The 138685-nt window shown below is 49.2% G+C and overlaps 2 protein-coding genes across 6 annotated transcripts; one reads left to right on the top strand and one right to left on the bottom strand.

The window, feature by feature from the left end:
- Positions 1-54134: 54134 nt before the first annotated feature.
- On the bottom strand, positions 54135-95524 carry INTS7 (integrator complex subunit 7; the record flags this gene model as incomplete). 4 transcript variants are annotated; one of them, XM_084245024.1, is made up of 20 exons in its annotated part: positions 54135-54419; positions 57027-57212; positions 59583-59619; positions 61722-61868; positions 62847-62915; positions 63343-63446; positions 63995-64189; positions 67487-67693; positions 68397-68534; positions 70053-70292; positions 71423-71520; positions 72959-73093; positions 78243-78360; positions 85238-85360; positions 86031-86230; positions 86405-86451; positions 87926-88063; positions 92982-93128; positions 93899-94028; positions 95431-95524. In XM_084245024.1, the coding sequence occupies 20 exons, from the start codon at positions 95522-95524 to the stop codon at positions 54135-54137; spliced, it is 2838 nt and encodes a 945-aa protein (XP_084101150.1). The 4 variants fall into 4 exon arrangements, with proteins under 4 accessions (XP_084101150.1, XP_084101148.1, XP_084101149.1 ...); XM_084245022.1 differs by having other exon boundaries at positions 59583-59681; positions 61736-61868; XM_084245023.1 differs by having other exon boundaries at positions 59583-59681; positions 61778-61868.
- Positions 95525-95972: 448 nt separating this feature from the next.
- DTL (denticleless E3 ubiquitin protein ligase homolog) lies at positions 95973-125328 on the top strand (the record flags this gene model as incomplete). 2 transcript variants are annotated; one of them, XM_084244461.1, is made up of 15 exons in its annotated part: positions 95973-96024; positions 100601-100726; positions 101441-101539; positions 102456-102517; positions 102598-102718; positions 106799-106864; positions 107957-108069; positions 108972-109045; positions 110311-110414; positions 110719-110823; positions 113075-113187; positions 118493-118582; positions 120800-120932; positions 123141-123973; positions 125230-125328. In XM_084244461.1, 15 exons carry the CDS (start codon positions 95973-95975, stop codon positions 125326-125328), a joined length of 2190 nt encoding a protein of 729 aa, XP_084100587.1. The 2 variants fall into 2 exon arrangements, with proteins under 2 accessions (XP_084100587.1, XP_084100588.1); XM_084244462.1 differs by lacking the exon at positions 100601-100726.
- Between the last annotated feature and the right edge of the window lie 13357 nt (positions 125329-138685).

Genomic DNA, 138685 nt, shown 5'->3' with positions numbered 1-138685 from the left:
AAGGCCAGGGAGGACCAGCGCGGAGAGGGGGATGGAGGGGTGGGTACAGGGCCAGGGGGACAGCTCCGAGGGGCGAGGTGGGGGGGCGGCAGGGCCCGGTGAGGAGCTGGGGTGAGGAGGGGGCTGGGTGGGGAGCAGGAGTCGGTGGGGATCAGCTCGGCCTGGGCGATAGCAGAGCAAGGTAGGTGGGGAGCAGGAGGCCGGCAGGAGCAGGGCCAGGGGATCAGCTGGGTGGAGGCCGGTAGGGAGAAGTGGGGAGGGAGGGAGGTTATCGGGGAGATGGGCTAGTGGGGAGCAGCCCTACAAGGGGTATCAAGAGGTTGGGGGGTCAGGAAGGTGGGGAGCAGGGCCGGGGATAAGCATGGCCGGGGGCTGGGAGGGAGGTCACTGGGGGGGGCGTCAGCGGTTGGTGGGCCGGTCGGTGGGGAGCAGGGCTGGGGGCGCCGCGGGCGGCGGGGCGCCGGCCCTGGGAACGGGGCCTGCCAGCAGCGGTGGTCGCTGGGGAGCCGGGGTCGGGGCCGGCCGGGCCCCGGGAGCCGGGCTGGGGGCGCAGCCCACCGGCGCCCGCCGGGGAAGGAGCAGGACCGCGGCGGCCCCGGGCGGCGCCTGCCGGCTCACCTCGGCGCGCGCGGGCCCGAGCGCGGCGGCGGCGGGTGTCCCCGGCCGCGGGGTCGCGGTCATGGACGCGGCGGCGGCGCCCTGCTCCCCTCGCGGCGGCCGCGGCCGGAGGACCGGCTCCGAGGCCGCTGTCACCGGGGCGGGTCCGGAGGGGGCGTCCCCGCGCCCCGCCCGCGCCCGCGCCCGCGCGGCGGCCCCCCGCGCCCGGCCCGCGGTTACCTGAGGCTGGCGGGGCCCCCGGCCGGGCGGCGGGCGCCGGCGGGGCCGGAAGGACGCATGGCCGGCGGCGGCGGCGGCGGAAGGAGCGGCGGGGCCCGCGCGGCGGCGGCGCGCCCGCCGGGTCCCGCGGCGCGGGCGGCGGCTCCGGTGCTGGCCCGGCCCGGCCGCGATTGCCGGCGGGAGGGCGCGCGCGGGGCGGGCGCGCAGGGAGCCGCCCCCGAGCGCCCTCTAACGAGGCCGCGCCCGCGCCCGCGCCCCCCCGCGCGGGGGACCCGCCGCCTGGCCTAGGCCGCGACCCCGCCCGCCGGACCCCCGGAGGCTCCCCGGAGGCCGGAGGAGCCCCACGGCGGCCGCGGGTCCCGGGCGCGCGCCCTGGGCCCCAGCCGCGCGCCTCGGGTCCAGCGCCCCCTCCTCCGACCGGCCTGAGGGGCAGCCACCGCCCCCACGCCCCGGACCCCCACGTCCTCCTCCCCGCCCCGAAGAAACCGGCGGCTCCCCGGTGGGGTCCTGGGCACCTCCCCGGGGCCTGGAAGTGGCCAGCTGAAAATCAATCCAGCTCAAGCGCCAAAAGGCTGGTTTCTGGAAAGCACCTGGAGCGAGGATGTCAGTCCCAACCCCCATCCAGCCGCCACCCCCTCCGGCGAGACAGGACTCCGGTGGCCCTGAGCGGGTCTGATCAGCCCAGCAGGGGAGATTCTTAGGCAGGGGCCGCGGGGCTCAAAGTGGGCGGCCCAGGTCCCCTGGTCGCTCGGGGGATACCGGTCAGGGCTGGACACTGGAAAGTAGAGAGGGGGCCCGGTGAACTGCTCTGGGGAATCTTCTCTAATGGCCTAAATTTCACTTAAAAAGATCAATAAACGTATGAAATCTTGCTTTATCCCTTGCATTTGTAAGAGGGGGTGGGGCAGTTTTCACTTGTCCCTGGTGAACTGTCCTATTTAAGCAGAAAGCCACGACCCTGCCTACTTTGAAAATGTTTCTCACTGCTTGGCTTCTCACTCACCCCTCTCTTACCCACTCCTTTCTCTTTCACTTCTGCTGTCTTGGTAAGGAGGGAAGGGAAGCTCACCTTATAATAAGGGAGAGAAGACTTTCCACCCCTGTTCTTTGGAGATGACAGAATAAATGAAAGCATGGCACCTGGCTGCGGTCACTAGACTCCTTCCTCTTATTATCATTAAGCCGTCCTTTTGTGTAGATGTTTTTTGTCTCCATCACTGATGTTAGGTTTTAACTGCCGAGGGCAGGGGGAGGCTCAGCCCTGACCCAGAGCGGGCATGGAGGTGGGTTCAGCTGGTGTGGAGGTGCCTTCGCGGTCCTTGTCGGCCTCTGAGATTTTGGTGCCGAGGTGATAACATCTTTAAATAAATCTCATGAGAGAGAGAACATGTGTTCTGTGGATTATTGTTCAGATTTTGGCATGATACCCTTTAGAAGATCGGTAAGCACATGTTTCTTCCAAGCATCAAGAGTCAGCCCCCAGGAGTCCATTTGGTCTGACCGTCGCCCACATGCTGGTGAACCCGACTAGGGTCCCTGGAGAGCACGCCCACAGTGGCAGGGGCCAGTTCCTGGGCCACCGAGCATCAGCCCTCACTGAGCTGTGGTTAATTCCAACCACTCCGGCCCAGACAAGGGGCGGGGGGCCCTCTGGACTCCCCCACGCCCCCTGGGCCTCGAAGTTTAGTTTGAGCAAAAGATTAATTCTCAGGCCTCCTACCAGAAAATGCTACACTCTCGGTCCAGAAGGGCCCCAGGACCTGCTCTTTGAAAAGTATCCCAGGAATTCTTGCATAAGTTGCATGCAGGCTTTACTAGAAGTCTGACCTAGATGCGTCCTAGACGCTCATACCCTTTCTGAGTCCATCCCTGACTTGAAATCACAGATGGATCATAACTTTACTCATCTGCTTGGGCTGCCAAAGCCAAACACCACAGCCTTGGGGGGTTGGAGGTGGGGAGGGGCAGGGGAGGGGTGCATAAATACCTGAAATTTATTTTCCGACAGTTCTGCAAGCTAAAGTCCAAGATCAGGGTTGGTTTATCGCGAGGCCTCCCTGCTTGGTTCCGTGTCCTGAGTCAGTGTCTCATGCTGCTTGTGAGGCCGGCAGTCTCATTGGATTTGGACCCAGCCTAGTGACCCCATTTTAACATTGTCACCTCTAATGCTCCTCTCTCCAAATACCAAGGACCTGGGGACTAGGCTCCCACAGGTGACTTGGAAGGGACATGCGATTCAGGCCAACACTCCTCCTCTGGAACCTGACATTTCAGGAGCTCCCCATGGGAAGGATGCAGGAGTGTGGACCTTGATTATTTCCACTGTTCTCTCATCTGGCTCCAACCTCATTTGACTTTCCTTGAAGCTCAGCAAATAGAACATCACAGAGTGTTCCAGGTGGACACAGGCACTGCTTTCTGTCCAGGGTGAAGGGGGGGAGATTATCTTGCTAGTCTTCATGGCCACAGCAGTATATTCCGTTTCAAGATTGTTCAGGACCTACGACTGGTAAGAATCTGTGTTTGGGCCAACTTCCCCAGGGCACAAATTCAGAGGAGGCCTGTATTTATTTCTTGTATCTCAGAGTTTGTTGTATAGAGAGAGAGCCCCAGAACACAGCTCTCACCTACAGTTCCTTCTTCCTGCCCTGCTCGCTGGCCCTGCCCCCCACCCCGCCAGCCCCAGGCAGCCTCCCCAGATTGGCCTGGGCCTCTGTCTGCAGCCAGATGTGCAGATGATGTGTGCAGATGATGTGTGCGGCTGCACAGGAAGTCAGGGCGGCCCGTTCCTCGGGGTGGCTGGAAAGCCAGCACCTTCTTCGATGGCTAATTAGCTTCCGTCCCCTGTCCTGCTACGTTAGAGCCACATTGATCAAAACAAAAACAGGCATTACGTCAAGCATTTCCCAGCCTTCCCGTTCCTGAGCACCCCGGTATGTGGGGAGGAAAACAGACTCCACTCAGTCACTGTTGGCCTGAGTTTCACTTTCTAAAGCGACCCACGTTTGAACCACAAGGGGACGGTCCTCAGAGAAACAAGACTTCTCACATTTCCGGGAGCCCAGATATTTTTCAAACAATCTGACCGGAACACCTCAGACCATTGAATTCTACCCATCTGTTCCACATGCACACAACAAATTAGGTTAGACCAGGGAGGGGCTCCCTTGGGCAGGAGAATCCCCTGGGCCCTGGCTTTTTCCTAGTGGCAATTAGAAAAACATTTCACCTGCCTACGGTGGCCTCTGATGGACGACTTCCTCTCTGGGGGCCCCACTGGGAGGTACTGGGGATGTGCCTTGCTGGCACGGACCCCACCTCAGAACAGAATGGCCCAGAAGTGAGCCAGAGAGAGCCGAGCAGCCTCAGACAAAAAGGAAACTGCAGGATGTGAGCTGCTTTTTCTTCTCTCAGTGTCTCTCATCATTTTATGTAAAATGGGCTAGGACTTCACGTTTTAGACAAGATGGGAGTGAAATCAAGACTTGGCTGCAACTTGCATGAAGCCATTTCAGCAACTCTTCATTATGAAGCTTGGCCCAAAACAGTCCCGAGAAGCGAACAGTCCTGTCTCCTCTGCGTGCCTCCCTTCTCCAAGTGATTTCCCTCCTTCCTGCTAAAATGACGCCTGGTTTCTGAAGGGGTGCTGATGAGCCCACCGAGACCCTCCCACCCACAACGCGCTCATCCACTCATCGAGAAGCTTCTTTCTCCAATGTGGCATTGCTCCCAGCAAGGTTAACTGAGCCAGGCCCCTCCTCCTAAGCATTAGCATGTTAGGAAGGGCCCCTGCAGCCCCCAAAGCCTTAATGCACTTCCCAGGGTACGTTCTCAGGAACCATAGCAGATAGAGTTCTCTCCAGATCTCTCAGAGAATGCCATTCAGCAGGTTTTTCCAATGGCATTCCCTACAGAGCCATGCGTTCATATTTTGCTAACATAAGAGCTCAATGAATGATGTTAATGATGTTTACATAATTAGAGTTGACCTTACGGATCATGTTCAGCACTCCGGGTCCTGCCCTCAGTGCTTAGCTGTATCCACTCACCCGGTCTTCACAAAGACCTTCAAAGAGGGCTGCACCCACTCTGGCGTGCACCTTGGTGCTGTTTACAATTGCCAAGTCATGGGGAGGAACCTAAGTGCCTGAGGACTGAAAGTAGATCAGAAACATGCAGTGTAATGTGTGTGTACACATACACGTGCAAACACATATGTATCTACAAATGTGTATAGAGAGAGCTATAATGTTTAGCTCTATATAGACACATGATGGAATACTACTCAGCTCTAAAAAAGGATGAAATCTTGCCATTTGCAACAGCATGGTTGGAATTAGATAGGATAATGCTAAGTGAAATTAGTCCGTGGAGAAAGACAAATACCAAATAGTTTCACGTATATATGGAATACAGAGAAATCAAACAAAATTTCAAACTATCCAAACTACTAACAATCCCTTGACATCTAACTGCAAAACTGGGCCAGCCAGAAGGGGCAGTGCAGGGTGGGAGTGGGAGAGGGATTACTGGGGCACGGGTGGTGGGCAGGGTTTGAAAACATACATAATATAGAGGTTTGAACCTATCATTCCCAAAGCAGATGTAATGATGTCAACCAACTTTACTTCAGTAACACGACTGACAAAGAAAAAGAAATCAAAGGAAAAAAGGAGCTTCAAAGGACCATACTGTCACCCTGATGGAAGAGAAGCGATCAGTCCGAGATCACTCAGCTAGAAAGGGCAGCTGGGACTGGCTTTCTCCAGCCCCATCCCGCTGACCACACCCCCAGTGCCTGGGGGAGAGATGGAGAAAAGCTGTTCTTCGCAAGGCGGTCAGGGCATTCCAGAGAATGCTATGCTGTTCCAGCCCCCTCCTCTTTGCCTCTCCCCCCAGCACCCCTGGCCCTGTCTGGTCCCACTCTATGATCCTAACACTCTGGGTGCACCTACACACACACACACACACACACACACACACACGAGCTCAGGCCTTTTTGTTCATGCTTTTTCTGCCTCTGTGTCTATTCGATCACATCCACCCCTCATGGGCCAGCAGAGATGTCAGAGCCTCCTTTCCGACCCTGCCTCAGCTCAGCTTCTGTCCTGGTCACCAGCCTGGGTTCCCTGCTGAGATTGGGGATTCTGTACCTTCATCTTCTCCCTCATTGTTTCCCCGGTATCTAACTTGATGTTTCATGTGTGTGTTAAACAGACTCTTGAATTCGATGTCTGTTTATATTATTCGGACTAAATAATGTATCATTTTTTTAAGTGGACAGAAGGATACTTGGGCTGGTGACATCACCGTCATCCTAACCAGAGGCAGGAGAAGTGACACTGCTGACACGACGCCTCCCCACTGATTTCCTCTTTCACAAACGGTTGTGTCCATAATATTCAGTGCCTGGGCCTACCTCAGCTGAACTGCGGAGTGCAATATATAATATTATCCCTTTGCTATTAAAACCACTTCCCACCTCCATCCTCAAGCCCTCACCTACTCCCAGTCCAGCCTACAAATGTGGTCAGAGCATTTTTCTTAAAGTATCATTTGCAGCGTTGCCTTCTCCTATCATGTTTTCCATGTCCTGTCAAATCCAGTCCAGATGTCTGGATGACAGGGGCCTCCTGAACCCGGTCCTCACTTGCCCCTGTCATCCTGGAGTCTATTAGGGACGCGCCCCCACCCTGGCATCTCCATGACCATCCCGGGGGCCTGGTGCTGCTGGGCTGCCGCTTGCTCTGGCCCAAGTTTGCAGCAGCTAGTGAGCACGAGTCAGCTCCAGTCATGCTTGTTGACTCCTGGCAGCCTCCTCTGCTCTCGAGACAGCACATTCCTTCACTGCCCTTGGCGCTGGCCTGCCTGGAAGGCCAGCCTTCTCGCTGACCACCCGCCCACCCACAGCCTGTCTTCCTGTACAGGACCCCAGGCCCTCTCTGAGCTACTGCCACGCTACCGGGCGCCCTCACTGCCTTGACTGTCCTTGGTTCCACGCAGCCCCTCACGCCTGCTAGAGTGGTGGCCGGAGCTGGTCTCAACCAGAGTGCAGACCTGGCTTCCAGGAGCTCTCAGCAGCTAGCCATGCACATTTGAGAAGCTTCCGGTGCATGATTTTGGGGACTCTGGGCCAAACACACAGGTCCCGGCTCCTCCATCTCCCTCTTGACCTGCTACTCCTTCAGCAGAGATGGATGCTTCAGGTCACTCTGTCCACCCTGAAGCTGGACACCATGTCCACTTCTCCAGCCCCTCCAGGCCCTCAGGAAAGGCAGGTCTTTCTTCAAGGCCCTGGGTTCCCCAGGGCTCCCAAAGCCAGCGGATGCCAGTTTGGCTCATGGAACTTCCCAGTGCTGACCTCCTTCTGGAAACAGCCCCCGACTGCCTCCCCCTTCTCTGCCCTCACGTCCCCCTCAGGAGAGCTCCTGATTCTTACTATCTAAAGTCCAATCATGGGCAGCAAGCTCCTAACTTGTTCTAGAACTTGTTCCTTTGTAACTATCTGATGTTTCTGGGTTTTTTTCCATAAACAAACAAGCAAACCAGGGGCCTCCCTGGTGGCCTAAGGGTTGAATCTCAGGCTATCACTGCTGTGGCCTCAGTTTGATCCCCAGCCAGGGAGCTGACCCACAGGGTGTAGCAGACCTCTTCTGTCTCCCTGCTGCTTTCCTCAGCAGTGGATTTCAGTGGATCTGCCTGTTCTGCTCCCCACTCTGTCTCTGGAGAGTCCTCTCACCCCTCTACCTCTGGCCTACACCCCAGCTCTTCTACGCAAAAATTGAAAAGCAAAAGAAGACCACTGGAGCAGCGTTTCTGTGATGGTTGATAAAGGAGAGGACTCCTCCTGTTGGAAAAGAATGCAGGATAATTCCATTAAGGAATGGAGGGACCGAGACGCAGAGCGTGGCTGGCAGTGCTGGCTGCCAGGGCCGCCTACTCAGACTGGTTTGCTCAGGGGACGCATTGTTTCCACGCCTAAGGTCCCACGTTCTAGGAAACCCCTCCATCTTGGCAAGTGGCTGGTGATCCCACATGGTCTCCTGACTCCTGGGTCCCCGTGCATTCCCTCCGTTGGGCTTCCCTGCTCTCCCTCCTATGCTCTGCTCCACCTGCTCCTGATGATCTGATACCTCAGAGGTCAGCAGGCCACTCGGAGGCAATATCGTGTTTAATGCTTTCTCACACGGTATTACTTGTCCTTACCTGGGTTAAGTTTCCTCCTCTTAGCCAAGCCTTCTGCTCTGAGCTGGGCTCCTGCTGGGTCTTATCGCTTAAATCAGGGTTTTGAGCAGAAATTCTCACTCTGCTGCCTTCCAACTATGTGCTTAAGGCTCATCTGTCACCCTGGAGACTGAGTCTTGTTATGAAAAGTATGTCAGCTTGCATTTCTACAGCCCTTAGCTGTCAACAAAGCCCTTTGCTATCTGTCTCTCTCACACACACACCCTCCCCCCAACCTTGCTGGTTGCAAGCACTACCCCCTAAGTACCCAAGCTCTTCTTACTGAGAGTAAGAGGAAGGTTAAGGAAAGTTCTTTACAAGTGTTTTTCTCCTGGAATGTGCTTAAGAAATATTTTAGACAACATGTTTTCAAATCCTGTGTCTTGAAGCTGTGTCTTCAGTGCATAAGTTCAAGTGGGGATCTGAGTTACTGGAATGGGCAACAGCAAGCAGCCCACAGCCTGGAGAATCCCAGTGTGGTGGGAGGGTGGGTCTGCAGGGCATCCCCCCTGCACAGCCCACCCTCCGCCTCCCCAGGGTGAGCCCCAGCCCCTTGCCTCTCAGCTGAGCCTGCATTCTTGCAAACTGAACATCTCCTGAGTTACAGCGGAGGCTGGGGGCCATGAGCCCACATCCCTGGCTCCCCTGTAGGCCTTCTGCACCCAGCTCCTGTGGTAATTCTCCAGCTGGGTGGCGCTGGGACGAGGGCATGATGCTAAATGCAGCCTTCTCAGAGGGGCCAGTTAAAGTTCCGCATCATCTAAGTCATTTACGCAGCTTGAGTCCTTATGCGAACTTTTGGTAGTTTCAGTAAATCCACGCTGCACTGAATGGAGTGATATTCTTCCAAGAAACAGCCTGCCTCAATTCAATGTTCCTGCCAGGGCCGAGTTCCACAATGACGTATAAGTCTGTCCTGAAGTGCGTGTTCAAATACAGAGTCCTGGGCCTAGGACTCTGGGCTTTAGGAGATCCAAGGCCCAGGCTCTGAAACACTCCGGGCCTCCACTCCCCTCTCCCCCAGTGTGGTCGGCCAATGCCCCGGGCGCCGGGGCCCACCTTGGCCCCCCAGCTCCCCGAGAGAGGACCCACATCTCCATAAGCCCGGGGCTCGGTGAGCGCGCAGAGCCACTCAGACGCAGCCACACACAGGACGCCCACCACCTCCAACCCTGAGGCCGGCGAGCATGGTGGTGGCCTGGGCTAGTCTCACGCGGGGCACTGGCCAGAGAGACTCGCTGAGCACTCCTGGCCAGAGACACTGCCACAGAGCAGGGCTGCCATTGCACAGACTGACTCACAGAGGATGCCCCGGCTAACTAGGCTGGGGCCTCGGCGCACAGATGAGGCTGTTTTGCATGAAAATCGATGTCTACATATTAGGTGCTTGTGCCCAGAACCTGCTTCTCTCATTCTGCGGGGGACAACAGAAGCTCCCAGGTGCTGCGGGCTTGGGACAACAGCAGTTCTCATCAAAGACAGGCGCGTCCTCCTTCACATCCTGGCTTCCCTGGTAACTAAGGAGGGGTCAGCTGGAGCTCAGTCACCATTTTGGACCAGATCGGGTCCCTCGAGGCCGTCTGAAGCCAAGAGAAAGGTGTCACCTCGTCTCTTGCTCGCTGAACTTGTACTTTTCTGTCAGGCCCAACCTAACCTACACCAAGGGACTAAAACGTGAAACTGGACATCTCACATGCAAGGGAGCAGGCCTTGGTGCCATCCTGGCCCCTGCCCGGGAGCCCATGATGCTGGTGGACGAGGTCCTGGCCTCTGTGAGCCTTTGGCCTCTTGTACCCCACTTCTTGCATGCATAAATAAATCTGTAAAAAAAAGTGTGGGGTTCAGTGGTTTCTAGTATAGTCATGACTGTGCCCCAGGACCAAGAGAGGACATTTCATCACTGACAAGAAATCCCACACCTTTAGCAATCACTCCCATCACCTCCCAAGTTCTCCAACCCTAGGAAACTTTATTCCATTTTCCGTCTCTCTGAATTTGCCCATGTTTTTTTGACAGTTCAGATAAAGGGAAATAACACAAGATGGCCTTTTGTGTTTGGCTTTTTTGTCACTTATATTTTCAGGTTCATCCATGCTGCAGCGTGAACGGGACTTCATGTCTTTTTATTGCCAAATGATATGACCCACCACACCTTACCTACCAGCTTGGTAGTTAATGAGTGTTGGGGTTGTTTCCACACCTGAGCTGTTCCGGCCGGCACTGCTGGGAATCCACCACAGGTGTGCACAGGTGCACACTGTCCTCTTGGGCAATATCAGACATGGAATTGTCGGGTCAGGTGATAACTCTATGGTCACCTTCCGAGGGTTTGCCAAACAGTTGTCCAAAATGACGGTACTGTTTTCCATCCTCACCTGCAATGTGCAGGGCCCCAGTTTAGCCACCTGCTTGCCAGCACTTAGCCTTTCTCTTTTTTGGCTACAGCCGCTAATAGGTGTACGTGTTTCCTCAGAGAAACACCACTGTCGCACAAAAGGACACCTGACAAGCCTTTGGAGAACAAGCATTTCTTCTGAAAACAAGAGAATGTTAAAACACCGAAGTGAGATACCTGACACATTACCTGCATTCTGCAGCTCAGTTGATTTTAATTTGCATTTTTCTGATTAATGATATTGAGCTTCTTTTCACGTGCTTATCAGGTGTTCACCTACTTTGTTTGGAAAATACCTGCTCAGATATTTTCTGTATTGGGTTATCTGTCTTATTGAGTTAGAAGAGACCTTTACTAGTCTCCATACAAGTCCCTTACAGGACATACAGTTTGCAAATAATTCCCCCCATTCTGTGGGATTTGTTTTCACTCTCTTAATGGTGAAACCCCCAAATTTCTAATTTTGATGACGTTCATTTTATCTATTTGTTGTTGTTGCCTGTGCTTTTGGTGTCCTACCTAAGAATCTATCACTTAGTCCAAGTTCCGGGATCCATGTTTTCTTCTAAGACATTACATTTTAGCTTCTACTCTGAGCTCCATTCCAATTCTAACACCTTCCTTTCACACATGGCTGCCCCAGTTCACTCTTTCCCCAGTGGATCACCTTGGCACCTACTCCAGAATCAACTGGCCGTAACTGAGAGAGTATTTCTGGACTCTTGCTTCTCTTTTTGATCTCCGTGTCTCTGCCTAACCACTGTCTTGCTGTCACAATTGTGCTGTCTAGATCATTGTGACTTTGCAGTCAGTTTTGAAATTGGCAAGTATGGATCCTTCAGCTTTACTCTTTTTTCACCCCAAGATTGTTTTGGATACCTTGAATTTCCATGTGAATGCTAAAAAGAATTACTGAAAAGAGGGGGCCTCCCTGGTGGCACGAGGGGTTAAGAAGCAGCACTGTGAAGCTATCCACAGCCACTGCAGCACGAGTTGGATCCCCGGCCAGGGAGGTGACCCACATGGTGCAGCAAATCTCTCCTGTTTCACCCACTGCTTCCCCTCAGCAGTGTATTTCAGTCAATCTGCCTGTCCTGTTTCCACTCTGCCTCTGGTGAATCCTCTCACCTCCCAAACCTCTGGCCTGTACCCCAGTACTTGTATGCATAAATAAATAAATCTTTTTTTAAAAAAAAGAATTACTGAAAAGAGATCAGTTGGGATTTTGATAAGGATGGTGCCACCTCTGTAGCACCAGAGAACCCTGCTATCTTGACAAAATTAAGTATTTTTGTTTGTGGCTTTAATTTCTTTCAACAATATTTCCTAGTTCTCAGAGTACAGGTTTTGCAGTTTTTATTAAATTTATTCCTAAGGTTTTTCATCTTGTTGATGCTATTGTAAATATAATTGTTTTCCAAATTTCATTTTCCAATTTTTTCCTCGCCAGAGTATAGAACATGGTTTTCGTATACTAATCTTATATCCTGCAGCTTTGCAGAATTCAGTTATTAGTTGCACTAGGTTCTCTGCAGGAGCCCCTCAGCACTTCCTAGACATAAGCTCTGCTCCCTTGTCCCCAAGGGTTCTGGGCAGCTGCCCTGGGTGGGGCTGAGCTGGGGGTGGTCCTCCAATCCTTTCAGAATAATGATGAGTGTTTTTGCTCAAAGTTTTCATTCTTCTAGTTAGACAGGGAGAATGTCTCAAAACCAAAGTCATTAATAATTCTTTATATGTTAAACTTCAACTAGAGGTAGCTGAAAAGCAGGGTTGGTTTTTAACCTCAAGACTTGCACTCACCAAACTTTGTACATGAGGTCACAACTCAATGGACGTTAACACAAAATCTGCCAGGATTGATGCTTTTCATGTAAAGCAGCAGGGCTTAGTGGGAAGACCTTGGCCTCTGGCTCAGAAGTGACTTCTGTCCACCTCTGTCCAGATTAGCAGTGAGCTCAGGGCCTGCCCTCATCCTCCAGGAGGTCTGCTGTGGCACCAGGACTGCAGGGAGGCGTCACGGGAAGCAGGATCAACCAAACTGTCTCTTGGGAAATACCCCTTAGTCAAATCCCTCCTGGTTTTCATCAGGCCTATTTCCTCCCCTGGTTTCAAGCTATTGGGGCATTCCTCTCATGGTGGGAAAACTCCGCGCAGGGGTGGGTCTGTCTCTGGGGGTGGCATGCTCAGACCCCACCCCACAGGGAGATGGCTAGGAAAACCAAAGCAGTTATTAGGAAGAGCAAGCAGGCCCTGGCCTTATCTTTGTTGTGAGCAGGGAGGAGGGCCAGGGAGGCCCTACTGATTGTCATGCCCACTGCTTTCAGGACAACACTGCTTCCTTCCTTAACGTGCAATTAAGGGTTGCCTTTGGAAGACGCTAATGACATGCTGGTTTTTACAATAGCTGAAGCCTGTGACGGGAATGTGTGACGTCTCAGCTCCGCTCCACAGCAATGTCAAATAACATTGACATTTTTTAAAAAATGATGCTGGCTCCAGAGTCAGCCCATCCTTGGATTAAAATCTTGGCCCCAGCCCTCGTCACATGTGACCCTGGCAATTTGCTTAACCTTTCTGTGCCCCTACTTCCTCATCAGCACAAAGAGCAGTCATTCATAGCAATTCTTGCAAGAATTGAGTAAAATAGCCTTCCCATGTCACAAGTGCTGACACGTTCTTGCTGAAGAAGAGGAGGAGGCAATTCTCCAAGGTGTTTAGTTGATGAAGCGAGGAAAATTAATTGAAGCACACCAGCGGTTTAGTATGCATAACAACAACCAAGAATGATTTTTCTTTTAAAAAATATTTATTTTATTTATTTATGCATACAAGAAGTGGGGTGTAGGCCAGAGGTGTGGGGGTGAGAGGACTCACCAGAGACAGAGTGGGGAGCCGAACAGGTGGATCTACTGAAATCCGCTGCTGAGGGGAGCAGCGGGGATACAGGAGAGGTCTGCTGCGCCCTGTGGGTCAGCTCCCTAGCTGGGGATGGAACTCGTGCTGCAGTGGCTGCCAATAGCTTCACAGAGCTGAGACTTAACCCTTTGCACCACCAGGGAGGCCCAAGAATGATTTTTCTACATGAAAATTCCCAGGCTCGGCCTCCAGAATTTCTTTCAACAGTCAGTGGTCAATTCTATGAATAAGCATCTTTAGCAATGATTGTTCCAAGGGTTCCCTGGACACTTTTAAAAATGAACTTTTACTTTGCAATAAATTCAAGTTTTGGAAAAGAGCACAAAAACTCCAATAAACTTTACCAAGACACCCCATTTTTAACATGTTGCCCCATTTGCTTCATCAACCTGCTTCTCTCTTTCTCTAGTTGCTACTCTCTGCAATTTTTTTTCTAAATCGTTTCAAAGCTGCACATCACACCTTCTTCTTCCTCAGAACCTCAGTGTGTATTTTCCAAGAATAAAGATCTTCTCGCTACATAATCACTGTTCAGTTATTAAATTCAAAAAATTTAAGAGAAAGATATTTTTATCTAATGTACAATCCATATTCTGTTTATCAATTGCCTCAAAGATGCCTGTTGAGCCACTTTTCCTCCATGCGGGATCCAAGGCAGGGCCACATGTGGGACATAGTGAGACAGCCCTTTTGTCTCCTCAACCCGGAACAGTCTGGTTTGTTGTTGTTATTGTTTTTTTATGACATTGACATTTTTTAAAGAAAAGCCAATGGTTTATAGAACATCCCTTGCTGTGGGTTTGGCTGAAGTTTTCTAGTGAATAGATCTGATTACACCTTTTTGGCTAGAATCCCACATAACTGGTGTGTCCCTTCCAGAGCAGCCCCTCTGGAGACACACGATAGCCTCTTGATTCTTATCGGTGAGATATTCTGCATTTGGCCACTTTCTGAGCTAAGAACCTCAGAACCTAAAATCATGAAAAGAGGTAGCGAGACTTTTCCTATTTTGTGTTTCAACAGACGGTTTGTTAAGGGACTATCTTTTACCTCAATAGCCGAGAAGGTCACATATTAGCCACAGTGGTTGTTATACCCCAAACCACAACCCACTCTCACGTTTAAGGTATAAAATTCCCACTGCCCCCACCACCCATTTTGTTCCTAGCAACTCTGGACTGTGACTTGTCTTGTGGTTAGTAGGCCCTAGCCTGTACATGCTGCCAATGGTGATCCGAGGTCAGCAGACACAACTTCATTCTTTTCTTGCATCACACATTTTGCAATGATACGCCAACTTCCCCATTGATGGCATTCTTGAAAGTACTCATTTATTCTTCCTTTATCTCTCAAACACACTTATCTAAGAACCCTAATTGGTCGATTACCTTTCTGCTTGTACTGCCAAGTGAATCTCAGCCCACTGTTTCAGCAGACCTCGTTCATTGCTGACTATAGAATTCTGGCGTTCATTCACCCTCTAAATAGCTCAAAGGCTGAGGATGTGATCAGCGCCTCCTCCACCTGGCTTGGTGGGCACCTGCCGCATGCTTGCCCCCCAGAGACAAAAGGAACGTTGTCACCACTACTTTGCAGACATACAACAGAATTCAACAACTTACTGACAGCAAACCACAAGCAAGTGAGAGAACCAGGCTTTAGCATTGGTTCTGATGACGTCTAAACACACTCTGTGGCCGCCACTGCCAGAACTTTAGGGGCAAAGACAGAGGGGACAAAGAAAAGTTCACGAATTCCAGAAGTCAGAATAAGGCATGTCTCTCAAAACATCAGGGCAAAGGAAATCATAAGCTTACAAAACAGCGAGGGAAGCTGAGGAAGTATCAGCCCTCAGGGCCTTCAGGAGAAAACCAGAAGTTTCGTAATAGACTGTTTTGAAACTACTTTGAAATTAAAGCAGAAGTCTCCATATTCTCTCCCTCTGTCCCAGCCACCCTTCCTCCTCTCCCATCGATTACAATTACTGTTTTATACTTTGCATAAATAATGTCATTAAAAATAGAAATAAATGTGGTTTGCTAAGTTGGTATTGTCACTAAGCACGTTTTCAAAACCTAACATTTCTGATGGACCTTGTCTTCTACATAGTATCCAAATACACATTTCAAACACATTTTCATGACCAATAATATGAAGATTGTCGGGGGGGTAGATAAACACTTCTACAATTTATTTATGTTTTCTGCTCCTGAAAAAATGTTTGGGTTTATATTTGGCTCTTGGAGAGCTATGATGTCTTTAAATTTTGACATTAGCATTATGAATAAACTCCCCAAAGTCAAGGAGATGAAAGGGTGTTTGCAGTTTGCCGCTGGTTTGAGGAAGACCTTTTAGCCTTAGGATCCCAAAGGAAAGGGTGTGTGTTCCAATAATAAAGACATATTAGGAAAATGAGACAGATGGCAAAGTCAATGACATATCAAGGACTAGCTCACATTCCGCGTGAATCCACTTTATTTCTTAGAGCTGTTTGAGGTTCACAGCAAAGTTGAGGAGGAAATCCAGAGAGCTCCCACATCCCTCCTGTCTCCCGCACAGCTTCCCACACTATCCACGTCACTTACCAAAGGGGTGCTGTTGTTACGACTGATGAACCCACATTAACGTATCATTATCATTCAAAATCCATACTTTACATTAGAGTTCACTCTCAGAATGGTATATTCTAGCACATTCTCTGAGTTTGGCCATGTGTCAAATGACATTATAGTATCATACAGAGCAGTTTTACTGCCTCCAAATTCTCTGGACTTCCCCCATCTCCATTCACTCCTTCCCTGGTGCTACTAATTTTTTAACTGTCTCTATAGTTTTGCCTTTTCCAGAATGTTTTATAGTTAGAATCACGGAGCACATAGCCTTGCAGATTGGTTTCTTTCACTAAGTATTATGTGTTTACCTTTTGTCTGTGTCTTTTCCATGGCTCATAACTCATTTCTTTTCAGTGTTAAGTACTATTTCACTGTCTAGCTATTTCATGGTTTATTTACTCACTCACCATCTGAACAACATCAAAGGTGCTATAAATAGCTGTTGGTGGGTTTATATGTGGACATAAAATTTTAACTCCTTTGCTTGAATACCAAGAAGTGTAACTGATAGATCATTTGGTAAAAGTATGTTTAGTTTTGCAAGAAACTGCCCAACTGTCTTCCAAAGTGATTGTACCATTTTGCATCCTCACCAGTAGTGGCTCCTCCTCTCTCCAGCACTTGGTGTTGTCCGCACCCCAGGTATAGGGGTAGGATGGGCACAGGGTAGGTTCTTTATGATTCCTGCCAACCCAGGTAAAGGAGGAGTCCTGGAGCCCTCGGTAGCTTTCTCAGGCTTTTACTGAGCTTTACATGTAGTGTGGCAAACAGGTACATGGCCGGTAGGGGTGCCAGGGGGCCAGGAGGCCAGTAGGACTCCAAGCCCCCCCCTCACCCCACAAGTCTTCACTCTGGGCTTCTCTCTCTCTCTTCTGGCTTTCTTTCTCCCCTTCTTGCTTCTACCTCTCTCCTGCTTCTGCTTCTCTTGGTGACCATCTCAATACTCCTCCCATAGCCCACAGAAGTAAGTAAACAAAACAGTTTGCAACAATGTAACAACTGCAGGTGCCCCTAATGGTCAGGCAGGGCAATCCTAATGGTGAGAGGGCACAAAAGCCTGAAAAACATTTAGGCCCTACACCAGGTTTAGCCATTCTGGCAGGTGTGTGGTGGGAAGGCACTGTAGTTTTCACTTGCATACCTGATACTGTATGATACTGGACAACTTTACACATGCTTGTTTGCCATCTGCACTTCTTTGGTGAGATATCTGTTCGGGTCTTTTGTTCATTTTTAAATTGAGTTGTGTTTTTTATTGTTGAATTTTATTGTTGAATTTCAAGAGCTCTTTGTATATTTTGGGTAACAGTCCTTTATCAGATGTATCTCTCACAAATATTTCCTCCCAGTCTGTGGCTTGTCTTCTCATTTTCTTGACATTATCTTTCCCAAAGCAGAAGCTTTTAATCTTAGTGAATGAAACTTGTCAACTATCCCTTCATAGATTGTGCCTTTCATGCTGTATCTAAAAAGTCATTCCCAAACCCACCTAAATTTCTTCCTTGTTATCTCCTAGGAGTTGTGTTTTTATCTCCTAGTCTTGTGTTTTACATTTAGGTCTACGATGCATTTTTAAAAGATTTATTTATTCATGAATACAAGAACCGGGGTACAGGCCAGATGAGCAGGAGGGTGAGAGGATTCACCGGAGACACAGTGGGGAGTCAAACAGGCAGATGGACCAGAAACACTGCTGAGGGGAAAAGCAGGCAAGACAGGACAGGTCTGCCACGCCATGTGGGTATCTCCCCCGCCAGCTGGGACTGCTGCAGAGGCTGCAGACCGCTTCACAGCGCTGCGCTCAATCGCCTGCGCCACCAGGGAGGCCCTACGATGCATTTTGAATTAATTTCTGTGAAGGGTGTAAGGTCTCTGTCTGGATTTTTTTTTCTGCATATGAATGTCTTGTCTTACCACCACTTGTGAAAAGTCTGTCTTTGCACCAATGTATTGTCTTTGCTCCTCTGTCAGAGATCAGAAGTTAGATTTATGTGGGCCTGTTTCTAAGCTACATGTCCTATCAATGAAGATCTGTCTCTTCTTTTTTTTTTTTTAATAATAAATTTTATTGTTATATTCCCCATACAATTGCAGCCCCCCCATTCTGACCCCAATCCCTCCCCTCCCGCCCCCGCCCCCCTAAAAGTGTCTCTGGTTCATAGTTTTTTGTTGATTTTGATTTTCACTTTCTTATAGTTATTCATTTTCCTGGTCCCTTATTTAAGTTTTCTAGATTCCTGCTATGAGTGAGACCATCCGGTATTTTTCTTTTTCTTTTTGGCTTATTTCACTGAGCATAAGATCTGTCTCTTCTTTTGCCAATACCCCACTATTCCGATTGCTATGGCTTTCTAGTAATGTCACTCCTCTCATCTTGTTTTCCTTTAATATGGAATCAGCTATTCTGGGTCATTTTCCTCTACATAAAAACTTTAAAATAAATTTGCTGATTTCCACAAATAACTTGTTAAGACTTTGAATGGATTTTTTTCTTATCTTATTGGATTAGCCAGGGTGTCCAACATAATGCTGAAAAGCAGTGATGGGTGGGGACATCCTTGCCTCTTCTTGGTCATGATGGATAAAGTCCAAGTTTCTCACCAATACGGATATTAGCTATAGACTTCTTGGACATATTCTTTACTAAGTTGAGGAAGTTTCTCTGTATTTCTAGGCTACTAAATTTTTATATGAATGGGCATTGGATTTTGTCAAGTTTTTTTCTGCATCTAGTGATATGGTCATGATTTTTCTTCTTTAGCTTGTTAATATGGTGGAATTCTTTAACTAATTTTCAAGTGTTAACTCACCCTGTACACTGAGGATAAATTCTACTTGGTAATGGTGTATAATTCTTTCTGTACATTGTTGGATTCAATTTGCTGGTAATTTGTTGAGGATTTGTACATCTACGTTCGTGAGAGATCTTGGTCTATGATTTATTTTTCCCTGGCCACGTCCTTGACTAGTTCTGACAGTAGGTATGTATTTTTGCTCACCCTTTCTTTGCATCTCATACATTTAAATAAATTGCATTTTAATTCTCATACGTTGAATATTTATGTATGGTTTTAATATTTAAATATTAAATTAATTATCATATTTAACATATTCTCAAATTTCTCTTGAGATTCTTAAGGACACATGAGACTCTAGAATTAAAAAATGTCATCATTGGGCCGCCCTGGTGGCGCAGTGGCTGAGCGCTGGGTTGTGAAGCTGCCCGCAGCCGCTGCAGCGCTGGTTCGATCCCCGGCTGCTCCCTGGCCACCGGAGGAGGGTCCCACATGGCGCGCAGACCTCTCCTGCCGCCCGCTGCTCCCCTCAGCAGTGAACTCCAGTCCTTCTGCCTGTTCTGCTCCCCGCTCTGGCTCTGGTGAATTCTCTCACCCTCCCGCGCTTCTGACTATACCCAGTGCTTGTATAAATAAATAAATAAATAAATAAATCTTTAAAAAATAAAAATAAAAAATGTCATTATTCACGTGCTCTATTCAACGTGGCTTACGCGGTGTCAGGACACAAGTGCTGCACTATAATTATAATTACTGAGGACAGATTTTAAAAATATTTTTTGACCCATATACTCTTTATTCCTACCTAATCCCACTTTTGAAGTTGTACCATATCCTGTACACTTAACCATTATATATTATTCTCTCTCTCTGTCTCTCTCTCTCTCTCTCTCTCTCTCTCTCTCACACACACACACACACACACACACACACACATATTTAGTCCTACAGCAACTACCATCTTCTTTCTGTTGATATCTTTCTAGTCTTTTAGAGTGTCTGAAGCTTGTTCTCTAGTACATTCCTCAGAAATATTCCCTCAGTTCTTAAACACAGTAACGTTTGGCTTTCCTCAAATTTGATAATCAGTGCACTGATGCGCAAAATCCCAAGCTTACATTTTCCTTTCTTAGGTATCTTGAATACGGTATTCCATTTCCTTGTGACATAAAGTATTTCTGTCAAAAGCCTGTTGACAATTCAAATTTATTTCCCTCACAAGGTACAGCCCTGGACCCAGTGCCAAGCACTGCTGAAGCGCGTAAAGGTGATGGCTGGTCCTAGTGAGCCCAAGAACAGCGGGTGACTGCTATAGCACAAAGGTTTCCAGTCAGAAGATGTGCTGGTTTTAGATAGTGGGCTGAGCATTGGGAGAGTCCTAAATTCAACTAGTGTCCTAAAATCTTCCAGTGTGATTCCAGAATTTCAAAAATATCCAACATTCCAATAGGAAAAAGGAAAAGGCACGTGGGATGGTTCATGAGCCCGTGGAAGAAACCACACAATTGTATGTGGGCTGTGGGGCCATCAACGTGACACTGTCGCCCCAGCTGCTGCTGCGTGGCCAGAGGATGCACAGAGTCACTGTGTCCCCTTTGACCTTCACCGTTACCTGTGGGCCTGGCCCTACCTCCTCCCCTTCACACATGGGAAAGTGAGGTTCTGGGGCCTGACGTGACTTGTTTAAGGTCACACAAGCTCAGGTCTGTCTGACTCCAGAGGCGAGGCGTGTATGTAATAATTACTATTTAATAAATATCACTGATGTGTCAGCCACTTTCTATTCCTCGCTGTGACTCTGTGAGGTAGATTTAAATAATACCTAAGTATTAACAGGGTATCTGACCTTATTAAATATTAATAGCAGCCTTAAAGCAATCCTTGAGGTAGCTATTAAGGGTATTTATAGGATATTACCTTATTAATTATTAATAACATCTTAATGGAGAATTACATTCAAAAGTATAAAAAACTGATATTGAATTCCCTCAAAAGCAAACCACTTTTAGCTTCTGTCTCTTTTTCATCCTCTTCCTTCTTCACCTTTGATCTCCCTCCTTTCCCTCCGCCCCCCCCCCACCCCGCCCCGGGAACAGGTGGTGGAAAGAGTAGACAGAGTGGACATTGGCATCTCACAAGCCTGAGACTTGCAATCAGATCCAACACAGTCCCGCTAGAAAGTTCTCACGGGCCATATCCGCGCTCTAGGCCTTTGGCACCTTCCTCGGAATCCTGTGGGGAGAGCAGCTTGCTGGGGGTGGGGGGCTCTGAGTGAATCCTGGGCCTCTAATGTTTACAGAGGCTAGAGGACAAAGCAGAGAAACTGCGGGCATTAGAGGATGAATGTCCTGAGACTTGAGAGCTGAGAGGCCTGAGAGCAGCCTTTGCAAACCACCTCCTGAAGGCCCAGAACCATGACTCCCCACAGGAACAACAGCTCCCGGAGCACAGGCTGTGCAGGAGACATGGCTCCTGTGGAGGGAGAAGCAGACAGGCCTCTGGCGTTGGAACATGGGCCTGTTAATGGAGGGAGGGGTCACTGCTCTGATGACACTCCCAGCTGCACCTTTCTCGTTCCTCCTTTCTCGTTCCTCTGCTCTCGACGCCTTCATGGGCCAGGTAAGGATCATGGGCCACATGAGTGAGCAAGGGACGGAGAGGGGCTCATCAGAGGACCCACCAGTCCACTACAGGACATGGAGTCGCTGACCACACTGAGTGTTTCAGGTTCACCGAGTGGCCCGAGCCCTGTGTCAGAGACACGCGGCCCTGGGGCGGTCTCTGCTTGCTGACCTGCGCTCCAAGGCGTCGGGAACAAAACCCTTGACCTGTGGTTGGCCTCTTCCCTGAAGGCTTGTGGGAGGAGAATGGGCCCTGTAGCCAGACCATGGACCGCTGGACGGGCAAGGTGAGACGCTGAGTACAGCTGTCCCTCAGGCCCACACACGTGGCTACCTAATTGCCCTGAAAACCTCACCCAAACTCTACACCCGGGTTGTTCCCAGTGAATGGGAATCTTCTCAGAATAAAGGCCCCACACTCACTGAGGCTCATGGTGACCACAGTGACTGCAGTGACCAGTGTTATGTTGGTGATATGGACACTCTTGCTGCAGGCATGGAAGGTGATGACCCACAGAAGCAGCCTATGTGGCCCTGGACACGTCCCTGGAGTCTTGAGGAGCAAAGTTCAGAGTCAAGTGTCCTTGCCCCAGGTCTTTTTTCCAGTGGAAGTGATGTTGGTTCCCCACCCCACATGCGGAGCTTGGTGGTTTCGGGGGCTGGCTTTACACCTTCATCCCCCCTTCTTAAAAGTGAGCATCTGGTCCACCCAAGCTGTGGGGTGATTTCAGGGCTCAGCTCCATTGGCTCCAAGAGTCTAGAAACCCCCAATGTCATCCCTTAACCTCAGCAGCTGCTCCTGGGCAACCTCAACTCAACACCTTGCTTCTCCACCACAGGGTCCAGGAACCTGGACGTCCAGCCCACTGTTCCCTTGGGCCTAGCACTCACAGCCACTCCCGTTCCACCAGCTCCTCCTCATAGCCAGTCATCCCAGGTGCTGTGGCTGAGTGGCTGGTGACAGTACTCGGCTTCTTGTCACTCCGGAGACTGAGAAGGCCAAGCCAGGTGCTGCTGGACGCCTTGCTCACAGCAGACACTATTTCCTTGCTGGTCTTCTACACTGGGCAGGGCAGACTTTCTCTGGGGTCCCCTTTCTAAGGGTGCTCATTGCTGGAAGATCAGCCCTGAAGACCCCACACCCTCACACCAGAGGCGAGGGCATCTATACATGGACTTGGGGTGCACGTTCTGTCTCCAGCAGAGCCCAGTGCTGACTTTGGGCTCTCCCCGCAGCTCCCCTCACAGAGCTGAGAAGGGCTTAAATCTGAGCTCTGGGGCGGGGCCTGAGCCATGGCTGTCGGGTGCCTGGTGGCCTGGAACTCAGTTTCCCGGAAAGGCAGGGCCAGCCTGGGAGGCCCCAGCTCTTCTTGCTGCTCATCCCCACCACCCGGACTCCTGAGTTTTGACCAGTTTGGCCCCGGGTTGCGGGTTTGGGCTGCAACACCACCCCCTGCCTGTCTCCAGCTGCCTCTGTGCTCCCTGCCTGTCTCCAGCTGCCTCTGGCGCCAAGTTTCCTGAAATTGTGATTAAGGTGACTGGGCCTCGTGAGTTGCCTAGCTCTGCCAGGCTGGGCTTCTGCCCAAAGCTGTGAGTGCTGCAGGACGGACCCAGAGGCAAATCACCCATAAGCTGCTCAGGACCCTGGAGCTTTAGGTGGAGAGTGAACCAGGGTATCCCAGGAACTTGTGCTGGTAATTGCCACATAGACCCCGGTGACCAGGATATGCTCCGCATCACCAAAAGATGGCTTTTTCATACATCTTAAAGGAATATTCACTTTAGACCTCAACTGGTAGCTTGTATTGTTTTTCTAAAAGACAGACCCTTCAGGGCCTCCCTGGAGTTTCAAGGGGTTAAGCACAGCGCTGTGAAGCTATCCGCAGCTTCTGCAGCATGAGTTCAATCCCTAGCCAGGGAACTGACCCACATGGCACAGCAGACCTCCCCTGTCTCCCTGCTGCTCCCCTTAGCAGTGGATTTCAGTCAGTCTCCCTGTTCTGTATCCCACTCTGTCTCTGGTGAATCCTCTCACCCCCCACACCTTTGGCCTGTACCCCAGCTCTTGTATGCATAGATAAATAAATCTTTTAAAAAAAAAAAAAGATGAACCCTTCAGATTTTAGAAGCTTCCAGCCCTGCCAGGCCTGTATCTGCCATGGAGAGACCCATGCCCAAGCCATCTCCCAAGACTGGGCAGGAGGTCTGCCAAGAGCGCCCCACCCAGGGTTCTTGGCAATGTCTGGAGACGTGTCACTCTGAGGACGGTGGGTGGAGGGGGGTTGCTATGGGCATCTACAGGTAAAGACCAGTGACTACTAATACCCTGCAATGCCCAAGACAGGCATGCTCCACACACCCACAAACGTCACAGTGTCCCATCTGAGAGGCCCCAAAAGTCAGGTCTAGAGGGGGCTCTGAGTGTCAGTATTTTTTGAATCTTCCCGATTAATCAGAACGCAGACAGGGTTGAGTGTGACAGGCAGTGTAATAACTGACCTCTGAGTCCTCACTGCCACAGGCGACACTCCTCTAAACGAGGGAACTCATTTCTCTGGAATAAGCCTGTAAGTTCTGTGCATCTACCATTTCCACTTTACAAAGGAAGAAAGCGAGGTGGAAAACACTATGACACATGTCCTGGGACTCCCCCCAGGTGGCTGGGCCCCAAAGTCTGAACTGTTGGCTCAGTGCACTGTGGGCCTCCTTGGCCTTCTCACCTCGCTCAGCTTGAGGTCTCTGTGGGGGAAGGGAGGAGTCCAGGCAGGTCCATGCCTGCCCCCCATCACGTGGAACCAAAAATGAGAAATACTCCCAAGATAGGCACAGCTGAGATGGGGAGAACAAGGTGTAACAGGGTGGTCCCCAGGAAAGGGGGAGGTTCCAGGTTCCCTGCTCCACCCAAGGGAGGGAGAGCTGAGCAGGGAGAGAAGAAGCTGGAGAAGAGACTGAGAAGGAGGGAAGCAGGATGGAGCCAGAAGGAGACCAGGAGGAGGCACATGGAGCCTAGAGACAAGTGAAGAAACTGTTCTTGTCTTTTGGTCATGGACGGGGTGACACAGATGTGGGTGAGACCCATGGGGAGGTGACAATGGCAGCTTTTATCTTCATTTTGATTTTGCTCTTTTCCTTCCGAGCTTGTCTGGTTGTTTCTAATTTTTTTCTGTGGGTCCCCGCGGGAAGATGCTTTAGACTTGTGGCAGGCTTTGGGGCCTTGCTCTGGGCCAATCCCATTTGGAGGGACTTTTACCCATGAGGGGACGGGTAACTTTGGGTGCTTGATTTAGAAACTAGATTCTTTGCCTTTCCTGTATTGTTTCCTAATTGTATTAAAGTTCCTTCCCATTAAAGTCTCATGTTTTGTGTTAATGTGGCGGATGGCAGAACCCTATATAGAATAGGCAGGTTTGTGGGGTTTGGGCTGCCCCTCTCCCTGCCCTGTAACAGATTTGGCGCCCAACATGATTTAGTACAGAGCCATCTGTGGTTAGTCAGCCCCATGAGGAAACTGGGCTTCTCTATGGCACTGACTACCATAAGCACAAATGTGATTTTTGGTTTCTCTGGTGTGTTTGTTTCATATGTAGATTTGCTGTTCAAAAACTGGCTTGGGCTTTGTGAAGATCTGTGTGTCTGTATGTATTTTGTTTGTAGTGACTTGCTAAGACATTTGATTTTGTGGAAATTGTTCTGTACAACAGTTTTACTCAAAAGATTAGGCAGTACATTGGACCAGGTGGCCAGATCAAAGATGGCGTCTGAGGCCACTTGGCGGGCTCTTGTAAAATTCAGAGGTTCTTGTTGCTAGAACTTTGGAACTTTTTTTCTGTCTTTTTGTAATCTCTGCTGTCTCAGCATTTCTAAAGGCAATAATAATTCTTCAGTGATATGTTGCTTTGTCTTTGGCTACTTCCTGACCTCTGCCTGAGGGATTTTGCAAGCCAACTGTGGAGCAATGGTGTTTAATTAGCAAATGTATGCCTGGGTGTTAAGGAAAGAGTAGCCTTAAGCACTAATTGATAATTGTTGGTAGCCTTAATGGATTCTTGGAGATAACTTTAATTTTTGCAAAGTCTGGATCAGAAAAATTAAAAAGATTTTGTCTGAGTCTGAAAGAATTTGCTACTCTTAATTTTGTCTACACAATTTGTTTTGGGCATGTTTTCCATTTGAATTCTGGATTTAATGCTTGTGCAAGACAAAATTCTAAGTTTCTGCTTCCTACTGAGGAAGGTCTGTTGTGGAAAGCACTCTTTATGGTGCATCATGTAACTGTACCAGGTTTTCATACCTGTGTTGTTGCTGTCCAACCCTAGTGTGTGTGTGTGTGGGGGGGGGGGTTGTAATCTATGCTTTGATGTTGAATCTGCTCTTTCAGCTTCTGTCCCAGAGTGGCTAACAGAAGTAAGGAGATGACTCCTTTTAATTGAAAGTTAATTACTGATATTTTGATTTTGCTTTTTCAGGTTCTATTCCAGGAAACCCAAGGAGTGCCTGCTTGGTGGCTAACAAGAGATGACTCCTTTTACTTAAAAGTTAACTGTTACTTTTGCTCTTTCAGCTGCTGTACAGGATATCCCAGGATTGCCTTCCAATAAAAAGGCTTAAACACTACAAACCCTAAAGTGATAAACAAGGTCATGTAACTCTTGTGATTAATAAAACTTTTCCCTCCTATTTCCAAAGTCTTAGGTTTGTAGGATGACAACTGGAAACTGTTTTCTGCCAGCAACACTCCACATTTTTTTTGGACTTTGACCTTTTTTCTGAGTCTATGGAGTAAAACTGCAGTTACATAACATATTCCACGTGGCATTGTTACAGAGATAAAAAAAACTGTTTTTGTCTATATGTTGTATGTCTGTTTGTCCTTGTGTCTGTCTTGGCCTCTAGAGGTTGGAAAAAATTGGTATACATGGTGCCTATAGACACTGGGGGAAAAAAAAGTCTCCAGTTATGAGAAAAACTAAATGTTATGGTTTGATTGTCAACATTGTACTACTGAACTAAGCCAGTGCCTTCATAGAGATTGAATATTGTTGTTTCTGTTGTTTTTCTGATATTTACGGCAAAATTTCCCAGAAATCTAAATTCAAGTACAAATTTGGTAGCCTGTCATTTGGCTGATGCAAGGAAATTTTGTGGAACCTCAGTAGAGCTCCTGAGACACTCCACAAAGTTTCTCTCTTTCCTCCTGGGAAAGGCATTGGATGAATTTGTTCTATTTGGCTTTTACCTGATGAAGTAAAACTGGAAGGGAAGCATTGTCACTTGGGAAAATGGTAAAACTTTGGCATGTACAGAAATGCTAATAGTGGTTTTCTAAAATGTGTATAAAACCTCTCAGTACCTGATATGTATGTAAATTGTCAATGGTGATTGTCGCCTTGTAACTTCAATTGTTTAATATCTACAGAAATTGTTTCTGGAAATACAGGGAGAAAAGGTCTCAACAGATTCCTATTGATGGAACTGTTGAGAGTAAAACTTTCCTACAAAGAACTGAGTAGACCTTGGAAATACACCTGATATTTACTAAGTTTTTGTTTGACATAATACTGGTAATTTTTTTTTGCATTTTATTCTGAATCCACAAAGTTTTCTTGTTTTGGTGACCAGGATCTGCAGCAAGGTTGCAATTTTTTTTTTCTCCAGCAAAGCTAACCTGTGTTTGCATTTTCTCTCCCCTTGATACCAACACAGCATAAAAATAGTGGTAGTAATCTTTTACTACTTACCTCAGAGTCTGTTTTTGCATAACTTCATAGGGATTTTGTCTGCTTAAACAAAAATTGGACATGAGTTTCATTGTGTGGCTTTGAGTGGAGTTCTTCCAGAAAGTTGAAACAGAGCTGAACCAAAAAGAGGAGAACCTGTTTGCTTTGTTCGTAGGGTTCCAGAGACCTCCAAAGAAGGTGAGGAAGCTTGCCTCCATTGGCAGGACTGGACAACCCAGCCAACGAAAAAGTCCTGGTACCCTCGAGAAGAGGAAAGCCCAGGTGGAGTCTGATGAGACCAACTTTGTTCCTGAAGTCTAGATGGACCGGATGCCAATGGTTCGCTCTGATCCTATATGGAGTATTCCAACAAAGCCAGCTAAAATTGCTGTTTAGTTATTCTGCCCTGTGATTTTATGCAAAAATAGGTAAAATGGTTTAAAAGTAGATTTAGTTTGCGAACTTTTGCTATGCTGTTGAAACAATTTGGGATCAAAGTTGAGAGAACTTTTTTTTTTTTTACATAAGTTCAACCAATTTTAAGATTTTTTTATCCCTGTGATTTTGATATATTTGCTGTCTTGTTTTAGCTAATGCTCCAGATTTTTTTTTCTTTTGGCTTGGATAATGGACTATTTTCCAGTAATGGAAAACTGTCATACTGGACATTCATGGACAATGCTGCTGACTAATTCTTGCTTCTCTTACACAGATTGTAACCCTGAAAAAAGACAGTCTCCTAAGACTACACTCTGACATTGTGCCACCATAGATATGGTGGAATAAAAATTAAAAGGGGGGATTGTAACAGGGTGGTGCCCAGGAAAGGGGGAGGTTCCAGGTTCCCTGCTCCACCCAAGGGAGGGTAGAGCTGAGCAGGGAGAGAAGAAGCTGGAGAAGAGACTGAGAAGGAGGGAAGCAGGATGGAGCCAGAAGGAGATCAGGAGGAGGCACATGGAGCCTAGAGACAAGTGAAGAAACTGTTCTTGTCTTTTGGTCATGGACGGGGTGACACAGATGTGGGTGAGACCCATGGGGAGGTGACAATGGCAGCTTTTATCTTCATTTTGATTTTGCTCTTTTCCTTCCGAGCTTGTCTGGTTGTTTCTAATTTTTTTCTGTGGGTCCCCACGGGAAGATGCTTTAGACTTGTGGCAGGCTTTGGGGCCTTGCTCTGGGCCAATCCCATTTGGAGGGACTTTTACCCATGAGGGGACGGGTAACTCTGGGTGCTTGATTTAGAAACTAGATTCTTTGCCTTTCCTGTATTGTTTCCTAATTGTATTAAAGTTCCTTCCCATTAAAGTCTCATGTTTTGTGTTAATGTGGTGGATGGCAGAACCCTATATAGAATAGGCAGGTTTGTGGGGTTTGGGCTGCCCCTCTCCCTGCCCTGTAACAAAGGAACCACTTTGCTTGGGGCCGAAGGACGCCCCTGCATGAGGTCTGGGTTTCATCTACTTGTTCTCAGCTGTGTTCATGTCCAGTGCAGCATGAGGGTGCAATTTCTTCAAATAAAAGTCTTACCCAGAAAGGCACACCCACCTTCAGCTCAGAGTCCCAGACAGTGGATGCCCTGACGTCGGGACTAACAGCGGCTGCCACCCGTTACCAGGGTATGGAGCTGGGCCCACATCCCTCCATGTGCTGTGCATGGTGGGCGCCTGTGGGCAGCCAGTGGATGGCCAAGCAGCAGGCCAGGCTGAGTGTGAACGTGACTGAGTCACGTTCACATTCAGCCCCTTCGACGCCGGCAACACCCGTGAGACCCCAGGAGGAGCCAGCCACCAAGCTCTGGATCCCTGATTTGAAGAGACCAGGAGAAAGCCGCTTGTTGCTTTAAGTCGCTGCAGGTCGTGATGCTTTTCGCAGCTGCGGCCACAAGTGTGTGTTCCAATGTGCCTCATCCTGCTTCCAGTCATTGTGACTCAGGCGCTCACCATGAAGCTGCAGCAAATGCAAACGATGGGGGAAGGTACATCTCCGCATTTTCCAAGTAGGGAAATGAAGCCCCATCAGGAACGGAGCTAAAGTTGCTTTATAGGTTTGGTTTGCCTGCCTGAGTGACGCTCCCGGCCGTGGCTTACATCACTGATAACTGGAGCGCACAAAGCATGCAGAGCCCCAGAGGGAGCCATCACAGGTTCCTGCTCCAGAAAGGGCCATGTTCCCTTTTGGGCTGATTTGATCAGTTGTTTTGGGGTCTGGAAACACTGTCACCATTAATTTATATGGAAAAAAAAAATTGAGTGTTCCCAGAAACCCCAAAATAACCTACTGCACTGAAATACTTGACTTTCTGAGAGCAGGGAAACCAGTCCTCAGCTTTGAAGCAGCAGTGTTTTGCCTTGTCTGAGAGGAAGAATTTCAAGGGGCATCATTGAGCAGAATTATAAAATGGGGAAGGGGCATGTTGCTAATTTGGTGGTGAACCCTTGAAAGCACTTCCAAAACATTTTAGAAGATTCCCTTTTGACCAGTTGGACAGTGGAATGTCATATACTCTCTCCATCTACTTCAACCCCAGACTTGAAAAGGTGTGGACTATTTGGCTCAATGAAAACTATGGAGGGCCTCCTTGGTGCAGGGGGTAAAGACAGCGCCATCAAGCTCTTGCCAGCCACTGCAGCACAAGTTCGATCCCTGGCCAGGGAGCTACCGACAGGGCACAGCAGACCTCCTTTATCCCCGCTGCTCCCCTCAGCAGTGGAGTCTACCTGTTCTGCTCCCCATTCTGTCTCTGGTGAATCCTCTCACCCCCTGCACCCCTGGTCTGCACCCCAGTTCTTGTATGCATAAATAAATAAATCTTTAAAAAAATGGAAAATGGGGAGTCCCTGGACTCAGTGTTCTAGGAGGCCTTGGGGTAGTTTGTTTCTGGACCCGACAGGGAGCGCTGAGCCCAACAGCAGGAAGGGTAGTGTGGACAAGGTTCAAAGGCCCCACAGCATGTCTCAGCCAGGGCCCTCAGCGGCGCCTGACACTCTCAAACTTAGCAATGCTAGTGGGGGAGGCGGAGAAGCAACTGCAGGAAGCTAATCTCCCCTATCTGCTCCTAAGCCTAACTCCCATCTCAGCGAAGCCCCATGCCTGGGGTTCACTTCCATCACAGATACACCCCTCCCCAAAAGTCTGGTTCCCTCATCCCTTCTTGGCCAAGCTGACAAAGCTCTCCATTCTCCTGTCCTACCAGAGTTGGGGTCCCACTGCCCACCCCAGTCCCAGGGACCCATGTTCTGCTTAGCTACCTGGATATACTCCCAGCTGGGACTCCTGTTCCATGCTTTCGGTTTTGATCCTTAAAGCGGCTTTGCATGTCTCTGCTCTGATTTATTGATTTAACTTTATTTTTTTGTTCCAAGCCCATGAGGCCACCCACTATGGGCTCACTGTCCCCTGCTACTCCCCGTTCAGCACTGGCACTGCCTACTACCCAGCGCAAGCTTGGCCACAGGTCGCCATGGCGAGCTGCTTGTTCACTTTACAATATCTTTTCCCATTGTAGTTAGCCTGTAACCCACAGGCGAGGTTACATGAGTTGAAATCACAGAATGTATTGACTGGGTTCGTGTATACAGTTGACCCTTGAGCAGTGGGGCGTCGGGACATATCTAAGCAAGGCAGCTGAGGTGTGTGCTCACAGTAACACCAGCCTCTTCACCAGCACTGAACCTTGAACTGTTTTGCAAAGTGTGTTTACACCTATTAGCTCATTTAATTCTCAAAACAGTCCTGTGAGGGGACGGGGAAAATGACTCTCCTGGGCTGTGGCCTAGTTAGCTAGGTTGCCCCTAAGCGAGTGGTGGAAATATAGGGGTGTATGTCACGGTCCAGAGGCCAGAGGACCCAGATTGAGGTGTGGGGCTCACTCCTCCTGAGGGCCCTGAGGGCAGGACCCTGACTGACCTGTCCCCTTGGCGTGTGGGGACCCTCTCCTTGTGTTCATGTCCTCCCCCATCAGTGTCTGACTCTGCGTCCAAACTCCCTCTTGGAACAAAGACATAGGCCATGTTAGACTTAGAGCCACCCCAGTGCCCCACTTTAAACTGACTGCCTTGACCGGCCCCAGCTCCTGCTGCCCACATGCAATGGGGGCTGGGGTGAGTTGGAGGGTAGGGATAATGCTCCCCAAATGAATCCCCAAATGGCTCACAGCCAGGGAAGCTGATTTGGAATGACTCTGTGAGGCTGAGACCCAGCCCAGGATGTCCCAGGAGCACAGGCTGCGCCTGCAGGGCTCAGCCTGACCCGTGTGGGAAGCCGAGAGGTCTGATTTTTTTATAAATGGACCCAACACCTCTAATTCCAAGTCACCCCGCGAAGTCCTGCAGGTTTGGTTCCAGAACGAAGCGAGACCTGGATGACCTCCCAAAGCACAGTTGGGGCGCTGGACAGAAAGAGGCAGAAAGGATCGAGTTGGAGGGATGTGAGCCCAGGAAGAGTCCTCCAGGTTCCTGCAGTCACCCACCCCTCCTCGTGGGACATTTGGGGTCACAGTATGAATGTGTTCTAAAGAGTCAACAGTGTCATGCAAAGGTCAGTGTCCTTTTCCAAGGGAGAAGCCCCAGGCGCTGCCCTTGCCAGAGACAGGACCAACTAGGCTGTCCGGCCCTACTTCCTGCTCTGTCCTCATGCCCTTTTTGGCTACCAGTAAAGCGCCAAAATTCGTCTGCTAGCCACCCTCAGCCATCCTTCCTGCTTTGAGAGGCTACTTTTGTAAACAAGTGTGAGAACCTTCCATATCACTTTGACCTCTGAGCTGAGCGAGCCCAAGTGTCGGGGCCGAAGACCACTTCCCAGTGGACTCCGCACAGGAGCAAGAGAGCTGAGCCGGGGCCCTGACTCTCAGGACTTCCTGGGCCTCAGGCTGCCGAGAGGAACCGATCAGCTGTGTTCCAGACCCTCCCACTGGTGATTCTCCAAAGCTACCTGACGTCCACTCTCTGGGCCTCCAGCTAACTCAACTGGGTAAGAGTCTTTGGCCTTTGGGCTGAGCTGTTCACAGACCCAGAGTCCTTCACATGCACCCTATGACCTACCTCTGACAGGGAGTCCGGGAGCTTAATCCAATTAAGAATCCATAAGTCAAAGCCAATGAGCTGCTAATTTAGAGTGAGGATTCAAATTCAAGAGTCCACCCAGTTGCTCTCAGGAGCCTTGCCCACCCCCCTCACTGCATATGCTCTGGACCAGTGCTCTGTCATTAGTTTACCATGGGTGTGCACGCCCCTGCTTGCCTGCATGCATGCGTGCACACACACACACACACAGTCTTCAACTGCTGCTCTTCTTGCTTTCAATTAAACTCAACTTCCTCATAACCTGTTTGTTGCAATTTGTTTTGTTAACCTTAGTGCAACCAGTGCTGAAATTAACTTCAGCTGTATTTTTGGCCCTTAATTTTTCAGCAATTCTGCCTAAAGCCAATTATGCATTCATCTGAATAGGAACCACTTATGTCCTGATTGCTAACAAACCGCCCCTCCACCCCAGTATGCTTCCCCATAGCCCCCCAGCAGTGCCTCAGAGCTACTGCCCAGCACTGCCCACGAGAGGATGGGTGCGAGTCCAGCAGGCACCTTCAGGTGAGCTTCAGGTGAGCTTCAGGGGAAAAGAGAAAAGCTGGCGGCCACTGATCAGATTCTAGAACGGAGGCCGGCACTTGCAAACAGCTTGTGGGGCGAGCGGAGCCATCTCGTGGGGCTGCTTGAAACATGGATGCCCACACTTACCTCTTCCCTCCTGGCTCTGGCTCCGGCTGCAGCAGGAAGCAGTGGGTCCCGCCGACTGACAGGACCGAGGTCTCCGGCACAGCATGGGCGGGGCTCCCGGAGCAAAGGTTTCAGGGCCACTGTAAATATGAGTGACAGTCACCAACTGCCCGCTCCCCGAGCAGCTACACTCAGTGCCAGGAGCTCCCGCTCAGGCGCAACTGCTGCTGCCCCTGAGGAAGGGCTGAGCTTTGGAGCCCCCAGACTTGGGGAGACCCGGCACTGAGGGGTTTCCTTGGGCAACTGAGTGAGGCTTTGCGAGCTTCCCAAAGCTGGGCTGGGCTGGCCTGGGGCACAGCTGTGTTCTCAAGTGTGGGGCTGGGCCTGTCTCATGCTTCACGCTATGCAGGCCCGACTGTCCCCACAGATGTGGCCACCTTGGGGCAGGGCCGGGCTTATCCACCTTTGGGGGTTGCTTGGTAGAGAACTGGAATGAATCTTGACTCACCAGCAACTGACTGACATCTGGACAAGTTCATCCTCTAAGCCTTGACTCCTTCCTGCAATCGCTGCACTGATGGCAGCTGCCCCTTAAGATTCTCTGTTTTAAGGTTGAAAACCCAACTCAAACTTGCACACACAGACACACACAAAGAATTAATATACAGCGGTATTACTAGTTTACATTATGACTTGATCTGGAGGTTAAATTACTTTCAGATCTCTTTCTTTCTACCTATCTCCTAAATACATGGGTGGGTGGATGGATGGTGGATGGATGGATAATGGGTGGATGGATGGTGAATGGCTGGATAATGGGTGGGTAGGTGGATGGATGGGTAGAAAGACAAATGGATGATAAGTGGATAGATAGATGGATAATGGCTGGCTGGCTGGAGATAGAACTATATAGAGATGTCCCTCTTTATCTACATGCACACACACACCCCTCAACTCTGCTTCTTTCTCTGATTACTTTCATTTTCTACTTTCCATGAACCTCCTCCATATGAGTGGCGCTATTAGCTGCAAAATCTTGATGTTGAATTTCTGATTAGTGGCCCGGCGGGAAGAGGCTTCCTTCTCCAGTCTCAGCACTTCAAGCCAAGGGTATCTCTGATAGGCCAGCTCTGGCTTCCATGCCTCCCGGAGCGTGTAGGGGCCAGTGACTCCTGGTCCTTCCAGAATCACATGGCATGGAGAGAAGAAATTCCACAGAGGAGGAGCATGTGTAAATGCCATGACCAAACCAAACACCAACTGCCCCTTTCAGCCAATGGGCAGTTGCAGGCAGGGCCACAGAACCTGACTCCATGCAGACCCTGAGCCGAGCCACCCTCTCTTGCTCCTTTCTGCAGCTCCCAGGCCTGCTGTTGCTGTGCCTCCTACCACCTCCCGGGATACCTTGTCCCACCCACATCTAAAAAGGCCTCCTGAGATGGAGGTGAGGGAAGCTGCAGCCCTCCTGGCTGCAAGCACAGTCCCTCCAGACCCCACCCCAGGAGCAGAAGAGAAGATGCTTTTGTTCTGAAGTAGGAAGTTCCACCACCTGTTGACAAAGTTGCCAGAAAGAAAGCGCCGAGCTCAGGCTCTGGTGGCAACCGTGAGTCCTTTCAGTTCCAGCAAATGTCAGACAGTGCCAGCAGCCTGGCAGTGGTTTCTTCTTTCCCCTCTTTCTCAGGGTGCGCTGTGTCCACAGGGGAGAGGACCCCAGTATGCCTGGCTCAGTGCAGGGTGTGCCATCAAGAGCCGAGGGGCTCAGAAGGATGCAGGGAGCACCTTGTCCCAGGCCCAGGTGTGACTGGGGGACACACTGGTTCAGCCTATCAGGCTGTTCTTGGATTCCCTTGCGGAGTGGACGCCAGGGGAGCTGGGCTGCTGATGCATGGGCTCCCGAGCTTGCGCGAGCAAGGCCCCAGCAGCAGCCAGCACCTGTGTGAGCAGGCCACCAGGACTGGGAGGGGCCCCCCGACAAGGATTTGTGCCGGGTCCTTGTGTGATTTTTGTTTTTTCTGTTGAAAACATATTCCAATGAGACTGGAGATACAGAGAAAAGGAAGACTATACGGTTTGCAAGTTCGTGGTCACAGCTGGGTGCCGGAGGGAGGTGCAGGAGAAAATGAGACATGCGGGTTTCGGGAACCCCCTCCGCAAGGGTGTGATGGACAGGAGAGCCGGATGTGGAATCAGGATCAATGACTTCACTTGCTGTGTGATCCTGGACAGGTTACTTAGTGTCTCAGTGCCCCTGTCTCCCACTCTGAAAAAAATAAATAATATGGCACCGAATCATTGTCAGGATAAAATGAGCAAATTTCTTTGGCTCTGCAACCTTTCTGGGAAGCTGAAGAGTGCAATGTTTAAGAGCTGAGACAGCAGGGTTCAAATTCCCATTTTGAATTACAAAAAGAGCTATTTATGCATGTTTCTTACAAGGAAAGTGCTTGTTTTTAATATGTGTGATATTTTACGTTTCAGTGCACTAAACAGATAACACATTTTGCTCATTTCATTTCCCTATATATTTTACAGTTGACAGTGGATAATTTTATTTTCATCAAATTTTATTGATTAACCATTTGTTTATATGTCTTTATCATCGTGGGGGTCAAGCTTCACGCCTTGACACGCCTCATTGCTTGCTAAGCTTGCTTTGCTGAGTCTCACCTCACTTGGAGAAGAGATTCCATTTGGATATTTGCAATACTGAACAGTTTTCAAATTTCCCCATTCAGCCACTTTCTTATACAAGTGATTTCACGTTCTTGTGCCTCAGTTTCCTCGTCTGTGCAATGGGAATAATGAAAACGCTCACTAGGCTTGATGGTTTGAAGACTGAACAAGTTAACAGGTTGACGAGATAGTGTGCTCTGCCGATGAGTCCCCTACAGGGCAAGCACGAAGGCGTCCACAAGCCGTCACTGCTGCCCCAGGGTGTCCTCCGCTGCTGGGGTGTCCTGCACCTCCTGCCTCCTTCCAGTGTCTGGGAAGATTCCAGCACGGCTGTTTCCCTATGAGCCTCCAGTCTGGGTCAGGACACGCCCACCCACATGTGAGAGGTGATGTTCCTCTCATCGTTATCGCCCAAGAAGACATTCGCTGGCTCCCCCACTCTGTGAAACTCTAATGCCATTGATATACCACACAGCTGCTCACAAGATGTGGATATATTTATGTTTCTCCCCAGTCTCTCACCCTCTTGTGGTCACATCATTGCCCACAGCTCTGGGCAAGAGGTGAGGGCAGATCTGCCAAGGGGCTTTGGAGAAAAGTTGCCTGACTAATAACAGACACGGCAGGAGAGAGTGGAGACATTCTCCGGGATGCTTTTGGGCCCAGGTGTGTTACCTGGCGTGGCCTTGTCCCTCAGAAGCCTTGCCTTGGGCCTCAGTGATGTGTGGAGGCACAGAAAGGCTGAGGGGATGAGTTTTTTTTTTTTTTTATTATTCATACATACAAGAACTGGGGCACAGGCCAGAGGTGTGGGGGTGAGAGGATTCACCAGAGACAGAGTGGGGAGCACAACAAGCAGACTGACTGAAATCCACTGGTGAGGGGAGCAATGGGTGAGTCAGGAGAGGTCTGCTGCACCATGTGGGTAGCTCCCTGGCCGGGGATCGAACTCGTGCTGCAGTGGCTGTGGATACCTTCATCATGCTGAGACTTCACCCCTTCACCCCCAGGGAGGCCCTTCCATTTCCAGTCTTGACGGCGCCTCCTCGAGCTGTCTGAAAGTGCAGGCTTTGTGCCGATCTTGGTCCTTAGTCCAGCCTTTGCCACAGGCCAGGCTTTGGTTTGGCTGAGGCGTTTTCACAGGCCTTTGAAAATTGTACAAGCAACACTTAGGTCTTCTTGCTTTAGCTGGAGAAGCCCCTGGTGTTTCCAGCTCTGTAAGACTCACATTTCTGGACGTCTTGCCACAGGCCAGCACCTGCCCACATGCTGTAATATCTCAGAGAAGTGGGAGGGGCATAGAGCACACGCCAGTGTGTGGTTTTATCAACCACTTCCTTTAGAGCTGGGAGGCAAGTGGCTTGTCCCTCCAGTTCTCTGGAGGCCATCTCGCCAGAGGTTTCGGCATCAGCGTAGCCAGGACCTGGCCTTCCGGTCCACCTCATCCATTTCCCTGCTGGGAGCTGACGCGGCCTCCACGGTGTGTTGGAGAGGCAGTGCCTTGCTTTGGGTACCAATGTCTACTCGAGATAGGGTCTGACTGCGCAGCTGTGACAGAGGAATAAGCATGGCCCCTACCCTTCCGGGAGCTGGGAGCCGAGCTGTCCCAACAGGCCAGCCTGGGTGCTGGCCACACGACAGCTCTGGACATCAGGCGTCCAGCTTTCTTCCATCTTGTTGGGCTCTGTCCCTGGCCCTTGAGGGTGTCCACACAGTCCATGGGGGTCGCATCTGGTTGTGGGACATGGGACTGTAGGAAGGGGGATGGCCTGGGGGCCACACCAGGGCTGAGGGCAGGGCCTGGATGTCTGCGTGGCACTTGTGCTCACATTCCCTTGGGGACTTGTCTGCGTCTGATGGTGAGGAGGGCCGGGGGGTGTGGCAGGGTAAAGGCAGGAGCAGATCCGGGCGCAACCAGAGTGAGCTCAGCCCCCCAGTGTCCAGTCTCAAGCCTCCAGCCACTTGGCAGCTCAGAGAATACAAAGAGAATGGGATAGTGACTGGGAGGTCCAAGGCCCGTTGAAGACCAGAACCACAGGCTCATGCTCAGGCTGTCCTCTGTGAAGAGGCCAGCGTCACAGCATCTTGCTGAAACAGGGGACACTGAGGATTGAAACAAGGCCTAGCAGGCCAGAAAGAGGGAAAGGAAATTAACCAGGCAGGACTAGTGACTGCTCATTTAAGATCTCTGAACATCCAGAGACAAGCTCCTAACTGAGAAAACAGGCAGGAGGCCTGCACGGACCTGGCCGGCTGGCACTGGACTCTCAGCCCGCCCCAGAGTCCCCTTGTCCCTCGCTCCCCTGCAGGGCTCTTTGGCTACCTACAAGGAGGCGGTGTGAGACGCAGTGGGGCCTGTGGCTGCCCGGAGAGCCCCAGGGAGGCGGCTGCACCAGGCAGCGTCCAGGGTTGCCTGGCAACGCGAGGCTGCCCTTCTGGGGAGCGGTGCCCGCACTCGTGGTGGAGCGGCCGATGGAGCCAGAGCCGCCTCCCAGGCTGGCAGCCCTCCCCACCGCCCTCCGCCGCAGCCCCATCCACTGCCTGTGCCCATCCCACGTGAGGCCACTGTCCGGCATCGCAGTGGACAGTACTAGCCTGGAGGAGCCGCCCTGCCGGGTGAGTACAGGTGGGCAAGGGGGGCCCGCAGGATGGCAGGGCCTGGCCTATCTTCGCTCTTGTCTGCTCTGCTCAGGCACCTGGGAAAGGGAGGAGAGAGCCTGGGATGGACGCCTCTGCCTCTGGTGTTGGCACGAGTCCTGCCTGCTGGTGTCCGGCCGAAGGTCACTCGTGTTGAGTGAGAGCCCTGGCTGAACTGTGTCCACTGTAGCATGAGGGGAAAGGCCGGGAAGACGTGGGCCTGAAAATCCACGTGACGGGGGCTCAACTGTTACTCGGAGCTCTAGAAAGCTGACTCCAGAACACACAGCTCTTGTGCAGTGGCAGTGTACAGGAGCGCAAAGTCCACGGGGCGACGGCAGGTCTTTCTTCTCTATTAAACTTTAAACCTGTGGGCCGAGGCCTCATCTTGATTCTAGGCAGCCACCCACGTCCAGGACACACTTGATGGTGCGGGCTGCTTCCTCTGGGCTCACAGCAAGGGAGGGCCTTGTCCACTTACAGGCTTATACAAGGAATCGCCAGAACTCCTTATTCCGGCCTTGACCTCTAGCCAGGATAAGGCTAAGCTCCCGTGTCAACGGCCAGGTGTCTGCTCCACCCCACACAGCCTCGGACACCCACTGGAGCCAGGAGCTCGGCTCAGGCACTGCCCCAGGCAGGATGTGTCTCTGCCAACCCCCAGACTTGGCATCCACTTGAGCTTGGAAAGTCCCAGGTCCGCCCTAGTCCCCAGTGTGGGCCTCCTGGTGCTGTCCCCAGCTTGCTATCCACCAAACCCGCCAATCCCCCCCTCTCCCAGTAACAGAATCTCCAGAAATGGAGCCCACAGCTCTGCCTTCTGACCATCCTCCATGACCCCATGCCCTCTCTGTGCTCTTCCCAACCAGACAGTCCCTCGTGGCCACCACGCCAGCCATCTGCGGGACGTTGCCCTCAGCCCTGGCCAGCTCCGGCCTCATCCCTGCTTTGCTCTTGCCCTAAAACAGGAGGCTGGGTCAGCCGCCCCCGGGGCTGCTTCATTGCGCCCACACATCCTTCCTCAGCCTGTCACTCACCCCCACCTGCAACAGCTCAGGGGCCCTAGGCCGCCTCTGGAGTGGGGCTTGGGGCTGAGCCCCCAAGGTGTGGGACCTACCCTCTGGGGCTGTTCCCGACCACTCAGCTGTTCAAATCTCCCCTCTGGCCCGCTCCCCTGGCTACCAGAGGGTGGCCCCGGCCCAGCATGCGTCACCCACACCCACACCGGCCTGTCTCCAGGGAACATGTCCCAGAGGACCCTTTGCTGCTTGTTTGGACCAAATGGGCAGCACAGACCTCCCGGGACCTTTCAGCTGCCCTGGGCTGGGAGAGCTCCCCCCACCCCCACTCGATCTTCCCCCACTGGCCAAGCTCTTGGGCTCCTGCTCCAAGGCTGGCCGTGCGTGCGGGTGTTCAGGCTCGCCATGGTTCCCGGGAGGGCGCACTGGCTTGAGGCCCTGGACGCCGCTCAGGCTCTTTGTCCTTTGTTGTGCCAGCACCTCTTCTTGCTCGGAACATGACCCAAAGGGCCTTTTCACTGCCCTGGCTGGCTGTGCTTGGCAAGGCCCTCTCTGCGGTCCTGCGCCCGCCTGGCACCGTTCTCGGGGCAGGCGTCTCTTTGACTCCCCACTTAAGCTCTGGGTTCCTCTTCCAGCACGTGTGGCTGGGCTGGGCCAGGGCCAGACCGTGCTCCCTCATTGAGGACATGCGTGTGTATCACATGCTTACTGCACTCAAGATGGAAAATCTGGGGGAAAGGACCTTAAGGCTATCCAGAAGGGATGGGCAGCAGTGAGGCGGCAGGGTTCACAGTCTCACCAAGTCATCCTCCCTCTGGTGCGCCCGCCCTCATGAGCAGCATATTTGCTGTTGGTGCCCCTTTCTTTTGTTACCTCCAACCCCCAGGGCACCACAAGGCATCCTCTGCTCCTTATGGGCCCGCGGTGTCCTTGCTGCCTGCCCCCTCCACCCTGCTGTCAATCTCCATCATCTTTTACCCACAAGAGCTAGTCATCACGCGCCTTCCCCAGGACCAGCACGTTTTAAGATTTCCTTGACGCCATGTTGCAACACGCAAGGCTTGTGTGGTGGACAGTACAGACATGAGAACAGAGGCTCAATGAGCCCCGCCATCAATCATGTCTCCACCCAGCATCAGGGCAAAGCGGCCCCAGCTCAACACCCTCATGGAGACAGGGACGCCAGGAAACAGAGAGGCTAAGCAGCCTGCCAAAGGGCACACAGCAGGACGAGCAGAGCAGGAGCGGGCGCCTGGAGGTCATCTTGGGGGCCTGTGCCTGCTGGTGCTCACCTGGCTGATGATGGACCGCCAAAGTGCTGTCCCTCCGGGGGTCAGCCCAAACCCATGTGCCTTTTCCAACTAGCACAGGGGCAAAAGGACCGGGCCCAGCCGTCTGCCCCACCCCTTACAGGTGTCTGGCCATGAAGTCTCACCTGCCTGCTGCGTCCTTGGCCTCCCCACCTGGCCCATTCCCAGCGCCGTGGGGGTCAGTCAGGACACAGCAGCACAAGCCCTGAAGATGGAGGGCACCTGGCACCATGGGGGCTGCTCCATCCTGCCCGGAAGGCACTGGAATCATCCATGGAGCTTGAAACTGGTGGGAACAAATTACACCGTGATTTGTGAAATCACACTAAGACCTTGAAATAGAGGTCTTAGGTCATTTGCCCACTTTAAAGGTGGAAGACGAAGCATCCACCCAAGGCTGCCTTCTCCAGAGAACCCAGCCCACTCTCCCTGTCTTCTCCTAGGAAGGGGTTCACAGCCAGGACATTTCTCCCGCCTGACAGCCCACAGTGAACCATCTCCACCCCTCCATGCGCCAGGTGCCAAGCTCTGCTTATATTCTTTGACCCCTGAATAATCCCTCTGGCCCTCACCGGTTCTCTTGGGTCCAAGAAAACATCTGATTAGGCCCCAGAATATGTTTTCTTGCAGCCCAAGTTCCCACAGGCTGTCTTGCAAGCCGGCTGGCCTGCTCTCCCTGCACTGTGAAGATGGCCTCACCCAAGCAGGCTGCTCAGTCACTCCAGGCCTGGGGCGTCATCACCACTGCCCTGCCAGGACCCCGTGCTGGTGGTAGGCCCACCCCACCCTCAGTGTGGCTGGAAATGGGCATGGTGGTCACAGCTTTACAGAGAGCGGCTGCGAGGAGGAGGATGGGCTTAAGGGTCAGTTCGCTCATCCCCTGAGACACCTCTGGCCTGTGTGCTCCTCCCCGCCGGTGCCCTCCCCTCTTCGGGGCACAGAGTTCCTTCTTTGGGGGACTGTCCACCTTCTGCCTGGTGGTTCTAGATGGCTGATCGCCCCCTTCTGGGCCCAGGGTAGACAGGCAGCCCTGGCTTATCTATAACAGCACCCCGATGTCCTGGTCACAGCAGTTGGCCTGGGGATTCATCCCAGGACCAGAGATTTTTCCAAATGATCGTTTCTTCCTGGTCAAGGAGCTGCCCCATAGGACAGCCAGAGTTTGGGGGGTGGAGGAGGCGCAGGAAGGAGGGGACAGGTTCTCGTCAGCCTGCACTGTTAAGCTCCCCGCCCTGCTCGACAATCTGAGCTACCCTGACGTCTTTCTCAGTTTATCTGAGTTTGGTTGAGAATTAGTGTTGCTGTAGCCGGAGGGATGGGCCAGGCCTCCTCCTTACCAGGTACGGTTCTGAAACGTTATAAATGTGTGGCTTGGGGTGTCTGGGAACTGAGTGTGGCTGCCTCCTAGATACGAGCACTGCAATGTGGGGCAGTCACCTTGGTCAGGGGGGAGCTGCTTCCTGGGGGCCCGTTCCCTGGACCATCCAGTCAGAGCTGGCTGAGAGGGAAGCTGCTTGGGACGTGGGAGTCCGTGAGGCAGTGGCCACCAGACTCTGGGGCTGGGGATGACAGGAGCTGGAGGAGGCGCAGGAGGCGCAGGAAGCAGGCCTCACCCCAGGCCCCCTCCCCCCGGCTCCTCCTATACTGTGGCAGACCCTCATAATACACCCCTTCTTCATGGCCCTGGTGGCACTCCTCCAATTCAACCCTGACTAATACAGTTGGTATTGGGTGGACCTGACAGGCGACTTCCTGCTTCCTTTCTGTGCTTCCTGCCCACACGCCATCCTTCCTGGTCCCCCATGAGTGCTGGGGTGCCTGCCCGCTCCCCGCTCCCATATGCTGCTGCCCAGCTCAGGCTGGGCGCTGACCTCTGCCTCGCTCCTCTCGCTCTGCGCCACTCTCATTCCAATCACAAGACTGTGTCTGGCAGGCAGCCTGGAGCTGCAGCTCAGACCGGCACGCAGAGGCGGGTGCCCAGAGGCCCTGCCCGGCCTCCCACGCCTGACTTCCAATTAGGAAATGTCACTCAAGAGAGAAATAAACACACTCAAAGAGAAATTCGTGCGTGCTGCGTGTTGCCACAGTGTGCCAGAGAAATATTTTGTTAAATGAATGCACATAACAGACACTGCGTTGAATTGAGAATTATCAAGGACTTTTGAAAGTCCAAGAGGCACGAGCAGGTCCCAGGAAAGCCGCGTGCGGGGCTGGCATTTCCACCACACCAGGCCAAGGTCCCCTCCAGCTCCATACTGAGGCTCAAAGGCCAGAGCCGCTACCCCAGGCAGCCCCTGCCCAGTGCCGGCCAGGGTTGAGTCAGCCAGCCTCTGGACCTTGGCTGGGCTCTTGGGATCAATAAAGTAAGCAGATTTAAAAGTCATGGCATGGCAGGCTTAGAGGAAGCCTCCAAGGCTACTGAGGGTGTCCCCAGGTCAGGGTGCTGACCCTTGCTTGCTTCCACCCAGCCCCTCTAGTTCCGCTTGGCCATGCTCAAAGCCCCCCTTCTCCTCTCGGAGCAGGAACAGCTGGGGCAATGCCTCAGGCCTCTGTAAGGCTCCATTCAAGAGTTAGGTCAAGTACCTAACAGCAGAATTTCCTTCTTCTAGAATGAGGCACCCCAACTGACACAAGGCCACCCCGTTTGACGAGAGACATGAAAGCAAAGTCTAATCAGGGGAGGACTGGAGGCCTTGGAACATGCCAGAGGAAGAAGAATTCATCACAATCAGGAAGAAGCGATATGTGAGAGGTGCTGGGTGTGGGCTCCTACCTCACGCTTGAGTTAACAGCTCAGCATCCCAGCAAGTCTGGACCCTGATGTGTTGTCTCTAATCACAGCTGAGGGATCTCTAATCACCCAGACCCTTTGTGGTGACCCCAAACCCTGTTTTCTTCCCAGGAATATCCCAGCCATCTGCACCTCTCTCCACCGAGCTGAAGTCAGCGTCGTCACCAGCAGAAGGCCTCAGAGGCCACCCAGATGCCGCCAGCCTGTCTTTCATCGACGCTCATGGGATGGTTCCGGATCTTGTCGGTCCTCATGGAGCCATGGGCTCACAGCCCGACATGCAGAGGCTGAGCCCACAAAGTCAGGCTGGAAAGAGAAGGAAGCTTTTTGGCCGAATGATTGGCCAGGGGCCAGGAGGTAGACTCGCTTTCTCCCCAGCTAGCAAAGGGAGTGAGGTCACATAGGTTCTAGTGACCAGGGTGGAAAAGAAAGGAGTTGAGGACCTCCCCTAGTGGCGCAGCGGTTGAGTGCTGGGCTGCAAAGCTGCCCACAGCCTCTGCAGCACCAGTTCGATCCCCGGCCTCCAGCGAGGGTCCCACATGGTGCGCAGACCTCTCCTGCCGCGCCCGCTGCTCCCCTCAGCAGTGTACTTCGTCAGTCTGCCTGTTCTGTTCCCCACTCTGGCTCTGGTGAATTCTCTCACCCTCCCATGCGTCTGACTGTACCCAGTGCTTGTGTAAATAAATAAATCAATCTTTAAAAAAAAAAAAAAGGTAAAGAAACGTAGGCCTGGCCAAAGCTTGGGGGCTAGTCATGGGGCAGCTCATGGTGGAGACGCATGGAGGGGCTGTTGGTTCATCAGTAACTGGGGTTCTCCGTCGGGGGCCCATCGCCCACAACATTCACAGCCTCCTGGATTCAGTTGGCTTTGGGGTTTCGCTCAAGCTTAGTTCCCTTCTGCTTTGGTCATTTGCTGATAAACTGTGTCTGTGAATACAAGCTTCAGAAAAAAAAAAAAAAAGGAAAGGTAGATAATGTTTTTTTTCCCCTCTTGTGCTGTGGATTTGAGAGCAGCTTAACCATCTGCACTCAGCTGTGTACGGTGGACGCGGGTGCCCTTCTTATCGCCCGGTGCCACTGCAGTCACATGGCTTCCATTGTTCTGCCTCCTATTTGGTGGTGTCCACATGGTAATTCCCACCCTGATAGCTCCTCTGGGAGTCTGGGCTATGTGGATGCTGCCAGGCCCTAGAACCCAAGGTTAGCCATCCTGGCCCTGTCAGCCAGGTGTGCGCACAGCAGGACCCACAGTCAGAAAGGGGAGCAGTGGGCTGTGGGGGCTGCCGTCGTGGGCACAGGGCTGAGCAGGCTTCCCCAGGCCCTGGCCACCTCTGGGATCTTAAAGCCAGTTTGTTGCACAGAGAGCTGAGAGGCTCGGGGGAGAGCCGAGAGGAGCCAGAACCCTGGACCTACGTGGCGGTTACAGAGGGCTCGGCTGCACCCTGACGAGACATCTTCCGAGTTCATTTGTGGGGACGCAGCCTCCTGGCTGAAGGCCCCCAAAAGCATCCTTGAGGACTAGGCAGTGGCCTTGGCATGACGGCGCACAAGCAGCGGTAGAGCGAGAGAGGCCCTCCGGGGCGGGGGCTGGGGGGCAGTCCCAGGGTCACAGCTGTGGGGTCCACTAGGGCCATGTGGATGCAGTTGAAGGATCCTTGCAGGCCCCCCCTGCAGGGATCACCTCCCACGGCTTACACTGCAGCCTGTGGCTGTGATGGCCACGCTGAGCTTGGTATACAAAGCAGACAGGCCTCCACTGGGTTTCATTCAAGTTTCAGGATTTCAGTGACAAGAAAATCCATTCCTGGGCCTCCCTGATGGTGCAAGGGGTTAAGCACCGCACTATGAAGCAATACGCAGGCTCTGCAACACAAATTCGATCCCCGGCCAGCCAGGGAACAACCCACATGGCAAGGCAGACCTCTCCTATCTCGCCTGCTGCTCCCCTCAGCAGTGTATTTCAGTCGGTCTGCCTGTTCTGTTCCCCACTCTTTCTCTGGTGGGTCCTCTCACCCCCCACATCTCTGGCCTGTACCCCAGCTCTTGTATACATAAATAAATCTTTAAAAAAAAAAAGAAAATCCATTCCTTTCCTCATGCCTATGACATATGCTGGAAAGTAAGGGGCTGAGGTGAAGGGTTTGTTTTTTTTTTTTTTTTCCCTACTATGGGCTTATTAAAATTTGAAAAAAAAATCTTGATTATTTTATTACTTAATACAGAGGCCATTTAGAAAGAGCCAACTTATTCAAAATTCGATAGACTTTCTAGACTTCATTATTGTGCCTATACATGGAAATACATAGTTTTAAAAAACATGAGATCACTTCACACCACCCTATTTCATAATCTCTTTTTCTTTTTTGAACTCACGAATATATGGGAACACACAAGCATAGCTGCGAAGGGAGATACCTGAGCATTCTCTTCATGGCTGCGTAGTACTCCATTTACTGGAATTCATTATAGTTTGCTTAACTCCTGTGGTTAAAGCTTTCTATGGTTTCCAGCTTCTGTCTTAATAAGCCATGCCCGACAAATGTCCTTTTATAATATCTCTCTTGTCTGGTGAATGTCTTGGGGAAACTTCTTAGAATTATAATCTTTAAGTGATTTTGGCACAGATTTTTGATGCCTAGACAAGTCGCACCAATTCACACCAGTTTACACCCGCAGCAGCGGTGTCTGCCCGTGTTTGCTCTTACAAATAGGATGTTACAGACCTCACGTGTCTTAGTTTGACAGTCCAGCTTAACTGTTGGTTCTACTTGCACGAAGCATCTCTTTCCATGCCTTTGCTTTCAGTGTATTCTCATGATGTGGGATGAGTGCAGGGTCCTCCAGATTCCTTTGAGAATGAATTCAACAAAATCACCTGAAGTAGTCCATGCTCACTTATTTCTGAAATGTCTCCTGTGTATGGTCTCCTTGAGCCAGAGGCACAGGTTTCCTTAGGAGAAATCAGAGACTGCATTGTAGGGCTGAAGAGCCAGCCCCTATAGGTTCCCGGGGGGATTGCAAAAGATGCACCCACCACACGTCATTAAAAATCCAAGTCTTCGTTAACCTACGTAGTAAAAACCGAAAATCTCATGTTCAAATATGGAGACTTTCATTGCATGCATTTCCTTATTACATTCTTAAAAGGCTGTTCACTGCTGTGTGTGGGTCTCTGCAGCTCGCCCCATCTTCTGTTGGGCTTCTGGTATTAATGATTTTTGAGGACCGAGAGAAATGAAATACAGTACTTGCAATTCTGTTAGAGATGCTGAAAATACTCTTACAATTTGTTCTTTTCATCTGTAGCTTGACTTCTGGTATTTTCTTTCTCTCAGAGGTTCTTGACTTGGGGGCGACCTAGCAGGCATTCCTTCCCGCCAGGATGACCCGCTTGTTAAGGTGACCGCTTCTCAGACTGGGCTGTCCAGGTGACTTTCCCAGTTGCTGAACACAGAGCAGGGGCTGGGTAAAGGGGAGACACGGGCTGCTTTGCTCTGCGGATTGTAGAAGAGTGGGGAGAAGCACCCATACACTAGCGGCCCGCTGTCACCACCTGGAGAACAAAAAGTGCCAAAGCCAGTTCTGGGCTTCTCCTGCCAGGGGATGTGGGGTGACAGCAGTTTCTCCCAGAACCCAGCCCAGCGGTGGGGCTCACCGCGGCAGGAAGCTTGCGCCCAAGGGCCCCAGCCAGCCCCGGCACGGCTGCCTCTCCAGGACAGCCTGGCCGGGCTCCCCTCCCACGGGGGCTGTCATGGCTCAGGCTTTTACAACTCTCCAGCCTGTTCCAAGGAGCTTTTGTGGTTTAAATCAATGTGCTTCTGGGAATAAGTGCCTTATTATTCCTCGCTGGGTTATTTGCTGTTCTCTTCCGCCGCTGTGACATCACACCCTTCATGCTGCTGCACAATAGTGGGCCTTTCAGGAATCTCCCAGAGCTGTCTAATCAGACTCACACCCCAGGCCCTAGGGAGCCGCCGGAGCCTGCCAGGATGCCGGGCTCACCTTGGCCACCAAGGAGCCCGACCCAGGGCCAACTCCTCAGAGGCAGCAGGGCTTGCTTGACCTTGGCCTCTGGTCTGGGGCGCACCCTCTGCTGCTAGGGAATGGCTGGGACTGCCGGGCCTTTTGCAGCCCATGCTCCCCAGAGCAGCGAGCGAATGCCAGAGGACGAGAACTGGAAACACGCAGTTCGGAGTTTATATCCAGTGCTCAGAGGCGAGGCTCCCAGGGCCAGGCCACATTAATGCCAGATCATTGGAAACTGAGTTTGGCATAAAGTCATTACACTTGGTGGATGGCCTACTATGTACTTGATGGATGGCCTACTGTGTGCCAGCCATCAGGCAGGACACCGGGAAGACACAGATCAGCTCCAGTCCCCCTTTGATGCTCACGTCCAGAGAGGAGGCAGACAGATGAGCAGGGTGACAGAAGTGGCTGGGTGGACCAGGAGGTGCTCTGGGCTTCCAGGAGATCCCTTGGGAGAGGACTTGTGACCCAGGGATGACTGTCCTGGGATTTGGGGAACAATGAGAACCTGTCAAAAGTGGCCATGGACACCCAGTCACTGTTCTACCTTGCTGCTATTTTTATAGCCAGAACCCATTCCTTTTTATTCTCAGTATCTTGATGGGGAGGTTGTTTTCTGTCTGCCTTATGACCCAAACCTTTTCTCCCCGGGTGGGTGACCAAGGACAGAATATGTAGCAGGGATGCACCAAAGGCAAGCCAGGCTAACCTCCCTGCACTATAGGCACCCCTATAGGACTCATCTTCTTTTAAGTGTGGCAAAAACATGACCATGGGTGGCCCCTGTGGTCACCTGTGCTGGCCTAGCCACCCATAGGACAGTCTTGTGGCCTGAAGCTTGGACTGGGGGCCATAGGGGAGAGCCACATCCAAATGGCTTAGCCAATGACCCGCCTGGGGTGGCCACCCGTGGGTCTGGCCTGCAGCTGGCCCCTCTCCGCTATACCACTCTTGGTCTCCTGCTGCCCACCCCAGCTGCCCACAGTGTCATCTAGCAGTGCTGCAGGGGCCTCCTCCAGCAGTGGGAAGAAAGTGCCTCGTTCTGCTCAAGCCCCAGCCCATGGTGGCTCCGGGACTGCAGAATCCACGGCGGGCATTCCTCTGGTCACTTTCTCAAGAGCCCTGGTCCCTGGCCCCACCACCTGTGCAATGCTCAGAGGCCAGCCTTGGACAGGGCCACCATCATGCTCAGGATGAGCAGAGGGGCACAACTTGCTATCCCCAAGGTGAGCGGTGGTCAGTGGGCTCCCCAAAGGGACAGGACTAGGTGGCAGTCAGCGCGCAGAGGCTATTGGGTGGGCTGCGGGGGTCTTCTCTTCATAGGAGAGGGATACTAGCCACAACATACCCACCTTTGTGCTGACCCTGGGGCCAGGCAACCCAGTGGGTCCCCATGGTGTGGCATATGGGGTGGGGGCTGATGCACATGCCTGGAAAGCCAGGAGGAGTCGGGGACACGCTACCTCTTGTCTGTCGGAGAGTGCCCAGGATGCTGGGGCCACCTCCAGCGGGGTCTGCTGGGAGGTACAATGGGACTGCCAGGCCGGCATCTGATCACTGCACAGCATCTTGTCAATGGGGTGAATTCAGGCTGAACCCAGTGGGAGTAACAGTTTGGGCCCTGAGGGGTAACTTGGGAAAACAGGATCTTCCAGGAAGACAGAGGTGGCTGTGCTGAAGCCATAGACTGTTGCAGGTGGTGCCCCCTAGAGTGGGTTGCTGGGGAGGATAGATAGCCCCAGAGAAAATGCTAAAAAGTATCTCATTTTTGGGAATGGCGCTGCGGATAAGTAATATAAGGGCCTGCAGAAGGGGGAGCTGATTTATTTAGTTTTCTCCATTCAGAGGTTTTCCATCTTCAGCATTTGGGGTCGGTGGATTTCGGCCCCCACCACACCCATCTTCCAGAAGGCTGTTGGGGGCCTTTGAACGTGAAGAGGCCTCCAGCAGCCAACCTCAGAGATGGCAAGTTCAGAGGCTTTGCAAGTGGCCAAGTGACTGAAACTGTTTTTGGTCTCACTGCTGGTACAGCCTGGCAGGGAAGGTGAAGACCCAGAGCTGGGGCCATGCTGAGCTGCCTGAGGTGTGGCCATCTGTTGGGTTGTTCAGCCGCTGCAGCTGCTGTCTTGAGTGTCGTTTGTCTGGTGCTGCACTGGGGCATCCCAGCAGCTCCGGGAACATCTCCTGTTGCGTCTTCTGCTGGCTGCGTGAGTCAGAACCTGGCCTATAGTCTGGTTGCCATGTGTCCACAGTGGCGGGAAGATGCCATCTTAGCTCCTTTAGTTTTAGGACTGAAAAACACTGGACACTGCTTCGGGTGAGGTAAAGGCCATTTTTAGCCTCAGTAACTTTTTTCCCCTGGCTTGTTAAATAAATCCCATCGTTGTTGTCCCCTGAGCCTGAGTGGTCTTGTAATTGTGCGCACAGGTGAAGAACTCAGTGAATGGCAAACTATTTGGGCATGTCCTTGACCTGTTTTAGTGCCCCTTGCTGCCCTGTATTAGGGTGATGGGTGGGACCAGAGGAGGAAGCATCGGAAGACAGGCCTCCTTCCTCAAAAGCAGGCCAGCTCCTCGACCCGCCTGACACTATCTCACACGCCAGGCGCAGGGGAGGTGAGAGAAGACCTAACCTTGTCACTTCCCACTTTCTCAGCTGCTGCTGGCCCTGCTGGGGGTGCCCTGGAGGCACCCCCTTCGGTTGCCTCCCTGCTGGCCTGGTTGTGGGCACTTGCTGGCACAGTCACGCAGGAGTTATTTATATCCACAGCTGCACCACCCAGTTCTCTCTCTGAGGGTGTTTGATAGGGAAGAGGGCCACACCCTATCTCCCAGCAGAGCCCTGGCTGGGGCGCTGAGGCCCACGCCCGCCCTCACCTCCCGTGGCTGACCCTCACCAGTAGAGGCCAGAGGCGTTTCCACAGCCGACACCTCCTTTCTCTGGCACTTGATTCTCACAGCTGTCAGAGTCCTTCCTCACACCCAGCCTCAACTTCTCCAGCACTTTGCAGTCTCCTTGCTGCATGTTCGTGTTGAGGGAGAGAGCAACTCCCCAAGCCCTTGTCAGGAGGGCCTCTGAATCACTGGGGATGTGGGCCCACAGGTGGCACCGTCACAGCTCAGAAGGCGGACAGGGAAGCCAGGGCTGGGGCTCCCCACACTGAGCCACCTTCTCCCTCAGGGGCTCAAGCCTGGGACTAAGGCCTGAGAGTCAGAAATCTCCCCTGCCAACCCCCAGAAATTTCTGTCCCTTTAGCATCTCAAATCACATTTTCAAAGTGGAAGTGACCTGATATCAGTTTCTTGAGGATCACATTTCTTCCCTGCTGTCCTGGGCTGCAGCCCACCTGGCCACTCCGAGGCAGACAGCTGCCGACATCTGGGAGGCCCCTGGCCCACAGCAGGCCTAGGTCGGCTGTTCTAGTTCATCTTCGTGCTTTGACAGGACGGGGGCGGCCCCGCGGCATAGATGGGGAAACCAAGACCCAGGGTCCAGCTGGGGGCGATGTGGGCGCAGCCGAGGGGGCTGTGCGTCCCCACTAATGGGACATGGTGACTGCAGCACCCTGTGCCAAGTCTGAGGGTCACAGGTGAGTTGGGTACTCATGCGGCACAATCATGGCAGGTCGGCATGGATAGCGCAGGGCAGGCTGGTGGGCATCGGCGCCCACGTGTCGGGTCTGGGCCAGTGTTTTGATGGGAGCCCCTGCCCAAGGGCTCAAGCAGGAGGTCCTGATCTCCAAGCGGGCTGAGGAGGGAGATGAGGAAAAGCGTGCTGCAGTGATGGGCGGTGCTCAGGCCTGTCCCAAAGGCCTCACAGTGCTGGCTGTCCTAGCCGGTACTACCCAAGCCCGCGCCTTTCCTCACAGGGAAAGCACCAAGGAAGCTCAGTCCCCCCTAGCACTCAAGGTTGGGGGATTGGTCCAAGGCTCCCCTTCTGGGTCTGTGCCAAACAAGGGGTGGCTGTGGGTTGAGCAGCGTGTCCATCCCCGTCCATGCCCGTGTGCCCATAGCCAGCACGCTGTGTGTTTACCAAATAGCTGTGCAGGAATATAAAGGTCACCTGTTTTTAAAATTGTGCCCTCCGCAGCGGTTGAGCGCCCGGTTGCGAAGCTGCCCGGAGCCTCTGCAGCGCCGGTTCAATCCCCGGCTGCTCCCCGGCCACCGGAGGAGGGTCCCACATGGCGCGCAGACCTCTCCTGCCGCCCGCTGCTCCCCTCAGCAGTGTACTTCAGTCTTTCTGCCTGATTTGATTCCCGCTCTGGCTCTGGTGAATTCTCTCACCCTCCCGCGCTTCTGACTGTACCCAGTGCTTGTATAAATAAATAAATAAATCTTAAAAAAAAAAAAAAAAAATGATTTATTTAAAAAAAAAAAAAAAAAAATAATAAAATTGTGCCCTCACTAGCGGTGCCATGGGCCAGGGCCCCAGAAATCTGTGCGGGTTCCCTGATTTCTGCCCACACAAATGCTGCTGATGGGGTTCAGAGCCTGTGGGGTCAGCTGAGCCTCCAGGCCAGCATGGGGCGGGGGTATGAGTTGCCCAGGACAGAGTCCAGATGTACTTGCTCAGAGACCCTTCCAGGCTCTCAGCTTCCTTCACCTCCAGAGACACCCCATCACCCCCAGGAACACCGCAACCACCAAGGCGAGCAATCAACTGTCGCTGTAAGTGAGGCTGGCCCTCCAAGGGCCTTGCACATGCTGACTGCATATTAACTCACCTAAGCCCCTGCCCCAAGCACTAAGACAGCAAGAGTAAGGAGCCTGCCCACAGCCACAGCCAGGCAGCGTGGCCACAGGTGCCGGGCCACCTGCTCTCCGGTCACTACACCCAGAAATTGCCGCGTCTTCTAGCAAGGCTGAGCCCTCCACTGTCGGGGGACACACTCAGTTCATGTCAGTATGTTTCTTCCTTGCATCCTTCCTTGACTAGTACTGTATTTTCTTTTCACGCATCCAAGTTGAAATTATAAACACAGTCACTGAAATAATTATTTAAGAGTGAAGGCCCGAAATGGAGGCCTTACACCAAATGTCAGCGCTCTGACCCTGGGTGGAGCAGAAAGAATGCAGTGAAATGCTGTTTCACTTCAGAGCTGGTTCATGCTTGAACTCCTCAGCTGTTTGCACTAGAGTCATCCTTTCCAAGAAGGCACCAAGGACGCTAGTGCCACCAAGGCAGGTCTTACAACCCCAGAGCAGCAGCCTGCGTGTGAAGAACATAAAACTTGGAAAGGTCTCAAAGGTAATTAGGGGAACTGGAAGCTACGAGACATGTTTCTTTTCTGGAGAATTCTACCTTGAAATAGCCCCAGAAACCGGACATTGGCACAAGATTTCATTCTGAAAACAGTCAATTAAGAAAGTCTCTCCAGGTCCCTGAGAACCTTTTGGTCTTTTGTCTTTCAGTCACCAGACAATTACTCAGCAGCATGAGCCCTCGTTCAGTCTGGTCTGGTCACTTAACAGACAGGGGAGTGAGGGCAGAGAAGCCCCAGGTCTGGAGCCAACCCATCAGCACCACAGTGGACCTCAAGGCCTGACTTAGCTCTTTCCACGCCTGGCCAAGGGGTCGAGGACTCACTGACAATCCTCCGGGAGCACACATGCCCAGACGCCAGCAGGATGGGCACATCCGGGAGGACAGGGCACACACAGGCTGTGTCCGAGACGTCTCCGGGTGTGGAGGGTGTTCTGGTTGCTGGTAGGAGATGGTGCAGTGCTGAGGAGAGCACATGAAGACAAGCAACCCTGTAGGACCCCAGTTGCCTGCCACTCCTCACTAGAAGCCACATGGGAAGAAAAAAATGTTTCTCCTCTAAACTCTACCACCCCTTTGTGCCCACGTCAACTTTGAAGAGAAAGTGGCAAAACATTGACAAAGAAACATTTATTTCAAAAGGAAACTTCTGGAGACTACTGTCTTCTGTGAGGAGCTGCTCCTGCCCCAGTCGCCTCAGGGTCTGCGGGTCTCTGCCCTCGGATATGAGACGTGTGGCCACAGCTGGGAGGGGCCCAAAGCAGGAGCGCCATTAAGTTCCATCCAGGGAACGTGTGAGGCCAGCGAGCGCCGTCACCGATACCATGCGATGACTTCACCAGCACCCAGGTCTAGAAGGGGTTTCTGGTCAAGCGGGAAATGTCTATCCTGAGCACCCCAATAGCAAGGCTGTGCCTAGGGCTGCTGTTTCCAGACAAAGCAGCCCGCATTACATAACATGCCAAACCAGAGCTGCCAAGGGAAAGGCCTGCTGTCCTGGGTCAAAACACGAGCGAAACATTAGACAGGAGTGAATTTTTTTCACCCTTAGAAACAATGTAAAGTCTGCATTACACACAGTCACTCACACAGTAGGGAAAACAAATGATTAACGTCTAACCTGTCCATGGAACTATTAGCTGCCTTTCAGGTCAATTAAATACTAAAACAATAAACGAAGCTGGTGCAGAAGAGACAGGTAAGTGGTCCAAGCAGCACTGTGGGTGTCTCCACCCTACCAGACCCCAAGCTCGGGCCTAGGAGGCCACGGCAGCTCTGTGCCCCCCAGGTGGAATCCAAGGGGTGCTGTGGCCAGAGGCCTGTGTCAGGAGGCAAGAGGCTCTGGCAGGTGGAGCAGCAGACAGAGCTCCGCTGGGCATTCCCAAGTCTGTGAGGCTCCTCGAATGGAAAGACTCAGCAGGAACAACACGACCACAGAAATGCCGGGTACGCAAGGCCAGTGAGCTGGGTTTAAGAACAAGGAAACAAACATTTCTGCTAGGAACCCAGCTATTTCTCAAAATAAATTACCAAGAGAGCTCCGTTTCCCAGCCCATCACCCCACAGGAACCAGAGAACATGGTGGCTAGAAGCGAGTGTAGGCAGTGCGCGGCTGCGGCTGCGTGGGCTGCTGGGCCTGCTGCTGCTGCAGGCGGAGCTGCTGGGAGTAGGGGTCCTCCAGCGACTTCACAAAGACGGTGGTCCTGGGGCCGGTCTTCCAGATGGTACCGTTGGCGTCTCTCACAGAGGATTCCACCGTGACGGCATGCGTCCCAAGGACAGCAAAGTTGAGCAGAAACTGAGTGCTGAAGTAGTCGTTGTGGGGCTCCACCCTCTGCTCCATCTCGTTGGCCACATTGTCGAGGGGCATCTGTGGGTCGTGACAAGGCTGGTCAGCTGGGGCTGCATGCTGACCCTGAGGCAGTGCTTCCTACCCTTTCCTTACAGATGAGGAGAGGAGGTGTGAAGGTGGTCACGCAGCTGGCAGGAGGCGGAACTGGAAGCTGAGCCAGGTGGATTTCCAGGGCCCAGACCACCGGTCACCAAGCCAGGTTGCCCCACACCTCCTCACCCCTTCACCTACCACCTTTCCCCCCATGAAGGAGGCACCCCCACTCCCAAGTATGCTGCTGTGGCACAATTATTTTGAGCTAAAGGCACTTGAGAAAGAGCAGATGCAGGAGGGTCTGGCTCTCCCTTCCCCTAAAGTAGGCCACACAATTTCCCAGGAAGAGGGGTCTTCCCTCTCACCTGAGCCAGGGATGGGCACTGAGATGACCCCTGAAAACAGCTGCTCACCCACGGGTCTCCCCACCACCCCCTGCTCACTTCCCCAGAGCCCTGACCTGTCTCCTCATTTCCTCACAAAGTGACCCTTTGTGTCAAAGCCACAAGCTGCTGCCCTGGCCACCTCTCCAGTCTGCCTGCAATTTTGATGCATCCACACTTATTCTATCAACCTGCTCAGTATCAGTGCAACCTCAGGCCCAGGGGCAGAGAAATACTGCCTTCCCTACTGCTTCCTGGGCACTAACACCAACCCTGCCTCTCTCTCACATCTGTGTAGAGAAATTCAGAAGAAACTGTCTGTTACAGGCAGTTTAAAATCTAGGAGATTGAAAAAGGAACACTGCACCAAGCAACCTAAGACGGACTTCTTCCAGTGTGCCAGTCCGACTTTGCATCATGTCACATGCGGACACTCCTCCCTGACAAGCAGACTCCAGAGCACCCCAAGCGCAGCCCGCACCCCGTCAAGGCCAGCACACAGCATGTTTGTGGTACAGACTGGCGGCTCCACCCATTTATCCTGCAGGACACTAGGGCCTCTGTCCTCCACGGAGCAGAGTGAAGGCTGCCAGCACCCCTCACCCGGGCCCAGGTTACATGTCAGAAGGGAGGCTGCAGAGCACAGGGGCCTCCAATCTAGGGGTCCATTCAGGGAAATGGACCCTCTGCTAGTCATCAACTTCCCGGCAGCCCCCCCCCCCCCCCCCGAGATATCTACCTGCAACACGAAGCCCCACCAGCTTGGGATCCGACTACAGACCTTTCTCAGGTGTGTCTGCGTGCTCAGCCTCTGCAGGGCTTTATTCCCCCGAGAACACGTCTCACCAACAACAGCTACCTTGGGAGGAGGAGCCGCAAGCCAAGGCCGCCTGACCAATGTGCAGCTGAGATGCGCTGTGCCACCCACTGAACAGCTAGGCCACGTGACCTACTCTGGTGGTTTCTGGACCCGAGTCACAGCCTCAGGAGAGGCAAGCCCAGGTGGCACCATCTGAAAGCCCCAGAAAATGGGAATCATGAAGCCGAGGGGCCAAGAGGACCCCGGCCACGTTCTCTCATGCGCCAGGTGAGGAGCAAGGAGCTGCCGTCTCCTGGGACATGGAGACAGGCCAGATGTCACCGCCATGGCAGATGAATCTCACAACCATCCCCAGCTGCTCACTGGGGCCACAGATGGCACCGCACATGCATCATGGGAGGGGAGAAGAGAGAAGGCGCATCCCTGAGAGTGGGCGAGAGGGCCAGAGCGTCAGGAGGTAAAGGAATTAACAATGACTGATGCACAACTGCCCTGGCTATTAGCTGAGCCAGTGAAAGTCGCACCCCCGTGTTATGTCCTCCATGACACCCCTTTCCTCGCTGCAGACCTCAGCCCCCGCTGCCCACGTTACACCTGGACAGAACCAGTCTGGACATCTGACCAACTGTCCACGCAACTCTGTCCATGCTCCTCTGTTGCCTCCACTGTGAACAAACCATAAGGAGAGACGGCGGAAGGAGAGAGACTCCTGTGTCTGCGCTCTGGGGGCTAAAGGACACGATCTAGAGGCTGCTTCTGGGCAAAGAAGGGTGCTTGAGTCTGGGCACCCCACGTCATCTCAGAGCAGCAAACCTCTACCCTCAGGAAGGGTTTTACTCTACTTGACCACAGTGTGTTAACACTATGGACTTTTGGAAAATGCTAAAATTTACCTAAAACAGAATAAATTAAGACGTGTGATTTAGGGGCAAGGGGCTGGGGAGACGTTGATCCCCCACTCCTGATGTGTCCCTTTAGGCGATCCCTAGGGGGAAGAGAATCCTACTGGTTGGTGAATTTCAGGGCTAGAAGAGGGCCTGGCCCAGGGAGCATTGGGGGCTCCTCCCTCCACCAGCTGCCACGGTAGGTTCTGCGTACACGAGCTGCGGCAGGGAGGCAAAGTTCAATTTAGAGGTTCAAGGCCAGGGACCTGGCTGGCCTTCCCTCTCACCCAACGTGCAATGGCACCGGAGTGGAGGCTGCCTGTCCCCACCGCCAGTGGTTCAGGCAGGGCTAAGCCAATGGTGTGTATCAGCCCCCCAATTCCAGTGTGTGCTTCTAACAGGTGTCCATCCGCTCCCTGGGAAGGGGTAGTGCAACATACTCAGCCCAGAAAATGCCCATCAGGGAGCCGGTACTTGGTGGCACAGCCTGCCTGTCTTGACCCACCTTGTAGTCTGGTCCACATTTACTCTGCAGAGTGGAAGAAACATTCAGGCAGACAGACTGGATTCTGCGGAAGAGCCCAGGTTTGGCGCCATGTTGAACCACGCCCTCCACCTTTAGTGCCAGCTGCTGGTTGTTCTGGACAGCGATGGGCTCAGCCGGGTTCCGGGGGGATGGGGACAGTGCAAGCTGGAAAGTGACAGGAGCATAAATGCTGATAGCTGGGACAGGCCTCCTGCCAACAATCATGGCTGAGCTGACCACTGCTTACAGGCTGATGTCACATCACGCTCACGTGCCCCCCAGCCCCCATGCCCCTCCACAGACACCCACATGCCACACACGGACCTTTTAATACTCCCATACCTCTAAAAGCAAAGACACGCTCTCCCAGCTGTGGGGCTGGGGGGGAGTGTCTGACATGGCCCCCCTCCCCCACCCTCCATCCAGCAGGGAAACACACTATGTAAATGCTCACGTCCAACTGCTGTTTCTCTGATCATAGGTAATTTTAAATAGATTAAAGTCACGTGCAAATAAACTTTAAATGCCAGGAATGCATATAACTTCATGTCCACAAATGAACCACGTAACATTTTTAACCTCTTACTGGTTTTCCTTTTAAGGTATTAAAAATCCCAAATAATCCCCATTTCAGAAAACTCCAGTCTTCCTAAACAGAACATGGAAGCAGCTGGGTCATGCTGATAATGGCGAGTCACTGGACTGTCAGCTCTGAAGACTTCCCACTCCAGGCCTGTGTGTCCAGATGGCCAGTCCTCTGTGGCCCTAAGAAATAAAATGCTTTGCTCTTTGCGACCTGAAGCATTTAAGTGGGATGCAACAGAGCAGGCAGACACCTATGTCAGGGACTCTCCAGAGACGTCCAAAGTGACAACCTCCCATCCCCATAATTCTAAAAGTAGCTTCTGACTTTTGAGTGGCATAAGATTTTGAAATATGGGGTTGTTGGAAAAGTCATGACGTGTTTGTTGGTTTTCAAAGGTCACTTAGTTATATGAAGAACAAGATCAATAATAATACAGTGCCCGTTTTGTTCAGTAACCTTTTGCCATCTCTCAGTGTGCTCCATCATTCCTCGTTCATAGAAGGGCCCATCTTAATCGGCAAAAAACTGAACGAGGTGCTGATTTACAGCCTCATCTTAACTGAACGTTATGCTGCGCAAGGAGTTCTGAAGAGAGTGAAACAAGGGGCAGGCTGGCAGCCAAGGTCAGGCGAGCATCGGGGAGGTGGCAATACGTCCCACCCAAGCTCCAGTAGCTTCGGACAGGTGATCAGACTTGTGTGTGGTCTCGTCATGTCATGCTGGAACATAACTTCTTTGTGATTAACAAGCTCTGGATGTTTCTGGATGATGGAATCGTTCAAACTATGCAACTGCCAACAGTCCACATCCGAATTACTTGGTTCCTTGGCAGGAGCTAGAAAACCACAGCACCTTTAGAATCCCACCACAGTGAGAGCATGACCTTCCTCTGAGGAACGTCTGCTTTCGATGTCGTTTGACGGGAACTATCAGGTTGGGACCAAGACGGTTTGCGCACCAGTGTTGTGAACAACCCACGCCTTATCACCAGTTATCAGTTGTTTCAAGAAAGGAGCATTTTCCTCACATTTAGTGAGTATACTGCAGGTGCCGCCAAGTGAACTATGAGTTCACGAGGAACCCAAATATCAAGCTTGCTTACACACCCCAGCTATTTCAGGGGGTCATGAACACTTGGGTGACGGATGGTCAATGTTTCTGCAATCTCTTGTACAGGGTAATGTGGGTTTGACTCGATCTAGGCCTTTATTTTGTCATCATTGACCTCAGTGGGTCTCCCCGACCGAGGAGTGTCTCTGAGGAGCATGAGTTTTGTGAACCACCACTGTAGCAAACTGCGCAGCTTTCACAAGCTTGATGCACGGTCTTCCCTTTCCAGAAATAAAAGAGTAAAATATGGTGAAAGTGCAGTTTGGGCTTCCATCTTCAACTGTAGAATCTCTAAAACACAACCAAATCCCTCAATTTTTATTTAGAACGAAACCAGAAGTGTCAACTGTCAAGTGAGCAGCAATAACATAAGTGTGGATGGCCCCAGGACTTCCAAAAATGAACTAACTAGTGCTGTGTGTTGCAAAAAACGCGTCATGACTTTTCCAACAGCAATAACTCCTCTTCAGTTAGCTCTTCAGCATTAAAGACAAAAGTTCTTCAGAGCTAGGACTGGACCACTTTGATTCTATGTAGGGTGTGAACAGGCTAGTCAGATAAGGACTTGGCTTTGGAGGCCTGTGGGCTACGTAGCTGGCCCCTGAGCTGAAGCCAGTGCTGCATGGCCTGTGTGCCAAGCTGGCTGAGGAGGGAGGGAGGGTGAGCTCCAAGTCCCATTTCCCTCACCAAACTCTTGTACTGGGAGGGGAAGTTCACAACTACGTGCTGTCAGCCTCAGCAAGACCCAAAAGTAAGACCCTGAAGCAGAGTGCAGTCCCCCTCTAGACTCAGGAGACATGGAGTTTTAATCTACATTAATCTTAGAGGGCTTATATTACCTTGATGCTGGTAGATTGCAGTTTCTGGAAAAAATATCTTTGAAATGAAAGAGGAACTTTCAACAAAGCAATGATGGCGTTGCACAGGCAAGCTGTGTGCTGGGGGAAAAGAAAACACAATCAAATGAAAATAAACCTCCAAATTTCATCAATAAATGGTTCTCTCAAGAACTCTAAGAATGACAAAAGCTCACACATGATTGCAACTTGGCACCTACCACAGGAACCGGCAGAGCACCCAGAGTGGTGCCCACTTGCCAAATCATTTCCATCTAGAGCACAATCACAGCATCTGACTTTATGGTAAAGACTGTTCATACAGAGTAAGGAAGAGAAGGGAGGAAATTCCCTTTCCTCAAGGCTAAGCAATGGGCCAGTTTTCACTGCTACAGAGCTCAGTTACCGGACGTATTATTACATAAGCACTTGGGGTGCTCACATGCAGCCCAGGCAGATGGCAAAGTGTGAGAAAGAGGAAGGAGAGAAGCCAGAGCGGAGCCGTACGCCACCTGGGCCGCCAGCTCTGGGCTGCTCCTTTCACCCACCCCACGCGGTGGCTTGAACAACGGGGACCTGTCATGGAATCAGGTTAAGCATGTCCACAGCGCCCAACTCCAGGGATTGAGACCCCGGATTTCTAAACCAGGTTCCTGCGCTTCACTAGCTTTGGAAACGCCTGCCTGGCTGCAAGGGAATCCTTCAAGTCGGGGGACGTGGCCTGAAGAGTTCAAAGATCCTTGGTTTACTTGTTTCTTAAGACCACTTGGCCAAGGGCAGACCCATACACGAAAGGCCTAATACGGACTGAGCACGAGTTGATAAGCTTGGAGAAAAGGCCACACCCAAGAAACCCACACGAAGTCTAAGGACCAGCAGTCAAGCCCCATCGCCATGGGGATGGAGCCGGGCCTCGTCAGCTCACGCTCACTGCGGGGGTGTTCTATTTCTCCACTAAAACAACAAAAATGCTATCAGAACACTGAGAGCCTGGGGTGGTCAGTGCCACCCTCTCCTCATCCACATCCTCCCAGCGGCCCACAGGAGGTCCACACGTGGGGCCTGTCCTCAAGGCGCCCGTGCTCAGGCAGATGCTCACGGCGGGCACTGAGGCTAAGCACCAGGAGAACCTGCTCCTCCTGGCTTCAGGTCAGAGACAGGAGGGCAGGGGTCCCGCCAGGAGGCCAACACCCGTCAGGCCACATCGGAGGACTTCAGCTCTGCCCATCTGTGCCCACTTCCACTCTTCTCCCATGAAATCCCTTTGGGGCAGGGCAGCCCATGCTCCTCATGGGCAACTGCCTTCCCCCAAGACTTAAAGAACCCCCACACTCATGATGGATTCACAGGCAGGCACCCCACTCGTCCACACCACTACCCAGATGCCACATGGTCATTGAAGCCTCCCCTGCTCTGGGCAGAGGCTCAGCTACCGTGTGTTTGGCAGGCAGCCCAAAACCTGGAGGCCATATCTCCACCCTACACAGCTGCTTCTAAGAAACCACCACCAAGCCCTCGAGTATTGCCCTTGACTGTCTTTCCCAGCAGCCGCTCTCCTGCCTCCACAAGTGAATGCTGCCCTGACCTCGAGCAGCTGCACCAGCCTGCACCCCTGTTCTCCTCTAATTCCAAGCCCTCTTAATCCACGCCCCATCTTTCTCCTGCGTGACAATGACGCAGTCTTGCGTAACCTGTCCTCTCCCCACCAGTCACCATTCTTTCAATATGTGAGGACATGGTGAGGCGGCAGGAGCTGCGGGCCACCAGCCTCCAAGGCTGTGAGGACTCACGTCCATGGTTATGTCGCCCAGACTAAGTGTTTTGCTAGGGGGTCCTGAGTGCACCCAGACACAGGGGATAGCCAGACGCATGGGAGAGCCTCTGGGTGCGGGGAGGTGAGCAACCGGCCCCTTGGGAGGCGACTGAGGGAGAACGAGCCTCTGCCAGAGCACGCCAATGTGGGCAGCAGCTGAGGCTGGATGAGTTCTCTCTGCTCCCACCAGGCAAGGGTTCTCCGCCATGGGGGCATGGCAGGATCACCCAGAAGCTTTGAAAACTAGAGGAGACAGGAGAGGCGAACTCGCTTGACCAAGTGATGGAGACACACATGCCCACCTGCACGCAGTGAAAGCTCAGCATAACAGAACACCACTTGCCATGTAAGAGACGGGGCTGTACTTCCGGCCGAGAGATTCCACCTCCTCCAAGACGCGGTTGTACACAGACATCATTCTCCGCTCATACTCACTGTCGGCGGGGGCGGCTCCAGTGGGCCCACACTCCTGGAAGCTGAAGCCAAAGTCAGTCAACCCATCTAGTCATCAAAACAGGAATTTCACCGTCTAATGGTGTTAAGCACACTCTACAGTCTCGTTTAACCTTAACACAATGGAGGAGGAGCTGTACATCTCTTCTACAGATAAAACTGAGGCTGGAGAGGTAAAGTCACTTGGCTTCTGTCACATAAGTAGTAAGAGAAAGGCTGGAATTGAAGCCAGACCTGACCTCAGATTACTAAGCCTCAATCACTCTGGTTGTCAGGAGGCATAAATCTTGTCCTTGCCCTGAGACAAAAGACCTGAGACTTGAAAAGGCAATAGTCCATAAAGCCACTTCACGTCTAGGGCAAATGAACACAGAGGGTGGGATAAACAAAAAGTCAAAATTCACATGTGGGAAAATACTAAGATTGATCAGATGGTGGAAAATGTGCCAAGCAGCCTGCCCTGGGCAGGTGGCCCTTGAAGACAGAAGGCCAGGACCCCAGTGTCCCCCTAGAAGACTGGAACCAGGATTCAGGGTGGAGAAAACCAAATGCTTCTCACAGACGATGTCCTCTCTGAGGAAGATGATTTTGGAAGCACAGGCCTGACCACACCAGAAGCTAAAGATAGTTATAGATGGCTGCCACAAAACAGAAGACTCTAACGGGAAAACAGACCACTTTTTAAAAGACATTTTGAATCATCAGTTAATGGGGGAGGGGATAATTTTAATAAAGCAAAACAAAGTTTTTTTTGTTCAGAAAACCAAGAAATAAAAATGTCAAGTTTAAGCTTAATTCCTTCATTAGCATTTTTATATAAAAGTCAGCTGTAACACACAAGAAGAAAATGTTCAAATTCAAAACATTTCTAGGTCAGAAAGACCAACATCTTATCCCTCAGTTACGTGACCCCAGGCCCAGGCTTCCACGACAGTGCTGTGCTGAGTTGGTAGAAAACATATTTGAAAGCGTTCTGTAAGGCAAACTATTATTAGAAATACCTTACTGAGTCTGGATCCAAAATCAGGGCTTCGATTGCGTGGGATATCAGCAAGCAGCTCTGCTGCTGTCTGGACTCAGGCTAAGGTCACACAGGAGAACAGACTGGTCTGGAGTGAGAACGAGGGCCGTCGTGTGGTAACGAGAGCCACCACACTATCAAGACAGAAGGTCCCAGGCTCTGTCTTTCCCTTCCAGGGGTCTATATCGTCTGTGATACTGATTCTCAAACTCTGTTTTAGGAAGGGCACCTTGGAGGCAGGGAACATCCCAGCCATGGGAAGGGACTAGGTAACAGGTGTGGGAGTTAGCCATCTGATCTGTCGCATATAAAGGGGCTTTACTGAAAAAAGTTAAAAACATTGGCTACCATGGTCTGAGAGACGGTAGCCCCGAGGTTCCCAAGCCAGGCTTGAGGGGCAGGAGCCTCCAGAGACTGCACACACTTTAAGAGACTGTTTCCAAAGAACAGGAAGTCCCAGGGCAAGCTTAGGATACAGCTCGACATTCCTCAAAGTTGCAGAGTCAGCATCAAAAGATGCCTGATAAAGATCCCCGTATCGGGAAGCAAGGTTCCGGAACTCTTCCATGGACTGTTTCATCTGAAAACAAAGGAAAAAGGTCCATGATGATAAGCAGACAGGCCATCATTACAGTACAAGCAACACAAAAATCAACATGTAGAAACTCCACCTTCAGACAGAAAAATGCAAAAAGTATTTCAACTTTTAAAATTTCCATTACATTCATTTTTATAAGCCTTGTTAGATAAAATTAACAAAGGTGGAAAGGAGCCAGTAAGTGTGCGCAGAATAATCACGTGTGCGACACATGGGAACATCATGCTCAGCTGCTTCATGAGGCATGACAGTAACTGCTGAGCTGTAAATATCCCTGAGTCTCTCTACAATGCATGTCCTTTCTTGTTACACAAATCTGTAGCATCTACTGAGACATCATTGATCATTTTGCTGTCCTAACAGCATCGGCCTATTTTGGGCAAGTCAGATGACTTAATAAGCCTTTGGTGTTTCCTGTCCATGAGTCAAACAGGAGAGTTTTAAATTTCAGAATTTTTCATCTCACAATTAATCTCAAAAACCTCTAAAATGGAAGGAAAAACTGCACAGAAAAGAAAGTTCGGTCGCACCTGGTTGGAGATGCGACCACAGCGCTGAAGGTCGTTCCCCAAGGTCATGGCAATCGTGGTGGCGATGGCAGGCGGGGGGCTGGTCTTCAAGCTGTTACACGTGCAGATGAGCTGAGAGAAGGCTTGCAGGAGGTCAATCCTGAGCTTCACAAACTCACACTGGAAACTTAAAGGGTTCAGTGGTGTGCTGGCAGCCTGGGGAACAGATGACATAAGACATCTGAGAGCAGCAAAATGACATGGCACTCAGTGTCCTGTCCAGGGCAAAGGAGCAGCGGCTCTAACGCAGATGGAGAAGCACCTGCTCACAGGGCACACAGGGAGCAACAGGAAGGGACTTATTAGCATTGGCGTCAAGTGTCCTGGGACCATCAGGTCCTCACTCCCTATGTTCATGAAGATCCCCCAACACAGTCACCATCAGAAGGCTCCTGAGAGGAGCTGCAAGGACATCCTCAGTCCCCTAAAATCCCCTAAAATTCTAAACTGTGATTCTCATCACTGCATCATTAGCAGAACTTTTAAAGTTGGGAAGGCAGGGAGGGGAAGGACCTGGGCAGGAGACACACGCTGAAGGGTCCCTGCCGGAAGTCCTGCTGCCTGCCCACCGCCAGCAGGCAGGTTTGAGCCTGAACTCCTGGGGAGGAACGCCAGGATGCAGAGCATGGGGCATCTCAAGGATGGAGTGGTAGCAGGGCTAAGCCTTGGACAGTGAGGGCAGCAGCAGCCCCACAGCGGGCAAGGAGCAGTGAGCCGGCACAGGACGTGCAGCTGCCCACTGGGAGCCAGGGTGCTCTGCTGTCAGCAAGACCCACCACAGGCTTGGGAAGGGAGCCTGGGGGATGACTTGCCCAGAACACGATGCCCTCCAGGCCTCCCTGCTGTCTCTCAACACGACTCTGAGTTGGACATAGGATAGGGTCTAGAACCTCCTCGCCCTGCACCACACCCACCTGTCACTCCGCCCCTTTCCAGGGCCCCAGGTCACACGGTCACTGGGCAGCACAGACATTTAAGAGGACAGCGGCCACACCCTGAGTCCCTTCCAAGAAAAGGCACTTGCTCGAGGGTCCCTGGCACTGCAGAGGCCCTGGGTGCTGCGTAAGCCACATCCACAGAAAGCCGTAAAACCCGAGGGAACACACTAATAAGCTGAATTCTGTGGTTTTCAAATTTTGGGGGTGTTTTGATCTGATCATGAGACAGCACCAGTTAAGATATTATAAAAACCACTTCAATTGTTTCTAATTTCTTAGATAAGGTTTGATTTGCTCTTACAGGAAAATGGCCAACCCTCCCATAGCTGCTATTTCTTGCTTTTAATTTTAATTTTTTGAATCAGTTGTCAGTGTACTGAGATTTGAGGATGGAACAGTGGTCTTCAGTCTGCTGCTGGTTGGCTGGCAGGAGGGCACACAGGCATGCTCATGGGGCGCTGTCCCGGAAGCTGTGGTCAGGGAGCACCCCAAGAGGAGAGTGGGAAGATGCCCTGACACGACTCTGGAACTGAGAGAAGCAAGACACGGTTGCAGCGAGGGAGATGCTGCTGTTTGGGTTTCATCTTTAGTGAGCAAGAAAAACTGAGTGACGATGGTGACCCGCAAGTGACTACGTCCTCACCGCGCAGGCTGCACAGGGGCAGCGCAGGCAGAGCAAGCTTGGCCAGAATGCAGGAGGGACAGGCCTGCTATGGAGGTCGAGATGGCAAAAGAGGATCTCCCAGACAACAGGAAATACTGAAACGTACACCACAGCAGTGCAGATGCTAAAAGCGAGAAATCGAAGAGTTCCCTTCTCTACGCTGCAGGGAAAGCCTGACCAGAGGCTGAGCCCAAAGGCCTGCAGGTAAAGCAAAGCCACAGGTATAATCAAAATCACCTCTGAAAGTTCCTCAGGAAGGACTTATGTCCCTCCTTCCCCAGAGTGAGGCGAGGAACTAACTCAGGGCTCCTGCGGCTCACCTGGGTCCACACCGAGAACAGCCCCGCCCCACTGTTAAAATCACTGTTTCTCTTCCCCTGTATCTAAGCTGCACCGTCTCATCCTCACTCTTGCTCTGCTGCTCTACTGCCTGGACACGCACTGACGGGGCTTCCCCAGGCGCTGGTCAGAGCAGCACCGTGCTGGGATCCACATGCCAAAGCCGCGTGAAAAAGCGACACCAGGAGACAGAGGTTGTGCTGTCCCATCGGAACGGTAGACACATGGCAGCTCTGGCAGGAACACGGCCCCCAAGGGCACAGCACCCTTTAGGCTATGGGCTTTAGCGGCTGCAAGTCGACGGGCTTTCTCTTTGGTAAATGGACCATCTGCTGAGGGGTGTGGGTGAGGGGAGCCCACGTGTGGGAGGGTGACAGCTCTAGGGAAACTATGCCCACCCCTCAACTTCACTGTGAACCTTTATCTGCTGTAAAAATACAACGTCTCAATAAAAACAAATAAGCTGTGACATTATTTGTCATCTTAACCGTTTTTAAGTGGACTGTTCAAGCATACACCACACCGAGACTCCACAAGCACGCTCAGGCTTCAGTGGGCCCGCCCTACTGTGTGCTGTGAATCTGACTACTTCAGGAGAGGGGCCCTATCGTCTCCTAAAGCAAGCCTGTCTGTCTCATGGTTCTTGTACTAAATGGATAATTTCTGCTTTAGGAAAACCAGAAAATGAAAGTTCTAGTGCTCAAAACCAGTAACTGTAGCTTTTGATTTCTGAGGCACATATTAGCCTGACAGAGGCAAGCACAGGCCTGTGCATCCACATTGTCCTTCAGGACGCAGAAGCTGCCGCGACCACATAGCTGGGGGCCAGTCCCAGCCCCCAGTGGTGTATTTCAAAGGGCAGGGTCCACAGCACTCTGGACACGCTGTCTTCCCTGTGACATCTACTTGTGCTTTGTTCTACTTGCGGGACTGCTGTCAAAAATGTTTTAGATTATGTGATAAATGTATGTGACCAGGAATCAAGTTTTGTGCCAGCCTGTCAGTGTCCCGGCTGGGAAATGGGAAGAGGACCCTGGGGGCTGCTGCTACGGAATCGGAGGGTACAGAGGGGTGTGAAGTGGGGCGCTGTAGCCTGACCACTTCTTCTTGTCTGTGAAGCAGAAAACACTAGTTTCTAGTGAGTAGCTGACAGGAAGGGGCTGTGCTTGTGGGGGGTGTTGCCTCAGGAGAGGCCTCACTACTAGGCATTTGGAAAGGGGGGATCCACTCTGCCTGTCCTTTCTGAAAGGGTTCACCAATCACCCCTCTTCAGATGTGGCACCGATAACTTGATAAAAGCAAAATGATAAATGTTCACCAATCCCTGTGTGCCGAGTGTGGGTGGGGGGGAGGGACTCAAGATTTAGTTCCATGTATCACTAATTACTGTGATACAGCCACACACGCGTTCATATCAGATTTTTTAAGGTAGTTAAAACAGCAAACCCAACAGGAGGCAGACCACACCCACACACCGAGGCACCCTCGGTGAAGGGGGCTCCAAGGACTCACGGTTAAGGAGGCAATCCCCTTGTGGTAGAATTTTAAAGACTCAGCGATGCAGGAAAGTGCTGAACTGTACTTCCCCTCCTGCAGCCCGGTGAGGCACTGCTCGGCCTGAGAGAACTCCTTCAGGCCGTTCAGCCAGAAGTAGAAGTGCTCAGAGGCCACCTGTGTCAGCAGGCTCTGATACAGCTCCCGGGCCATGTCGTGGTTGCCCTGGGGGAGATAAGGACAGCGGTAAGCAACTTACTTGTGGATTCATTGCTGTGGCAGCAAAAACCAAACAAACCCCCCGAATCTTAAATAAGCTTTAACAATAGCTTCTTGCGTTATATAATTTTTGGAGATTCGGCCTAAGTGTTTCCTCAGTGGAAAACGTGCTGAGCTACTTTTCATAATGCCAAGCTTCTCACCAAAATAGCCGACAGGCCTCTGCTGGCAGGACACTGCGGCTCAGGCTTCCCTCCTGACCTTGTCCCCAGTGTCACCACACTGTCCAAGCTCGTTTCTCCTCTCAAACAGATTGATAAAAATGCTTAGGTTTTCTGAACGGCCCAGAAGGAACCAAGACATTACATGTCCGGTTCCACTTACAAGGATGAGGCAGGAGAGGGAGAAGGAAGGAAAAATTGTGGTGCTGAGGACAGGTGGGAGGTGGCTGTGGATTTGATCATCTGGGTGAAATGAAAGTGATGTTAAGAAGGGACAGCCGGAAAGAAGTCAGGACTGCAGAATTCCCATGGATGGTCCCCGTGACACACATTTTTACTGACAAGAATGTATATGCTGTCCTCATCCGAGGAAAGTCAGAAATCAGGTCTTTTCTTTCATTAATCCCATGACTAGAAAGTACTTTCACCTGCGGAAACACGCACACCTGCCCGCCAGCCCACCCACCTGCCCCCAGGGCAGGACGCACCATTCTGGACGCCTGCCTGGCGATCCGGTACACGGTCCAACCATTGGAGATGCTTTCCAGCTGCTGCTTAATGACGGCCTTTACTTCAGCAGACAGAGCTTTCTGACTGGCTACAAAAATCACAGTGGCCAAGCTCACCTAACATGGAGCAAGAAGACAGACAGTGAGCAAGACCATATCGCCCCACCCGATGTCACCGGTTACCCTCTCCGAAAGGGAGGAAGACTAATTGAGAGCCAGTGAAAATGAAAATGTTTTCCACTGGCATTTACTACTTCATTTTGAAGTCACTGCACAACATATCCTATTTCTCACAGAACTATTTATAATAGCAAATAATTAAAAGTAGTGCCCATCTACACAGATACACAATGGTATCACAAAATGAAACACTACACCGTGCAGTGTAGTATTTCAGACAATTGACATAAAATAAGCAAAACACAAAAAATCACATGGAGGGTGACAATAAGTGAGAATATCCAAATGACTCCGTGCTGCACTCAGGCCATGTGCCGAGGCAGGAGGCACAGGTCAATAGCAGGTGAGCAGAGCAGCCCCTTGGGAGGGGCCGGGATCAGAGGGCACACAGGAAACTGTATTGTTAAGCACTTTTTTTTTCATGACCAAAGGCCCCTCACAACTGTTAACTTTATTTAATATTTTATTTTATATAATTCTTACATCATTTTTCATTTTAGCACAGTGTATGCATTTTCTTAATGCCAGAGTTTTCACTGCAGTGTTCCTTATGTTTTTGAATATTGTTTCATAATTTAAAACTGCTTCAAAGCAGTACTAATGAAAGAGAATTAGTTGGAAATACTGCTAAAATAAAAAAATTGACCTGGCTACCTGTCTCTTCGCATCCCAAAGCTGACTGGGCTAAATGTGTGACGTCAGTGCTCCCTGGCCACCAGAACCTTCCCAAGAGCAATAATGAGATGGGGCACTCTCACACACTGCCCTCTAGAGGATGAAGTTAAACCCAGCTTAAGTACAGAATTTCATCCCTCTTCTTCCCAACCCTAAACTCAGGGGACCAGACCCAGAACAGAGAGGCCAACTGAGGCTGGGTCTCCACCTGCGCCCCTCTGCCTGCACGCAGTCTCGGAGCTCTCCCCCACAATGGACTGCATTGCTCCCACGGCTCCTGCTTTTGTCTAAGCTGGTGCTTTACCCACCTCCAGGGCTTAATGTGAAAACTAAGTTGGGTCCTAAACAGCTAGAAAGGTCCTGGATTGAGAAAAAGTAATTTGGGGGAATTCATGGCAACCATTATCATTAGCTCTCTAAACTTTTATTTCTGGAAGTATAAAACAGGGTTTAGTTCATTATTCATTTGTTTTGGAGAAAGAAAAAACTTTCCTTTTGTCCTTTGGAATAAAACAGAAACATCAGATTGGAGGTGCTGAGTCCACTGAGCTGACTTGAGGGGCTCAGGAAGAAAGCAGGTTTAGATCTGAACTACACAGGGCTTTCTATATCAAAGTGAAAATCTGCCTAAAGTTCGTGGTTCCAATTCTGTTTTGACTTCCGCAAGCTCTTCATCTTACTTCATCTTATAAAAAATCACTTTAACCTGTTTGTTTGCTTTTTAGTCAAGTCAAACAGTATCAACTTCCCAGAGGCACGACCAGGCCCCATCTTCCATACCAGAAGCTCCTGCTGCTGGTCTGAGGCTGAGTGGCCAATGGCCTGGTAGAGCCCCACGAGGTCGCCCAGCATGCCGTCGCCCAGCACGGGCAGCTGCATGGCGATGGCAGCCAGGCAGTGGCACATGAGGACCCGGGCCGCATCCTGCGCCCTGTGCAGCTGGGCCAGCAGGGTCTCCACCACAGACTGGCTGAGGTGGGGCCTGCCCTGGGCCAGCTTCACCATGCAATTCAGAGCCATCTGCAGAGTGAAAAGAACACAGACCAGTTAGATCTTGAAGGTGTTAAGTGAAACGTCCTTGGCCAGTTACTGGGAGCGGCCAAGGAGGAAGCTACTGCAAGCACAGCACTAGTCTCTGCTAGACACACACGCCGTACTACCTCGTCAGGATCTGGCACGCTCATTGTGGTTAAACTAAAGTAACAAGTCAGAGGCCCATGGACCAACCACTTGTTTCAACCTAAGACTACTGCTAAAAAAGACTTCAGATGAAAATCCTAAGGAACAATTCCAAAGAAGCAAAGATCTATGCCAGGCCAAAGCCACCATCACTGCCTGCGTGTCTGCTACTTTCCAGGAGCTGCTGTTCAGCGTGGCTAGAAACTCATCCATGCCAACGTCTACTGTCTGCTGTCAGCCCCACCCCTGCACTGACCTGCTCTTCTCAATTCTCCAGCTGGACCATCACAAACCACACTTGATGTCTTACTCCAGCAAGAGTGGTCTCATTTCACATTTGAAAAATATTAAATCCCTCTAGTATGATTTCTCTAATTATATGAAAGTGCTTAAACATCTTCCTCACTTGGTTTCAAAGCTGGGGTCTCAATGAATCAACACACACACTTCTGAGCTGCTAGAGCTGGTCCATTGTGTTGTGGTCTGACCGCCCCCTCGGATGAGACCCCTGGTGCAGAGCCCTGCCCACTGACCAGCCTACTGACCCTCTTTACACCTCTGGCTGCCGAGGGCCGCTGTGTGCCCACCCTGGTGCCTGCTGCTGGCAAAGCAGCCAAAGCTCAGGTTTCACTGGCCTCTATCTCTTGAAATAATAAAAGCCAGTTTGGAAGTGAAGATCAGGGCTGACATTTGTTCAGGTCAGGTGCTGACAAGCTATTGCCCTCAGACCTAATCCCACCCCCTGCCTGTTCTTATAAAGAAAGCGCAACTGGAACACAGTCAACCCTGCCCCTTTTTTTGCATATATTGTCCAAGGCTGTTTTTGGTCCAATCTAGACCAAAAACAGAGCAGAGACAGAGAGCACAGCTTGTAAGCCCCGAGACATTCACTAGCTGATCCTTTACAGAGAACGCCAGCCCAGGTTCAGGGAATGAAAGCAGCATCATATTAAAATTAAGTGACCTTTCACCTTTAAAGTGGCTTGAGCACCGGGGGTGTTGTCTTGACTACAAAGCACCAGAAGGGATTCCAGGCCAAAGACAGCATCTTGCTCCAGGGCCAAAAGATCTAGAGAAAACACACTGGGTTATAGTGGCCAAGTAGAGAATCCATCTCTCTCTCTCTCTCTCTCTCTCTCTCTCTCTCTCTCTCTCTCTCTCTCTCTCACACACACACACACACACACACACACACACACACACACACACAGAATAAACTTTAAGAAGTCAAAGATCTAGGAAACACTTAATGCAGACAATGAACCTTCCCGGAAAGCAGCATGGCGTGGCTCTGCTCCGTCAAGGCCGCTGCAGCCTGCTGTGCGGCCGCAGCTCCAGGGAGATGGGAACTCAGGCTCACGAGTCAAGAGTGGGAGTCAGAGTTATAAGCAAAGCACTACTGAATGTTGCCAGCTTAGTAAACACCAGGGGCAAACTACTATGAGGGCCTGGTTCACCCAGGCAGAGACAATTTTCAGATTCTAATGGAAGCTGAAGCTCTTTCAGGAAGTAACGAGGCTGAACACAACCTTATCCGTGTTCTAGATTGGACCAGAGAACAAACCCTAAGGTGTCTCAAGCAATAGCTGCACCACATCATCTTACCACTAACCTCTAGCATTTCTCTAGAGGTTCCAGAAATTTCTGAATGTATTAGCTACCTGAATTTAGATTAATGTACATCAGCTTAAATAACATATAGCAGTTTTTTGCGTTCTAGAGTAGAGACTGCTAGTAACTATGCCAAAAATAAAAATGGTATTTTACTGAGGTTTGGTGATTCCAATCAGCATTGCTGCATAACCTAAAACAGCGTCTCCTGTGCTGGCATAGGGCGCAGGGTGGGGGCTGGTGGCAGCTAGGGCGCTGGGAAAAGACAGACCCAGCAACGAGCAGCGATGCAGCTGGTATGGGCGAAAGCGACTGCAGACACAGGGCCCTACAAGAGATACAAAAATGTATCTCTTGCTCTGAACACAAGCACAGACTTCAAGTCAGAGGCGTCAGGAAAACAATGACATACATGCACTATTTTCTGTGTGCAGCCTCCTTAGTCACATAGTAAGCACCACGCACAGGTACCCTGAGAGCAATTCTAGGAAAATTTCAATCACCTTACTCTGTTAACAGGTTAAACAAGCTGCTACTCAAGATGCTAGATGACCGGAGATATTTTCTTTCAATTTTTAAGTTTTTGTACAGGGGACAGACAACCTATGCCACAGGACACTGAAAGCAATTCCTACTCACAACGCCCAACACGCAAAGGTGAACAGAGGGTGGAAAGGGCCACGTGCCATACATAGGTTCAATTCCACAACTCCAACCCCAAGGCTCTCACTATTTAAATGTTTTATCAAAAGACAAGAAGTCTTGAGGAAATGCTCTCTAATCGCAACACTTCAGAAGAAGACAACTTAGTAAGCCAAAGCATACAGGGCAAAATGAGAAGGGACTAAGACACAGGCTCCGGGGATTCCGGCCCTGCCAGTCCTGGTGGGACTTACCTTTTTCCTGACAGGACACAGTGATGTTGGTTAGGACTCGCCCGCCATGAGCTGCGATGCCCCTGTTGTTATGGTAACAGCACTCTTGGGACAATTTGACTAAATCAGAAGATCTAGGGGGAGAACCCACATTTCCTGCCCAAGCAAAGAAAAACAGCACAAACTGTAATTCATGTATATAATGCAAAACCAGCATAGTTTATGGGTTCATTTTCTGCATTTTCAAGAGAGAATCTCCAACACCAAACCTTAACAAAATCTTTTACCTGTTCTTTTTCTCAATACATACCATCATGTCCTCACTCCTGTCCGGGTACCCACAATACCCCTGTGCCCACAGTCTTGGCATGACTAAGATCTGTAATTCATCAGAACTGTCCCATAAAAGTATTAATAAAAACTAAGAAAAGCAAAAACAACTGTCATTTCTTGGCAACTGAAATGGTTCTTTTTTTTTTTTAAAGATTTATTTTTATACAATAACTGGGGTACAGGTCAGAGGAAGAGGAGGGTAAGAGGATTCACCAGAGACAGAGCAGAGAGCAGAACGGCCGAAATATACTGCTGAGGGGAGCAGCGGGCAAGACAGGAGAGGTGTGCTGCACCATGTGGGCTTCTCCCTGGCCGGCCGGGAATCGAACCCGTGCTGAGGAGGCTGCAGACACCTTCACAGCACTGCACTCAACCTGCTGCGCCACCGGGGAGGCCCAAAATGGTTCTGATCAAAATGGAAGTCCTTACAGGCTTCTTGTCAGAGTAAAACCAGACCTTCATGACAGGAAAGAGAAACAAAAGTCTTAAGTTTGCCTTTTCCCACTTCAAATTGCTAGCATATAGTTATACCTTAAAACCCTTATGTATGAGTTCATGACTTCAGAGTTGGAAGAATTTTGGGATCTGATTTAACATCACATTTTTACCAAAGAAACCGAAGCTCACAGATTTTAAGTAGCTCGCATCAAGGTTGTGACACCTGTGAGTTCTGCAATCTCCCGAGATTGTACCTTAGCTCTGGGCCACAGATCACAGCAGCTTCTAAAATCTGCACTTGATATTCTGTATTATAAGGTTTACGCTGTGAACGTTCTTATTTATAGAAGAGAAGGCCTCGGGTGTCAGCGAGTAAGCTTCAAGAAGCACCGGGAGACTAACACTTGCTCAATTTCTCAGAAGCGTCACTCATTCCTGGCTTCCTTCCCCTGCTCAGCCATGTCTCTCACAGCAGGAGTGACCACATTTTTTTGAGGGTGCAGAAGACGCTGATACAAGTTATGACAGACACAAACTAGGATGGTGGTCTTCAGCAGAGGAGGCTAAACCGACTTCCAGTTAAACATAAAAGTACCCCCGTGGGTGGAAGTCTCAGCGTTTGCAAGAGGCAAAACCTCTGAAAGCTGAAGCCATATCTCACTTTTCCAGAACACGAAAGGTGTGTTTCTCCATCCTCTGGCTTGTCTGAATGCACCGGACAACGGAGCCCCATTTGCATTTTTACAAATATGTTTCCAACTTGTTTTCCCCACCAGTCCCTCAAGACCAAGCAAAGGACACTTGGAAAAACCAGAAATACTCAAAGAAAAAAAAGCATCATGACTCCCCCCAAACCAACTTGACGTCATTATCAGCCTCTGTAATTCTTCTAAGTCTTGTTACTCCCACACATGCACAGTAATGGAATTTAAGAGGACACAACAGTACTGACCAGCATTCTGATTTTAAAGTATGTCTTTAAGCACTTTTCTAAGTTCACCTTTTCAGTATAAAATTATTACCAATCTAATTTTACTTCATAAATGACTTACTAAGATAACTCATGTGGCTCATAAGGTTCCACAAGCGGCAGAAAAGGGAAGAAGTCAGTAAGGGAAGCTCCTGGGCTCAGCCGGGCCCTGACTGTGCAGGCGGCACCTGCTCCCGGCCACCCGGAGGCCATGCAGCCAGCAGGCACAGTCTGTCCCCCCCTTCCCTGTTTTACGCTGCTTTACGGTTTCACTTCCCTCTAACAGTGATGTCCCGCAGACACTCTGGGAAGTGCGGGATTGCGCACTTCCTGGGCTGCTGCATGGCCCCTTCTGTAGCGTGGCACAGCCATTTCTTCTGTGCGGCCCCGTCAATGGACTTTCTTTGCACAGCCAGCAGTGTGTTGCTATGGCACAGAATGATGCCACGAGTCCCATACATATGTCATTTCTCACATGTGTGAATTTGTCAGTAGGAAGGTTCAAGAAGCAGGACTTCTAGGTCATTCAGATCTTGAGTTATATTTCTGAATCGCCTGTGCTGAGGCCCAGGAAGCCACACTCCCGTCAGCAGTGACGCCCCAGTCCACAAGGCATGCTGTCAAACTTCTGACAGACAAAGTGTTTCAGAGTATTTTTTGTTTGCATTTTTCCCAATTGTGTGATATTGAGCACCTTGCATGACTCAGAGCTGTCTGCTAGCAATAACTTAGACACATGCAACTGTTTCACAAGCCATTCTTCCTGGTCTCAGTGAACAACCTAATTAGGAAGACACTTAAACATTTTCTATTGCCCATGGGAATAACCTTGCTTTGGAAAATCCTTGACTTTTATTTCTTGTGAGCATTACTACCAAGTCTGGCTATCAAGCCTCTGCCTAATTCCACATACAAACTGCAACTTAATAAAACCCCCAAATTTGATAAAAGGACAAATAAATTTTCTAACCTGAAAAGCGCTTGATGATTATAATCAAGCTTACTGATGTTTTTGAAAATAAAAAACAGGGCCTCCCTGGTGGCGCAACCAGTTAAGACGCAACATATGAAGCTGTCCACAACATATGAAGCTGTCCGCAGCCTCTGCAGCACGAGTTCAATCCCCGGCCAGGGAGCTGCCCACATGGTGCAGCAGACCTCTCCTGTCTCCCCACTGCTCCCCTCAGCAGTGGATTTCAGTGGATCTGCCTATTCTGTTCCCCATTCTGTCTCTGGTAAACCCTCTCACCCCCTGCACCTCTGGCCTGTACCCCAGCTTTTGCATACATAAATATTTAAAAAAAAAACAAAACTAAAGACAAGGCAGGCCACCTGCACCCTGGTTGGGAGGGAGTGAGAGGAGCCCAGCGCACCACAGTTGTGCCTCCAGATGCACCATCGAGACCATGACCTGGGTTCCATGGGTGTGAGCCCCTCCATGGGCCTCACCTGGAAGGTGACCTGCACAGAAGTAGGGAGAGCTGGGGTGGGATGGGGGGGGGGGTGGTTCTCTGCATGAGAAAATACTATTACTCCTACGTACACTGCTGCTCGTTCCAAGTGTGACATTAGTCACAGATACCATGTGCATGCTGAGGACAGAGATGGGCTGATGGATGCAGAAAGGAGTTTCTGGAGCTCACTCTGGGAACGGGGCTAGAGATAGTGATGATCCCTCCACTCCTTGCGGGGATGCCCCTTGCAATGCACTGCCCTATTCCGAGCCTCCAGAGGGGGCATTTTCACCTCTCTGGGTGGCACCATGTGACTTGCTTTGGCCAATGAGACATGAAGAATGGGTGCAGCAAAGAGCTGAGAAGTGCCTGTGTGCTGCTGGCTTGCTCTTTCTGCCCCAGGCCATGTTGTCAACAAGGTCATGATGTCAACGAGCTGGTGCTGGCCTGCATGCCACGTGGTGAAGAAGAGGGTGCTGCCGCTGCAGGCTGTCGGCCTCTGTTGGTGAATGAGGCCATCTCAGACCCTCCAGTCCTGTCAGGCGCCAGGTGCCTGCAGTCTTGTGAGTGAGCCCAGGAGAGATCAGCAGAACTGGGCCAGTCAAAACTGCCGATTTGCAGAATCCCAGCAAATGAAATGGTAATGGTGTTAAGTCACCAGTTTCAAGATGATTTATTACGTAACGATAGGACACTGAGGAAAGTAGCTCAAAGAATTACTGTGAAGCTGGAAAAACTCAAAAAGTGGGCAGGAAGAAGGCAAGTCTTAAGGCCCACAAAATCACAACCCAAACCACACGTGGCTCTGCTCAGTGAAGATCATGCCCCCTGTCACTGTCCCTGGGATCACAGCACACACCACTGCTGAAGGAACCAGCAGAGAAAGGCCATGGCTAGGGGCCCAACACGGAGGTCGCTGTGGTCGATGCTCCATCGTCTGTACACGCCCACCCACCCCTGAGTCTTGCCGCCGGCTCTTGGTTCAGGCCATGGTCTGGAGATGGCAAGTTGAGTCCAAGTCACAACCGTGCGCAGCCTCGCTGGCCAGGGCGGGGCAACAGGTTACCAGGTCTTTCCAGCCTCAGATCAAGACCCCATGGTGGGAAACCCCTCCCCATGTCGGTGACACTCACTGGACAGCACACATGTATTTTTTAAAGCTAACAGGCACTCTGTGTGGGTTGTGAGTGAGCGGCCTCCCATCCACGCCCACTCAGGTTGCTGTCTCAAATGTCGAGAAGCCGCGAACATGATGCACATTACAGTCTCAGTTCAACCCAATGACCTGACTAAAACAAGCAACAGAGATTGCACAAAACGTGCATTGACATGAGTCAACAAAAACACGAGCCTCAGCCCATCAGGTGAGCAAGCTGCTCGCTGGACAGCCACAGGGCTTGGGGGTTCAATCATCTTGAATAGGCATAGAGGAAAGCACATGGACTCAGGGAAAGTGTTCTTGCCTCGTTCTCCAGTGGGATGACATTCACCTACAGGCAGCACGTGGCATTTGCTTTTAAAAGTCACCACCACCTGGCCTTTGAAAAGTACTTAAATTCAGGGCATCCCTGGTGGTGCAAGGGGTTAAAGCACAGCACTGTGAAGCTATCCGCAGGTTCTGCAGCACGAGTTCGATCCCCGACCGGCCAGGGAGATATCTACATGGCACAGCAGACCTTTCCTGTCTCCCCGCTGCTCCTCTCAGCAGTGCATTTCAGTCAATCTGCCTGTTCTGTTCCCAACTCTGTCTCTGGTGAATCCTCTCACCCCCCCATACCTCTGGCCTGTACCCCAGTTCTTGCATGCATAAATAAATCTTTAAAAAAGAAGTACTTAAATTCAAAGGACACTGAGTGAGAGACATAAAGCAGTGAATCTGCTGAACTAAGCATTCTCAAAACTATTGCTTCACACACAAAGAATTCAGAAAAGGGCAACCTGAAAAACTACATTTTTGAGTTAAGATCAGGGTGCAAGTACTCACTAACCCAGTGCTGGCCAAGGAGCCATTTCAAGTAAATCTCTAGCAAGAGGATGAGATGCCTGCAGCTTTCGAGAGGGGGCTACGGCAAACACCCCAGCGCAGGGAGCTACTTGCTCCCCTCCTTACCCGAGGCGACGCTGAAGTAGTGTTTGATGGCAATGGTGCCCGACAGCACGGAAAGGACCGACAGCATCCCCAGCTTCAGACTGTCGTAGGGCGTCTGCAGGGCACACTCACAGAGCGCCTGAGGGGCCGGGGGAAAGGACACAGAAGTCAGCGGCAACAGACTGCAAGACTGCCATTTTAGGCTTTTTAGTTTTGGGGAAAATTACAGTCTTTTAGCCATATTACAAACCCCAGTCACCTGCCACAGCCCAGAAGAGCCTTAGGCGTGCTAGCCGATACAGCGCAACATCCTGGGACAGTCCCAGGACAGGAAGGGGCCACAGGTGAAACAACCCAAGTCCTGATACTGGCTCAGGAATGGAGCAAACGTGCCCGCCAATGCAGACTATCAAGGCCGGGCACGGGTGTGAGAATGGGGAGATCCCCTGCTCTGATTGTCTCAATTTTCCTGATAGAAAATATCTGGTAGATATTTTACCGAAAATAACTCCTCTGTCTACAAGCCCACAGTTATTCTAAAAGATAAAGTTAATTTTATTTTTTATCATGAATGAATTTCTGTTTATTGTGAATCATGTACTTTAGTCCTTATAAGCAACATCTCCACTCTGCCTTGCTTACCTGAGAGGACAACAGTTCACACACACACTCGGGCACCTAGCTGCACCGCCAGCAGTGTGTGAGTCCGCCCCGCCAATTTCAGGCATTCACTCAGCCCCTCACATAAAACCAGAGCCTCACTGTCTTCAAGGCAGTGGACTGTGGGGCCTCCTGCTCTGCCCTGGGTGTCTCATGAGGACTGAAGGACAGGACAGCATGTCACCCAAGTGGCCAGACAGCGGCCTTATCCAATTAAAATCCTTCCTGCTCTTCAACAAAGATAAAAGGTTCAGAGAATGAGCCAAACTTAAGACTAGGGGAATATGAAAAATTCAGAAAGTATGAAATGGAACAATAAATTTAATATGACCCAAATAAAAATGCTGACAAAATCTTAGGGGGAGAGGGAGGGATTTAGGTAATCTGCTTTAAAAAATTATATGGAAAAATAAAAATCAGAGTATTCAGAAAAATTCCAGCAAATAAGGGGCCACTGATAGAAGTAAACAGTTTTTCCTGTTCATGGATAATCAACTGAGAGTACTGAACCCAGAAATGGATTCAAATACACATTTGAATTCAACATATACCAGTATGACAAATGAAGAGCTTTTAGTAAGTTTAAGAACAACTGGCCAGTCATCTGTGTAAAATAAAACTAAGATTCCTGTTTCTTTTGATGGAAAATAAAACACAAAGCCATAAAAAGTACTAAGAGTTAACATGGGAAAATAAAAAGCAAGACAGTAATTGATAAAACTAGAAAAAAATATATCGTGTAAAGTTAATAAAGGCCCAAAAACCGCCTCCCCGGTGGCGCAGCGGTTGAGCGCTGGGTTGCGAACATGCCCGCAGCCTCTGCGGCGCCGGTTCTATCCCCGGCTGCTCCCCAGCCACCGGAGAAGGGTCCCACATGGCGCGCAGACCTCTCCTGCCGCCCGCTGCTCCCCTCAGCAGTGTACTTCGGTCCTTCTGCCTGCTCTGCTCCCGGCTCTGGCTCTGGTGAATTCTCTCACCCTCCTGCGCTTCTGACTGTACCCAGTGCATGTATAAACAAAACAAATAAATAAACATGCCTCTATAAAAAAAAAATAAATAAAGGCCCAAAAACCTTAACAGATAAAAAAGTTCTTGCTAGTAAAAAGACAAATAACCCAACAGAAAAATTCAGTAGTTCACAGATAAAACTCACACAAATGGATTTTAAATGTAAGCTATTAAAAGAACCCACAATTTGAAAGTTGTAAGAACCGCTTTTCACCCATCAGAACAGTCAAGACTCAAGTGTGACAGTACCACCTCGAAGCAAAGGCAGAGGGTGGGGGTACCCGCCCACACTGTGAGAGAGGGTGAAATGGTAAAAATCTCACCGGGGATAGCTGGCATTAGATCTCAAAATTTCAAATGTATCTAATTGGACCCCAAAATTCCTCTCTTAGAAATTGACGTTCACAACAGAGATTTCTTACAGACAAGCTGGTGCATGAGTAGTGTGAACAGCAGCAGCACTGGGAAGGGCCCTCCTCCACCAGTAGGGGCTGAGACACAAAAGCCAGCAGCAATCACCACTAACATGAGATGCCCCAAGAGGCACTGCTAAGGGGTAAAGGCTCAGACTCGCATTTAGTATATTTCCGCTAGTAAGGGGAGGGCACACAGGCATACTAGCGCAAGACGCACAGACGCAGGAAGGTGACGCCAGGGCCTGGGGACTGGGGTTGCCCCACAGAGGATGCCTGCACCTTTCAACTCAGAACTTTCATCCTTTAGGGGTACACTTCAGCTGCAACCAAAGAACAGCAACCCTGGAAATTGTCCCAGAAAGAAATGGAGCTGAGAGCTGGCAGAGGTTCCAGATGATGGGGGGAGACAACCCAAAAGCGGCCTTGCAAGGGAGAACACAGCAACCAGGAGAGAACGTGGAGTGCTGACTTACGGACTAAGAGGAGACACGGCCAAAAGGACAAAATATCCGAGAGAGGGACCCTGACTAGGGAGGATCAAGGAGATGACAGAGGGGCTGAAGCCAGGCAGAGACTTAAACTTAACAAGAAAGGAAAAGGAGGCCGTGAAGAGGAGGCAGTCACTGAAGCACCACAGATGCTACTTCCAGCAGCAGCCACAGAACACATTAACAGAGCAGCGAGCTCAAGGGCCAACCTCCATCTGGAGTGGTAATCCCGATGGGCAAGGAGGCCTCGATTGGTGCCCGAATGGAGAGCAGGAGCCGAGTGTGAGACGTGTTGAGAGTAATTATAGAGGAGAAAATGAACAAGGAGTTGAGAATTATTACAAAACTTCACACCTAGTGACCCAAGGTTGCGGATTCCATTATGCAAACTGGGAACTTAAGAGGTCAAGTGAATTTTACGGGACAGAAAACATGAAATCCAAGGAGAAACAGCCACCAGACACTGGGAGCTGAGATGCAACAGATTACTCAGCAGAGGCTCAGGTGAGAACTCCATCTCTGCCACTTACCATCTCCAGGATCTGAGCCAACTACTGAAATCTCTGAGTCTCAACTTCTTTGTCTACAAAATGGGGGCAAAGATTTATACAAAACTGTTGTTTTCATATAAAATATCTCTGGAAAAATATACAGGCACTCAGACGTGGTTGCCACTGGGCAAAGGGGCTGAGTGGGTCTGAGACAAGTGAGTAGAAAGTACTTAATACCCTTTTGAAGCTTCTGAATTTTGACTGCGTGAATGTATTGCTGTGAAAAGAAATGAATTAAAGTCAAAAATAATGTAAGTGGGGGTGATACCTGTTGTTAGTAAGACTAAAGCTCTTCCAAGTGCTTGGCAAACTACACAAGCCTCTGTGCTGAGAGCAGCTCAGCAGCTCAGGCAGAAGAACTGGTGGTTGGCAAATGCACATTCCATTTTTATGGCAAAGAAGAAACAGAAGCAAGCTGGGGGCTTGGAAGGCACAAGAACCAACTCTGAGGAAAGGGGCAGCAAAGACTACCAGGAAAGCACAGCTATGAGAGCAGGAAGGGAAAGTAAGGACAGCTCAGGGACCAACGGGTCCAGAAAATGGGTAAATTCAGTGTCAAATGTACTAACGAAGAAAGACAACGTGGGCAGAAGCAGCCTCTCATTTGACACGAAGAACATGGTGACCTTTTCAGTGCTAGAGAGAAATGAGGAAACGGGTCTGAACGCAGGCATACTGACACCAGAGCAGGGGCAAAGGAAGAAACGCAGATACAGATAGATGCTGGCTCAGAAGCTTAAAGCAAGCATTTTTCAAAAAGTGGTTGTGGTCAGGCATTCCCGTATTTTTCATTATTTTTTTAAATACATCACAGCCATTTCCATTCATCTATTTTTGATGGCTTCAACTGTTCTGCCTGGAACCACGAACCCGCTTGTGCTTATCTTCAGCCAAACAAACAAACCCAGGCCGGTAGGCCGCGCCCTGCACCTACCAGACACACTCAGAATCAGCTTCTGCACATCCAGTATTGCACAATCACAGCCTTTGGGTTTAATCAAGGTGATACATTTTATATAAGATGATAATGACATCAATTTTAAAGAAAGCCAGAAGAGTTTTACCATTTGAAAAACTGAACAAACTGCTATCATAGAAGACCTCAGGACTCTGGGCATGACTTCCTCACTCCTGCCCCTTGCGCAGCCTGACTGAAAGGGCCACTAATTGCAACTAGTGAGCTTAACAGCACGTCCGGAGGGAGTGTATCTCATGATGAACTCAGGTCCAGTTTGCTCCAATGACGCTGCCCCGTATATGATCATCTTCCCGCCAACAAAGGGATGAGCCGAGGGCTGGCAGGAGGCACATCCTTGCTTGCCATGGCTTTCCTGGCTGCACGTCTGTGCTCCAGGAGGTGCCGCCCTGAATGGCTGTTTTCTGGGGCAGGTCCTCAAATGGGGCTTCTCCTCTACCTCGAACAGGACTGGCCTCTAGGGATGTGTTCCAGAAAAGCACGGCTAAAAGTGTACAATCTTTTAAAGGAAGGAAAAATGTTATGTTTAAAATTACCCTACCAGAAACATGGCCCCTCTAAATTTCTGTCTCCACTGTACTGACTGCAAAGAATAAGGTTGTGAAAAAGAACTACTTCTCAGGCTTGACCTGCCATTTTTCCTCATATCAAGGTGAAGATAATTTACAGTAGGACCCAAAACCATGAAGCAGGAATAAATTTCACAGGACATATATAAGATCTGTAATTGAAAACTAAAAACTATTGGTGAAAAACTGAGAAAGCTCTAAATAAATGGAGAGGCCATGTTCATGAATCAAGAAAACTCAAGATGTTAATTCTTTTCCACACCCATCTACAGATGCAGATACCATTCAAAATCTTAGTAGGGTTTTGCAGAAATTGATGTATTGATTCAAAATTTCAGACAGAAATGCAAAGGACCTAGAATATCCAAAACAATTCTGAGAAAGAAATCCGCTGCCTGCTTCTGAGATGCACTATCCAATCACCACGTGGGACACTGTAGCATGAGCTAAGGAGATTACTCAGACCAGTGGGTCAGAACAAAACCAAAAATATGGCCCACTGACTTTCAACCAAGGTGCTAAGGTAATTCTACGGAGAAAGAACAGTTTTTTCAGAAGGGGTGCTAGAACAATTGGCTATTCAAATGCTCCTCAATCCCCACCTTGTACCATATACAAAGTCAACGCAAAATGGGTTACACAAAGCCAGACATTGAATCTAAAGCTGTAAAAGTTCTAGAAGAAGACATCTGAGAAAATCCTTATGACCTCGAGTTAGGCAAAGATTTCCGAGATAGGGTCTCTCTGGTGGCACAAGGGGTTAAAATGCAACCTATGAAGCTATCTGTTGCCACACAGCACTAGTTCAATCCCTGGCCAGGGAGCTACCCACATGGCACAGCAGACCTCTCCTGTTTTGCCCGCTGCTCCCCTCAGCATTGTATTTCAGTCATTTTGTTTGATCTGTTCCCCACTCTGTCTCGGGTGAGTCCTCTCACCCCCCATACCTCTGTACTGTACCCCAGTTCTGTATGCATAAATAAATAAATCTTAAAAAAAAGATTTCCTAAACACAGAAACACAACACAAAAATGAAAAACACTGCTAAGCTGAATTTCATTTTTTTAATAAAAAAAACAAAAACAAAAACTATTCTTCAAAAGCCACTATATATTAAAGGCAGGGAGGAAATAATTTACAATACGCATGCAGAGAATATATTTGCAAAACATATCTGGCAAAAATATTTGTATGCAGAAGATATAAAGAACTCAGTAACAAGGCAATCTGAAAAATGCATAGAAGATCAGAACAGGCCACTCGCCAAAGAAACATGGATGAGGCTGTAAGATGCTCTGTCACTGGTCATAAGGGGAATGCAAGTGGAAACCCTGATCAGACATGTCTACACACTCACTAAAATGGCTAACACTACACACACACCATAACACGTGCCAGCCAGGACACAGAGGGTGAGCTCTTGCACATGCCAGCAGATCTGGAAAATGCACAGTCATTATGGAATAGTTGGGCAGCTTCTAATAAAGTTAAACATACATTTATAACCCAACACAGCAATTCTCTCCTAGGTATTTACCCAAGAAATGTCTTACAAAAACTTGTAGGAGAGAAGTTTTATAACAGCTAAAAACCGGAAATGATCCAAATGTCCATCCACATGTAAATGGAGACTGAGATCTGCTCTCATATTTACCAAAGAAAACTTACGAAAGCCTTTTGCTCTCCACAAAGAAATATACTTTGTCAAGTTACCCACCCAGCATGCACCTTCTCCCTAGTAAATCACAGTTAATGAGAAAAATGTTCTCCCTAGATCATCTTGAGGAGGGAGGAACAAAATAAGCAATTAAATTTGTGCTTCTCAATCAGCCCTACCGCTGCTATGGGAAAAGTACCAAGAAAATGAGAGGCACGTCTCGTTCACTAAAACAAACATAAACATTAATAGAGAGAAGTTTCATGTACTGATTTTGTTACTTATAAAATAACTTCTCTCACAAATAATCAACAGTGCTTTTTAAAATATTTCTTATCTGGAGCCTCCCTGGTGGCACAAGGGGTTAAGTCTCAGCTATCAGCAGCCATTGCAGCACAAGTTCCATCCCCAGCCTGGGAGCTGACCCACATGGCACAACAGACCTCTCCTGTCTCCCCGCTGCTCCCCTCAGCAATGGATTCCAGTGGATCTGCCTGTTCTGCTCCCCACTCTGTCTCTGGTGAATTCTCTCACCTCCCCACACCTCTGGCCTGTAGCCCAGTTCTTCTATGTAAAAATAAATAAAATCCTAAAAAAAAAAGAAATGTTTCATATCCAAATGTGACTAAAAATGCAAAGTAAAACAACTGACTCTGGACCTTGCTCTCTCCCGTGCTTCAGGTCTACACACCTGAATGTTCTCTCTACTCCAGGTATGTGGCGTTTTAGTGGCCAGCAACTTCAGGTCTTGAATAGCCAGTCTCTTTACTGCTTTTCTGGGGTCATTCTTCAAATACTGCAGCAGAAGCTGGATCTATAAAGGAAGGAGGTCCATGGATGACACTGCACAGCAACGGACACACCACAAGCGAGGGCAGCCTTGCCCTCACAGCTGGGCTGCCTATGAGAGCCTCCTTCCCCACATGAGAAACAATACAGTCCTCCAGGTTCCCATAAGGGACATGCCTCCCACACCCAACCCTTTCTTTCCTTAACCGCCAACTCCAAGATCTGTGTGAGCCCCCACCCATCATTTCCCCTAGGTCTCCCGAACAAGAGAACTGTGCGGAAGAGGGGGACAAAGCAAGCAATGGGAAGTTGAACTGACCTCAATTAGGGACAGGGGTCTGATTCTCAAAACCTATGAGCCGCTAATTGCTTTATTCTATGTTTAATATGCCAAGTTCACTAAAGAAAAGGCAGTTTAAAAGGAAACTGAAAAACTATGCCTCCCCAGTGGCCTAGTGGTTGAGTCTTAGTGCTATCACCGCTACAGCCTGAGTTTGATCCCCAGCCAGGGAGCTGACCCACATCGCGCAGGAGACCTCTCCTGTCCCACCTGCTGCTCCCCTCATCAGTGGATTTCAGTAGATCTGCCTGTCTACTCCCCACTCTGTCCCAGGAGAATCCGCTCACTCCCCCCATACCTCTGGCCTATACCCCAGTTTTTCTACACACAAAAAAGGAAAGAAAACTAAAATTACCTGCTTGGGCGTATCAACCAAAGATGAAGCTGCGAGCAGAGTAAACGTGTGCAAAGACACGATCACCATCTTGGTGGAAGGGTAGGCTGTGACGAGCTGCTGCAGAAGCTGCCGGGCACTGGAGGCCAAGATGGCGTCATGGTGCATGTGCTGCAGGATCGGGATCAACCTCAGCTTCAAGTCCACTGGCGTGGCCAGACCTATAAACAGAGTTTCCCTGCGACTGCTGATCATCATTCCTCAGTTAATGGCTCACATCCAAAAGGTCCTACAACGAAGGTGACAAGCACGCAGCAGAGCACCCAGTAACCACTAGCAACCACCATTAGCGTAAGTCTTGCATCACTTCATAATGCCAAACGGTGCCCACATACCTTGAATCATCTCACTGATCTTATTACAGATTCCCACAGCAAAATCCCTATGGGAAGACAGAAAAGCAAAATGTTAAAACCAAAAAAATAATTTTGCTGAAGTTTTCTAAAGACTTAAACAGCACAATCGGCACAAGAGAAACCAACACCCCAAACCATAACCAGAATTCCAAAGATGAACCCGGGGGTGGGGTACAGAACCGCACCGTGGCCACCAGGTGGGCTCCTGTCCCACTCAGGCATGCTCCTGGAGGGTCACTGGGCCAGGAGCGCGGCTGCTCCCTGCATGGCTGGGTGTTGTGGTCTTGAGCATCTAGGCCACCATCTCGTCAGCACCAGGTGGACATGGAACATCTTATGGGAAATCTTGGCAACACACATGATTCATGCTGCAGTTTTCACCTGAGCTCAGGTTTATCCTCCAACAGTGGTGCTGACGTCTTCACCTTTGGTGCCAAAGCTTGAGGATCAGTACTGAGGCCCCTACTGAGAAGTTCAAGAGGTGACACATGCCTTAACCCTGCCCTGCATGGGTAACAGCGCAGTGGCCCTTCAGCCTTGAGAAAGCAGGCAACTTCTACCACCACTAACTGCCAAGGCCTGAGCAGCTGTCTCCATAATACGCCGTAGGAGGGGCAGCCATGAAACACTCAGCAGCTGTGTCCAGAGACATGCCCAGCCAGTGGTCAGGTAGTGAGACAAGCTGGTCCAGTCTCATGAAATGCCAGGAGCATTCAGGCGTGGCTCTTTGCAGACCATTTCTCAAAAGAGGAATATAACCTCGGAACTTCAAGGAAACCTGGCACTATTTGTTGCCGACCTAAGCAGAAATTGAAATTTAAAGAAATTTTCCTCTGTCACCATCAGCTTGACAGTTAACTATTTAAAGACTTTCCTAAAAAGATCAGTGGTGACAGCAACAAATGTGACCATAGTCACTACACAATGAAATGAGCCAGCTCTGAGGAGACAAGCAGAACGTCAGGAATCGGGGTTGATCAAAGATCAGTACAGAAGTTATACAACCATAAGCAGGTGAGATTCCGATGAACTTCAAACTGATAAGATGTTAGGGTTCCCAATGTGATTACCCCTTAACAATGACCCCTTAATTGCCTACTTTTGGTTTAGTATCAAGTAAAAACACCACCAATTATTGACATATATAAAGCCTTTAAAAACCCTCCCCTCCTCCTCCACAGCTCTGAGGAGAGTGGTGGTTTAGGGCTAAGAATCGGCCTCCGTGGATGGAGCTTCTGCTCCCCTGAAGTCTTCTCCAGTGACTACTCTCTGCTGATCCCGTTCTTGTGGAAACTCTATTTTCCTCAGTTAACACCAATGTTTGCACTTAACATCTCTGTTTTACATACTTAAGTTTTGTTTCCCCCACACAATGGACACCCTCTTGGGAAACATCCCTCACCATTCACACACTGTTGTGTCCCCTGGGTCTGCACGCCTGTGCTGTGGTCCCCCCACAGCTCTTCCCCGGAGGCAGGCGAGGGGGAGGCCTGTGCTTACTTGGACTGTGCAGAGAAATTGGCAGCAGCAAAAACAGCAGCTTCAACTTCCACATTATCGTGGGAGTCCAGACTCTGGCGAATACTGTGATGAGCATTCTTCCTCTCAGGGATGATTGACGCCAGACTGCCCAGCATCCTGGGGACACAGAAACCCAGAACGGAAATACAGTTAAGTCCGAGGGCAGAAAAGGAAGACGCTAGGTTATTCTTGCTTCTTTTCACTTGCTTATTTCTTGTTACCGTTCTTCTAAAAAGTTCCCTGAAGTTAGCTCACTTCATCTCCCTTAAACATGCTACCCCCAACTTTTTACTCAGTAGGCACTCCAGGAGCACTCCATGTTCACCTATCACCCTATTCTCTCTTCAGACTCCCTTTCCTCCTTGATAGAAGCTGGTTCTATGAAAATATGCCTGAGTGAAAAAATCAGATGCCTTTCGGGCCTCCCCGGTGGGGCAGCGGTTGAGCGCTGGGTTGCGAAGCTGCCCGCGGCCTCTGCGGCGCCAGTTCGATCCCCGGCTGCTCCCCGGCCACCAGAGGAGGGTCCCACATGGTGCGCAGACCTCTCCTGCCGCCCGCTGCTCCCCTCAGCAGTGTCCTTCGGTCCTTCTGCCTGCTCTGCTCCCCGCTCTGGCTCTGGTGAATTCTCTCACCCTCCCACGCTTCTGACTGTACCCAGTGCTTGTATAAACGAACAAGCAAACAAACAAATAAATAAATAAATAAAACATGCCTCTATTAAAAAAAAAAAATCAGATGCCTTTCAAATATTAAATGCTTTATCAATCTTCCTTATGAAAAAAATGGCATCATCAAATATTTCACAGAAGAAATGAAAATGTAATCACTTATAGGCCCTATAGCTTTTCAAAGATATATTTTAATTGCCAGGTTCTTTCTATTTCTATGGTGATTTTTAGACTTTGTGTTTCGCGTATCTTGGCCTTTTACACTCAGAAAGTCAGCCAGTCCTGCAGGCTCATTTCCCATGAAGGGTAGCGATTCACAAATCTCATGCAAGTGTCAGCTCCCTTAATACACACCAGGCGGACTTTGGGCCACTAGGCCTTGCTTCCCCATCGGGGGCTCAAAATACGACAATTTTCAATTATTTTTCCCTCTGTAAAGCAGAACACGTGAGGATATGGCAGTACCAACCAGAAGCAGGAGCACCGCCGTTAGTGGCACACTCATGCCCCGTCTTGCAGCGGCACTCTGCCAGCCTCGGGACAGCTGGTGTGCACACACGCATCTACTTGGATCCTGAGGCACCCAGCACTTAACAGCTAAAGACAGGTAAAATAAGAAACGATGCTGAAACGCAAGTTAACGAAGGGCATAAAACTGGCAGTAACTCCATTCGTGGTTTTCAGGGCCCATGGTTTCGTGTTTTTTTATGTGATAATAAAACATGACTGACAAAGGAAGGCATGCAAAATAGAGAACTCCTACAGCTCTGTAAAAAAGACAAATAGCATTTAAGAAAATCTAAACAATCGGGCCTCTCTGGTGGCGCAAAGAGTTAAACACAGCACTTTGAAGCTATCCACAGTCTCTGCAGCATGAGTTCGATCCCCAGCCGGCCAGGGAGCTACCCACATGGCGCAGCAGACCTCTCCTGACTCGCCCACTGCTCCCCTCAGCAGTGTATTTCAGTATATCTACCTGTTCTGTTCCCCACTCTGTCTCTGATGAGTCCTCTCACCCCCTGCACCTCTGGCCTGTGCCCCAGTTTTTGCATGCATGCATAAATAAAATCTCTAAAAGAAAAAAGAAAATCTTAACAATCTAACAAAAGGAAATGGGCAAAACACTTGGAGAAACCCTTCTTACAAGGCATATGAATGGCCCCAAAGCACATTAAAAAGTGCTCAACTTCAAGGAAATGTCTATGGAAACCACTGTGAACCCATTTTAAATGACTAAGACCCTTGGCAAAAGTATGAAGCCACCAGAACTCACATGCAGTTGGTAGGGATATAAATGGTGAATCCATTTAAGGGCTGGCATTTGTCATACAGTTAAATGTATATACACCCATCCTATGAGTAATTTTACTGAATTCGAGGTATTTATTTGCAAGAAAGGAAAGCATATTCACAAAAAGTCTTGCACAAGATTGTTTGTAGCACCATTATTTATTACAGCAATCAGAAAGACTGAATTACTGACAGAAAACATGGACACATTTCAGAAATACTGAGTGAAAGAAGCCTTATATACAAGTGTAATTAAATACTCTAAATCTGTATGATTCCACTTTTGTGAAGTTCCAGAAGTTGGCTATGAGAACAGTGGAGGCCTTTGGGGAGGTAGATGAGAGAAGTGACTAGGCGACTGAAGGAACTTTCTGTAGTGATGGCTAAGTTCTTTCTCTATATTGGGGTTGGGGCTACTTGAGCCATTTGTCAATACTTAGAAAAAGCAACTTAACATTTTCGTGTTTCACTTCACTTACTTCACTGTGTATTTCAATTGGAATTTCACAGTTTCATATTGTATATAACATTTGCATATTGCGTAAAATGAAATACACAACACCGTAAACAAACTTAACTCTAATTGATACACACGCTGAAATAAATAGGAAATGAAATACATTAAATTTTAATGAAATACATTAAAAATAGATGGACAAACGTATAGACAGATGAACAAATATGTGATAAACCAAGTTTATTAAGAGATCAGCAGTAGAATCCAGTGGTAGATAATTCAAGTGTTCACTGCAATGTACTTTCAACTTTGTTCAACTGTTACAATTTTTTGATAAAATGTTGGAAACAATTTTAATCTACATTTAATAACTTTAGTTCTAAGTCAAACATGTCATTTAAAAAGGTTTGTTAGGTCTCCCCTGGTGGCACAGCAGTTGAGCGCTGGGCTGGCCGCAGCCTCTGCAGCACCTGTTCAATCCCCGGCTGCCAGTGAGGGTCCCACATGGCGCGCAGACCTCTCCTGCTGTGCCTACTGCTCCCCTCAGCAGTGTATTTTGTCAATCTGCCTGTTCTGTTCCCCTCTCTGGCTCTGGTGAATTCTCTCACCCTCCCACGCTTCTGACTGTACCCAGTGCTTGTATAAATAAATAAATAAACAAACAAATAAATAAATCTTTTTTAAAAAGTAAAATAAAAAAGGTTTGTTAACAAGACATAATTTTTCTTAATTAAAATAGTAAATTATGTTTGTCATTTGCTTAACACACATTTTAAGTTTTCTCTATAAGTTCTTAAAGATTGTATTTTATAGACTTTATAATACAATGTTTAACATGGTAAATTTAAAGCAAAATTGTATTTTGTTTTAAGTCATTTTTATTAATAACACAAGAAATTATGAAATTGTGGAAAAACCTCTAAGGCTACTCAAAATGTATTATCAAGGGAGTCTAATACTCTCATACTGAGCTGACACTGTTCAGTCTATTAGTTTGGGGTTGTTAAAAATACACTTTTACTTTTGATACACTTTACAAATTGCAAACTTTATAAAGCGATTCAGTCATCTCCTACTCCAGCCTTTTTCTCTTCCTACTTAGTATGCACTTCCAGCTGCTTCGATGCAGCCCCCTATCGGGGCCAACTCCTACAGCCCTGCGTGTCTAAGCATCTCTTCACCACACTACTTTAAATGGCGACTGGGCTGGATATAAAATTCTTAGCTTAGATTTCCTTTATTACTTTGTACATCAAGTGCTACCGCTGAGAATTCCAATTTCAATCTAATTTTATTTTTTATAAAGCATTTTCCCCCAGAAAATCTCTAGGTTTTTCGAAAGCAACAGTTCTTACAGGAAGAAAGAAGGCAAAACTTAACTGCCGTGACTTGGGAAAGTGGGGAGCAGGCAAAATGACTGGGATATTTACTGCTGTCTCCCAATCAGAATAACCTATGTTGTAGAAAACAATTCTAACATTATAAGAGTACATGAAAAAGTACCTTGTGATTCTTAACCCATGACCACTATTCACACTATATATTCTTACAGAGCTGTCTAAGAAGAGAAATTTATAAAATGAGTATCAATGACCACTTTCTTTAAACTCAGCATCTCTAGGTCACAGAAAATGCATTCTTTAAATATCATACTGTAGTTCACATATTAACTATTTCCATACAATTTTTCACCTTTTTCAAAAATGAAACTGTGATCATCTGCACACATACATTTACTAACTTTTAAAAATGTCTAATAGAAAAACAAGTGCTATAACTTACTGACTCAATGGGTAAGAATGTCATAAATTCTGTTCTATTAAATGTAAATTTTCAAAGAGAACATCAGTAGGCTATAAAATATTATACTCTGCTCACAATTTAATCACTCAAAAGACAGAGGAATCACAGAAGCACTAAATTCTCAAGACGAGGGAAGAACTGAGCCTGGTATAAAAACATGGAAACCTCAGGGAAAAAATGACATCTTAGACTCCATGGCTAAAGAGAACAGTCTGGGCAGGAACATCAGAAATGAGCCCTATAATTTAGGAAAATGAATTTGAAAACCCAAAGATGACACATACAGCTCCACACAAAGTGAAGCTACAAAGACAAGATCTTTCCACTTTGGATGGAGGATGTAAACAATGAAACTTTAACAAAATAAAGATTATTTTCAATGCCAAAAAAAAAAAAGGCTGAAGGAACTACAGTGGTTGCATGGGGTCTTTTCCAAAGATTTGGAATGTAAATCATCACATACACAAACAGGAGCACATAACCTGAGGCAGAATACAGAAACCTGACCTGAAACAGTAAGACAAAGGTCAAGAAGTGCAAGTTCAAAGTATGGTGGGGCTAACCTCTACCAGAGCTGCCTCACTTGAGGATAGGGCCTCCCTACAAAAAGTTAGGGGATAATTTATAACCAAAACAGCATCACGGATACTAAGTGGAAAGCAGTTACAGATTTGGAGGGCTGTCATAGTTCAGCAATGAGCCTCAGTTGAACAAACAAAAACAAAATCTCAATATTCAAAATGGAAAAAGTACATACACAGCCCTTGTGGGGGGAGGGGGAAGGCACATGTGCAGAATATTCCATAGCGCAACCTACCGCAGGGTAATGGCTCGTGCCACAGGGTCATTGCTGTGGATCACAGAGAAAATTCTCTTCACAAATTCATCCACATTCAGAATCTTCTCCAAATGTTTCTCACTTTGTTGAGTAACTTTAAGAACACAGAGCCTCAGGAAGTTGTTTCTATGAAAAAGCAGAGACACAGTATGAGACAACTCAGCAAAGTCTTAATCAGGAATCAAAGCAAAGCAAGTGCCAGCACATCTCAGCAACAAGCCGAGGTTCGCCAATCTTGTCCCTTTGCTAGAAGAGCTGAAGCCAGTGCTTCCGGCGGGCACGAAACAAGCGGAGAGCAGTGCCTGTGCCAGAGCAGTGACAAGGAGAAGCCTGGGAGCTGAGCTACATCCTCTCCATCATGCTTTAGCTATGCCAGGGGTCAGTTCCTCTCCTCCCAAGCCAGTTCTACACTTTTCTCCTTCAAGTCTCATTGCGGGGTGGATGAGCACATAGAGCCCGCAGAATGGTGAGAGAGGGACGGGAACTGGTAGGGAGGAAAAAAGAAAGGTTTTTACTTCGTGCTTCCATGCTGCAGGCATATTACGGTAACACAGAATTTCACGTCATAAAATTAACTAAATGAAATCAGCAACTTCTCCAAACAGTCTGTACAAAGCCACAGATACTTCCAAAACCTGAGGTAATATATTAAGGTTGTCTTCATTGCTTTCTCCTGTACCCCGAAGAGCTAAGTACTCTCTAGTTTATACTCATTTTTGCTCAAAACATCATTAAATGAACCACACACCAGAGAGTGCTGCATGCTGCCATGTACGGAGAGTAACACGGGAACCACCGTGTGGAAGTACCAGGGGCAAGAAGAATAAAGAGCAAAATGTAAAACAAAGAAACATGAACAAAGGGCTTCAGGAAACTGTGGCTTTTAAAAGACTTACCCAACTCTGAAAACATCGGCTAACTTCAGGAATGCAGAGTTGATGAGAATAGGAAATGGGTATTTCTGGAAGAGCCTGGGAAAGCGAACCACCGCCTCGCACTGCTCACCCAGTTTTCCAGATCGCAGCCCTGGGAAAAGCATAAAAAGGGAAGGAAGGTTCACGATGCGTGGCCACAAGGGCAAAACCAGCAAATATTCCCATGGTACTCAATAAAAAAGGTATATGACAAAATTATTTACACAGTAAAATGACAGCCACCCTTGGTGACCAGGAAAAAATCAACTGTTAACACAGTACATGCTTAAAAATAAAATGGTGGACTACCATAGCATTGATCTGACCGATACAAGGTGGAGACAACTGCGATGGGGGGACTGAGAGTCATGAATGAAAAAGCAGCCACTTGCACAGATGTTGACAAGTCGGCGGGGACTTGCTCCTGGTAGCTCAACCTGCCTATTCAGGAACAAGTTTTGAAAACCTGGCCCTGCAGGGATGTTTATGAGCAGGGCATCCTGACAGTGCCCCCTGCAATGTGGCATAAATGCGGGCTGGGGGTTGTAATCAACACAGTCCCAAAGCCTCGTCCAGGTCTGGTTAGAGCCTCCAGGGACTGCAGGGACAAGTGGAGTGAGTCTTGGGCGTGCACTCTGAGAAACTCTGGTCTGGAAGTTTCCGAACTAAAAGTCATTTGGAACTTAGCCTTCTAACCCCTGCTGTGGCTCAAATAGGGAAATACCTTAGCAGGTAAAGGATGAAATGGCTGCACACTTAAAAGCCCGTTCTAGCGGCTATTTCCGTAATCCACGATACACTGGCCAAGTATAACTGATAGAGTAGCGGTGACCAAGGGTTTGCCCCAGACAGTGAAAATCCCTGCTGCCGGGTTTCGGCACCTGAGGAAGGATGACCTGTGTCTCGGGCAGATTAAGACTGCTCTCTCACACCACAAATGGGTTAGCATTTATGCCCATCCTGCCAGTTGCCTGGGGCTGTGCCCACTGTGCAGGCCAGAAAACAGGCCGGCGGCCACCTGCCTAATCGACGGCCCTAACGGGAGGCCTGGACTGCACTCGGTGGGCGGCCAACACTCCCCTGGCTACACAAGCGGCCCGGGCCGCAAGGACGTGGGAGGCGCGGAATTCGTTCGCTTCGGGGGTGCCAGGGTCGCAGGAACCCCGTGCTCGCGGTCACGTCGGCGTGGACAGCTGACGCCGCACTCCGGCCACCAGGACTCAGCGCTAGAAAACGCTTTCACCGACTCAAGGCCACAGGCTGGCGACCAGCACAACCGGCCGACGCCGCCCGCCCAGCCCCCTCCGGCCCCCTCCGGCCCCCTCCGGCCCCCTCCGGCCCCCTCCGGCCCCCTCCGGCCCCCTCCGGCCCCCTCCGGCCCCCTCCGGCCCCCTCCGGCCCCCTCCGGCCCCCTCTGGCCCCGCGTCCCCGCCCCCGCGCCACGCGCATGCGCCGGCCTCGCCAGGCCCCTCCCGTCCGCCGCGTCGCGCCCGCGAGCCCGCTCGTGCCCTCACCTTTGTCTAACTCCATCAAGGCGGAGTTGGCATCCAGCTCCTGCTCGCCATAGCCGGCATCGGCGAGGAACGATTTGGTCGAGTTTGACGCCATGATTGGGAGCGTCGGCGACTCGATTCCCTCTAATCAGAAAGCGGGCCCACGCGGCCCCTCACCGCCATCTTCCGCCACCGCCTGGTCCCCGCCCTCGACTCCGCGCGGCCACCGCCGCGCTGCGCATGTGCCCTGGCCGGCTCCCCCGCCCGCCGGCGCCCGGGCAGCCCCCAGCGCAGGCGCTCTGAGCGCTCGAGGCCGCCGGAGGCCCGCGGCGAGGCGGCAAGGAGGCGGGGCCGGCGGGGCAACGTGCCTCCGCGGCGCCCGACGCGCCGGCGCCCGCCAATTGGCGCGCGTGACGTCAGTTTGGCGGGGAGTTTGGTGGCCGGGGCTTACGGTGGCGGGAGTTGGAGGCGGCCGCCCGCCGCGTTCTGAGGGCGCGAGCCGTGCGTTCGGCAGACCGCGTCCGTCGATGCTCTTCCCTCCGTGGCGCCCGCCCTCCGCGCAGATGCTCTTCCACTCGCTGCTCCGCCAGCCCCGGCTGGGCGCCCCGAGGCGCGGTGAGTAGCGGCCTTCAGCCGCGGCCCCTCCTCGGCCGAAGCCGCCGCCCCGCCGCGCGCCCCCGCGGCCCGAGGCCCGGCCGGCGCCCTCTCCCGGCCTCGGGCCGCGCTCGTCCTGGGCGCCCTCGCCGTGCAGCGGGGCGGGGCGGGCGTTGGACGGGCCTGCGGGGCGGTTGGGCGGCCTCGCCCGCGGGGGGCCCGTCCACGCCGCGTCGGGGCCGATCCGCTCGTGGGGGCTCGCCGTTCGCGACGAGCCCCGGGAATCCGCCCATCCGCGCCTCAGGAACGCGGCGGGCGGAGGAGACAAAACATCTGCTTCCAGCATGGCCCGAGAAAAAAAGTTCCCCCTGATGGCGACATGTTCCTAGAAATCCTGGAGATCGAGCAGCGAAAATGCCCAGATCCTTCTCCCCCCGAGTCGGCCGCGCTTCGCGGATCGAAGGAGGGGGCTCCCCGGGACTTCTCGGCGGTCAAAGTCGGGCGGATCGGCATTTACAGTACCCCCAGAGAGCCCGAGCCTATTTTTTCACGGGGGCACACGGTCGTATTTTTCGGTTTAGCCGTGTATGTTAGAGGTTTACTGTCTCCGTGCGTAGAAAGCCAACTTCTCCCCGGTTCCTGAGGTTTCTGAGGCTCAAATATTGGCAGTGAGAATTTTGAACGTAGGGGGGGATGTCAGCACGTTGAAACTTTACTTTTTGATAAGTTTCTGATAAGGGGGTTACCGCCCAGACCAACTTGGGTGGAAATGAAATCTCATTCATTAAAAATGGTCTTCTTCCCCCCGAAGCCATGTGGAGAACAAAAAGAAAAGAATTTGAGCAGGGAACTTTTTGTGTCTGAGCTTGGTAGAAATGAAATCTCATTCACTTGAACGTGGATTAGGTCTTTTTCCCGTCATGAGGCCATGTGGAGAACAAAAGGAAAAGAATTTGAGAAGGGAACTTTTTATATTTAAGGCATTGGTCTAGGAAAATGGGTCTTGAGGAGAATGCGAAGGAGTTCTAATACTTCCTGCCACCCGTCTAAACTGTTATGCCGTCCTTTCCTCCTTCCTCTTGATTAATCTTTTTAGTTATAGTCGAAATGCCTCTCTTTCGGTCTCCTAAGATTTGAGGAGCTGCTGTATCCTGTGTCGTGAGTGCACAGGATAATGGTTGACAGCCCTGTCTTTGGAGTTCTACTGCCTCAGTTTTAATTCCTGCTCCCCTCCTTCCTATGGGTGTGCCCCCCCCCCAAGGAAATTTGCTTTTATGGCAGATTTTCTGCTGAAGCTCCAACCCATGTGTCTAGTAATTTTTTCATTCATTAATATTATGTGTTAGGCATCGAAATTCCCTCATTTTTATATATTATGCACTAAAATTTATAGAATCAGCTCTCTTCCCCTCCCCCCACCCTTGACGTTATATTCTTGGCTCCTCTGATCTTCTACTCCCCCTCCGCGCATTGATGATCCTAAACCTAAGTAGGTCTCCTTCCACCACCTACAACCCTCTGCTCTCGGTACTTCAGATTTATTACTATAAAACCTGAAGGAGTATTTTCACCCAGAGTCTCAGTCCCCCAGGCATCCTAAACTCAAATGCCCAGAACCAGACTTTCCCCATACCTACTATATTGACCTGTTTTAAGTAGTATCCCCATTGTTTCAAATGCGCTTTTGACAGCCAGAAACCTGAGTCCTCCATCTTCCTCAAGGTACACATTCAGAAGTTTCCCTTAAAATTCCTTGAATGTGCCCCTCCCCTTGGTTGCCACTGATCTCGCTGCCCTACTCTGTGTCTGGTTGGTGCTTACCCTTTCCCCGGGTAAGGCCCTAATGCCTTCTTGTCTGGCCTGTAACAGATCTCCCCAGTGACCTCAGTTTCACGTGAAATCTCCTGTCTATTGTCCACTTAGTTGCCAGTGAACTCCCTAAAATGGAAATCTGATTACTCATCTGTGTATCTTTAAATTGGTAGCTAAAAGTTTTTATCATAACCTTAAACAGATATTTTAGACCATATGTGAATATTGACGTTTTGAAATTGAAATGCTACGTCAATTTTAAGTTGTAGCTAATAGAACATAATCACTACAGTAATTTCATAATCACATTCATTTCTGTAAAATACGAACACATTCAGATGCTAGGTGGTCTACACGGTTGCTTTACCCCTTGAATTTATTTCCACTTCATTTCTCTGGCAGTTTATTCTTACATAACTTGACTTTAAGCTCAAAAAGTTATTTTATCCATTATCTTGTCATATTCTGAAATGTTATTTTATCCAGTATCTTGTCATATTCCTCTATGTAAAAAAAAGTTTAAATTGATGTTTGTTGTAATCGTAAGACTAAATGTTAAAGTTTTTTTTGGTTAAATTATCCTTACAATTACTAATAGTACAAAATTGACCAGAACAATATAGATTACTGATTTCGATAGTCATTAAGCAAAAGCAAAATTTTGTTGTAAGTATGTCTTTCAAAAAAGATGGATTTAGGTGATTATGATGCTTTTACTAAAGGAATTTTCCAGTTGTTTTAATACCTTGGGTCAACGCAAAGTATAAGATTTAGTATGCACATGACTTTTGAAAAGTAGCCAAGAGGCACTAATGAAGGTAGAGAGGAAAAGGAAGGCCTCAACGTCTCTGATCATTTTAGACATGTACACATATGAAAATCTCGTGTCCGAAAATTAAATCTGAAAGCTCATGTCCTCATACACTCCTTGAAAAGTCTGCATGTTAGCTGGGCTTAAGGTGTACACTGAGGAAAGGAAGGACCTCTCCAAAAGAGTGTTGTGTGGAAAAGCATTACAGGTCCAGATATAAGGATCTGGAAGCCATTTGAGACTGGTTCATGAAGAGGGGCGCGTAAACACGGGGTAGTTAGGGACTCGGTACTAGGCCCATTAACTGTGCCTTTTGTTGGCATTTGGGTATTAGTTTGTAGGCAGTGAGGCGATGTTGAGGGTATCACTGTTTAATTGTAAAAAATTTGGTTTCCAGAGCATATCAGCTTCAGTCCCACCTAAATTGTTGGTGATTTGGTGTTTTTGAATGTGGGTGTTGCCAGTCAAGATTTTTCTTTGGATCCCAAACACAGTGTACATTTATGTACACTTAGAAAAGAGGCTTTTCATGAAATTTATTCTTTAGGTGAATGTTTGTGAATAGTCTGCTACAACAAAACTAGTGAGTTCTTTTGGTATTCTTTAATTATTTGTTCACAAAGATATCTGACCTTGAGGTCATGGCCTCCCAGGAATGATTACTAAAGCTGAATGCAATTTCTTTTTTACTGATTCCTTCAGGTTATCTCCATGCCCATCCCAAACTACATTTTTCTAAATTTATTTTAGCCTAAGATGTCTTCTCCAAATATTTTTGGTGAAAAATGGGAATTGCCAGTACAGCCTCCCCCCTTCAAAATGTGAGTTTCCCAAGTGTTTTGACAGTGCTCAGTAGATTGTAAATTCCTTGTTTCTTTTGCTTGAAAAAAAGCACAGCGCTGTCAAGCTGTTGCCAGACACTGCAGCACGAGTTCGATCCCCAGGCTGGCCAGGGAGCAACCCCACATGGCTCAGCAGACCTCTCCTGTCTTACCCACTGCTCCCCTTAGCAGTGTGTTTCAGTAGATCTACCTGTTCTGCTCCCCACTCTCTGGTAAAGCCTCTCACCCCACCCCCACACCTCTGGTTTACACCCCAGTTTTTAGATGCATAAATAAACAAAAAATTTTTTAAGTGGTTTTCGGGAATTATAAATGTTTCATTTCCATATTTAAAATGTGTTAACCCACATATCAGTGATAAAACAAATCTTTGAAGACAGTTTACTCTTTGGAACAATAAAGTTTAGATCTGACTCAAATAGAATGAACGTTTCTTCCTCCCTGGATCTCTTCCTGTCTTGTACATTCAGTGAGCATCAATTCATCTCTCAAGCTTATGTTTATTTCCCCTCTTCTCAAGCCCCGCACCCCACCCCATACTAGTATTTGCTGCCCAAAGTGATTGTGCTCTGCAATGAGTACATGACTTTTCATACATACAGTTTTTGCACTGCTGTAAGATTGCTCTAGTAGACTTTAAGATACTATGACTTACTGCTATTAACACTTTCAAATCCTAGCATTTCAGCGCTGCAAAGGAAGGAGGGAGTGAAATTATTTGTTTGTATGTCAGTGACTGGAGCTGCGCCTTGATGCACATCGATTCCTTTAACTCTTTGACCACTGAATTATGTCTGATGCAGCTCGGAACTAGAGATCTGTAGGAATGTTGATTTAGAAATTGAAAACAATTGAAAAGGTGGTTATTGTAGTGGCAGTGCTTTTGTGGTTGTCTCTTGGGTGGAGAAATCTTTTTTAACATACAAAGGCCGCTTATTTCTTGAAGTATTTAGCACAAGTCTCCATTTAAGATAGTAAGCCCAGAACTACCACACCAGAAGTTGGGGGTGCGCGTTCTTCTTCTGAGAACTCATAAGAAACTGTATTCTAGAGGACCGTGTAGAGCTTTTCTGTGCGTTTGTCGGAAGTACTGAAAGAACTTGGGGATCTCTGAGAATGTGTCTTTTTTCAGGGTGGTCTTCCCAGTACCCTCTGCAGTCCCTTCTTGCGGGCTACCAGTGCGACTGCAATGATGAACACACTTCCTACGGAGAAACGGGGGTCCCAGTTCCTCCCTTTGGATGCACCTTTTCTTCTGGTAAGAGAATTGCAACCTGGCGAGACTTAGGTGATCTAAAATACACTAGGGAGTCTCCCTTTCAAGAAACAGTAAGTTAGATAAATCATACAGCTTTTCTAACAGCTGTTTTCTCCTGGCTTATGAAATAGACTTTTCTTAAATCTCCAGCAGAAGTACGCAATTCCGCTAAAGAATGTGACTGTCACAGTACCATTTTCTTGTCCTGACTGGCAAGGAGAAGGATCAGCTGTCAGGAAAAACTGTTTTGCCCAGAAGGATCTGATCAAGTATTTCTGGAATGCATTGGGGAATATAGGAGCAGAAGTAGAAGCACTCCTCCCCGCTGTTTATAGTTTAAAAGAGGAAAGGTAGAACGCTGTGAAGACAAGTTAAACCTAACAGACTGAGCCCACGGGGGGCCAGGACCGTGGGCCTGTATTTGCTGTGACCAGAACCACTCTTTCTGGAAGTAAGTAACAGTATCAGGAAGGAACTTTGGTGGCTCTAAGTGACTATTAAATTAGACAAATTTTAAACTATCTTTCATTCAGATTACCTCCCTGCCATAGCTGGTGCTACTTGGATAGAATCATCTTCCTTTCTTTCAAATACATGCTTTGTGGTTATCTTGTCGCTTCCAGTTACTCTCTACTTATGGATTACATGGCTTTATACTCAGCTCTGAAATGTCTGTTTCACGGTTTATACATCTCATTTTTATTTCTTACTCAGCTCCTAACATGGAGCACATACTAGCAGTCGCCAATGAAGAAGGCTTCGTGAGATTGTATGACACTGGGTCAAACACCACTAAAAAGAAATGTGTCAAAGGTAAGCTGTGATTCAGCATATTTTTAGTTAAAAGAACTTCAAGTCGATTATTATTTGAGGACATCCCCAATTACATTCCCTTCTGATGAGCTTCACTGAGGGGCCAGGCCATCAGTCACTTAGCTATGCCAATGCCTTTACTAAAAGTTATGCAAAAGACATTTTAGGATTAAAAATTATTTTTAAAATGTTAAATCTTTAACACTTAGGTGGTTTGGGGGAGCATCACTGTAATGTTTGTATCAGCCAAGAGTGTCCGTAGATCAGCCAAAGTTCTGCTCTTAAGCTGGTAATTTGGAACTGAAAAGTGTCGAAATAACTGAAGTAAAAGATGCAGAGGATATAGCAGTGAAGAATACACTGTAAGCATCAGAGAAACTCATGTCATAAGGTTGACGGGGAAACTTTTCATGAAGGCCAGGCTGCTCGAGTTGAACTGTGGCCTCTACCCCAAGGGAGTTTGGGTCCGGTGGTCGAGGTAGGGAGTGGTGCACTCAGGAGGCTTAGGATAGGAAGGCAGAGGCCATATAGGAAAGAGGGAATGCTCCAGTGGGCTGAGTAAAATATATGGGGCCTGAGAGAAAAGTCCTCCACATACATAGAGGGCTGCGTGGCCGACTGTTGGAGACCCCATTTAGCAAGCATCCTGAAGATGATTCAACTGGAGAATGTTTCAGAAAGATTCCCTTTTAGAGAATAGTCGGCTCAGGAAAGGCATTTGTTCTCAGATGGTGGGTCCCCTTGTGGTCATGGGGAGCGTGTGGTGTCTGTGAGTCCACAGATTCTCTTGGCCTATAGGTCAGGGTGGTGGACTCTGCTCTCTTCACTGCAAGGCATTCGGAGGCTGTTATATGCTGCTGTTCTGCGGCTGCCATAGACCAGTCTGGACTTTGACATCACCATTTGCTTTGTTTAGAATGGATGGCGCACTGGAATGCTGTTTTCGATCTGGCCTGGGTCCCTGGGGAATTTAAACTTGTAAGTAAACTTGTGTTGGGACCTGGGCAGATACTGGTACAGAATTGCTCTATTAAATTGTGATATCTGATTTTTGAAAGGTTACTGCAGCGGGTGATCAGACAGCCAAGTTCTGGGATGTGAAAGCTGGTGAGCTGGTAGGCACGTGCAAAGGACACCAGTGCAGCCTGAAGTCGGTTGCCTTTTCTAAGTTTGAGAAAGGTGGGTTTGCGTCTCCTCTTCTGGAAACTTGCCAGATAGTTCTGTTTTCAACTCTTATTTATACTCACTGTCGATATTCCTGTATTTCACTATTCCACAGAGGAGGAGAAGTTGAAGACAGAGACTACACAACAGTGTAGTAGCAGCTAAGGGAAATTTAGGGGTGTCTGGATGAGCTCTTTTCTGTTTTTTTTTTTGTTGTTGTTGTTGTTCCTTTTCTCTTCCATTTGTTTCTCACTAATTTTTTTTTTTTAGAAGCAGACTAACGTCACAAAGAAATGATTGAATTAAGGTGACTTTACTCTTGAATAATAGTGACAAACAATGTGGTTTCCTTTTTCATCTGCTTTAAAAGGGAATATTTTCATTTATTCAACTGACCACTTGGCAATGTTCAATATAGTTGCTGGGCTGGTTTGATCTCAAAAATGTCAGTTTCAATCTGCTGTGATAGCTGTTGAGAATGGAGCCTTAAAGAGGAACTGTGTGGCATGCTTTCTGTCTCTGCATAACTCCAGTAATGCCTCTGTTGCAGTTGTATGTGTGCAAGAGTTGACCCTGAGTTTATAAACAATTGAAGATCACAAATAACTAAAGGTAAATTTACTTATAGGGCATTAGAAAAGGGAAGATCATATCTTTTGATTCCTTTTTCCAAACATCGAGTATCTGTTTGTGGGAAGGTGCCGAGTTAGATGCTAGGGCAGTTGGCTTTTGTTGCACCCTGTGTGGGCTGCAGCCTTCCCTAGAGGCCCTGTGCTTTATACTGTGTTTCAGGCCACTGAACTCTCGCAAAGTCATTTTAACCACCTGGACCTTCATTTCCTAAGTTACTGAGATTAATGCCTGTCCTCTTAAACTCACAGAAATACTAGAAATGTAAAATTGAGGTGAGACGTGTATGTAAATACATGGCAGAATGGTGTATTACACATGTAAGTGCCATGGAAATGTTGATCTAAATTTCTCAGCCTTCATAGGCCTGGTACACATACCAGTAACAGGGAGTCTGCCTGCCCTGCATGGCTGCCTGGAAGCAAGGAAAATTGACTCACATAAGGAGAACTTCTAGGATCACCAAAAATGAGTATGAATATATTTCAGCCCCTCCTACAAATCTGCCTGTATTTGCTCCTACACTTTCTCTTCTTTCTTCATTGTAAGGATAGACCTTCCCCCAAGCATGGGCTCTCGGCCTGGCTGTATACTAGGCCTCTGGGGAGGTTTTTAAATTATCAGTTAAACGTGCATGTCTGGGAATTGGACCAGGTGTGATCTTTAAAGGTCCTCCAGGAATTCCCATATGCCATGTTTCTAAAGGTTGAGAAACCTTGATCCCCCACCCTGACCTCCTCCATCATTTATGTCCCTAGCTCTGCTCTCTGTCAGCTCTTTCCCCGTCACCCCAGCATATCTGTGGCCTACCCCCAACATCCTGACCTTGTGTTCTTCACCTGTCACTCCTCATGTCCTGTCTCTCCTTGGTTGCTTGAGGTGGGTCACAGCTGACTAGATTTGCTTCTTCTGGTGTCTACTCCCGACCCTTCCTGAAGTCTCTCTTGCCAAGGTCATTCACTAATTGTTAAAAGCAGTGAAACTTCTCAGGCCTTTCTTGTAGTTGTGCAGTATTTGACAATATTTGAGATAAAAATGCATTTCTTCCCCGAAGCTGTGATTCTGTCCCTTTCAGGTCTCCGTCTTTCCGCTTCCTCTTTCCCAGCTACTCTGTGTCTGCACTTCCTTGCTAGCTTGATGCTAGCCTAGCCCAGGATTGATGGTTGCTTGTCTTGTCCTTTTGGTCTGTGCCCTCTCCCAGGACTGTTTTATCCCAATTTTGATGTGTTCTTTGCTCCACTTGTATGGAACAAGATTTCTCTTTCCTGCTTTCACCGCCCGAGAGCGCTTCTGAGCTCAGGTTCCCCCGCAGCAGCCTCTTGCCCTGCCCTTTGACCACATATCTCCTCAGGGCAGGACTCCATCGCTTCTCCTGCAGTGCACGGTATGGTCAGAGACCCCCTTTGTTTTCCCTCAAGGTGTATTTTATCCTCATTCTTCAGGGCTCTTTTTGTTGAATATAAAATTCTGGGTTTGTGGATTTTTTCTTTCAGTATTTGGACATGTTGTTCACTGTCTGCCCTGGTTTCTGTCGAGAGCTCTGGCATTCACACCCCCACCATCACCCCTGTAATGCCAGCCTCCTGACTGCCTTTAGGGTTGTCTGGTTTCCACAGTCGGATTGTGATGCAGTGAAGGCTGGCTCCTAGCTCATTTTTCCTGTGAGGCCTGCAGACTTCTAGAATTTGTAAATTCACAAATGTGTTCCACTGACTCTGGGTTTTTTTCTGCCGTTATTTCTTGAAATATTTTTTCTACCCAATGTTTTCTCCCCTCTCTCTGGGACTCCAGAGACTTTGGTGGTTATTTTTTCCAATTTTCTTAATATTTGTGATATTAACAACATACCATAAAATCCACCCATTTGTCAGAGTATATTTAAATGCGCTTGCAGAGTTACGCAACCTTCACTACAGTCTACTTTTGGAACATTTTTTTCAGCCCGAAAGAAACCAGAACCTGTTAGCAGCGCTTTCTGCCTGCTCCCAGCCGTGCATGACCTCTGCACTACTCTGTCTCTGGATGTGCCTGTTCTGTGCCTTCATGTAAACATGTAGCGTAACGTGCAGGCTTATTTTCCCTTTCTTCAGGTTAAATGACTTCTGTTGATCTGCCTTCGGTTTCACTGAATTTTCTCTGTTCTCTCCATTCTACGTTTAAAGCCTGCCCGGTAGATTTTTTCATTTCAGAAATCATGCTTCTCTCTCTGCTGAGGTTTTTTGAAGTTTATGAATATCTATTTCTCTACTTAACATAGTTACATCTTCTTTAAGCCCTTACTTGATAAAAACCAAACATCTTGGTCTTGTCAAAGTCAACCTCTGTCAATTTCTTTTTCTGTAAGAATGACTCACTTTCCTGGCTCTTTGAAGGCCAGATCACCAAGGATTATACCCTGAGATTCAGGAGTGGTGGGTTGAACTCTGGATTCTATTCTTATATTGCCCTGAAAAGAGTTGGTGTTTGTTTTTTAGCTCAGACTCAGACTGCAGGAGGGCAGCGTTCAGTCCTGATGCAGTCTTTCATTTATGCTTTAGCTACAGGCTGCCTTCAGTTTTCCCTTGCACACACGGTTCAGGCCAAAGAGTTGCATGAAGTTTAAACAGAATTAGGATCCTCCCTCACCCTGGCACCTCTCACTGCCTTGTCTCTCCTCTTCCTAGTTGCTCTGACTTAAAAGGCGACAGGGTTTTCCTGTTGGCATTTTAGTTGCCTGGTGTTGATACAGTGTGGCTGCCCTTGGGGTAAAACCACAAAACCAGCAATGTACCCCAAATAAGGAGTTGACTCCATCCCCAAATTACCTGTTTTTGTTAATTCTCTATAAAGCTGTCCAGTGGGTGGGGTTTCTGTTTGGTCCAGAGTGTCAGCTAGTGTCCCCAGTGTTCCTGTCTCAGTCCAGTGTTCTTTTCACATCCCAGAGCAACCCCTGTCTCAAGTTTGTGCCTGGCCCAATATCCTTACTGAGACCACACAGCTTAGAGGTGTGGGCCCCGGAGCCATAGTGCCAGGACTGGCTTTACATGCAGCTCATCCTTTCTGTGCCTTACTTTCCTCATCTGTGAGGTGGGAATCGTATCTCCCTGACAGGATGAAGAACAAGAATTGAGGTGGTTCGTGTAAAGCGCTTGGGATAGTTAGCGTAGGGTCATGCTGAATAAGCACTCAGTATATTTTGGCTATTTCTGTTTATCCCATTCTTCCTATAACTTGATGTAGTATGTTTTAAGAAAATTTGCACAACGAAATGTACCAGACTTTCGCTCAACATAATCACCTTGAGCTCTTTGTAGTCCTTCTCCTTCACAGATTTATTTTCTCTTGCTTGTTGCTGATGCATGTAGTTTTTCATTTTTAATCTCTAGTGCCAAATTTAGTATCTAGCATATAACGTATTTTGGACAACTTAAATTGAAATGTGTCATTGGCTGGTTTTATTAACTTTTTGATAAACTTTCCCCATAGCTGTCTTCTGCACAGGTGGAAGAGATGGCAACATTATGGTCTGGGACACCAGGTGCAACAAAAAAGGTAGTCTATTTCCATTTTAACTTTATTTTTGACAAATGTGGAGAGTATCTCATAATTTGAATGAAAGGGTTAGAGATTTCATCTGATTACCACCAGAGGGCACCTGTTCACAAGTCCTTTTCTGCTCCTCCTCCCAGTTCTTCTCACAATTAGTGATTATTGCCAAGTATTACCCTGTGAATAGTTCTTAATGGAATGAAGTTATTAATACTTGGGGTTTTGGGCTTTAAAGAACTGAATTGTATTATATGTAAATATGCTTACAATGCAGTTAAGCAGAAAGCAGTGATCATCTCCCTGCTTGTTGGCTTTTTAATACACTTTTTTAGAGCAGCTTTAGATTCATAGCAAAAATTATTGAGAAAATACAGAAAGTTCTCATACACCTCCCATCCCCACACAGCATCCCCGGTTATCAACATCCCATGATAGTGATATTTGTTACATTTGATGAGCCTCCATTGACACATCGTTATCGGCCAGCATTTGTCTGTAGCCTGCACTGGCATTCCCACTTGGCGCCCACATTCTGTTGTGACAAATGCGGTGATGTGTACCCACCAGTAGACTATCACGCAGAGCAGGTTCTCTGCTCTGAACGCCCTCTGCTCTCTGCCCATTCATCCCTCCCTCCTCCCAGCCCTGGCCACCACTGAGCCTTTCCCTGTCTCCTTGCTTCTGCCTTTCCCAGAATGACCTGTACTTGGAATCATAGCCCATTGCCTTTTTAGATCAGCCTGTCTCTCACTTAGTGATCCACAGTCAGGTTTATTCCAAGCCTTTGTGGCTTGGTAGCTCATATTCCTGAATGACTTTCCGCTGCCTGGATGTACCACGGTCTCACTACTTTCCTATGGAAGCACGTGTTGGTTGTTTCGAGTTTGGGCAGTTATAGGTAAAAGTGCTATAACAGGCATGTGCTCCCTTTTCATGCATTATCATTTATTACAGGACAATGCAGTCGCCTGCTGGCTTCTCGTTCGCTAATGTAATAAGGACTATAATTAATTTTGAGGTCTATGTACAAATGTTACAGTCCGTATGGCAGTGCAGTTGTAAGAACTAAATCAGTTTCCTTGGAATCTCTTTCAGATGGATTTTATAGACAAGTGAATCAAATCAGTGGCGCTCACAATACCTTAGACAAGCAAACCCCTTCAAAACCTAAGAAGAAACAGAACTCAAAAGGACTCGCTCCTTCTGTGGTAAGGGTTTATTTTATAGCAGCGTCCGTGCGTGCAGATCTTAGGGTAGGTAGCGTCTCATTCTAGGGGACTTTGCATATGAAATAGGAGCTGTAGATGAATGGGACTCTCAGTTCCTTTTGTTATCGATGGTTTATTTCTTAATGTTTCCTCAGTGGCTCTGGTAGCGTGTCTCATGCTCTTGTTACACCAGTCACCTGCAAAGAGCATTTAAACATCATCCTCTGAGCTGCAGAATCCAGATTGTTTGGAGAAGTGTGGTTGCTAAGCATGAGGATTTAAAATTGCATGTCATGAACAGGACATAGGCCTGAAAGGGACCTACAGAGTTGGTGCGTGGTCTTTAGAGGCCAGATGAAGTTAAAATGAGTAAGCTTTCACACATTTTATCAAATTCTGAGCCAAGAAAACTTTTTCACAGCAATTAGGAGGTAGAACTCCATTGAGTTTTTCAGAAGTAAGTTTTTCAGAACTTGTAACCTCGTCTTTCATCCATAATTCATTATACATTCCCATGTGGTAATGTAAGTAGTCGGTGACACTCACAGATAAAACAGGCATGGGCAAGATCTCCTTCGGATGCCAAGTTTATTATTGGGGTAATTCCAAGGCAAGCTGGAAGCCGAGACTGTTAATCACTTTTAATTACCAATTTGTCTCTAGAGCGCTTGTCACAGTGGTAACACTCTTTACTATTACTTAATGATATTTAGGTCATTCCCTTGTTAAAAATATTTCCTGCTCAGCACACATCCCTGATTCAGATTATTGGAGAGAAAGGGTGTAGTCTGACTTAGTGTTGGGGGGGAGCCAGTGTTTTAGCACCTTGGTCTCTTGATGGTTAAGATTGTGAAACCCAAAGTAGGATTTCCTTCTTCTCTTTTTCCTCCTCATGCTGTTAGGATTTCCAACAGAGTGTGACCGTGGTCCTCTTTCAAGATGAGAATACGTTAGTCTCAGCAGGAGCTGTGGATGGGTAAGAGTATTTTTTGCTTCTTTTGATGCCATTTCTTTCATGAGTTGTTACAGAGAGAAGTCTCCTAGTCCCATTACAATAGAACACATGTGCCTTTCACTTGCAACATGGTTAGTACCCCAGTGGAAAAGAACTACAGATCACACTGGAAATATCTAGTTAGTGCTCTGGCCCAAATGAGCTGATCCACATGTCACACGCAGCACATCATCTATGGGAGCAGTGTTGGCTGCTGCCACTGTGAGGGAAACGCTGTGCTGTGCAATAAAACTTAGTGATTCTTACTGTGAGGGTGACGTTTCCATTAATTTTTATATGAGGCTTTGTAATATCCTAAAAGAAGCAATTGGATTCTAAGCATGTAATTGGCATTTCTGAGAATAATTGGCTTAATAGTAAGGGCTGGTGACTTTCATGTGCCTGCTGTCCGTGATTCTCCTGGTCTGAAATTGTGGCTTCCAAATCAGTGCGTGGTGCTTGTCTGGTGGCTTTGTTAGAATTGGGGATAGGGGATCTTTCTTTTCTCACCCTCCTAGATCCCTTATCTGCCCGCTGTATCTCCCAGAATATCACTCTCTCAAAAATTTGAATATAAAAAGATGATTGTTTAAACTAGCATTTCCACACTGTCTTCTGAACACTAAAACTCTACTGTGGACCAAATTCTTAGGCACCAATGAAGTATTATCTAAAGATGACTAGTTGTGTGTGTGCATGGTGTGAAAGCTTGCCCTACTTGTTACCAAAAAGTCTGTCCTTTCATAGCAAGCTCATGTTTTTAAGTTGCCTACAGAGGATTAAGGTTATTATCCCAGTAGATGAAATGAAAAAAATATTTTTCTTTGTTTCACAGGAAAACTTGTTTAGAGTAGATTATCTAGGAAATTATATAGAGAGCCAGAGCCATAGAAGCAGAGCTTGTTACTTGTGATGTCAGCAGTTACATGCAGTGTGTTAAAGGCTTAGGAAGCAAAAACAATGAAACGATGACTATCAGCACCCCACCTTCAGCTTCCTTTTCCGCTCCCTTGGAGTAAACTCAAGGCAGTAACCCATCCCTGGGTCAGATCACATCTGTTTCCTTTCTGCTAGAATCATGAGCCTAACGCTGGAGATAGCAGCACGAGACAGTTCAGTCCTCACCGTACCTGGTGCATGTGCCAGAGGCGTCAGATTAAAAGTCAGTCCCAGTCAGTGTAGTTGGAGTTGAAGCTTGTTGCAGATGAGAGGCTGCAAAGTAACTATTTCTTTACCTTGTTTTCTAGGGTAATCAAAATATGGGATTTACGTAAGAATTACACTGCTTACCGGCAGGAACCCATAGCAACCAAGTTCTTCCTGTACCCAGGTAGCAGCACTCGAAAACTAGGTAGGTAAGCCTTTGTGGAGACAGTAGGACTTGGCGGGGAGGGGATATATTGTAAAGTAACTACAAGAGGTATTAAAAGAAAATATCAGGCTAACTCAACAAAGACTTGGAAAACTCATAATATGTAGTTGCATCTTTCTGAAGTTTGAAAGGTAAAATCTCAGAAGAACGTTATTGGCTTGTGCATATTTGGGGGAAAGAACTCCACTGATTCTCCTTGGGGAATGATCTGGTGCCTACATTTTCACACTCAGGTCTGTCCGCTCACTGTTAGCAGGACACTCACAAGCTTGGCTTTCCCCAGGGTACTCAAGTCTGGTTTTGGACTCCACGGGCTCTACTTTGTTTGCCAACTGCACAGATGACAACATCTACATGTTCAACATGACTGGCCTGAAGACTTCGCCGGGTAAGACCACGGCACCCACCTCCTGCCAGGAACCTGTGTGATGTGACAATTTCATGTGTTCTTTCCCTAAACCCAGCATGTTAGGACAATATGGAGACTGTGGGGTCTTTGCTTAGTCCCAGTGACCGTTTCACAGGTGTGCTTTCTTTCATCTGCCACAGATAAACAGTCACGCTTCATATCATCACTGCTTTCATTTGTGGTCTTTCCAGAGATCATGCCCCTTTGGCTCTCGATGTTTATGGGCTAGAGAAGGCTCTTCTGCTTCGCTTCTGTCCTGTTTGGGATGTTGGTTAAAATTAGGTGGCAGAGTTTTTAAGTTTCCATGTATGCGCTGACAGGTTATTTGGGTTACATTATTTTTAAGAACATTAACATTTACTTAAGCTGTGTTAGTAGCTTAGTTCTTCCTCGGGTTTTAGAAACTGGCTGGATTCTATAACCCATCCCTGGAACAATCCAGTTTTCCCAAAAGTAAGATTTCTGATGAGCAGGGGATCTCAAAAGAGTCCAGAACTTAATGGGCTCTTCCAAAAGTCTCCACAGGCCACCTCCAAGCCATTATTAGGGCCGTGGTCTCTGTAGCAGCCCCAGAATTGGCGTTCTCCATATCCCGGGCGAGGTTTGTCATCTAAGAGCAAGAATATTTAGAAAAGGGAAGTGGTTTTAAGTTTATTTTCCTATTTTTCTGAATAGAATTGCAACTTGAACAGCTCCAGTTTAATCATGTAGCACAGACCTTTCAAAATCTTTCTCCAAAGGATAAAAGCCTAATCCTAGTTCTAGTCCCATGCGTGTAAGAGAGCTTTCTCTGTCGTTGCAGTGAGCCACTGAAGGGGCCATCACCATCAGTCACGCCTAGTTATTTGATTAGTTGGGGGGCTGGGGGGGTGGAATGTCCCTTACGTTGAATGGCAAATGTGTGTGAGAGAAGATACTTTTGTTTTTCAAAACTTCCCAAAGGTCCTGACCTCCATAGTGGGGTCTCCCCTACTTTCAATTCATAGTTAACTGAATAAAGAGGACTCTGAAGCACTTTAAAAGACAAAGAAAGGCGAAATGTAGCTAAGTAGAGCCAGCACTGGCTTGGGAAAGATTTATCACATGGTTTGAGAGGCACTAATGACTTTGTACCACTCTGCTTTTCACCAGCAGGGGGCAGTAAGTAGTTGCACATTTCATGGGAAATTTGGGCGTTTCTTTTTCATTCATAGTTTGAAGTTGAGAAAGATGAGCAATTAGAGTCCTGGAGCTATATTCAGAATGAAGGGGCCTATGTCTCTTGGGGAATTATCTAGCATAGTAGGTCTATAATTTGTGTCTAATTTATGTCCTGCTTTACTTTCATAGTAAGTGATGTGGAGAATACTTGCTAGGTATGCATTTTCTTGAAAAGCTATAACTTTTTAGTGGTTTTTTCCAATTTTATTCTAGAAGAAGGGAGGGAAAGCTTTGTGAGCACTGATGGAAAACTTTTGAGTCCCTTAATAGTTCTTCTTTCCCTCTGCCAGAAGATGAGAGTGCAGTTTTTCCTAACAAATGTATCCTTACGTTTCCCCAGTGGCTGAGATTTTCCTCCTTTCCCAGTGGCGTTTTGATGCCAGAGGCCTCGGGTTTGGGTCCCTTGGGATGGAAAGGCCTGTAGATGGTGCACTGTGGCAAATTGGACCACTTGTCCTTTTGCTCTGGGTAGTGAGAGTGAACACCAGACCTGAGCCAGAGTAGCTTGATGTCAGCCGGCTCCCTGCCCTGCAAGCGGCTGCTGCTGTTCAGTCCTTCTTCAGTGCTAGATTGAAGAGATTCCCACATCCCTGAGAATCGATCCATAAGTCTTAACTCCTTTCCCTGAACTTTATCTATACTTTGTTTGGTGTGCTGTGCTGTCTAATCAGGAAGGAGTAAGATAGGAAATTTATCTAGGTGATTTAAACTCTGAGAGGAAGAAAAGCTGATGTGTTATACGAGGGAAGCGCCCTCTCCTGGGGTTGGGATGGTAAAGGCCTCCCTCAAGGACTGGGTGTGGGCTCTGTTCTTACCCTGTAAGAATGTGTTCCATCACATGCTTCTCTGTCGCCAGCTTCATACCAAGTCTCTGGCTGAGATCATGAGATTGGGTCAAATCTAAAGCCTCTTGCTGGGATTTCCTTCATGTGTCCCATTCCCTTTTATTTGGTGAATGCAGCTTGACCATCTGCTTCAGTCTTCTGTAATTTGACAAGAACCGAGTAATTTGATTTTTTTCCTCTGGCAGTGGCTGTCTTCAATGGACATCAGAATTCCACCTTTTATGTCAAATCCAGCCTTAGCCCAGATGACCAGTTTCTAGTCAGTGGCTCAAGTGATGAAGCTGCCTACATCTGGAAGGTAAGTTGCCAGCCCCACAGAGTGAGGCTGACGTGTCCTTGCAGACACTTCTGTGCAAAATGAGACAAGCTTCGTGTCATCACATATCATGAATTTTCTACGTCAGAGGGTCAGCAAAAGTTGCTTCTTGCCTCTTTGTATAACCAAAAGCTCACGCTGATGGCTACAGAATCAATGACACTTGTATGGCCAGCGCATCCCGGAAATGGGCAGTCCATGTCCTCTCAGCTTCGCAGGTTGTCAGGAAATTCAGAGCTCAGAGGCCTTAGTTACTTTGTCCTGTTTCCTGGGGAAAAATAGGCTGTGCTGTCTCCTGTCCTGTATTTCCAAAGCCCCCTGCAGAACACAGTGTTCTGACCCACAGGTCCTGTGCCTGTCGCCCTCAGAGCCCGGCACAGGTGCCACTCACAGCATTTGTGTGATTGTGTTTTCTACTTTCCTGTAAGTTGTTGGTCTTTCAGGCTGTTACAAAGGTGTGGCCGCTTTATCAGTTTTTTTACATGGTTTTTCAAAACCTTTACAGATTTCCCATTTCTTTTACACAGATTCATGGTTTTTCCTTTTTAAAAACAGTGATTCTAAAATGACTATGCCAGAAAAATTAATCCTCGCCTTTTGAAGTCCACTGGAGAAAGTTGAAATATTACACAAGTAGCACTTACTGATCGGGAGAAACAACTCTTACAGGAACAATCCATTACAGAAATGTCTGTGCAAGTGGAAAACAAAGATCACTGAGGAATTATTCTCCTAGGGCTAGAAGTTAGTGTCTTCTAGATCGCCCTGCAGTCACACAAGTGGCCTTGACATTGGTGAACTGACTGATTGGAATCCATCCATTTTGTGTGTTTTTTTTTTTTTTTTAAATAGAGGCATGTTTTTATTTATTTGTTTGTTTGTTTGTTTGCTTGTTTATACATGCACTGGGTACAGTCAGAAGCGCGGGAGGGCGAGAGAATTCACCAGAGCCAGAGCGGGGAGCAGAGCAGGCAGAAGGACCGAAGTACACTGCTGAGGGGAGCAGCGGGCGGCAGGAGAGGTCTGCACACCATGTGGGACCCTCCTCCAGTGGCCGGGGAGCAGCCGGGGATTGAACCGGCGCCGCAGAGGCTGCGGGCAGCCTTGCAACCCAGCGCTCAACCGCTGCGCCACCGGGGAGGCCCACATTTTGTATTTTTGAGTCATAAATGTCTAACCCTGGTAGACCAGGTGCCAGGTGGTATCATCAGGTCTTCTCTGGAAAAATCACATCATCCTAAAAGTCACATCCTTAACTGTTAATCTGAGTACTGGAATAGTACCTGTGTGGTACAAAGTATAAATCTTCAACTTAATTTTGTCCAATTCTGGGGGAAATACTAAAAAGTGATTTCTTTTTTCTGTAGACCTAGAGTTGCAGAAACGCAACAACTACTTTGTTAAAGGTTTTTCATGACAATATCCTAGATGGTCACAAGGTAGAATTGTTCTTTCTAATTCTCTTGTGTTGGACTTGCCTTCTCTCTCTGAAGGACATTTCCTTCTGTCAGCTGTATTTTTAAATGTAAATTTGCTTATAAAGTATACACTTGAGTCCCTGTCATGTGATAAGAGTTTTTGCCTAGCTCCTGTCTGTAAGAGCCTTTCAGCTTCAACTTCAAACTTCAACAGTGTGTGCCACTAGCACTGATGCCTCTGTCTTTTGTCTTTCGGGTTTCAATTTTGGTCTTGTGCTGCTTTCATTCCCGACATAGCTGAGAATCTTAATCCTACCAAAGCCTGTCTTTTTGTTTCTTTTTTCTTAAAAAATGTAAATTTCAGACATATCAAAAAGCTTAACAAGGAATTGTGCAAAAAATACTTGAGTACTGATTATTCTTTTTTAGTCATCTAATCATTTAAAGTAATTGTCATATTACCCATACATGTAATTCCGTGTGATTATGCTTAATCGCCACATAGTATGTTTGGGGGGTCTTCTCTAGTACAAAGGCCTTTTTGTTTCAGGGGTAAAGGTTGAGGGACACTCCTCTTAAAAGACATACAGTAAGATACTTGGCTGCTGTTCGTAACCCATATTCAGACCTCCAATCAGTGGCTCTCATTACTTGGGTGACCCTTTCTGACTTCCTTGGCTGGGTCACATGTCAGTGCTGAATGACGTGGCTCAGAGGTGATGTTCTCCTGCCTGTCCACACATAACTCAGTGTGCAGGCTCTGATACTTGAGACCCTGGCAAGCTTACCGCACCTAAAATTGAATTTGCCTAGTGAAGCAGCTCAGTTTCTCTTTTCCATGATATAAACGGAATGTGGACGGGAATTGTAGTTTAAAAGCAGTTCCATGTAAGCCAAGTGTCATGCTGTTAGGTTGTCTTAAAAACTGCTACATTTTCAAAAGATCAGAATTCTCAAGTGTTGGGATTTTTTCTGTGCTAAAATACCATGAGCACAAGAGACAGATTCAAAGGAGTTTTAAATCTTAAAACAGAAAAAAAGTGGCCTTTTAATCCTCAGCATGATAGGAGAAATTGATATATTAGTCTCAGCCTGAGGCCTAAGACTTCAAAGTAAAGATTTCATACTACATTTTTTCTTTTTAATTTCCTACCCTTTGTCCCACCCCACCACTACCCCTCTTGCCTGGTTCATTTCAGATGCAGATGCTGCTAGTACTGGGGTGGTTATAAATAAACTGGCACTGTCATCCTGGCTGCCCAGCAACACTCCATGCCTGACACTGAGGAAGTGGGAGGGGCTCATGGAGGAAATAAGGCGCGGTCTGGGTGCAGCTGCCAAGCAGAGTTTTGAGGAAACTCATCTTCAGCCCATGTTTCACTCTAGAAATCATTTGCTGAGGTCTGTGAGTGAGAGCCAGGTTCTTCAAGTGCCTCCCTAGTTCTGGGGATGCCTTCTTCCTGCATTGGGTTAAGGTCTTTACTCTTGAACCAGTTGAATGTGTAAGAGGGTGTTTTTCTGTGTTTTGACCATCCCTGGGATGCATAGATGACAGCATCTCCCAAACTTCAGTCATAAGGGGAGAAAAACTTTTTAAAAAATGAATTCATGTAACATGGAGTGTTTATAATAACGACATGACAGCAAATCAAAACTTTTGAATAGAAGTGGAGGATTAAGAAGCCACTTGAGCTCTGGTAGAGGCAGAGTATACTGACTCATGCTGGCACCATCTGCATCCTGAGGGCACTGGTTACTGGCGTCGATGTTGGACGTTAGTTTTCATCACAACATCTCCTTCTGGTTGAGGTAGAATTGATGTAATGTAAAATTCTTCACTTAGGTAGTTACAGTGCGCACATGCCATGATTTTCTTCTCATCAGGAAGAAACCCTGTATCCTCTCAGAATCCCTCCCTTCCTGCCCCCAGCCCCTGCCACCATCTCCCACGTTCTGTCTTTAGATTTGCCTCCTCTGGGCGTTTCCCAGAAATGGAGTCAGCCTTCGCGTGGGGTCTGCCTGGCGCGTGACCTGATGCTCTCAGGGGCCATCCCGCAGTGTTGTTCTTAGTCCCGTGGGATGAAGAAGACCCCCGTGGCATGGACACACATTTTGTTTATCTGCTCCTCTGTAGGTGGACTTTGGAACCTACTTTTTGGCTTTATGATAAAGCGTCTGTGAACATGCACGTGAAAGGTCTCCTTTTGGACGTAGGTTTCCAGCTCTCCGGGCACTAGGGACCTAGGAGTGGACTTGTTGGGTCACAAGGTCATGGTTCTGTTAACTTTCAAGGAACCACCCCCTCTGCTTTCTGCGCTGTGTAAAATGCTGCCTTGCGTGTCTGTCCAGAACGTGCAGACTCTTGTGGCCATTGCATCCCTGCCTGTTGGTCCCATAGTGAAGAGTCTCTCCGAGGAGTCAGGTCTTTCTTTTTTCTCTTAGAGCTAAATATAGACATGTATGTACATCTGGCGTATGATTAGTTCTTGAAAATTCTGTTAGCCTTTTGTGTACACCTAGGTTCTCCTGCTTAGTGGGCTTCCTGGGAGCTTGAGCAAGGTCCTGTCATGAACTAAGAGCTAGTGGCGTGCTCCACTGTCCCACCAGGGATGGTCCAGAGCACGCAAGGATTCCACCCCTCTTAGCCTGTTAGTAGCAGTTCTGTATGGACTCTGCATGAAGAGAGCCGTTGTAGGCGGCAGCCATCCCCCATGGAGGAGGGAGAGGAGAGTTTCTATGGTTCTGAGATAGAGACTATTTCCAAAGTCTTTTCTAAAACATGCTCCTTGGTGAGAGAATGAGTTACTGTTCTCATGACGTTGTAGGAGTAAGTGAGATCTCTCCAGATAATACTTGGGGAAAAGCATCTTTTTCTGTTACACTTTCATTAACCCGCCACACAAATTAGACCCTGCTCTTACCTTCTTTCACTTTTTGAGTCATTATACATGTGCCACTTAGCTGAAAGAGGAGGGGGAGGAATAATTGAGTTGCATAAGCTTGTGAATCAGTGTGTCGAATCTCCTAACTACAATCTGAGGAGTCTATTAAGTTTGCTTAGTCATTTTCACGACTATTCTTTCCAGAGTCACCTCTGCTTTAGCTTCATACAAATGAGCAATGATTCAGAGCCTCAGGAAAATGAAAATCATTTCTTTTTCAGGCACACATGCTAATAATAGTGATGTGAGTTGTATCCTCCATATTGTGCTGATTAATGTCCATGGCCTCTGCCAGGGCTTGACAGCTCTGGAATGACTCAGCTCTCAAATCCATGTCACCAGTGACCGGAGGGGCATGAGTCTTCAGCACATGTGTCACACGGCACACTGGCCCTTCTTTGTCCATGAGAAGGCTTACTTGAAAAGTTGAGGTTTCTGTAACAAGTTCAATGTAAAGGAATATGGCTTTGGACTTTGAGTTGAAGTCAGTGAGTTTTAGAAGAAAAACTGTCCTCTTGTCCCCAAAGAGCTGGCAGCACCTCCCACATACCTTTGGGACCAGGAAGTAGTCAACTTAGTGTTCCTGGAAGTAACCGCCGGGAGCCACGCTGAACGGATAAAGCAGGACTGTCCTAGAGTGCTGCCTCCAGCTGAGCCTCGTCCTTCAGAAGGTTGATTGGCTGGGAGGGACGGCACCTGTCCTGAGTCGTGGGCAGCCTCAGCTGAATTAGCCCTGTCCCTCTGAGCTCAGCTTATTTACTTGTTGGGTTATTTTCATTTTGTTTTCTCAGCTCAGTGACAAACTGGCTGTTTCTTAGCTCTAAGTAGACACATCTAGTGCCTGTTGGTAATAGCCTTGTAGCTCTCGAAGGCACAGGGATGGGGCCCTATCTGGCTCTGCTGACTCTGTCTCTCTCTGCGCCACAGGTCTCCATGCCCTGGCAGCCGCCCACTGTGCTCCAGGGACACACTCAGGAGGTCACATCTGTGTGCTGGTGTCCGTCAGACTTCACAAAGGTTTGTAAACAGATGTCTGGAGTGAGTTCAAAATGTGGATGACAACCTTGTCAGTTTTCCCTAAGGTTGGCTTAAGAGTTGTGTAGATTTTCCTGTTAGAGATTTAAGAGCCACACAGTTTCTCCACCAGCATCAATCAAACATTTTCTGCTTTCTCTACCAATAGAGAGTGTTCACCAGGAGAGTCTTTCCTTTTCTAAATGTGGAATTAAATTTTTTACTTTAATTTGATTTTAAAGTAAGAAAGCCTATGGTGATAACTGGTCTTTCGTTCAGCGAGTCATCAACGTGGCACTTGAAAGATGACACCTTGATTCTTCACAGTCCAGTGTGGGTTTTCATGTGCCTGGAAAGTGTTCACTGCAGGTCTTGATGTGTAGATTACCTGTGGCTAAACCTACGTAAGAAGTGGCTTAAAAGTTTTGGTCACTCTGGGAGGGAAAAAAAAAACTTGCTCGCTTAAAAAAAATCTTGAACAGTGATTCGCAAAGACAAAATGCAGGCTGGCTGGGCCAAGGCTGTTCATTCCCTGCTAACCCGAGTTAAGTCAGTCTCCCAGCCTTTGCTGCCTCTGGCCTTCCGGGGCTTCCAAGTTCCCCAGGAGATCTCACTTCTGTGGCAGTCTCTCTCTTCTGTCACGATGCCACTTGGGGTTTGTTCCTAGTCCCATCTCTTTTTTTGTCTGCCGGAAACTCTTCGTGGCATAGCCAACAGCTCTCTAGGGTTACTATGAATTTCTTTTTGTTTGAATTCTTGTGTGATCATTTCTATGGTCAGCTGCATGCAGACTGCTTTTTGAAAATTATTGCTTTAATCATCAGTAATTACATTTAAAAACATTTTCCTCTGAGACTCCATGTATCTTCCAGTGAAAATCTGCTTTTAACATGGAGTTTTGTGTCTTACTAAGGTGATTTTTTTTAACTTTGCTAGTTATGTCTTTTTTTTTTTTTTAATCATCACATTACCCTTTTTCATTCACAGGACAGCCTCACAGTTCCTGACGGCATTGTTGGCCAGTGCTAATCTAATGGCTGCCTTTTTGTGAAAGGTTCTTTCATGTTCTCTCCTTAGAGTTAGGAGGCGCAACTATAATTTCACCAAAAAAAAGAGCTAACCTTGAAAATTGGAAAAGCTTGGATTGAAATTATAGCTCTTCCTCTTAATTGTGGTGACATTGGGCAGATAACTTTCATTTTGTAGGCAAGGTTATTTGAGTACAAGACTCTCTATACTGAAGAATTAAATAAGATAAAGCATGTAAATTACTGGACACAGTGGGTGTTCTGTAAATACGAGCTCTTGTTGACGTAAAGTCACAGGCTTGTCCAGGCATTTCTGTGGAGCAGTTAAGTAAGTGTATCTTCTTTTGACCTCCCAGTAAGGAAAGGAAAAAGCTGCCAGTCTCTTGGGGGCCAAGACTTACGAGAACGTGTGTTCTTTTTTTCTCTCTCTTTAGTGACTGAAATAGCGAAATTATATAAACAAGTGCTGGGGAACAGCTCTGCTACCAGTGGCCATTTGCCACAAATGCTCTAGGCTGGGTGCTCTCTGCCATAAAAGGTTTGGGACCAAGATCAGGAATGGGAAGATATTTTTAAAGGGGCAAAGGTTATTTTTAACTTCTTCCAGCCTGGTGAACCTGATGTCTTCCCAGTTTGCACCTTCATCTATCTGAGAAAGACAGACTCAGGAGCGGCTCCACTCCCCCATCACAGCCAGCCACACTCATGGCTAAGCCCCATCTTGGAGTTGAGCCCACCACTTCAGTAATAAGACAGGACCTGCAGAATTCAGAGGCATGGCAGTGACGTGCAGTGGTGGAACATTTGAGAGGATGGGGCGGCACAGGGCTGTCTTGGTCACTGTTTCAGAGTGATACCAAAGGCAGTGAACATGCTTGCCCGCATCTCAAAGATAAAGTGAAACGAGCCTGGTTTTAGAGTAGAGCTATTGGTTAGTGAGAAATGGTAACTACAGCTATAGTAGCAGAACATGTACGATAAAGAACTTAGTTTGGAAAGCTTAGCTACTTGGGAATCCGGAAGGAGTATGAAAGTAAGGTGTAGAAGTTTGAGGTCTGTGAGGTACCCCTCTCTGCCCACTTACATCAGACAGAATAATTCTTGGTACTGAGCCTTTAAGGTCGCAGACTTTTTACTTTGCTGTCAGCCTTGATTGAAGCTGTTTGACTCCCTTCCTGGTTCTCCCCCTCAGATTGCTACCTGCTCTGACGACAATACACTGAAGATCTGGCGCCTGAATAGGGCCTTGGAGGAGAAACCCACAGATAAACATGCCTTAGTGGGCTGGGCCTCGCAGAAGAAAAAAGAGGCAAGGGTTGATCTAGGTAAGAGTCCTGTGCACTTTCCTCAGCCCTGTGTGGTTTGGTTGGCTCAGTTCTGTGGCGCAGACTGATTGGCTACATTTCATCTTTCCTTGGTATGTTTTTAAAGGCAGGCACCATCTTCTTGACTTGTGTTCTTTTAAGTCAACATTTTCTGGGCATATTGTCATCCGAGTAAGGTACAAGAGTGCTGTGGTGGACTTGTTTTTTAAATGTATATCAAGTACCTACTATATGCTGGGTACATAGTTCTTAGCTACTGGGAATTTAGCAACAAATAGGAGTTTCACGAGTCCTAAGGACTTAGCTGAAGCTTTCGAGGCCGTAAATAGGTTGAAGAAGGAGACCAGGTTAGTGCCTATTGAGTAACAGGAAGCTCTTTAAAGAAAGGGGAAGTGGGGCAGGGAGTAGGCAGCAGTCTGTGGACACACAGGTATTGGGGCCAGGGAGGCCTAAACGCAAAGGCGGCATTTGCACAGAGGAAGCGAAGCAGTATGGTGTGACCTGTCACAGCATCCAGACAGGTGAGGCGGCACGTGCAGGGGCCTGGAGCAGGAGCACGCCTGGCTTCTTTCCTGTCCTCAAGGAGGCTAATGTGGTTGGAGCTGGCAAAGGACAGTAGTGGTGCAGTTAATTTTAGTGGTGGTGACTATGGTAACCCAATATGTGACAAGAGATCTTTAAATTCTGGATGTTTTTTTAAGAATCAGCATATTGTGCTGGGGTGACCCTGACCCAGCTTTTCCTTCTCCCCAACCCGTCTTTGAGCCTGCATGTCATCAGGCCCATGCTGACTGAGCCCTTTCTGCCCTGAGCACCCATGTCAGCACTCTTAAGACTAGTGGCTGTGGGGGCCATGCAGTGACTGCTGGCCTCCCTAAGGAGTGAAGTGGATCCAGCTTCTTTCCTCCTGAAGTCCTAACTGGAGTCAAGCTCTGAGAGGACCTCATGGACCAGGCCCAGTTGGCGACCCCCTGCTCCAGCGCCTGTGACCAGAGGGTCCCAGTAGTGATCCTCACTGAAGGAGCAGCACTGCTGACTGTTTATAGGCATGTTTGATGAGAAACATGGAGGCAAAAGTTGACTTATAGAATTTCTCTGACTCTAGGCAAGACACATTGAGGAGTGAAAACAGGGGTAAGATGTAACTAAGTGACTGCAATTAGTGCTTATACATCTTTCCTCTGACTGAAAGGGAGATTGAATTTTTATGTCAGCCCCCATCCAAAGTTCAGTTCATATAAATGCAGGTCAGTGGCGAAACTAAATTAAGTGTCAGGAACTTTATGACTAAAATAAGTGGATAGCTTGTTTGCAGATGGGAACACTATTTCAGAAATCTAGAAAGCTGAGAAAGAAAGTGAGAAAACAGGGTGTTTATGTATTGTGGGCCTGAGAGGGAAGAAGCATGAAGTACATGGAGTGCTCACCTGTACCTATAAGCAAGGTATAGGACCCCAGGGAAAGAGTTCTGTTACTTGATTTGCTTGGCAGAGAGCAAGCAGGCAGCTTCTGGACTATTCTTTGGCATTCTCTGGCTTGTGGAAAATAGCTGTTTGTCAGTGAAGGTGGGAAGTCACATAGACTGGTAACCTAAGAAGTGACTGAAGGAACAATCTGTGGCTGTCCAAAGTTGCCTGTTTAACAGATAGGAAAACTGAGGCAATGCAGGCAGAACACAGTGCCTGGGTCCCACAGTAAGTGACTGTGGCTTATGGTCTATGGGTGCCCCTCTCCCCAGCGTGCTCAGGTGTGTGCAACGCGAACAGCGACTTGAGTTACCCCAGGATAACAGTGTTCCTGTCTCTGACCACTGCTTAGGACATCTTGTAGTTGTTCAGTTTGAAAATAGAAGTCTGTGTTCGTGTGGGGAGTGTTCACAATACATAAGAAACACGGCGCTAAATCGTATGAATGCTGTTTTTGGTCTCAAGTCTGTGCAGGAAAACATTGAGGTCTCTGTTCTCTATCCCATGCGCAACTAGAGGAAAAGAACTCAGTGTCACTCGTTTTTTCTTTGTGTTCTGAATTTTCTAGATTTTTATAACAGGGTGGGTTGGGGGACTGGTAGTTATGAAAGGGAAAGAGGAGGTGCCACATGCAGGCCTGCACCCAGGGAAGTCACCTCCTGGACAAGTAGCGAACTAGTGACTGCATCCCTCGGAGTGAATGCAGAACACCTCTGATGTGTGGGGCCCTCCTCTTTTTCAGCGCAAGCTGCCAGCAGCCAGAGCACACCCGCCAAGGCGCCCAGAGTGAGGAGCAGCCCGTCCACGTCCTCCCCGTCATCAGCAGCATGTGCTCCAAGCTGTGCCGGGGACCTGCCTCTGCCTTCCAACACGCCCACCTTCTCTCTGAAAACCCCCCCAGCCAAGGCCCGCTCCCCTGGCGGCCGCAGAGGCTCCGTGTCCTCTGGCTCACCCAAGCCGCCTTCGTCTTTCAAGATGTCCATCAGAAACTGGATGACTCGAACCCCTTCTTCATCCCCGCCCATCACCCCCCCTGCCTCTGAGACCAAGCTCATGTCCCCGAGAAAAGCCCTCATTCCCGTGAGCCTGAAATCCTCCCAGACGGTGGCTGGCTCCGAGTCCAGAAACAGGGTGAAGCGGCGGCTCGATCCCAGCTGTTTGGAGGGCGTGAAGCAGAAGTGCGCGAAGAGCTGCAGCTGCGTGACTGAGCTGGATGACCCGGTGGGGGCGCTGCACTTGGATCTGTGCTGCCTGGCGGGGCCCCAGGAGGACCTGGGCAAGGATTCCCTCGTCCCTCCCAAGGCCAGCCCGATGGAAGCCACCAGCATGAGCCTCTCCGAGCCGCCCTCTCCTGCCAGCCCTTATGCCGCAGAGGGCTGCGGGGCACTCCCTCTCCCCTTGGGGTCCTGTGGAGAAGGGTCTGAAGTGGTGGGCAAAGAGAACAGCTCCCCAGAGAACAAGAACTGGTTACTGGCCATGGCAGCCAAGCGGAAGGCTGAGAATTCATCGCCGCGAAGTCCATCATCCCAGACCCCCAGTGCCAGGCGACAAAGTGGGAAGACTTCCCCGAGCCCGGTAAGTCGCATGGTGGGGGGACCCCACCTGGCTTGACGGGCCGACACCGGTCTCTCCTGAAGCTAGAATGTTGCTTGCTATTCACCCTGGGCCGGCAGGCACACGGCAGCGCTGGAAGGTGACCCGTCTGTCTGCCACGCAGCATAGCTGGCTGTGTGCTGTGCTTTTTGTCTGGCGACCCTGTTTATGCCCAGGAATGTCCCTCCCTTCCACCAAGGTCCAGGCTCCTCAGCCCTGGTGCCTGGTTCATGAAAACCGGCCCCATCCTCTAGGATGTCAGTTCAGAAGTACCTTCCCTCTCCCCTGCCAGTCAGAATTCCTCCTCCCCGACATCCTCTGGTAATCACTACATGTAGATTCCTCTCCCTTGAGATAAAGCTCTACCTCATTGAATGTGGCCCGTGTGTAGTAAGGTGGATTAGACACTCACAGAGCAATGACATGCAGGCTCCTTGTAGACTTTGAGTCCTGTCCCCCATCCCCCTGCCCCCCCCCCCAATCTTTCAGGTAATTTCAAAACCAGATCTTGCTGGCAAAATGGGTTTGTGGAGGGAGAGTCACTCTGAGCATGGGGTCTGGTTAGGGGCTTTCAAGCACCCTGGTGACTGGCGGCAAGTTAGGCGTGGCGGGTCCTGGGGACATCTGCGGCTGTCGTAGCTATTGATCTGAGTTAAGAAGGTGGTAGGACAGTCATGGTCAGCTGTCCCCTGAAGAGGCAGGAAGGGAACCCGGAGACCCAGTCTTGCTTCATGGATGCTTATGTGTGTCATCTGTCCCCCCCACTGTTGTTATGGAACCTGTCCCACACTTTTAGCAAAAAGAAGCTAGAAATACTTCAAAGGTTACTCAGAATACAAGCATCCACCAAGACTCTACTGTGGAGCACTGTGTAAGCTCTGTGGAGTCTTTATTTCTCCTCAGAGGACCACTGTCTCTGCTCTGAGCCCCTAACCACAGTCCCCGTATGCCCCTGCCCTAGTGTTGTAACCTTTATGGTTCCTGTCAGGAGGTTTAAGTGGTAGGTGTGTTCTGTTCCCATGGAAAGGTCATGATCCCCTCAGGCGTGCTGGCCTCTGGGTTTTGCTGTGTTCGGTACACACGGGCTGCAGCGTGGCTGTCAACATGTTTGCATTGAGAGCCAGGGTCCTGTGCTGCGTCCCTTCAGTGACGACTGAAGTGTAGGGCCCTTCAGTGACAACCTGCCAAGTTACAGCTGAGCGGTCTCCTCCTCTGACATCTACGCTGTCTCCTCCCAGGTCACCATCACGCCCAGCTCCATGCGGAAAATCTGCACGTACTTTCACAGGAAGTCCCAGGAAGAGTACTGCAGCCCGGAGCAGTCCACAGAGCTATAGCTTCTGACCTGAGTGAGTTGCTTCAACTTCGCTCCGTTAAAACAAGATGGGAAATACAGTGACTTTGTGACTCTGGTCTTTAAGAGCTACACTTTTTTCATTTCAGAGAAAGTCCTGTCTGAAATCCACCTGGTCTGGGTCTCCTATGGTGCTTGCGCACGCGTGCATGCCTGCATGCGTGCGTGTGTGTGGCTTCTCTACACTGACAACATCCCAGCTCACAGAGGCAGAAAACAAGGCTTGGCCCTGTCGCTCAACACTACACAATGAGAAGCTTCTGGCAGAGGCCCGCTGCGAGGCCAGCAGCTGGGAGCCAGGCGCAGATGCCCTGGGCGTTCCTGCCTCAGACACGTATGGCTTCACTTCGAATATATAGTTTTGTCACTACGCCTTTGTGGGGGGAGGGGGTTAAGTGTATAAAAATGGGATGTTCAGATAAATACATTTATATTGATTCAGTGTTAAAGTACGATCTCTTAAGTTAAAATCATCTTTATTTTAAGATCAGTGAAAAATGTCAACTTTTTGGAGAAATGAGAACAACAGCGTACAGCTTTGTCTTCTTTCCCCAAAATCTCTTTCCTGTGTGGGGCTTTTACCAAGCTGATCGCCATCACCACCCAGCAGGTCTTCTCCAGGAAGCTGGTTTTGGCCGGTTCCCGGAGGCGCGTGGGTAAGGTTGGTCCTCTCACGCTGCGCTGGGTCTGTCCCAGCTCTCCGGTCTCCGGGCTGTGGCTTTCTTAAAAAGTAAGTTGTAAGGTATTAAGAAAAAGTAATAACCCGTACTGTTTTTACAAAAGAAGATAGCTCTGAATTAAAAATAAATCTTGGCTTTCTTAACGACTTTTGCAGTTTCTTCACATGTGTTATAAAGCAGTGCCTTCTGGGGGCGCCTGAGCCGGGCACTCTCTGGCCGGTTAATAGCATGTATGCTGGCCTAGGGTAACCCAGGCTGCCGCTCATCTGGGATGACGCATCCCTTCTGTGCTTTTTCTTTGCAACCTCAAGGACCCGCGCTCCTGTGCTGCCCCCAATGGGGTACGCTGCCAGTCATGAGGCGTGACTGCCTTCCCACCCTTGAGGGCTGTGGGCTTTGTTCCCATTTTTGTCATGATTTTAAAATCTGTTCTTAATGATGATTCTTCACATCCTGGTTTTTAAAACGTCAAGCTGAGACCAGAACTGCATGCACGGTTGCTGAGACCTGGCTGGTCGTGGTTTATCCAAGAAAGAAGAGCAGCGGCAGGCGGGCAGGTGTGGCTCAGCATTAGCTGAACAGCGGGGCCCTGCCTAGCGCAGTGCTGGGTGTTGCAGGGGAGGGAAGTCTGACCTGCAACCGCGCTTAGGTCTCGCTCCTGCCTTGAGAGTCTGTAGGGGAGTCTTGGGAAAGGAACAGACTGATGGAGTGGCTGGTCTTATTCTTTGCTTCCTGCCTGTCCCCAGACAGTGCTAATAAGTGAAATTGGGGTGACGGTGGCAAGAGCCTTCTGGGTGTGGCTTGCATTGCCTGAAAAACTGGGACTCAAATGAGTGCCGAAGGCCAAATGTAGTGATCACCTGTGCTTGTGTCAGCATCAGACTAGGCACTGATCCTGCGCAATAAAGCCTTTATCGTCTCCGAGGTCTACTCTACACTGTTAAAGCAACCTGGCAGGGGGTTACAGAGTCCAAGACTCCTTCCGTTCATTGAATCAAATGTTTGCCCCCTGGAGTATGATCCAGTTCAAGCTGAGAGGTTTTAATAAAATATTTAGCCAGACCCCAAGCATTTGAGAGGACTGGGACTGCTGGCTGGGGAGGAGGAAAGAGCGGAGGGTGTGTCGTTCTTTTTCTGAACAAGTATCTCCAGCCCAAGTTTCTGCATTTGAATACACTCCAGGCACTTTTGCTGTGATGCTGTATTAAAGTTTCCTTTTGACTATTTCAACACTGGCACTTAATTTACTTCTGTGAGGGTTGACTAATTAGCCTTTTTTAATCGGGGCTGCATGTTTAATGATAAGCCACCATGTGTAGCTGCCCCTGTCGGCGTGGCGGAAGGCGCCTTAGTGGCTTGAAACCTCCCTGAAACTTGGTAGGGAGCATTCTTAAAACCTTTAACCATGCAGAGGGGGTCCATGTGTGCACATGGGCAGGAGGTTTTCATCTTGCTTGGCCCCCATCTTGAAATTAGCCCTTGAGAAAAAAAAAAAGAAATTAGCCCTTGAATTTTGTCTCACTCAGCATTTGGCTGGACATACACACGCGGGTTCAGTGCACATACTGAGAAGTGTTACTCGTGTTTGGGGGCTACCTCTCCTAGCCATGGTGTGGTGTTCATCCTCAATAATTGCTGAGTGTTCAGATTCTTTAAATCCAAGTGTCAAGAACTTTAAAAAGAGGCACAGTCAGGTGCACCAAAGCATTCCAGGGGCAGCTAGTAAAGAGCTGGACAGTTTGTTGGAATTTGCAAAACAGAAATGAAACTGTCAAATAGCAGCGAGAGCTATGGAATTAAGCTGTTGATTCAATGAAGAGAGTGGGAGAGATCGAAATGATGCCACCCTAAATTTATAATGGACAGGTTGAAGAATGAACTACAGAAGGTTTAGGACATCAAAGAGGTCAAGCCAAACATCCATCTTCCCTGGGCCTCTCTGGGAGGTAAAGGAAGCAGCTGGAAGAAGAAATGTGGGGCCTCCCTGGTGGCGCAGCGGTTCAGCGCTGGGTTGCGAAGCTGCCTGCAGCCTCTGCAGCACCGGTTCGATCCCTGTCTGCCTGGTGAGGGTCCCACATGGCGTGCAGACCTCTCCTGCTGCCCGCTGCTCCCCTCAGCAGAGTGTTTGGTCAGTCTGCCTGTTTGGCTCTCCGCTCTGACTCTGGTGAATTCTGTCACCCTCCGGTGCTTCTGACTGTACCCAGTGCTTGTATAAATAAATAAATCTTTAAAAAAAAAGACGACAACGAAATGTGGACATGGAAGATGTTTCTGAAAAATCTCACTGAAACAGTTTTTATAAGTACGTTTGTAAACTTCCTTTGGAGACTTAGAAGTTCTAAATTTTTCATATCTGCATTGCTAGCTGAAAAATGGGTATTAAGGATGCTTGACAACATCTCACTGTTAAACCTGACATCTGTGTAAATCATGAAAATTCTATTGCGATTATAGAAGTGAGTTGTGGACAGGAGTTGGTCATGCCATTTGGATAACAGTACTAGCAGCATTTACATCATAGCTGGTGACAAAACGTCACAACTGGTAATGTACAGAAATAAAATGTTCTGGGCAATGGGGAAAAAAACCTTGGCCATGACCTTCTGGAGGTCACTTGTCAGTTCTGGAGGTCACGTATCAGTTCTGCAGTCAGTGGCTTCTCGGATCCTCCACAGCAACAACCGCTGCTCTTAGGTCCTTTGTTCTGCTTCCATCAAGCTGCTTTAAGGAAGCCAGAGGTCTCACAGCACCCGCCCAGAGCCAAAGGAGCTGCAGGTGCATAACTGCTGAGTGTTAGAGGGAGGCCGGTGAGGAGGCTGGAGAAAGGGTGAAACTCTGGGGGCTTCTGCCCTGAATGCCACCCGAGGGCTGTGGTGGGCTCCTCAGCATTCGGTCAGGAGCTGAGCCGCTCCTCTGAGAGGCTTTTCCTGCTTGGGTTTGGGTGGCCCAGGTCACAAAGAAGCCAGCTCCTCCCTAAGTTCTTGGGAGTGACAGAAGCTGAGCATGTGTTCCTCGACTCTGGTTGGAAGCCCCAGGCTGTGCACATGGGTGAGCGTAACTCGTCGTTGTATCTGTTGCCCAGGAGTGCAAACTAGCTTACAGGGCCCATTCTGCTCGCTGCAATGGGGAGGCCTTTCATTCCCAAGCACATGCTCAGAAGTGTGGGCTTGTAGGAAAGAGGCAAGGTAGATTCAGCCCTTAAAAAAATTTACCTGTGCACATCAGCAGCTTGTTGGGATCAGGATGCATACCCCATCCCAGCAGGTACACACAGGTGAGGGGCTGTATCACAGCTTAGATGTCCACCCCCACTTATCCTCCCACTTGCCTGCTTAGCCAGGGAAGATCTCCAGAATAAATAACCAGGGTCTCTAGTTTGAACTTCAAAGGTTTAATGTCCCATTTATCCCCCATTTGACTGTAATCCCCCTGACTTGCCACATACCCTTCTCTGTTTTGACATCCTAACTGCGTTTGTGTTCAAACCACTGGTGGAATATGATAGCATGTTTTAAAATGCCTTTGGAGGGTATGGGGTTCACCAGTGTGCCACGCCCTGCGGGAGGCACGTGGTTGGCAGAGCTCGCCCTTTCTTTCCGTGCCGGGAGTCACCCTGTGGCCCTGGAGCAGGCTAACAGCAGCATTAGAGGGAACCACAAGGGCCGGATTGCTGAGGCCACCAAGCAGCTGTTGCGCATGGAGACACGGACTTCCCACTGGCCTCCGAGAACGCCTTTAGCTTCTAGGGGTAGAACACGTCCTTGTGCATGTATTCTGGTTCCCACAAGTCTTAAAAATAGTTGAAAACGATCTCCAGAGCCTACTGCCTGTGTGTCCTTAAGCAAGTGCCTTAACTTCTCCGAATGCATTTGCTCACCTGTGCTGCAGGCCTATAGTTCTTAGGACAGTGCCTGACATGTGACAGTTAATGTTTACTGAACAACCACTGCTAGCTGGGATTCTCAAGGTGGGAGGCAGAGGTTAGCAGCTGTATTTGCTAACAGCAGGAAGGCTGAAGTCAACTTCCCACTCCACGAGAGTGGTGGTCCTTAAAGGCCACCCTCTGGAAAAAGCCTCATCTCCCCAGGTGTTTAGATCCAGGTCTCTGCTACACATGTGGAAATCACTCCATGTGGCCTCAGCCACTGGAGAGACTAACCTTGGGCAACCTGATCCTGGGCAAAGCCAACCCTCCCCTTTCCTGGCCACAGCCACCAACGTTGCACGTTGTCTGAGGGACTCTCCTGGGAGGAAGCTGCTGCTGGCTGCTTTTCAAGCCACATCTGGTCACTTGTTAGGCTAGTGGTTTCGCTGTCCAGGGAGCAGGCAGATAAAAGCGCACATCACCGGCCCCCTTGCTCTCCGTAGCTCTGATATTGCAGGATGCAAGATTCCAGCATCGGGTAGAGGAGGTTGTGTAGCTCTAGCATCCTCACTTGATGTGTCCTCCCCAGACTCCTTTTCGTGCATAATACTTGTTGCCGTTGTCACGTGGTTGCCAACATTCCAGCCATGAGTTTTGAAACTTGTGGAAGGACCGACACTGAGGTTTCAGCTGACCTCTGGGCACCAAATTATGCTGCAGTCCTTTTCAGGCCCTGCTCTCCTGTTCGTGGGTACGTAGCCAGTGTGGCCTTCTCTCACAAGGAGCTGGCATCACCTCTGCTCGGCCAGCCCCACCCTGCCGCCCACGTGGGCTGATGCCAAAGTTACTAATTCAAGCAAAGGTAGCAAGGGCTTCGTTAACAGCCTTACTTTTCAGGGCCTAAAAGTCATGCAGGTGAGCCCTTCCCTCTAGCTAGCACTATTTACCAGACATGTTACTGAGATAACCAATTACCAGTAAGCCACGTGGCCTCACAGTGTCACCTGAAGTTAGCACATGCTGCCGGCTGCGTCACTGGGTCGCTGTCCAGCTCCGCTCTAACTAGTTTCTCTTCCGCCATTTCCCCATCATCTACAGTACAATTTTCTAAGAATGATTTGAAAAGAAGATAATTACACTAAGTGTGACTGAAAGTTCAAAGCCAGTGAACATGGTATATCTATGCTGGAGTGGCCTTCGGCCCACCAGTTAATGTCGGCTTGGAAATTTCTGCTTCCTTGGAAGCCTCGTTGGGTGCACATAGCGTTGCATGGGAGGGAGAGGCCAGGACTCCAGAAACCAAGTCTTCGCCAAGGAGTTGATAAGCAGATAAGTGAAACACATTGATAGGGTGGGAGTGGAAGAGTGGCTTACAGTACAGGAGGGGCTGCTGGACTAGAAACCATGCCTAGTCTTCAAAACCCCAGCTTCTGATCCTCCTATCCTGCAGGCTCCCTGTGTGTCACCAGATATGGTACTGTACTTCTTGGCTTAGGCAGCTCACTCTCCAGAGTCAGAGCTACTTGACTGCAGGTGCAACTCCTCAAGACCAATGCCACGTCACCTCATGGGAGCTGAGACATACTTATGGCCACCCTCCTCTAGAGAGCTGTCTGATCCTTGTCCCTCCTGGAAACCCTGCCAGAGTATTGTGAATCATAAGGATATGCAAAAACATGACTAAAATATGCCTGCCCTGTGGTATGCAGGGCTAGATGTTAGGGATAGCACTGATACGCTTACAGGAACACAAGAATGACAAACATGATCTAAAGTTAGAGAAGCAAGAATAAAGGCATAGAAGGAACGCCTGGCCCATACAGATTGGAGATCTGGAAGCATCTCGGACTCTAAAAGGCCACCCTGGCCCCCAGGAACACTGGAGGGACCTGGGCATGGGTACAGGTCCAGATCAGCAGAGTTTACACTAGCCACAGGCTGAGACAGACCAGTGTCCATCCACTGTAGGATGGATAACTCAAGACACTCAAAACACTATGCAACCTGAAATGAAAGGAATGACCTGGTTCCACTGGACAGGGGAAGAGACCAGAATGTCAAGCAAAAGCAGCAGAGGAATGCAGCAGTGTGATGCCATGCACAGCGAGAGTTGGAAAAACAGGTCATATTGAACTAAGGTTGCAGGACGTATCCACAGGGGCAAAAGGCCAAAGGTGACTACTTAGAAGACATCTGGGAAAGAACACAAAGATTTCCTGATCTGGTTGGTTGGTTACAGGGGTGTTTGCTCTAAGGTCCCATAATCACTGCAGGCAGAACCAGCTTTTAAGTACCTCCAGGCCCTATTCTGACTCTACTCTGCATATCCCCACGTGCTCGCTCCTGCTCCTTGTCCTCTTTCTCCCACTATCTTACCCCCTTTCACTCACCTGTAGGCCTCTTCCTGTCCTGACTTTACCATGCCTGGAACTCTGTCCTGGGAGAGCAAAAGTCACCTCTGGGCCAGGATGACCATGGTCTGCTCCTTCTCCTGCTTTTTAGTTTGTTGTAGCCCCAAATGTTTTTTATTGTCGTCATGTTTGCTTTTAGTGTGAAATCCAAAAAAGTCATTGCCAAGACCAAGCTCCATGAGGAGCTCCCATGTCTTCTAGGAGGAATATGGCTTCATGTCTCACTCTTGAGTCTTTCATTCATTTTGAGTAAATTTTTTGTGTATGGTGTAAGATAGTGGTCTAGCATCATTGTTTTGCATGTGGCTTTTCAGTTTTCCCAACATCACTGATTGAAGTGGCTATTTTTCCATTGTATATTCTAGGCTCTTGTGGTGCACTAGTTAACCATAAAGGTGCGAGTTTACTTCTAGGCTTTCTATTCTGTTCCATTGGTCTATTGTGTGGTTTTATGACAGTACCATACTGTTTGGATTACTATACCTTTGTCATATAGTTTAATGTTAGGACATGTAATGCTTCCAGCATTGTTCTTTCTCAACATTCCTTTTGCTAGTCAGGATCTTTTGTGGTTATGTACAAATTTCAGGGTTTTTTTCCTATTTCTTTGAAAAATGCCATTGAAATTTTGATAGTGATTACATTGAATCTGTAAATTATCTTGGGTAATATGGACATTTTAACATCTTGGGGGAAAATGCCTCTTCAATTGTGAATTCACTCATCTTTACTTAGAGACTCAGCATGCCCCTTGGAATGTGTCGCCCTGCTAGCTCTGTGGGTAGAGCATAAGACTCTGACTCTAGGGTCATGGTCTTGATCCCCATGTTGTGTGCACATTTTATGAGCAGGGGTGGAGAGGAATCACATGGAACTCATTCGAGTATAAGTAATATCTGGAACATATGGAAGTATGTTAACATGTATTATGTGGACTATGTACGAGCATGGTGGTCAGCACAGAATGCGGGGGAGAGTTGGGCCAATCATTTTCAACTCTGCCTGGGCTTGTGACCGGCGTGTTCCTGGGTCTCTAGGTCATTGCACTTTCACTCACCCCATGCTGTGCCCCCGGCCACTATGCCAGCACTGAGGACACAGCGCTGAACAGAAGCAATCTTTGCTGCGGGAATCTCACACCCTGGTGGGGATTGCAGGGGCATGGACAGTCAGTAGCAGTCTTATGTGGTTATTCTCAGTGCTGGATTAGGCGACAGTGTTGCCATCAGGGAAACAAAAAGCAGAAATGGAGAAGATGAGATAGTGGAGAAAGGAGAAACAGACCATGTCAGTAAACAAGAGAGGCTAGGGTAGATAAGAGGACCCTGAGCCTCAGCACTTGGCCAGTTTATAAAGTGAAAGGTCCGGGCCCAGCTGTCCCTGCCCATTCCTCCTATAGCGAAGCTCCTGACAGCGACCCGATGATCTGGACTGAGATGCTCCCCAAAGTGATAATAATAGTCTTCCCATCAAGGCTGGCTCGGAGCCTGTGGAGCAGGTCCACCTCCATGTGTGTTCTGAGAGGAGTGGGGGTGTCACAGCCACATGCCAGGATGCTGCAGACGTCCCTGGTCCTGGAGGCCCATCGCCCGTCAGTCAGCAGGGGGTGTGCAGCCCACAGAGTCTTCTGTCAAGATAAGTGGGCCCAAGAGACTGGCAGGCAAGCCCTTGCTCAGCTTTCTCCTTTTCACACGCGCAAATCCTGCCTGCGCTCGGGCTGACCACATCCGTGATGGTTTCATTCCACCTAGCCTGCTCTCCTCTTTGGGCATCGTTTGCTGGTGTGAGTCTTTGATCTGCAGGCACCGTCACGTGGCTTCTCAGCTGGATTCCGTGTACGTGCGCGCACAAGTCCACATTGTAATTAGTGTGTTTGTCAGTATCCAGCGTTGCGTTGCGAACCACAGCCACGGCTTAGTGACTTCAAACAACTACTTCTTTGCTCACGACTCTAGCCTGGGCCCATCGGTAGGGCGGCTCCGCTGGCTGCAGGCTGGCTGGCTGGATGGGCTGCATCCGGGCTCCATGGTGAGGGGACCACCCAAGAGGGTCTGACACACTACAAGGAGGCTGGAGCCCCAAGGCCCTCTGGCACCCTCTCCCTGTGGCATCTCATTTTCGGCCTCTCTCCAGCAGTTGAGCCTGGGCTTCTTCCACCAGGGCAGCAGAGTTCCCCAAGGGGACATCCAGGAAGCTGAGTCCCAGAGCACAGGCACTGTCTACTTGCCGGGGTTGGCTGATACCTCATTGTCTAAGGGAGCTGCCCTTCTACCCCCAGAGTCTGTGTAGCAGAGGACTTGGGAGGAGGTGACCAGGGGAAGTGTGGCTTTGGGGTGCCGCCAGTTTATCAGCACTCAGATTGCATGTTTCATTTTGTGGAAAATTTCACTTACTGGCATAGCCCAGGTGTGTTTCCTCAGTAGGACTTTGTCATCTTGGTATGGAGACTGGCGGTCAGTCATGGCCTCAGGAGGTCTGTCCCCGTTACTTAAAGAATGCAGGTGATTTTGGGGTGAGAGCAGGGAAGCCCTTGAAGGCTAGGAGTAGCTTTTATACTTGCCTAAGTCCTTCCCCCCTCCCCTAGTCGAAGTAGAAATCCTGAGCTTTTTGGCCCTTTTCCTAGTCCAGGCGGCCACTGACCACCCTTTAATAACCTAGAAGCACCCAGGTCCAAGTTGATCAGGAATGTGTCCTCTCTGCGAATCTCATCTTTACTTTCATGAGTGTTGGATGAGGTCACCCCCTCCGTGTCTGTCACATGAAGTCTCCCCCTCTGTCTTCCATATTCCAGGTCTCAAAACACAGACTATTCCTATTCTACTCCATTGTTCTTAGAACTTACACCCTGGCCTCCCCAGTGGCGCAGCAGTTGAGCGCTGGGTTGCGAAGCTGCCCGTGGCCTCTGCAGCGCTGGTTCCATCCCCGGCTGCTCCCGGCCACCGGAGGAGGGTCCCACATGGTGCGCAGACCTCTCCTGCAGCGCCCGCTGCTCCCCTCAGCAGCGTGCTTCGGTCCTTCTGCCTGCTCTGCTCCCCGCTCTGGCTCTGGTGAATTCTCTCACCCTCCTGCGCTTCTGACTGTACCCAGTGCTTGTATAAACAAAAAACAAACAAACAAACAAATAAATAAATAAAACATGCCTCTATAAAAAAAAAATAGAACTTACACCCTGTGAGTTCTCTGTATGGATATGATTAAATTGACTTTTCCCTTTGCTAACCCAGTTGATGCTATTTTGATGACGTGTCCAGCCCAAGAAAAACCCAGAGGGGTAACAGGATGCTGCTCTCTTTTGCACCCGACACCTGCAAAGCCTAAAATATGTACCACCTGGCACTTTACCGCGAGTCTGCCAGCCCCTCCGGCTAAAATGACTCAACAGATGCTTCCTGGACTTCGGAAAATGGACACAACTCTCCTCGATAGAGAAGGCAGCTGAGTGCAAGGTTAGTGGGAAGATGAAATGTTTTGTGCTTAAAACTACAAATAGTTCTGCTCCCACTGACAAATGTTTTGGGGAGTCCCCAGCAGAAGGATGTGTGTTGCTGTGCGATAATGCCAGCCAGGCCCAGGCCTGGTACAGATGGGAAGTCCAGGTCAGTCCCAGCCGTGTCCCTCCTCGTCACCTGTTTGCATACCCGCACTGCCTCCAGAGGGCCAAGGCATCAAGATCCAGAAGCTGGATAACGGGCCTCTGACAAGGTGGACACACATCGCAGCAGGACATTCATCCGGGTCAGTAGAAGGAAAGGGTGCAGGTAACTATCAAAAGAGGGGCCTAGTTCCTTAAACCTTATTCCTTCAGCTCACCTGGATTTCTGCGGTCGCCTCAATCATATCCGAGTCCATAACAGGATTGATTGCAAATCATGTCCTAGATCTAATGCTCACACATGCAACGCATGCGCTTACAGGCTCAAAAATGGCCTCTTTCCCGGGTCACGTATCCATTGCTACCACAGACAGTGCTGAGGGCCCATAATATTTGAGGGACCGGCGGCAACGTTCTAATTTCAATTTCTTCTAAAGCCAGAAAGACAAAAAGAACATCATATTAATGGATACATAGTAATAAACCCAGCCTGGATTGTACCCACCTTTTAAGTATTTTTAATGGGGGAGGCCCCACAAAGATAGGCGTCCCGAGGGCCGGGTGGCCACCACAGCCCTGTCCTCCTCAAGCAATATGTTTCAGGGCCCATGTACTTCATGGAGTGGGTCCTTCCCAAGATGGGAGCAGAATTCCCGCAGGGCTGGGTCCTGCTTAGGCCCCACTTGGGCCTCTAGCCTTTGAGTCAGAATGAAAAACCAATCAATCAATTTTCCTGGAAGGAAGCAGAGGGCTGCGGCTGGGAAGAGATTGCTGCACCCCGGCGCCAGGACCACTACCTGCTGCCTATCACCAGCCCAGCTATGCCAGTCTCCATGAATAAATATGACTCCAGGCCTGGCTTGCTGACTGCCCAGTGGGGCTTCCTCAGCCTTCCTGGACCAGCATAATGCTCTCCCTGGGGAGCTCCAAGCACTCGGAGTAGCAAGTCCATCGGGAGGGAATTTGCTTTCTTCTTTTTTTTTTTTTTTAAAGATTTATTTATTTATACAAGCACTGGGTACAGTCAGAAGCGCGGGAGGGTGAGAGAACTCAACCAGAGTCAGAGCGGGGAGCAGAACAGGCAGAAGGACCAAAGCACACTGCTGAGGGGAGCAGCGGGCGGCAGGAGAGGTCTGCGCCCCATGTGGGACCCTCGCCAGTGGCCGGGGATTGAAATGGCGCTGCAGAGACTGTGGGCAGCTTCGCAGCCCAGCGCTCAACCGCTGTGCCACCGCCACCGGGGAGGCCCAGGAATTTGCTTTCAAGCTTCTCTGTGCTGAGTGTTCTGGAGCCGGGGAGCGCATTCACCAGCTGCCTGGCTCCCCTCCCCAGCTCTGCCCCACTGCCCTGGGCTCCTGCCTCACAACTGGTCCTCTTGGAAAGGCCCAGGGAACGCAGTTTGCTTTCCCTAATGTCAGGCAGCCCATGTGACTTTAAAAGGCTACTTAAAAAGCAATAAAAGAACCAAACATACAAAAGAAAAATAAACCCTTAGACTCTCAAAACAGAATAGTGGCTCCAGAGGGTAGGGGGTGAAGGCAGGAAGTGGGTGCTGCTGGGTAGGAGGTGGAGGTGACTGGCATTTGAGGGTGTGGGTGGGATGAGGTGAGAAGCAGTCTACTGAAATCTGCAGTGTCCTGAAGTTCTCAATAAAAAGAGCAAGTGGGAAAAAGCAACATAAGATGTACCTGGACGGTCTTTGTTATGGGTTGAATTGCTCCCCCCAGGAAAGATTTGCTGAAGTCCTAAACCCCAGGACTCATGACTTGGCCTTGTTTGGAGATGGGCCCGTTGTCCTTGAAGTCCAGCTAAGGGGCAGTGCATCTGGACCCCCATGTGGTGTGACCGGCTTCCTGCTAAAAAGAGCGTCCTGTGAAGAGACACAGAGGAAGATCAGCCCTAAGAAGACCCGACACGGGTTAACCTGCCTGAAACCAAGGGAGCCCTGGGCCCCAGAAACCGAGGCTGAGGAGGGTCCTCTCCCAGAAGCTTGGGGGAGGTGGCCCTGCAGGCAGCTGGAAAGGACCCACAGGAGGCACTTGTGATGCGCTGGTGGCAGGGGTCCCAACAGGCCACAGATAGAATGGAGCCTTCACAGGGCGCGAGCACCAGGCCACAAGCTTGCCCTGCCTGGCAGCTAACAAGCCCTCGGTGCGAATCACCACCCAGAGCGCTTCCTTCTTATGGCTGACAGCGCCTCTGACCAGCCCAAGCTGTATGTGAAAATGTAAAGGTTTGCATGCAAAGTCGTTCACCCCAAGCCATGTCTGCAGGACCTGCAAGCAAATCTCGCATGCCAGGGGCTATGGTGGCTCCCCCTGACTGGCCAGGGCTCAGCTTCCTAACTCGCAGCCTCCAAACTTGGGAACATCAAACACCGGCACTGCTTTCCTGTCGTGAGCACGGTTACTAAAAGGGCATTTTAACCCTGGAAACGAGGCCAGGCCTGCCATCATGAGGTAGGGCACGCTTTTCACATCTATGCAGGTTTTGGTGTTTTGTGTTTTGTTTGTTTGTTTGTTTTTAATTCACTACTTTGTCCTACTGTCTTCGTTTTTGGAAGCCTGACAAATGCCAGGATTGGTGTCTGGGAACCACTCTCACACCTGGGAGGTGAGACCTCTCCAGCCTCACCTGCCCTGTCAGAGCACGTTGGTGCTCTCCTTCAACCCATCTGCCTCCCAACATTTTGTGATTCTCTGGCTCAAGCCTAGATTCTCGAGGTACCACAATGGCTGGAAATGGAGTCCCCTGGCTGGGTCTGGGCTGTGAAGGCCAGAAGGCCTTGATTA

This window comes from Talpa europaea (assembly GCF_964194135.1).
Source record: "Talpa europaea genome assembly, chromosome: 10".
In the NCBI taxonomy this organism is placed as follows: domain Eukaryota; kingdom Metazoa; phylum Chordata; class Mammalia; order Eulipotyphla; family Talpidae; genus Talpa; species Talpa europaea.
This window is presented reverse-complemented; position numbering and strand designations above follow the sequence as displayed.